This window comes from Lissotriton vulgaris, chromosome 6 (assembly GCF_964263255.1).
Source record: "Lissotriton vulgaris chromosome 6, aLisVul1.2, whole genome shotgun sequence".
NCBI lineage: Eukaryota > Metazoa > Chordata > Amphibia > Caudata > Salamandridae > Lissotriton > Lissotriton vulgaris.
Genome location: NC_141694.1, coordinates 189,834,257 through 189,978,435, shown reverse-complemented (window position 1 = coordinate 189,978,435; position 144,179 = coordinate 189,834,257).

Genomic DNA, 144,179 nt, shown 5'->3' with positions numbered 1-144,179 from the left:
TGCTCCCTCTCCTGATTTATGCAGATCCAGCTGTTTGGAGTAGGAATTCACCGGAGGCCTTTGGAGATCGTTCTCAGGGGGCGTGGCAGGTTCCAGCTTGCTCCGAGTTCAAGATTCCTGAATAGAAGAGTCGTTTTGAGGATTCAGAGGGGACGTCTTGTCCTTCAGAGAAGTAGAGTAGGTCGTACTCTACAGGTAGGAAATATCAAGTCACAGCTCTTGGCGCAAAACGTTGAAGTTTACTTTCTTGGTTTAAAGGTGTTAAATCAGGCTGCTAATTTAAAAGGGAATATTTAAAAGCACAGAAAGTCTGAATCTTTAACGTATTTTTTCTTTTGAACTGTGATAAGCATCTCATTGCTGGCAAGAGATGTTTAATGTTTTCTGAGAAGCGCAAAGCTAATGAAAGTGCGTGAATTCATTTCTATCACAGATTATCTGGGCGCAATTCGTTCTTGTGATTGTTTTTGGGTGAAAAGGCCAAAAGGTGTTTTTAGCTGTAGCTCATGTGAAAGACAACAGTGTGATATTTTATTGGGTTGCTCTTCAAACTTTGGTAAAGAAGTCTATTTACCAAAGTGTGGTGTTTTTTCTTTAATTGGAGAATCTGTCGCAATTCACAAGAGAAAAGAGAATAACAACATTGTGAAAAGAATGCGTTTAATGACTTTGTTTTTAATTACAAGAAGTTGATTGAATTCTTAGAGAGTTTGATTAAAGGCTTGAGTTCTAGAGAATTCTCAGTCTTGGTTCTAAGGTCTATAGTTCAACTTTGGATTACGGAATATTTGGTTACTAACTTTTCCTTTTCAGATCTCCTTCCCTGCTGTCCCCTTCCTAATTCCCTTTTCCCCCCCGCTTGATCACTCCAAGATTCTGTGTAATAATTACATTCGGAATTGGAGGTATCGAGAGGTGGGTCCTTAATACTTCACGACAGACCCTGAGGAAGACGTCGCCTTGACAGGTACTAAGAATATGTGATGTTGACATCCCCGGGATGAATCCTGGTGGTCCGGCACAACCAGATCAGTAAGGAGCAACAATATCTAGTTGACGAGTACCTTTGTAAGTATTTTTACATCCACGTTAAAAGGGATAGTGTGCGGTATGAGTTGCACCATATTGGGGTTTTCTGGCTTTAGCAGAGTATTGAGGGTCCACTCTTGATATGAAGGGGGGAGGGTGCCCCAATATAGTGCATCATTATATGCGTGGTGTAACTTGGGCGTAAGTATGAGAGCGAAAGCCTTGAATAGCTGCATGGGGAGGCTGTCACCTCTTTGGACTTTGCATGTAGGGAGACTCAAGATCACATCCACAACCTCATACAGAGTGAGCAGTGCATCAATACATTGATTAATGGGCCCCTCCAGCCATGCCAGGTTAATGTGCTGAAATTATGTGGAATAATCTGATGGTTCAAAGCTAGTGTGGGATACATATAGTGGAGTGTAAGTATTGGACGAATTCCTCCACCACATACACAGTCTCACCGGTGTCCTTTTTGAGTTGGAGGACAACTTGGGGTGTCTAATTCTGGAGTAGCTGTGCTAGAGGTCTGCCCAGACATTCTGCCTCACTATAGGCCCTAACAGATGCAATCTAGTGAAGATTGTTAAGCTCTTGATCTGCTATCGCTGGAAATGTATAGCATATATGAACACGTTAATGAGTGGGAAAGAATAAAAGGAGGACTCTATTAGAAAATACATAAATTAATCTCTATTACTGGATGTCACTATCCAAACCAACATTGCTATACGATGCTTAAGCAACAAGCAAACACCAATTCCAAACATCAGGTGTTATTTATTGGGCAAACAAACAGTTAATATATTCACAAAACACCACAACACATGTTATTATAAATACATGTAGAAAAGCATATACATATACTTATTTTCTCTTCCACAACAATATTTTTTTATATATATTTGGCAGCAATATTCAATAGTTTTTAGCAGTCCATAAAGAGGGTAGTACAATACAAATACACACAGAACCCTCAAACATCAGTAGTGTGTATCCCAATTATATGCATACGGTTATGATTATTCGGACTCCTCCAATCCAAAGAGTCGACACATTGATCTGTTAACCCCAGAGAGGCTTTCCCTCCGGGCTCAGCGATGCCAGATCAGATCAGTAGGACTGCAACGAGACTTGTTCCTCCGGTAAAGACTGCTTAAAGTTCTGCATTTGAGGGTTGGCTGATTAATGCCTAGTCTTTTTCCAGAGGCAGACAATTTGGCGCCTTTCGGTTTTAGAGTACTGTCGCGATCCGAATGACACGTGCGCTCTGTGTTACTGCGACTTCATAACCGCCATCAGTCCTCCTAATGGTAGGAGCTCCATTGTGTGATGGTACATGTTCTTTTTCTTCTTTCCCTGTCCTGAAGAGGCCTGAATGGCAACCTTGTCTGATACACTTAGGTGATTATTGCTGGTAATCTTACATGGAGTGGCTAATAATGTTATCTTGTCTGACAAACTCAGTATTACAATATTAGTAGCTTGGGATGATTTTCATTAAACATAAGTAGCTCTTATTGCAGAAAAGGTTGGCGATCCCTCCATTAGTGTGATGTAGTCAGGCAGCCAGCTAGGTGTTCTTGGATTGTTTTTCAGACCTTTTTTCTTTTTCTTGACCCCCAACTACCATTTCTATTTTTTTTCGTCCTACTTTGCCTCCTACCGAAACTATTCCTCCTATTTTTTATTTAAGGCTTTATTTGCTTCCAGTTTTTTTAGTTTACAGATTGTTTATTTTAATTATTTAGGGTATTATTTATAAATGTGCAAATTTTTTCTACCAGCATAGCAGGTCAGGATCAGGGATAGTCAGAGGACTGTCACCACCTAGCCAAGCTGCATAACAGTTTTGAAGTGCAGGAGGTTGCTGTATTGTTTGGTTTATGCATAGGCACACACCCTGCATGTTAACAGCAGAGGGGAGGTTAGGGAAAGTCTAACCTCAGATGTTCTCTAAGGCAAGTCCAGTATCAGTTGGGTTGTAATGTTGACCTGAAGGGGGACCCGGGTCTGACTTTAGGGTGGCACCGGGCAACAAGGGGCGCTGTGCTTTGAAATTTCTTAAGGGATCAAAAGCACCTGTGCAGAGTTCATGTTGTGCCCAGCAATTTTCAGATAACAGTAGAAATGTCAAGACAACTCTGGTTATTAATGCACCTGCTGGAGAGAGATCACGTTTTGCCTAGTGGCAGATTTGACCCATAACAAAGAAGCACAGAGGGTTAAAATGCCTGTTGCAAAGAAAGTGTACCATGCAGATCACAGACCGGTATTTTATGTAGATAGCTCAGTTGCTGCTTTTGTCTCATATATCCTTTTGTTACTTCCAGTTCATAAATTACAATCCTACTATAGCACAGTGTTGAGCTATGAACTGTCATTGAGAGAGCGGCATGCAAACTGCAAAGTGTAGATCGGAAGACTATAGGCCTTATTGCGATGCCGGTCAAATGAACATCCGACTGACATTGTTTTGGAGTGGAAACCGCCAGACTAGCAGTTGGTGGTTCCAACCGACAAATTAGGATGCGACCGCCCATGAAGCGGTCGGATAAATCCATTTTTCATTTGACTTTGGGGGCCCTTAGCAAGGCCCCCCCCCCCCCCGCAGCCTCCACTATGAGGCCTGGATGGCATGCATGTCTGAAAACATCTATTTGCCAATGCGGCTTGTGCTGTGGACCTTTTCTGGCCGCAACACAAGCTGCATTTCTGCCCTTTTCTTTTGCCATAGGGCAGCACCGCTAAAAGGCTTGCGGCACTGCGCTACAGCAAAATGTTGTAAATGAGCCCCCAGGTTTCACAACTTGGGTCATGAACAGCCTGAAAAATGCAATAACTAGATCCCCAGGTTTCCCTCCCTCCAGTTCACTCAACCTTTTTTTTTATTAAAGAGTAAATTTAAGAAACAATATTTTAATTCATCAAACGTTGTTGCATTAATATTCTGCGAGTGGGCAAGGGTTGTAGGGTGGGTACGTAGGCCCCCCAAAAAATACAAATCACTGCAGAGTTCTGTCTTGAAGCCCAAGTCACAGAGTCATATCCCAGTGGGTCCACTGAGTATTAAAACCTTCCACTTGTGATAAAATGAGCACCGTTTGGGTACAAAACATTCCCTATTTGTCAATAGCGGCAAGATAATGAGACCCCTTGGGTGATTGTGCTCTCCATAAATATGCCTGTATTATTTCATGTTTGCCCATCATGTGATGCTGTAGTGCTGGTGATAATAGAGGGTGCACAGCATGGGCATGTTATTGTCAATGACTGACTATAACCAACAATATCTCCCTCTCAGATGCTCAACTAGTTATATGACTGATTCAGCCCCGACTGGCCTTTCACATAAGATCCTGGGAGGTGACTTTCTAGTACATCAGACAGGTGCTGGAAAGGGATGCAAGGATTACTAAAATATACCAAAGGCCACATTTAAATATCATGCTCAAAATACATGCCAATCTGCCTATGAAAAATCAAAGACTCTGAGGTCAGTCACTGATAATTTGCTCTGAAAGGTTCCAAGACTGCAGAATTTCCGTAAATTCAAAGGGAGCGGGACACAGTAAGTGCCTTTGTACTTCCCACCTGTGGGCAGTAGGACGCAGAACAACTTGTCCAAGGAACTATTGGCAGGTTACTGAACCAGCAGATTTATGTGACTTTTTTTTACATTTGCTTTCTGTAGTATGTAGTACGAAAATCATGGGCGACTTTTTTCCCCCCTCATTATGAGTAGGACCATCTGACACCGCTGCTGTGGCGAGGAAAGGCAGTGATGCACAGGGTGTCTATAAGTCATGTTCAGTGTTTTTATTTCATTATTAATGGATGTCATAATTTAAATTTAGATAAATCACTTCACCTATTTTTTACAGTATGCATCAGGTTAAGTTTTGATGGTAGTCCATGAAGTTGCTAAGAAGATGCTGTGTTACAACTTCACCTACTCGTTCACCTTTTGCCAGCTTCATGGACTTGCTCAAATGACAAAGTTAAAAAATGCAGCAAAAAGATGACTGGGTGCTACAACATCTACTGTTTCTTCAAGTGCCACTGCTGAAAGGCCACACAATCAAGGAGGGCTTCCGTGCTATTTAATGAACATATGATAAAGTCTCTACAAAATTCAAAAAAGTATATTTATTTAACAAAGAACCTTTGACACTAATAGGCACATTATGGCACTGTACTGAGAAGTACTTATTTAAAGTGTTTTTTTGTACAACTGGTAGTCTGAACTTTTATATCTGGAAGGACTTTTATATGTGATAATGAAGAAAAAAAGAGTGTTTTATGAAATAAGATATAACAGAGGCACGTTAAACCATGACATATTAAATACCCAAAACCCTAAAGCATTAAAACGAAACAATCACATTGATTAACCTCTTCAAATTAAGCTGCAAAGAAAGCCTCAAAAACCTGTTTAAAATGCACAAAATGTAGAAACACTGTTGACACTGATTTAAAACCGTAAAGTTAGTTTGAAGATGTGCATGAGCAAATTAGGATTTGTTCCTTTCACTGCAAAATAAAAACTGCTGAAAAACTCAAGAGAGGAGCTGTTCCAGATTGCTTCCAAGCATCGTTTACCCCCACCCCCTTGGCTGCTTGTTGATTAACATAGAGGGAGCCAGTCTTGTCACCCCTAACTGGTAAGGCTATATCCACCAAATATTATTTGCAAGCATGCTAGCGAAAATGTAAAGTAAAACTATAAATAGACCAGGCAAGCTTTCAGAAGGAGTGGACAAAGGCAATAACAAAAAGCCAAGCATAAGAGAGCATTGGAAAGGCATTGCAGGGCCACATGGCATGCAAGAAATCAAACGACCACCCAGCGGTGCATTTCTTATCAAAGAAAAGGTTAGCTAAGTCCGTCCGTATACTGAACTTTAGAAGGGATCACAATAGAACCCTGTAATAGAAAAGGCGCATGCAAACTCATAAACGTACAGCTTAATAGCAAAGTTTATGGGGAGAAGGTACACACCAGTCACAAAAATGACATATTTGTAGAATCGGCCTGAAATGTGACGAATAAAGATCACAAATACAAAATAACAGGGAATAACATTTAAAAATAGAATGGGTCGTCCCTAACCTGCAACAGTCATTCCAATCAGAAGAGTGAAGATCCGCCAACGAGCCATTATATTCCTCACTTTTAAAACAGTTCAACCACAAAAAATAAAACCGATATGCAAACAATCTGCCTGATATAGTAATTCCTTCACAGAAAGACGACAGTGTATCTTGGGGAGCAGAGCAGCGGTGGATCCAAACAAGGTCCCGGCGCTGGCAAAGCTGCGGTCAGCCTTGCCGGGAGTTGAGTAGGGAAATGCGTTATCGAGTCTGGCTGTACATGAATCGCTGCACCACAGCAGGCCTTTATATCTACGCTGCCTCCTCTCGAACCTCCATGGGACACGAATCATGGCTACAAAAAACCAAGCAACCTTTTCCAGATGCTGCCAGCCCTGGAGAAGATCAGGCAGGCGCGGGCAAACGAATTGCGTGGTGCGACAACTAGACAAAAAAGAATGCCAGCGCTGCAGCTGGGATCTTGGTTGAGAGCAGCAGGGATCGGCCAATGGGATGTCCGTGACTCTTCAACCCAGAGCTACCATAGTGCTGCCAAAAAAATGAGACTCTATTGCCATCACGCAGGCGCTTTTCATGTTCTGACTGTTTAGGAGACCACAGCTTCCAAAACAAGCAGCGACAGGGGAAGAGAGACGGGACAAGCAGTGATGCGGGGGGAGTTTGGGATGGAAACAGTGACCACGGAGAGGTGGTGGGGGTGGACAAGCAGTGTTGTGGGAGGGGTGGGGGATGGCACGGGGAGATTAAGTGATGGGTGCCAAAGCTGAAACACTAAAGATGGGCAAACAGTGGCACAAGCAGGAATCAAAGAAAAAATAGACCCCCAAATGACCGTCATAAACACAGAAGCGTAATGTTAACAGTAATTGGGCTGTACTGCGTGGGAGTAAACCAAACACAAAAAGGAGGGACAAAGAGTAAGGATTAACCACTAGCAAATATGCATTTTGGAAGGACCATCGAAGGGATGAATAAAATGGCAAAGGGCGGGCTGTAAGCCCACAGAGTGAATACAGCATGTCTTGAAGAGACAGCACATATGCTGCCTAGGCTTGACCTAAAAATGCAGCAAAAAGATGCCTGTGCGACTGGATTATGGGATCAATAGAAATCACATCTGATTTACATTCCATTGTTTTGTTAATTGGATGGGCGTGGCCTTGTGTGGTAAGTGTTTTAGTGCCAGGCATCATCTTGAGATGCACAATGAACTGTGTTCCTGTGTGGTAGAGTGAGCTGCTTCAATTAGTTGGATAAGGGATTAGGAAAATGATGTGTTCTACTTTACACAGACTCAGGTAGTAGCTTAGCCTAGTCAGGCTGCATTTTCTACTTTCATGATGAATTTTCAAGCAAATGTGCAATTTTATGTTAGTGTTGTAATAGTGGTCACATCATACAAGATTACAATAGTGGTGACCCTATGTAAAATTACTTGCAGTGGTCACCTCAGTGCATTAGACAGGATTGCCAGCAAAAATGTAAAATAGGCTTTGTCAATTTTAAATGCCTTTACATGGGCAATACAAAATAGCCATAGTTTAAATGCCTCTGTCACCAAGATAGTAAACCTCCAAAATTTATAGCTCAAATATCAGCTTTAATTATATTTTGGATATTCAAACATCAACTTATAAATTCTCAAAATACACACATGTTCGTCTCAAACACACTTTACAATTTTGGCATACATACATTAATTCAGTCAAGAAAAACCTTCTAATTAAGCATGCTGGACTGCACACTGGAGAGCTATTTATAGGTTGCTGGAGAGCTACTATTACCTAGAAGCTACTCGTTGAAGAAGACTGACCTAAACATTATAGTGTTGCAGAGAAAATATAACATGATTGTAGGAAAGTAGGATCTGCTTCTTATGTTTACCCCACTTTTTGTTAAATGTAATACTGTTTTTGACTAGTCTGACTGGGATCCTGCTAATGAGGACCCCCGTCTATCCACTTTCTTCTTAACCTGTTCTGCCATGAACTTAGGTACACTTCAGATGGGATACTGGGGTACCCTTATCAGTCCGTAGTATACGGTACACATGTACCCAGGGCATAGGTACCACAGAGACCTCCCATGGGCTGAAGCATGTATTATGCCATCCATGAGAGGCCATGAAAAACGGAACTACAGGAACTACAGATCTGCCATTGCAGCCTGTGTAAGTATATTGCCAGCATATAGGTGTACTATATCTAAGGGCCACTGCACTTAAAACCTATAAGTCACCCCTCTAGCAGGCCTTAACAATCCTGAAGGCTGTGTGCTTCGTTCTAAGTGAGAGGGTACCACTGCATGAGCAGAACATCGCTGCAGCCTAGGAAGTCCATTCTCCTGGGTTGTCAGTGAAGCAGCCATTTACGACATATAGAGTGGCATTATGCAACTGTGTGATGACCAACTCTAAAATGGCTGAAACAAACCTTATTGTGTTTGGTGTTAATCATGTTGGAATCATACCCCCACACCGGTAACAGATGTGAGAGGTATGATTCCACGCCTCAGAAGCGAGCTTTGTGGGGTCCCTGGTGTTCCCGGTACCAGCCTTCTAGTCCCAGACAGTACAAAATGGTTGCTGCCGACCAGAGACACATTTCTGCCCCCCTGCTTCTGACGCAAGCTCGAGCAGGGGAAGGCAGAACAATAGGCATCCTGTCACAGGGAGGTGTGACCACCTCACAGACAGGATTTCGTGTATTAGGGCTGGGTAGGTGTGCTTGCCAGGGACTGAAAGCCTGCAAGATGGCACATTTGGTGTCCCTGTGCATAGTCCAGTTCAAACCAGTCCTGGGAGCTACCATAGTGCTGCCAAAAAAATGAGACTCTATTGCCATCAAGCAGGCGCTTTTCATGTTCTGTATGTAGCTCTCACTGTTTAGGAGACCACAGCTTCCAAAACAAGCAGCGACAGGGGAAGAGAGACGGGACAAGCAGTGATGCAGGGGGAGTTTGGGATGGAAACAGTGACCACGGAGAGGTGGTGGGGGTAGACAAGCAGTGTTGTGGGAGGGGTGGGGGATGGCACGGGGAGATTAAGTGATGGGTGCCAAAGCTGAAACACTAAAGATGGGCAAACAGTGGCACAAGCAGGAATCAAAGAAAAAATAGACCCCCAAATGACCGTCATAAACACAGAAGCGTAATGTTAACAGTAATTGGGCTGTACTGCGTGGGAGTAAACCAAACACAAAAAGGAGGGACAAAGAGTAAGGATTAACCACTAGCAAATATGCATTTTGGAACGACCATCGAAGGGATGAATAAAATGGCAAAGGGTGGGCTGTAAGCCCACAGAGTGAATACAGCATGTCTTGAAGAGACAGCACATACGCTGCCTAGGCTTGACCTAAAAATGCAGCAAAAAGATGCCTGTGCGACTGGATTATGGGATCAATAGAAATCACATCTGATTTACATTCCATTGTTTTGTTAATTGGATGGGCATGGCCTTGTGTGGTAAGTGTTTTAGTGCCAGGCATCATCTTGAGATGCACAATGAACTGCGTTCCTGTGTGGTAGAGTGAGCTGCTTCAATTAGTTGGATAAGGGATTAGGAAGATGATGTGGCCTACTTTACACAGACTCAGGTAGTAGCTTAGCCTAGTCAGGCTGCATTTTCTACTTTCATGATGAATTTTCAAGCGATGGGACAATTGTATGTTAGTGGTGTAATAGTGGCCACATCATACAAGATTACAATAGTGGTGACCCTATGTAAAATTACTTGCAGTGGTCACCTCAGTGCATTAGACAGGATTGCCAGCAAAAATGTAAAAAGGCTTTGTCAATTTTAAATGCCTTTACGTGGGTAATACATAATAGCCATAGTTTAAATGCCTCTGTCACCAAGATAGTAAACCTCCAAAATGTATAGCTCAAATATCAGCTTTAATTATATTTTGGAAATTCAAACATCAACTTATAAATTCTCAAAATACACACATTTTCGTCTCAAACACACTTTACAATTTTGGCATATATATATAATTTAATTCAGTCAAGAAAAACCTTCTAATTAAGCATGCTGGACTGCACACTTGAGAGCTATTTATAGGTTGCTGGAGAGCTACTATTAGCTAGAAGCTACTCGTTGAAGAAGACTGACCTAAACATTATAGTATTGCAGAGAAAATATAACATGATTGTAGGAAAGTAGGATCTGCTTCTTATGTTAACCCCACTTTTTGCTGAATGTAATACTGTTTTTGACTAGTCTGACTGGGATCCTGCTAATCAGGACCTCAGTCTATCCGCTTTCTCCTTAACCTGTTATGCCATGAACTTAGGTACACTTCAGATGAGATACTGGGGTACCCTTATCAGTCCGTAGTATTTGGTACACATGTACCCAGGGCATAGGAACCACAGAGACCTCCCATGGGCTGAAGCATGTATTATGCCATCCATGAGAGGCCATGAAAAATGGAACTACAGGAACTACAGATCTGCCATTGCAGCCTGTGTAAGTATTTTGCAAGCATATAGGTTTACTATATCTAAGGGCCACTGCACTCAAAACCTATAAGTCATCCCTCTAGCAGGCCTTAACAATCCTGAAGGCAGTGTGCTTCGTTCTAGGTGAGAGGGTGCCACTGCATGAGCAGAACATCCCTGCAGCCTTGGAAGTCCATTCTCCTGGGTTGTCAGTGAAGCAGCCATTTACGACATGTAGAGTGGCATCATGCAACTGTGTGATGACCAACTCTAAAATGGCTGAAACAAACCCTATTGTGTTTGGTGTTAAACATGTTGGAATCATACCCCCACACCAGTAACGGGTGTGGGAGGTATGATTCCACCCCTCAGAAGCGAGCTTTGTGGGGTCCCTGGTGTTCCCGGTACCAGCCTTCTAGTCCCAGACAGTACAAAATGGTTGCTGCCCACCAGAGACACATTTCTGCTCTCCTGCTGCTGAGCCAAGCTCGAGCAGGGGAAGGCAGAACAATAAGCATCCTGTCACAGGGAGGTGTGACCACCTCACAGACAGGATTTAGTGTATTAGGGCTGGGTAGGTGTGCTTGCCAGCGACTGAAAGCCTGCAAGATGGCACATTTGGTGTCCCTGTGCATAGTCCAGTTCAAACCAGTCCTCGGAGCTGTTGGCTCCCGCTCTGGAGTGAAACTGGACAAAGGACATGGGAGTAACCGCCCCACTGTCCAGACCCTCCCCTGGGAGGGTTCCCTGAACCTTGCCAACCCTCTTCCTTGGGAACTTAAGGGCTTACCTGGGTGTGGACCTTAGATTCAACGTGGACAAGATTCTGAACAAGAAACCACTGAACTTCAATCGTCTGGACACTCTAGACTACGCTGGACTTTGTTTGGGCCCGACTTTGTCTCCCTCTCAGTCTGAAGCATCGTCTGTGCCTATGCACAATACAGGATCCATGCAGGAACTGTGGAGCATCAAGGACAACCATAGATATCTCCCTTGGAGTGACAGAGTCACTGCCCTGTATCCGCAGCCACCACAACACTGCTGTCCAGTCTGCTGCCCCATAGCTCCTACAGACTTCAAAGGCTTCAGTAACACAGGAGGTAGGTTTCTAAATCCCTTGAGGCCCTGTGGAAATTAGAAAAATTAATGTACATAAGCGGCGTTCATTTGCCTTTTTCCATTCCCCTCCCTGTAGGCACCATGTCCTTTTGCCCGCTCGTTGGAATCCCCGGCTTCCCTCCTGCGCGACCCTGCTCTGAAAAGTAACCCTCCTGCTTGACCCATGCACCCCCCCCCCATTTTTCTCTCGAAGAAGCATCCTTCGCCTCAGCTGACAAAACCCCCCCAGCTGTATCTGACTGCCCCCGTTCTCTCATGTACGGGTCATAAGACCTCTCTCTCTGTGCGACTCTGTCCCTGTGCGCACCCTGGCTCCCCCCTCCTCCCTCACATGGGCAAGTCATAAACCTTCTTCTTCTGCAAGACTCTGTCCTTGGGAGTCACGCTCGCGCCTGACCAAACACCTCCTTTCCTTTTATGAATACCCCTCTGTTGGTAAACTCTCCCTCTGCGCCTGATTGTCCATGCGGCATGAATACCTCTCCTTTGATGGCCCCTTCCACCGAGTCCGATTGTCCACACAGGTCCGAGGCCATCGCCTAAGCCGGGAGATACAGTTTACTGCCCCCTATTGTGTGGAGTCGCTCCTCTTCAAAGGGCCCACTATTGATCCTGGCCTCCCCACCCCCTGGGATACGATCAGGCGCACACATCCTAAGAATCAGTGGAACACTCAGCTGCGTGATAGCCCCCTCCTCTTATCAGCAGGTTGAGGACCTCTATTGTGGATGCATGTGGGGGTGGGATTGACACGAGGATTACGGGGATGTCTTTCTCCTTGCTTCACAATGTCATTATTGTAATAAGGAATGTTGGTAATGTATAAAAGGCGATGTCTCAGAGAACTTGTTAGAGCACCTCCCGATGACACCCTGTTTCGTGTCTGAAATGACAGGCTCTCCTCATGAGTAATAAACTCTGTTCTTGTGATTCCTGCTGCCAGCGCCCATCTCTTCATTTGGTAACTATTCAGAATGGGAACTAAGAGGCGTCTTGCGCTAGCAGCCTGGGCATCGGTTGTAAATTGGGCTGACTTTTCCACAATTGGCGCCCCACGTGGGGCCCATCAGCGACATAGGGTCCGGTAAGAGAGGTCCAGACGATGGGGTGAACATCTAAACGATCGGAGTATACCTGCCTTGAGAGGACCCTCGTCCGGCTGCTGATTGAATGAACTTCACCGATTCCGAACGGACCTCTCTCGAGTGACCCACTGTCCTGACTGGGACTCCACAGGACTGCTGCGGTAAAATCATGGAGTAAGAGAACGATCGGGCGCTGGAAGGAGGAGGGCGAAGAACTGCCCACACGGTCCGGTCCGGGTAAGGTCGCGTAAATGCGGCAAATTGTGAAATGATTGTTTGATTTGGATAATACTAGTATTACTCTTTTGTTGGTTCCTCTGGAGATTCACCGTCTGCAAACGGAGGAACAACAGGCTCTCCCTTTGCAAGCAGTGAAGGATAGGTAACGCAGACTTTTGTCCCCGTTGTAATCCGTCGTGCCTATCTTCCTCCCCCACTGTTTCCCGAACTGTTGTTCGTGGATTATTGTCTGGAGATTCTCTGTCTGCAAACAGGGAAGAACAAGGTCTCTCTTTGCAGGTAGCGAAAAGGTAGGTAACGCAAACCTTTAACACGTCGTACCTACTTATTCTCCCCACTGATTGTTTGATTGACCGAACATTGATTGTTCGAGATTGGTTCTTTTGAGGTATTCACCGCCTGCAAACAACGAAGAATAGAAATATTCTGTCTAGTCTTTGCCCGCCGTGATAAGATAGGTAGTGCAGACTTTTGTCCCCGTTGTAATCCGTCATGCCTATCTTCTCCCCACTGATTGGTAGCCTGTTTAGCACGGACCGCTTATTAGAGATGAACCATCCAGCTCCACTGGGGGGCACACCTAATAAGGACATGTTCATTAAGTGTGGACTAGTCGCTATAGCTTATAATAGGTCATGGCATAAAAATATAAGAAAAAGAGTCGAGCGAAATCAGTAGGCTACTGATGAATTATCAACTTCGCTAAAAATAAAATAAGAAACGTTAGAAATAATCCGCAATAAGAAACATAAAAATGGCGAGGGAAGACAAGCTTGACACCAAGGCAGACACGAGGTAGATTAGGCTTCACCGCCCCTCACTGCTCCAAACATGTCTGCCTCATTGCCCACCACGCCCAAATAACGGTAACATGAAATAGATACAAATCAATAAACACCTACCCCCATTCCGGAAGCTCCCGAAGTGCAACAGGTCCGCGGTTACGCCCATCCGGAAGGCGAGGCCTCAGTGCGTGCAGAGCAGGGCCTGGCTGGCCGCCATCGGAAGGGGAGGCTGTAGGGCGGGCGGCCCGAAAATCGTAATGGTCTCCCCTTTTCCCCTCTTCTGCTGCCCTGCAGGCCACGGGGGGGGGATGTCTTGCCTCTGCCTCCGACCCCCCCCCCCTCTCTCTTGCCTGATCCGGCCATCATCAAAGACCGAAGCCAAGGCGAGGTCGGCAGCGCTTCTTTCAGCTATAATGGCTGCGACAACACTTCTTCCTTTTCAATTATGTCTTGGACAACTCTGGAAAGTTGCAGGTAGTCCCGCCACAGCGGCAACCCTTGAGAGTTGCAGGTAGTCCCGCCACAAAAAGGGGGGGGGATGTCTTCCTGCCTCCGACCCCCCCCCCCATCTTCATTGCCTGGCACGGCCATACCAAAGCGCTGGAGCCGAAGAACGGCGCGGGGTCGCTGGAAGGGGGAGGCGGCGCGAACGAGCCTCCCCCACCTCCCTCCAGGTGGAGGCTTCCAGCGACACCCCAACGCTCCTGCTTGAAGAGGGTCCATATCAAAAAATGGGTTTTCTTGCCCGGGACGGGCACACGCCCTGTGCTCCTCAACCTTGAAGATTCTAAAAGAGCCGGGGGGGCCGACCTCTCCACGAGGCGCCCCCCGTCCTCCGATGGAGCCACGAGACGTCGGCGCACTCCTGCCGGCGCCAGCCTCAGTTTGGAAATGACTAAAAATCCTGCAAAGATACAGATTTGTTCAGTTCCGGTGGAACACCAGAATGACCCGGTAGGAAAGATTGTTGCCTCCCTCCCCACTTTTGACTGATGGTTCATATCGCTAGTCTGTTACCCCATTGCGAAAAACTTTTTGAACTGCCAAAAGAAGGTTCTGGTCCAACCACGAGTCAGTAGAGACAATCTGACTGTACTGGGACTTGCCTGACCTCGCCCAAAAAGGCGCCGATACAAAATGAGACTTTCAAACTCCTTGTTGTACCCTGATTGCTCAGCCTTGATGCTCCAAGATATGTATGCAGTTTTTGGACAATGAAAGTAGATAAGATGGATATTGACTATGTGCTTGGAAAAGAAAGCGATATAAGATGGATATTGATTATGTGCTGGGACAGTGAACTGATTTAGGGTGGGTACTAATTATGTTTGGAAGCAATGAATTGGTATAAAATAAGCACTGATTGAGCATTTGGACAATAAATTGATAAACGTTAGGTCTTGAGTAAATAGTTGGACAATGAGATGATATTATTGAAAGCTTGAATTCCTGACACTCATTATACTCGCCCCTTTAGAAAGTTCGATACGATTTTACTGCACTGCTGCACTTTATGAAATGAATGACCACCGACTTCGTTCCTCTTATGCACAGTTCCAGTCTGCTCCGCAGCCGGCCCACTGGGTTGTAGGCCCGTATTTGTACGCCAACATTTTTATTAAAGGTTTTTTGAACACGCAAATATAATCGTAGCGTTTGGATTGATGAGTTTCGAAATGTATGGCTACTGTCACCGATATAAGTAAAATACATGCAGTATGATTAATGTTGAAGGTTAAAAAGGCCCGATACTTAGCAGCTACATTATGTGTCACAGGCAGCCGGAAAAGTGTTTTAGACGCCCTTAAGCGATACCAAAGAAATGCCACTGGACCACCACCCTTGCACATGACCTAAAAGGCCACGATCAAGTGATTCATGTAGATATGCAGACCATCGATGATTATCTATCTAACACTACTGGTCCCTCTGGGCTTAAACGCCGAGATGGTAGAGAATGCACCCCGTGGAGATAGGTCGAGTATGTGGTAGGTAAAAACATTTTCGGACTATTGCGCGCTGATGTGTTTTGAATGCTGCCCCCACCCCCTTCTTTCTCCTCCCTTCTGCAGGTCACGTCGGAACATCGGTTGAAGTATGGAAGAGCGATGGTCGAACGACCGACAGAAGGAGAAAAAGGGGATCTGAGCATAGTACTTATGCTAACGAAGCCTTGAAAGGCGTAGACTTAGATATGACTGTTCCTCCTTAGAACATAGCGACTGGGAGGATGGACTGACATAGAAACTTGACGGGTTAGTACTGTATGACGAAATTTGACTCGAACCAGCACGCCAGATAGTGCAACTATGACGTTTAACTAGATAGGGAAAGGACAAGGAAAAGTCCCGGGGTAAGGGTTACCTAGGCACCACCCGTCTGGGAAAGTAGGAATGTTGTTGATGTTCAAAATGTACCACCTCCTTCTCGCACTTTTATAGATATAGCTAAGCTGTCCGACTGTTCTCCCGATTAATGCCCTCCGTTGCCTCAGCCTGGAGAACCTTTCCGCCAAAGGGAGAAAAGGAAAAATGACTCAAAGATCCCACCGTGAGTAGTAGCCCAACCAGGTTAATTCCTGACCAACTGACCTAGGTGTAAGTATTGGCAACCAAGAACATTCGCAAAGATAGCAAACGAGAGGAAAAGGAGGAAAGGTAAAAAGAGCTCAGCACGTAGATAAATAGGATACTAAAGATGCGCAGCATGCAGAAAGATCTTTTTGGCCAATAACTGTTTTATGTTTTGTCGTGAATCTTTTTTATATGTAATACATGTACTGTCTTCCTTTGACTGAGTTTGTGTGTATGTAATGCATGGATTTATGTCTTCCCTCTGTTTGTGTTTCCGTGTTACCTGACCCCTACCGTTCTGTGTTGTGAACGCACTAAATGACCTATTACCGAACAGGTCTCCCTCTCTATCTCCCTGTCTCTCTCTCTCTCAACCTCTCTACATGTCATACGTGTACAGAATGGCTCGTTTAGGTTGCGGACGACTCTCATTCTCCATGAGAGCTCCCCCTGTTCCCTCTCCCTTTTTGTATGGTAAAATTGTGCCCCGTCGGCACCTGTCTAATAGGGTCCTTTTTTTGAACGCAAAGGTGTTCAGCAAAATTGACAGAAACTACAACAATTGTGACTTGCCATATTACTACCTCTCCTTTCTGCAAAATAATTGAACTTGAATTGGCTAAGAAAGAAAGGACAGGTAAGACGACTGATACCCCCCCAATCTGGCCTTTTATAGGGGGACTATATGTCAATGGCTTCCTATTCTTCAGTTCGTTAGAAATACAATCCCCAATGCCCAGATTGATCCCCAATGTCCAGGTTGTCCCACCCTTATGTACTCAAGCGCGAATGTCCAAAGCGTCCCCGCTTCTCCCATTGACCCATGCCCCATATCGACTACCCCCGAAGTATAACTGATGACCTTGATTAACTGTCTCTCCTCAATGAAAGTCTGTTTACCCCCGCCTTGTTTGAAAGGGTTAACAAGCTCTGAAGGGAAATGTTAGACTGTTAAGGCTCGGGTTAGAAAGACGAGTCTCCCTGGAGGTCCCGAAATGTTGAGTTTGCTGAAATGCGCAGTTGATAGGAGTCTGATTTCTCTCCATATGTGTCATGAATAGACGATGAAAAAACTTGGCATTAACCCAGTAGGAATGCCGACATATACACTGCATGGTAATAGACTTCTGACTGTGACCAATGAACGTATCGCCCAAGTGCGTAGGATTGAGGGAGGAATTCACATGCATAAATGACTTCTCCTGCCAGTTCTCTAAAACTTGTTTTGTACCTATTCAAAGATATACGATCGCCGGAGGAGAAGGGTCGGACGTGACGTACAGCCTGGCTGCAGATCTTGAGACACATGTGACCTCGACCAATGGTGGAGCTGCAGAGCAACAAGATACGGGACGAGACAGCAATCTCAAACGTGGAAAATGAAAAGTTGACGGGCTGCCCTGAAGCCCTCAGTCTGCTAACCCACGTGTGCCTGAAGTCTTCGTCCCCCTTTTGGGGCCCGATTGATGGGCCTGCTTGCTCGTTTTCCTTCGCTCCCTTGGTCCCTTGATGTGTGCAGGAAAAGATTTGACCCCACTCCGCCCTCTCCTCCCTCGAATATTCAACAACACTCCCTTCTCTCCACATGGCTTTTTGGTCACCACGAAAGGAAAAGAAAAATGCAGGTGCCGAGCATAAGGCACCCCTAACAAGGACTAATTAGTAAAACAGGACTGTGGTCTAACAGCAGAGGACTGACCGCACCCTGCAACGCGTAAGGATAGATCCGAGCTGGACCTATAGCTCCACCGCCGGTGCTCAACAGCGCCAACGAAAGGATACGGACTAGAGCCTACCAGTGATGGCTCACTGCTAAAAAGACACTGTGACGAAGATATCATGTATTGGACTGAATTCCTCCCTCAACCACTTGGTATTGTTTTCAAAATGTTTGTCGGTCACCTTTAGAGCTGTACATTGATGAGAAAGTCAGAACGATTTATACTGTGTAGTACGCTGCACCCTAGGCTTATAGTAACCCAACAAATGTAAATTTCTATATCTTGCATTCTGCCAATCACATCGACTGCTCATGGTAATATGCAATCTGCTAGTATTGATAAGTTTTCATCAACCACATGTTTATATGTACACCCATCGATTAGGAAATGAACTTTCTTATGTAAAAAGCGGTGACTGTGGAAATTAGAAAAATTAATGTACATAAGCGGCGTTCATTTGCCTTTTTCCATTCCCCTCCCTGTAGGCACCATGGCCTTTTGCCCGCTCGTTGGAATCCCCGGCTTCCCTCCTGCGCGACCCTGCTCTGAAAAGTAACCCTCCTGCTTGACCCATGCACCCCCCCCATTTTTCTCTCGAAGAGGCATCCTTCGCCTCAGCTGACAAAACCCCCCCAGCTGTATCTGACTGCCCCCGTTCTCTCATGTACGGGTCATAAGACCTCTCTCTCTGTGCGACTCTGTCCTTGTGCGCACCCTGGCTCCCCCCTCCTACCTCACATGGGCAAGTCATAAACCTTCTTCTTCTGCAAGACTCTGTCCTTGGGAGTCACGCTCGCGCCTGACCAAACACCTCCTTTCCTTTTATGAATACCCCTCTGTTGGTAAACTCTCCCTCTGCGCCTGATTGTCCACGCGGCATGAATACCTCTCCTTTGATGGCCCCTTCCACCGAGTCCGATTGTCCACACAGGTCCGAGGCCATCGCCTAAGCCGGGAGATACAGTTTACTGCCCCCTATTGTGTGGATTCGCTCCTCTTCAAAGGGCCCACTATTGATCCTGGCCTCCCCACCCCCTGGGATACGATCAGGCGCACACATCCTAAGAATCAGTGGAACACTCAGCTGCGTGATAGCCCCCTCCTCTTATCAGCAGGTTGAGGACCTCTATTGTGGATGCATGTGGGGGTGGGATTGACACGAGGATTACGGGGATGTCTTTCTCCTTGCTTCACAATGTCATTATTGTAATAAGGAATGTTGGTAATGTATAAAAGGCGATGTCTCAGAGAACTTGTTAGAGCACCTCCCGATGACACCCTGTTTCGTGTCTGAAATGACAGGCTCTCCTCATGAGTAATAAACTCTGTTCTTGTGATTCCTGCTGCCAGCGCCCGTCTCTTCATTTGGTAACTATTCAGAATGGGAACTAAGAGGCGTCTTGCGCTAGCAGCCTGGGCATCGGTTGTAAATTGGGCTGACTTTTCCACAGCCCGAGCTGCCCTCTCACCAAGTTTGAGTGCAGAATCCCTTTCGAGGGCTGCAATACCCGAACCCCTGTGCACAGCATACATTTGCAAGTTCATATACTTGTTGCTGTTTCCCGAACAAGTGCATTGGACTCTGAGTAATCCCAACCTCTGGCCCCATTTCCTACCAAGAACTTTGACATGCTTGTGCTGAGTGCTCTGTGAAATTGGTTGAGGTCCTTTTGCGACTCCTGTGCCTCCATCCTGTGGGTCCACTTGAAGGACAACTTTGCTTTTCTTGGGCTCCCCTGGTTGCTCCAGGCTCTCCCTGACTCACCTGTGTTTGGTGAGACTCCTGGACCTTGCTGGTCCAAACCGTACACATCCTTGACCTTCTATGTGGGTTGCCGTTGCCAAGGCTTGTTGGTGCTTGCACCGGATACCGACCCCTCAGCATTGGACATCCTTCGTGGGACAGCTTGTATCCGCCTCCTGGTTGTCCTCAATGTCTTCTGGTCCCCGTAGCTGCAGAGTTAAGGACTCCGTCAACCAACCTGAAGCACCCCACATCGGCGGGCATTCGTCTACCGAGCCCCTGGTAACTCCCATGTGACCCAGACTATGTCCCCTCTGCTTTCAGGTACTTCTTGACAAGAATCCACCTTTGGATTCCAACTGACACTTTTCTTCCTTCCAGCAGTGGCTCTTCTTTGAAGTCCTCCATTGGATTCAACAGCGGTTACCAACGCCACTTCAGACCTATGCATCCGGCTTCCCTGGAATCAGTAACTTGGGTACCTCAGTATCCATGGGTGGGTTGGCGCTCCAACCTCCTATATTCCATGAGGTTTCTTCGAAGTCCACTGGGAAAAATTGTAAATTGATACTTGTATAGCGCACTACTCACCGCAAGGGTCTCAAGGCGCTTGTACGAATACCGCTGTGGAACCCATCCTGGCTTTCCCTGTGAGGCGTCCACTCCTGGGCACCCCCAAGGTGGAGGCCAGGCATCCTTAGCGTTGTGGGGGCGTTGTGGAGATTAAGCAAGCTATTGCCCAGAGTTGCAGAGTGGGACTCCATGATTGGAATAGGCACCGAGGCGAGAATTATCAGGTCTGTGGAATTTTGAGCCCAAGACCCGCCGAGGCGGGGAATTGAACCCTGGTCCCGGGCTAGACCTCTGCATCAGGGTCTGCTGCTCTAATCATTGAGCCACACTTCTAAGGAAGGGTCCTTAAACTCTAAAACCTCTGTTCTCACACTGCACCTGTCCTCCGTGGGGTCTCTATCTACTCACCTCGGGTGGTTCCTTGGGGTTCCAGCGATTCTACGTCCTCTTGACCCTGTCTTGACTCGAGTCGTGGTTACCACTTTCTTAGTATTTGGTTTGGTCCCCACCCCAGGCCCACTGTGTATTATTGCTATTTACTGTCATTTCTGTGCTTAAGTATTGTGTGCTTTGTGATTATCTCAGTGTAGGAGATACTGTGTCGTACTATATCAATAAATACATATTTTTATAACTACTGCGTGGTTCTCCTTTCATTTAACCTATACTATAAGGTTGCATTCTGGCAAAACAAGCTGCTTAACATTCCTTTTAGACTAAGCTTGAAGGCTGCTCTCTACCGCTACCACTTGGATAGCTTTCTAAGGTTATCTATGACCTCTTAAATAACCATAAGGGTTGTTTGGACTGGTGCAAGGTGCCCACTTTAATTAGTGGACAGCATATTCCAGGCCATCTTCTCACAATGATCTATTGGAGTGCCACTCGGACTATCATCTGGACGTGTATTCCTGTGTACTTATGCTCAGGTGTTATACTGAGGCTAACCTTCGTACATTTTTGAATTGCAATCAACATATGACAGTACATTGTTGCCATTAATCTGCTTATGGGAAATGTTATTTGATGTTCAATCATAAATACAATTAAAAAAAAACAATTCAAGGATGTAACTAATTGAGCTGCTCTCAGTAATTCTTTTAGCAGTGGGTATATCTAGTGATGGCTGCTTTGGTTGTGAGCTGGAGCCACCACCATGCTCTGCTGAAGTTGGTAACCAGAGCACTTGAATTCTTCTGTGCTCTAGATGTCACAGTGTTTCATCGTCAAGTTAAAACACTTTCTTTATGATCCAAATAGAGACGTCCAGTACTGAGAAGGAAATGGAGGAACAGTCTAGGTTTTTATCCAGTACAGTGGTACATTTGTATTCTTCAAAAGACATTATGTATTACTCCAGATGAATGGGTAAGCTGTTGACCCAACAAAAACCTCCATCACTAACACTTTTCACATATGTATTACACCTCGGGTGGCTTGGCTCATTGTATAGTCTTCCTTGATGACATCCTGTGTCACAACCTCAAAGGGTGCAAGCATTTTGATCAGGCAGTCTATTTCTTACTTTTGTAAATCTCCAGCAACTTGGCTTTGGAGCTGCATTTCCTGTCCTTTCTTACACATATTCATTTATAGACTTTCACTGCTTGTGTAAGGTGGCATTTTAACAGGTTGAAACACCTCAATGAGGGCATTTATGCAAATATCGCTATTCCATTGAGAAGCCCTCAAGATCTTCCGGTCTAAAACGTGTGCTCACCCTATGAGCTGCAACTTGTATGTTCTGGACTACATCCTTTTTGAGGAAAGTATGCAGAACCAGGTTGATGCACTGGTCTAATTACAGCATTTGGAAAAATCTGCTTTCTGCCATTTATTTGATAGTGCCAATGCAGTGACAACAAAGTCCATCCTGATGACCCCCGAGTTCAAGCCATTTGTAGACTTTGACTTATTTCAAGATGTTGACAACTATGTGTCACAATGGATATCCAGTTTTTAGCTTCACTACTACTCTCCATATTTGTAGTGTGACTGCACAGGATTCTCCTTCAGTTCTTCAGCTCACAATCCTAGCACTTGACTGTGGTTGTTGCACAGTTACAGTTGAAAAACAAGTACATTTTTACATTTTAGATTAAAGAGTCTCCGCAGATTCTATAAACTTTTCTCATTCCACCAAGAAGGCAAACGGCGAAATGCGTCGATTGTCCCTGTTTTGGTGAATGCACTGTCAGTGAGAAATTAAATAAAAATTAAATATCCCATTCCTGTGGTGCAGGCTGATTTCTACCGTGGAGGGAGGATATTGTGTGGTAGAATCGTTGCATATTCTTTACATATTAAAATATGAAGAATTACAACTGCTTTCCTTTCAATACAAAACAAAACAACCACTTTACTTCAAATACAAAGCAAGATATCTAAAACGAAGATTTAGCTACTAACAACATGTATACTCAAACTATGGAAGATGTAAGACAACTAACAATATAATATAATTTACTTCAATTAGATAAAACCATTAGACATCTTTTTCCTTTAAAAAAAGCAAGACCAAGGCGTGGAGGACAAAGAGAAGAAATAACTGCTGCTCTCAAGCCTCTCCCTTCATCACCACCAATAAAACGTGCAGTGTGGTAAAAATGTTTCCCCCATATGACCCTAAGCTTATTGGCAGACCTTCACATCACCAGCACAGAACCAGTGAGAATGAGATAAATCAATTAAAATTGAAATTGATGAATATGGGTGATGCCACAAGAGCCTCATAATCTGCCAGCAACATGGGAACAGGCAAAAACTGATTAATAAGAAACGTCACTCACACACGCACCCTTACGCAATTCCGCTGGTTACAGGTTTTCAGACGTTGCCAGTCAGTCAAGTCAAATAACTTTATTCCAACTATACAGCCATAAAAGCACAGTAAAAATACATCATAGCATAAACGCAATTAATTCTTGAAACAACAAAAGGTACAAGAAATAATTGTACAAAAGGACGTTTAGTGTTAATATCTCAAGCTTTGACCCCAAAGCCTGACCCCCTAATACTAGGAACCACATGAATCAAGAAATACCCACAATTAAAAAGATATGAACAATACAAATATATTTTAAAAAATAATTTAAAGATAAAAGATTACAATTTGGATGACCATAAAAATATTTCAAGGCGGATCTCTAGATGTAGATAAGTTCAGATATAATACCATGACATTACTAATTGGAAAGCACAGTCAGGCACTGCCCATCTCTTAGTCCTTTAAAATACCTCTGCGTGTACACCAGATCGCAAATAAGAATTTCCAGGGAGCAACTAAAAATAGTGGATGAGTCTCGTATTTTAGTAGCCTGAAAACCTCGCTAAAGTTCCTGAGGCCCAGATTTTAACAAAGTTGGAGGACCCACTTGGATCTAGACCCTTTATAAGCAAGACAGAATAACATGACATGGAGTTCTGTTTCTTCAGAAGAAGAGTATCCATTTATTTGTCAAGGCGCAGAGCGGAAGCGTCCGGTGCCTGAATTGTAAACCAGGGCCAATGGCAATTTGTATTGTTGCTTGGCATCCAGGAACCTGGATGTCAAGCTACATGAATTCATAGTCTGCGACAATAGAGCGAATTTGTGTTCTTTAAAAGCTAGCGATAGAGACTTTTTGGGGATAGAGGGGCAGGTCTCTTCTGGCATTAACCACATGTTTTCCCTCCCCAATGAAAGACATGTGTGTCTAATGTATGACAACCACGATAGATTTCCTGCTCCAAATAAGGACATAGCAGTACAAAAGGGGGTGGTTCAGATGCTCCGCTACTTACCACCCCCTTTTGTACCGCTTTCTTCGCCATAAGTTGGCAGGGTATACTCAGACGTGAGCCCTTGCTCACTTTGCCACTGGATTCAAGCAAGCCTGGCTGAAGACTGCTGTAATGCCAGAAACCGGTCCTAGGAAGATTGTTTCCAGTCCAGGGAAGGCATGGCTTGGCAGTTCGAGCCGGACTGTTCCCATGAGGCACAGGGTCAGACTGATTTGCATATGGCCATGTTTGAACTGGGGTGGCAGAGTGGGCTAAAGAACAGTGATGGATTAAACCCAGATCTGTTGACTGGGTGTGAGTGTTTGATTGGTTCAGATGCTCCGTCCATCACCACCCCCTTTTGTACCGCTTTGTTCGCCATAAGTTGGCAGGGTATGCTCAGACGTGAGTCACTTGCTCACTTTGCCACTGGATTCAAGCAAGCCTGGCTGAAGACGGCTGTAATGCCAGAAACCGGTCCTAGGAAGCTTGTTTCCGGTCCAGGGAAGGCAAGGATTGGCAATTCGGGCTGGACTGTTCCCATGAGGCACAGGGTCAGACTAATTTGCATATGGCCATGTCTGAACTGGGGTGGCAGAGTGGGCTAAAGAACGGTGATGGATTAAACCCAGATCTGTTGATTGGGTGTGAGTGTTTGATTGGTTCAGATGCTCCGTCCATCACCACCCCCTTTTGTACCGCTTTGTTCGCCATAAGTTGGCAGGGTATGCTCAGACGTGAGTCACTTGCTCACTTTGCCACTGGATTCAAGCAAGCCTGGCTGAAGACGGCTGTAATGCCAGAAACCGGTCCTAGAAAGCTTGTTTCATGTCCAGGGAAGGCATGGCTTGGCAGTTCGGACTGGACTGTTCCCATGAGGCACAGTGTCAGACTGATTTGCATATGGCCATGTCTGAACTGGGGTGGCAGAGTGGGCTAAAGAACGGTGATGGATTAAACCCAGACCTGTTGACTGGGTGTGAGTGTTTCATTGGTTCAGATGCTCCGTCCATCACCACCCCCTTTTTTACCGCTTTGTTCGGCATAAGTTGGCAGGGTATGCTCAGACGTGAGTCCCTTGCTCACTTTGCCACTGGATTCAAGCAAGCCTGGCTGAAGACGGCTGTAATGCCAGAAACTGGTCCTAGGAAGCTTGTTTTCGGTCCAGGGAAGGCATGGCTTGGCAGTTTGGGCTGGACTGTTCCCATGAGGCACAGGGTCAGACTGATTTGCATATGGCCATGTCTGAACTGGGGTGGCAGAGTGGGCTAAAGAACGGTGATGGATTAAACCCAGATCTGTTGATTGGGTGTGAGTGTTTGATTGGTTCAGATGCTCCGTCCATCACCTCCCCCTTTTGTACCGCTTTGTTCGCCATAAGTTGGCAGGGTATGCTCAGACGTGAGCCACTTGCTCACTTTGCCACTGGATTCAAGCAAGCCTGGCTGAAGACGGCTGTAATGCCAGAAACCGGTCCTAGAAAGCTTGTTTCATGTCCAGGGAAGGCATGGCTTGGCAGTTCGGACTGGACTGTTCCCATGAGGCACAGTGTCAGACTGATTTGCATATGGCCATGTCTGAACTGGGGTGGCAGAGTGGGCTAAAGAACGGTGATGGATTAAACCCAGACCTGTTGACTGGGTGTGAGTGTTTGATTGGTTCAGATGCTTCGTCCATCACCACCCCCTTTTTTACCGCTTTGTTCGCCATAAGTTGGCAGGGTATGCTCAGACGTGAGTCCCTTGCTCACTTTGCCACTGGATTCAAGCAAGCCTGACTGAAGACGGCTGTAATGCCAGAAACTGGTCCTAGGAAGCTTGTTTTCGATCCAGGGAAGGCATGCTTGGCAGTTTGGGCTGGACTGTTCCCATGAGGCACAGGGTCAGACTGATTTGCATATGGCCATGTCTGAACTGGGGTGGCAGAGTGGGCTAAAGAACGGCGATGGATTAAACCCAGACCTGTTGACTGGGTGTGAGTGTTTGGTTCTGATGCTCCGCCCATCACCACCCCCTTTTATACCCAATAAGAACATAACATCCCTCAATTCCCCCCTACAAATAGCTAGCTCAGGCGTGCTCCAGAGGCGACGCCAGAATAAAAGAGAACAATAGGCAATTAGATCAGTAATGGGGCCAATACCCAAATCCATCCTAAGTGGGATTAAAGGGGTGCTTTTTGGGAGACCCAACAACTGCCTAATAAAGGTATTCTCTGTAAAAGATAAAATGTTGGATGGACAGTGTCCCCACAGTACAGCTCTTTAGAACGAAGCCCCTCTTGCTTGTGTTTTATAAATTTCTGCTTGGGAGCCTACAACTTTTTGGGTACAACTTTTGTGGACTTTCAAGATGCCTCCTATTGACTGCGTTAATTTTAGGTTGGCTTTCTTTATTTGTGTCCCCCAGTCCATATTGTCATTAAGGGTAATACCCAAATAATCAAATGTGGACACTCTCTCTAGGGGCCTTCCGTCCATTTGTGGGTGCGGGCAATTAGTAGTGTTGGCATGAAAGACCATATATTTGGTTTTCTGAATATTGATCTCCAAATTCCTCTTCTTGCAGAAAGCACTGAACTCTTCCAGTAACCGCTGCATACCCATTGGGGTTTTGGATAGGAGCAGCGAGTAATCTGCGAACATTAATGCTGGTATTCTGCTGTTCGCTAACCTGGGAGAATCTATGTCCTTTACTGACAGGAGCGTTTCGATTAGACCATTTAGGAAAAGGGAAAAGAGGGTTGGTGCTAAAACACATCCCTGCCTCACCCCCCTTCTACACACGGAAGGGAGCTGTCAGTTTGCCCTTCTTACCAAGTCTTAACCTCGCATAGGTGTCTTCATGTAGGCGCTTCAGCAGCTGGCATAGATAAACAGGGGCTCCCATATCGTAGAGTAGACCCCAGAGCTGATTGCGCTGCATCATGTCAAATGCAGACTATAGATCCATAAAGGTTAGATATAGGCTTCCACCCTCCAGTGTTACAGTTTTTCAATGGATCAGTTGCAATCTAAAAATCTGATCGATGGTCGAGATTTTGGACATAAATAATGCTTGTAGGGGAGTTAAAACATTCATTTCGTCCATCCATGATTGCAATCAACCCAGGAGAACACGGGCAAATATCTTCTGAGTGACATCGATGAGGCTTATTGGCCAATATTTTGCCAGGTTGTGGGGTGAGCCCTTTTTAAAAATAGGAATTATTTCCGCACCAGCTCAAGTCGGGGGAAGAGCCATGCCTTGAAAGATGGTATTGAATAAAATCTGCAGATAGGGTGCCCACACTACTTGTTCATTTCTAAAAAGGTCACCAGGTATTCTATCCAATCCTGGTGCCTTATTGGGTAGGAGTTTGCCCAGCGCCAGGGTGACTTCCGCCAGTGTACAGGGTGGTGGGCCCTCGTTTGGGGGTACTTAGGGGCAGATTTATGTTAACTGGCGCAACCCGAGGGATGCGCCAGTTAACGTGCGCCACAGCTACGCCATCCATGGTGCGCCGCATTTATAATGTGGCGCACCATGGTGCAAAAACGGCACAGATGCGTGACGCATCTGTGCCGGAAATGTGGCGCATTGCTGGAGTTGCGTCGCAAGCGCGACACAGCTCCAGCAAGGCTCGGGGGTGCCCCATCTACACAATGCTGCATCAAGACATGCGCCTGCTTCAAGCAGGCGCAGGGTTTTGACGCAGCATTGGCCAGAAAGTGACTGAGTGAAATCTCATAGATTTCACTCAGCCACTTTCAGGAGGCGTTACTGCACAGGAACACCCCCCCTGTGCAGGAACGCCTCCTTATGGCGCAGGGCTTTACAACGTGACGCATCTCCTAGATGCGTCACGTTGTAAATAGGGCGCATTGTTTGTGCCGCAGTTGCGTCATATAAAGTGACGCAATTGCGGCGCAAGGGCATCATAAATCTGCCCCTAAGTCTACATCAATGGCCCGATATGCTACATCTTCAACTAGAGGCCTTGAATATAAAACTTTAAAATGGGATCTCCAAGCTTCTTCCCCCAGATTGGGTTCAATAGCAGAGCTGCCTTCAGAAGTACCAGTCTTACTAGGTTCCAAAAGCCTCTCATGTCTCTGGTATCTAGAGCTTTCTTTATTGCTTCCCATTTTTGAATTTCCCAAGCTGCTTTAGCTTCAGTTAGAGTATTTTTTATATTGTAACCTGCTTGCTTTGATACATGTGGTATCCTTCTTCTTAATCCTGAGTATCAAAGCACGTTTAGCTTCTCTACACGCTTTACTATACTTACTATACCAGGGATGTTTAGGTTTGGTGTCGGGGTGTTTGTTATTTCCACTATTATAGAAAAATTCCGCTAACTTTTCAACCATGTCCTGATGGTTTTTACAACAACAAGGATTCATGACCCTGGTTAATATCCAGCATTCCAAAGGCGTTCTCTAAAAAAGGAATTATTTGTGTGCACAGGAACGCTAATTTTTCAGTAGATGCTACAAGGGTTCCCAGGCGTACTCTTCTGCCTCCTTATATAACAGTTAAATTTGGGGCAGATTGAGTTAGCAAGCCCCGTCCAGTACTCGATTGGGGGTCAGCTACCTCTAAGACCAAGGGGTTGTGGTCCCTTTCACATCAAGACTGGACCATAAAGTCCTTGATTCTAGACCAAATCTTAACATCTACCAGGATGTAATCAATGGTAGAGGCCCAATTTACTAAAAGTGACTTTTCCTGGGCTGTCGGCAGAGAATCGACCATTACACGCCCTAAGAGAATGTGTAGGAGTGAGAGAATTCATTTGTAGGACAAGGGGGTCCAGCCCCGTGTTGGGTAAATATTAGGTTCTGGGATGGCCCAAACAGAGTCCTCCTCACTGGTAATGGCACTAATTGCGCCATTAAGGAGTTCAAAATGACAATTAAAATCCCCTCCGATTATTGTGTGTACATACTCGGGTAAAGTAGATAGAAAGGAGGCCATGCAATCTCTGAAAGGTTTGCCCCGCCTTCACTGTACGTGAATAAATATTAATAATTGCCAACTTAAATGTGTCAGAATAAGAAAGGAGGATACACAAGATGTCCAAGGAATCAGTGCCCATCAACTTGATGGTATACCCCAAATGTACAGCAACCCAGATGCAAAGGCCCCCTGAAGGTCTACCCCTAGGCCCCTGGATAGCTGGGATCGAGTATGCAACATAACCTACCCTATACAGTGGTATGATAGACCATGATTCCTGAATGAGGCATAGGTCATGTGTATCAATGTATTCTCCCCAATCGGGGAGATCCATTTTAGAAATGAGACCTGCTATATTCCAGGATACCATCTTAATGTTCTTTGGGTGTATTGCAGTATCGATCAGTGTATGCAAGGGTCACTCCTCCTGGTTTAAATCTTGTCTGAGACTCCCCTCCCCACCCTGTGTAGTGTCAGGCGACTCCCCTGGTGTACTAATAGAGACACCAGAACTACCAAGTGCCACAATAGTCTCGCATATTTCCCTAGAATGGTGACTCACAGGCTCCAATCTACCACAGTTTTGGTACTCTAATGGCTGAGTGGGTATACCTTCTGTTTGTTTGACTGTATAATCCAGTCAATTGACAAGGTCTAGGGAGCTGTATCTATTTCTCACTGGAATATTAGAAAACAAGAGACATTCCAACCCCGACCCATGTTTAGCATATTACCAGTCTGTCCTCTCGACTCCCACTTTTTGTATACACTTCCCATCTTTTCTAGTAGGGAATTGGGTGGGTAGAAATAGCCTAAGGGGAGTGTCTGGATTCCACTATCCTCCCTGTTTGATCCCCATTTAAGAATGTGCTCGACCGTCCTGGTGTCCCTAAAATTAATCAAAACATATTCTCCGGGAATGTCTTTTTGCTTCTGTCCCAACCAACTAACCCTCCGTGCAAATAGTATTTCACTCTGGATTCAGGGGGGAACAGGTCTATGTTTATTTAGCCAAAAAATAATTTTGTTTTTCAACTCAGGATAAAGCTCCCCTCTACCTGATTACAACTCTGGTATTCCAGCTAAAATAACAACATAGGGGGTAGAGGCTGGAGGTAGGTCATTACAGGGCGGGGAAGGGTTTGTTACCCTTGGGTTAGGTTGTCGAGTGTTCCCATTATCTCCTTTGCGGTTCCTAAATGTAGTTTGATCCACTAAAGGGCCTGCAGTAATTAGCGTGTTCCTCAAGCCGTGGTCGGTGTCCCTTGCTTGTGTTGCCCCCTGCTGAGAGACTACTGGGTCTACAACATGATGACTAGTCGAAGTAGGCCCTGTTGGCGGGTTTAGTACAGATGGTACGGTAGTAGCAGGTAGGGCCACTTGTATGCGTTGGTGATCAGGGGCTTGATCCAACAATTTGTTAGTTTTGATATTAATCAGGGCAGTGTTTAATTTGTTCCCCCATGTATCCACCAATGAAGTCAACTTCACTAGGTGGCTAGTTACAGCTTCTAGCTCAGATTTTAGAAACCTTTCAAAGTGGGATTTGAGCTCCTTAACCAGATTAAAGGCACATAGGGGAGCCTCCTTTTGCTCTATACTATTAATTCCTGATGCATGACCCTCTGGCTGTTGTTTCAAAGCTGCTCTCAGCTTTTTGTTTCCACTGGCCACCTTTCCTATTTGCCCCCGTATCATTCTTACTTAAGTTTTCTGGGGTTATTTTATCTAGTGCAGGCATTAAGTCAGGGCTTATTGAAAGATAAATTGTTTGAAAAGAATCAGTGACCCCTTTTTCCAGGGTTGGGGTAATTCTTGGGATCGTTGGTGTTAGTGAGAGGCACCTCTCAGTGTGTTCGATCTCACCAGAAACAGCCCCAATTACCTGCTGTAACATTTTATCAATGGCTGTAGGTTTCGCAATGGGGGAGCGCACAGAGGCCTTCTGTCTAGTATTTGGCCTTGTAAATGGAGGTATACTTTCCCCATGGTAAATAAAGTGAGTAGTTCAATTAGGTGGAGGTGACGGTCTCCCTGAGATACTACAGAGTAAGTCCTGGATTTTTGCTGATTACACCCCCAAAAGCGCACCCACGTTCAACAAATGTTGCCAAGTAACCAAAGATTCAACTTAGTAACTCACATAGCACTAGTCTTAAGGGGGGTGGCCCAGCCAAGCCTCAGACAGTCTTGGACGGGCTCAGATGGGCCCGTCCTTGCCTCGGGCTTCGCACAGGCGCGCCCCTGCGCCTCCTGCGCTGCGGTAGCCCTTCTCCGCTTATCAAGCGCCTCCTGGTGCTGTGGTTGGTGGGTGCCGCAGGTGGGATGCCGGGACTTGTAGTTTTTAGACCCGCGCCGGTGGCAGTAATGCACGGAGCAGCGAGGAAGCGAAGGTGAGCGTTGCGGTCCCCTTGGACCGGTAGTGTGAAGGAAATGACAGTAGCCAAGAGTTAGCAGGCCCCAAACAGCGAGAGCCCTTCTCCGCTTATCAAGAACCTCCTGGAACACTTCCTGATGGCGTGGTTGGTGGGCGCCGCAGGAGGGATGCTGGGACATTTAGACCAAGCGGTGGCAGTAGTGCAGTGGGAGCAGCGAGGAAGCGAAGGTGAGCGTTGCGGTCCCCTCGGACCGGTAGTGTGAAGGAGATGACAGTAGCCAAGAGTTAGCAGGCCCCAAACAGCGAGAGCCCTTCTCCGCTTATCAAGAACCTCCTGGAACACTTCCTGATGGCGTGGTTGGTGGGCGCCGCAGGAGGGATGCTGGGACATTTAGACCAAGCGGTGGCAGTAGTGCAGTGGGAGCAGCGAGGAAGCGAAGGTGAGCGTTGCGGTCCCCTCGGATCGGTAGTGTGAAGGAGATGACAGTGGACAAGACGTTGCACGAACGGGACATTGGCCAACTATTTCACACATACAAACAAACATACACCAATTTGAAAAAACAGTGTGCAAGCACATGGAAAGCTATAGGAAGGCAGAAACGAAACGTAATGGCTGCCTCCTGGTCCAGGAGCCCCTCCAATCGCCAAGAAGCACATGGAGACAAAAAACATCGCAAATTTGGCATGCGTCAAGGCCAACCCATGCCTTTAAAGCATCTGTTGCAAAGTAACAGTAAATATCTATTCAACTTAACCAATACATTCGGAGAGAAAACGAGGAAGAGATAAATATCCCCAAACTCAAACACAACAAAATGCCCATTACCTTTAAACTTTTGTTCTTACACCCCACGTGCTCCTGGCCTCCATCCCGTAGTCCAGGTTGTCCAGCAACAAACAACATTAAATACATCCAAAAAGAGCTAAATACATTGGTGGTGACTGCCCTCCCTCAAATATCATAGAAAACTAAAGGGGATAGGTCTATAGAAACGTGGTTGAGGCTAGACCCTTTTTAAATGTACAACACACAGTTCGCCCAAACCTCAATTATTTTAAACCAATCTTTTCAGGGTTAGAAGCATATTTATTATGTCTACCCTCTGCATATTTATTTAGTGCCAATGACTTTGTAATTTTTCAAATTTTTCACATAAATTAGCAGAAATGAAAATAAACTGTACAATCAGATATTTACACTACTATACATAATTTTTACACACATAGAAACAAACAATGTCAAAAGAATATATATAATGACGTATCTGCATCAAACATCCTACAAACAATTAATACATCACAAACAGCAATATCACAAACATATAAATCAATGAATGAAAGAGATCAAATAGTGGGGGAATATAACCAAATGAATGGCTCAAGAAATGATAATATCTGGACCAGCCGGTCCTAGTATCTTGAAAATAGTAATTTATTCCGCCCAAAAACTGCTACGCGTTTCGAGACCAGGCCCAAGGTCACTGGTCTCTCATCAGGGCTGTTAATCTTTGTATCTGAAAGATGCAAAAAGAGAATATTTTACTATTGAATTCAGTGAAAGCCTCTAGGCTTCAGTTGTGGGCTACACCGGGTGAATAGCTACATACCAGACTCGTTTAGAAGGGAAAAGGAGGGTTAAACTTCGTAGTGTCCAAATCCAGGGACCTGGGGAGTCATTCAGTATTCGCGGCCGGGCTGCCAAATCTAAAAAGTTGTTAGATTATAGATTAGTGGACCAGGCTCATAGTTGGCGTGCCTCACTAGTGTATAAAAACGGCATAATAAACCTACCTCGCTCCCTTTTGTTTGCCGTCGACCGGCGAGGTTACTCATGAAATGTAACCATAGATTTTATTCCTAAAAAAGCATTAGAAATGCATTTTAGAGGGGAGCCTACCTTAGCGCTGTATTCGTTTTTCATGAAATGCTTTATTAATCCGCATCCACGATCCTATATAATGGAGCAAAAAACGTTAGGTAGTGCATTTACACTGGGGCTACCGATTTTCTACAAAACGAAACATAAGTAGGTATATTTTTGTATGAGAAAATGTAACCTAAAAAATGATTATGAAATCCAGAAAGTTGGCTATGTGCATCCTTGTGGTCATAATCCTGCCAAGCAGATTTCTGAATGTATTTTGTGAATGTGGGCTACTGTGTGTCAAAGTGGACACATATCTTGTTCAACAATGGCTTCCAACTGAGCTTTTCTTGATCACTCAGTGGGACAGAGAGATATTTTAACACAGGAAATCATGGTGGTTCATCCTCAAAGGGCCCGCCTGTGCCTTTCATAAACCCCAGTTTGTAAATTGGTCTGGTCAGGATAACAACTCAAACATGTCTAAACAACCCATCTGCCACTTGAGCACACAGGATGGAAGTGAAGATTTTTCAACACAACAACACCAAATATTGAATCATAAGTAGATTAAGAGGGACTTAACCTTGAGAGAGTCTGGGGAGAATATCTTGCCTGATATACAAGGAGGAGGTGTGGTCCTTTCAAGGGCTTGGAAATATTATGGGAAATGTGCTTCTCATTTTACAGATAAAGTTCAACCCTACAAGCCCTACTTAACAAGATTGAAAACCTCAAGTGGTTGGAGAGGTGCAGACAACAAAAGGAACAAACATTGGGTGCTCTGGCCTCAAATATTTTGATGCCAGGGACAGATATATTATAATAACCAAGAACAGTGCTTATGCATGGTGGTGGGACATAGGCATTTGCTGGAAGGAACTAAATACTATGTAGCTTTGTCATATAGGACCTTGCACAGGACAGAGCCTAAAAGGTCTGTAATTGAATATGAGGCACTGGTGTGCTCATGAGGCATCAGCTGGTATTCTAGGTATGTTTCAAGAACCAAGGCAATCGCTTGTTTGCAATGACCACAAACCACAGCTAGGTTTAATAACAAGCCATTGTCAGTTCGATTTTGTGCTTCAGGCTTGTGATATGATTGCACATTTTCAGTTGCGGGTACCGCTGCTCAAGGAAGAATTTGTAGAATGAAATGAGTTTGGTAAATATGCAGTGCTCAGTGTTTGTCATGAGGTAGATGATACACTAACGAGGGAAGAGTAGGAGAAGCAGAGGAGCGTCGCCCCACTGCCCGCAGAGGCAAGCGAAAAATAAAATGATCTAAGTGCAGACCATTTTATTTTTCATCTTGCGTATGTCTTGGGGGCGGGGCCACAGCACTGCATCAGGGTGAGGAAGAGTAGTGGGCCCTACTGTCATTGCACATGACGGTTTGGCCAGCCGTTTGAGGCCAACCAAACCGTCATGCGCACAGTCATCTCTCCAACCAAGCTGTATTGCTGGGTGGAGAGAACAGCAGGCAAGGTCCCAAGTCCCGATGGAGCGCGAAACCAGCGAGCTCTGCCCAATCCTGACGCTGCCCTCATGGTGAGAACAGTGTCGGGATTGACAGCAGGGGAAGCTGGGAGCTTCAGCCTGTGACACAGGAGAAGCCCGGGCAGCAGCGAGCAGAAGAACAGCAGGTACTCTTTAAAAAAAACCCAGCCCATTTGCGCTGGCCCCTCCCCTTTGCTGCTCCCTCCGCCCAGCTATACCCCACCCTACCCTACCCCACCCCACCCCACCACATTTCCCTTACATCAGCCGCTATTGAGGAGGAGATTGTGACTGAGTAGGTGTTTTTGAGCAAGTCTGAGAGATAAATTGGCACAGGGGATTTACTATCTTACTGGAAAGTTGAAGAGAAATGTGTGTGATGAAGGATAGGTCAATCCTCAAAATACATTAGTTCTTGAAGTTATTTAGGTTGAGGAACAAGATTGTGATATTGGTTCTTGAAGGTCACATTGGCATGAGTGCCGTGAAATGCAAAAACAGGGAAGATTTCTGGTTGGCACCAGATGGTTGTGAAGCACTTTGTATGTGATTTTGTAAGTGTCAGATTGAAGTAAGACCATCTGATGGGATTCTTGTGCCAAGTTATCCTAAATGTCATTTAAGACACTAAATGATATTGTTAGACCCGCATTGTTAGATCTAGGGTACAGAAATCTGAACGAAATTGCATGTGAGCGATCAGCTACACCCCCTTTACCATGTGAAAAGAGTGTGTGAAATGCAAAAGCATAGAGGATTTCTGGTTGGCACCAGACGTTTGTGAAGCATTTTGTATGTGATTTTGTAAGTGTCAGATTGAAGTAAGACCATCTGATGGGATTCTTGTGCCAAGTTATCCTAAATGTCATTTAAGACACCAATTTATATTGTTAGACCCCGCATTGTTACATCTAGGGTAAAGAGATGTGAATGAAATTGCATGTGAGCGATCAGCTACAACTCCTTTACCATGTGGAAAGAATGTGTGAAAGTGCTAGAGTAGCAAACCTTCCCCAAGAAATGGACTTTGGAGACATGGGATTATCACAGAATATGAAGAAATGTTAGTGGAAATCTGTTTTTCTATTCTTTATTTATATATAATCAGGTCTAATAAATGTTGATGTTATTCTCTCACATTCAAGGGTTGGTAACATATGTACAGCAATATTCAGATGATGAAAGTCTTCGCATGTTGAAAAATATGAATGACATTACCCATGCCTACCAGTGCCAGTCAAGTCTGCACACTTAAAATAGTGCCTTATGAACAGCTCTGAATCTCATTGGCTTGGGAAAGCTGTTACAACCTGGACTTTGTAGCCCAGGTAGCATCAGAGCCTTGTGGTCATCGTAAAAAGGATTGTGGAAAAAAAGACAAGAGGATCTTGAGGAATTAGAGTTTCGTCCCTTCTCTTTCAGCGGATATGGTGTCGTTTGAAGAGCGGCATGCGCCCAATATTCTTATTGGATAATGATAACATAGCATTCTGAGAAATTTTGCAATTCTTCGGCATTCATCTTTTGATCAATATCAACTGTTGCAACCCCTCATGTTGTATTGTGCATTGATGAACTCTGATCTGACTGATTGAAATTTGAAAACCCACCTAACTTCCTCTTCAACTGTTTCCATTAAAAGTGTCACCAAGGTTTAGCAAGCTCCACATTGTGCAGCTCTGCGTGAGAATCAACAGGCGCTGCGTGAGAATCAACAGGCTCTGCGTGAGAATCAACAGGCGCTGCGTGAGAATCAACAGGTTGCTGCATGAGAATCAATAGCCTTACATAAGCTTACAGGGTGGACAATTGGTCACTACAGGAGGTTCCTTGCTTGGGAGAGCTGGCTAACCTTTTCATTAGCCCAAATGGCTCACTGGAGAAGTTACCATGATTGTCTTCAGAGCTTAACTATGTACCCCTGATAAGCAGTTTTTTGATTTGTTTGATTTGTCTTTCTTTTTGAATTCTTTATACAAGTGTTAATTATTCCTTTTTCATGGGTTGCCAAGCCAAGCATTGCACGATAGCTAAGTGCTGTGAAGGAGATACCGGAGAACTGACTGTGCTTATCAAGACCCCTAAAATGACAATTTCTGGCACAGAGGAGCAGGAGAGCCTAAAGACAGCAGAAGGGAGAAAGCGCAAATTAAAACGTATCATAAGGAGGCAGAAATTCTGATAGAGGTCAGAAAATTCCAGGGCCACATGTTTGTGTCCTCAAAGGACCCCTCTGCAAAGAAACTGACACTGAAAGAATGGGTAAAGTGAACGCAGCGGGAGCCACTTGCAGGACAGTGGACGAGACGAAAAATTGGTGGTGTTGATTCTGGGTGAATGAATCAACTCACTATCTCAGGGGACCAAGTGACTGCACTGATTGTCCTTGAGTAGGTATGTGGACTGGAAGGACAACATACCAAAGACATAGAAGATCTGATAACATCAGGTAAGCAATATATGCCGTCACAGCTTGTAGTTTGTTTGCTTTCCAGGTAAGTACACAAAGCAGACGTCATGTCCATGTGCAACTGCTTATTCCCACAAAAGCAGGACAGATGTCCCCAAACCTAGGTTTCACCTCTAAACACAGTTATCCTGTGTCACAATGAAAAGATGTTGTAGGAGAGACGCTACAGTTTTAATTAAATTCGAGGGACTATTGTGGTAGGATTTACCGATATTAGCCTGACGTTCTCAATACATACAATAGATTCTAACGAATTAATTGTCTGGGATGATTTCGAAATGAATCACCTAATAATGTCTCCTTGTGATGTTACTTTTTAAATAATTTTTTTTAACTATTTTGGGAATGTTAATGTGAATCATTTCTGATTATTGTCGTGCTTTTGACTTTGATATTAATTGATAAATAAATCTGAACATTTTCTAGAAATCAGTTGTTTCAATTATACTTATGTGCTTGTACTTATAAGTGTGGGGTTCTCCTGGTTTGGCACTGGGAATGGATGGAATGTTAAGCGCGGATGATTAATGGTGATTGTAAGTGACATTGGTTCCAAGGGAAATGTTATTTTACACTGTAGGAGAGATGCCACCTACAGGCATGGCCTGACTGGGAACCGAAACTCGGCCTGGCAAGCAGCCGGGCCGGCCCCCGCCGGGGGTGGGGGGAATGGAGGTGGGTGGGCAGGGGGGCTAGTTGAAAGCACGTGAAAGCACCACTTCTGTCTCACCGCTTCCGCTTTCTGTGACAGGGGGGCCATAGTGCAGCCCTGCCCTGCAGCCCACTGGGGAAATGACCGGTGCCCGCTACGGCCAGTCCAGCACTGCCTACAGGCATGTGTAGTGTAGCATACTGTCAGATTTACATCTGAGACAAGTAATATCCCTTTGCATGTCAACAAGAACATGCCTGTCTATGTCTCAAGACAGAGTAGCATTAGGTATCACATCACGAAGGGTCATCATACAAGTAAATCTGTTATTGCAGGGTACAGCAAGACAACAGTACACGTCATGTTAACATCACCTCAAGTGCATGATGCAGTACTTGTCATTCTTGCCTTTGACAGTGTCAAATACATCATGTCCATTGACCATTTAAATGACCAGGGTGTATGCTCAACACCTACGGTATGACCATTCACTGCGTCATATCTTCCTCTTATGTGTAAGTGATGCTACAGCAGGTGAAGATACCGTCAATAAATCGGATGGCACCCTGCTTTTGTCATGTAATGGAACTATTTTACTTTGATTGGAGAAAATGTGTCACAGAAAACTGCGACAGCATGGCTGATGTATCACTGTCATGAGGCCCGAGCATTGATTCAACCTCCAAAGCTTGTACACCAAAACAACAGGCAGTGAAGGTTGCTGCTGAAAAGGAGGATGAAATCTTCCACTTTGATCAGAACATCATTAACTGTCAAAATAAATGTGAATGGACCAGAATCCATACATGTAGACTCACAGAAAATCAAGAACAATTACAGCCTTTGAGTGCCTTCGGACACCATTACATGAACACATACTCATATTTAATAAGGATGGAAGACATCCTCTTGAAGATTAGGTAGGATCTATGTTGTAGTTTAAATGCCTAGCTACCTGGTGGGAGGCATTTCTGCCTTTAATGCCTCTATCATCATGTGGTCCTGAGAAGGGGCGCACCAAACTCCACGCCATGGTGCAGGACGCAGGCTAGTTGAAGAGAGGTGGAGTATCCGTATGGCGAGGTCACAGTCTGGGTGTCCTGAGAAGTGGCACGCCTAACTTCACCCAGACTCAGTCGCAGAGAATTTTGAGGATGGTTTTTAACCAAGAAGTCATCCTTTTCGAAGTGGCCACCAGCGGCGCGTCCGTATGGGCTGAGGGGCCATGCCCCCAACCTTTTTCCAGGCAAGAAGCGGGTCTATCAGGCTGAACCAAGGTCACCCTGACAGACACTTCTCTTGTTCAGGTCATGTAGCCAGGAGCTAGACATGTGCTAAATAAATATGCAGGCTCCTGGTTGCCTGAGCAGAACTTTGTACGGCTGAGGACTTCCTTAGTTTGGCAAAAGTGCCTCGAGGCCCTCCCCCTCATGACAAGGGTAGTGCCACCCATTGCCTTGGGCCTGGGTGCTTCAGTTTTAATCCATGAAGTGTCCTGGGCTGTGTCAATCAGTGACTAACACCTAGTCACAGAGTGGGGTGGGATCAGCAGTCTTACTGACCCCCATCCCACATTGTGATGAGGATGGGACCACCGCCTTCCTTCATTAGCTGACCTACGATTATCGAATAAGGGAAGGCAGCAGTCCCAACCTTCCTGGGACCTCTGAGGCTTGGGACTGCTGGCTTCCCTCATTGGCTGACCTTAGGTCAGCCAATAAAGGAAAGTAGCAGCCCCAACCATCCTGGGACCACCAAGGCTTTCCTCTCGGAGATCTACTTGTAAAGTAAGTTTTATGTTTGGTGCTTGCGTGTATGTATGAATGTATGTTTCTTTCTAATTGAGTGTTGTGAATGGGTGTGTGTGCGTGTGTGAATTGGTGTGTGTGCGTGTGTGAATGCATGAGTGTGAGTGATGTGTATGTGGCCTTGTGTGCCCCCCGCCCCGCTCCCTGGTAATATTACCAGCCACCACTCGAAGTGGCACGCCTAACTTCACCCAGACTTAGTTGCAGAGAGCTTTTGAAGATGGCTTGCAACCAACTAGGCAAGCAAGCAATTCTTGCGTGTTTTTATCCTAACTAACATGGTGTTAAATTGCAGTTTTACTAATTTCCTATTAAGGGTCGAGTACAAACTGAAGAGATCTTAATGCACAGCTTAGGAGATTGACCCATGTTTGCACATCTCCTATTTTTATTCACCTTAAATATGATGTATTTTGTCTTCTCTCTGTTTGCAATGATTTGAATTAATTAGGCATAATTAACTCATTCGAGAGAACAGCAGGAGGAATTCCACAGAGACTTGATGCGGAGAAGCAGAGACTACATGTGGTGCAGCTGCCCCCTGTAATCTTGTGGCTCTCCGCTCACAGGGCTGCTTGGTGTGTTGGGACACCTTTCATGAGAAGAACCTGCATTGCGGCCGGTGTGCCCCTTAGTAGCTCATGTTATTTATGCCCTCAATGAATCTAGTGATGTGAGGCACACCATGAAAGCAGGACTCAGGGATTCACATAGAGTGGAAGGTGCAATCTCATTCTAGATAGAGTAAGTGAACTTTCTTGGTTATAAGCACAGTCAGTATTTAAAAGAAGGCAGCTTACTCTGAGCAACATATCTTTTGGGCTGGACAGTCCCATCAAGGAACGTATGCAGGCGTTCTCAAATGGCATAAGGAAGACTCTATGCGCACTTGGTGGCAAGGTTAGTGCTCTTACTCGGCCTATCCATGTGATAGTTTGGCTAAAAGATCTATTGGTAGACAGAAGGCACAATATCTGGAAGACATAGCTTTACAGAAATGCAGATATGCCTGAGAGTATGCCCCCTTCCGGGTCTCATCCTTCACTCGGAGGCTGTCAACAATGGAGGAGAAGACTGATCCATGGCCCTCTGTGGCACAGGTGACATCCACAGTCCTGTAAAAGAAAACACACCAGCCACATGACATTTTGTCAGTGATGGGTCATTTCATTTTCTTTGATTTCACTTTTCATACCTATAGGCATGGCTATTTGTCGCAGGAATTAGCAAGAACATTTGTACACTATGATTCATGCCATTAACGTTAAACACTATGGGCCATATGTATAAACAACATTTTTGAGATCGCAAATGGCCCAATTCACAGAATTTGCAACCATAAAAAGGTGTCTAAAATGTACAAAAGCCAAATTGTGATTCCATAACCTGTTACCAAATCGCAATTTGGGTTTACAAATCAGTATTTGGAAGGGGGCCTTTTATGGCGTCCCTCGCTAATACAGAGAAACATTTATATGTATGAATGTTTTGCGACCAAATAATTGTTGCAAAACATTCATTTTTTTACCGAGACCTCAAGGGTGGCGATAACCATTCACAAATGGGAGGGGTTCTATAATTTCTATGATGCTGTATCACTGTTGGGGCTTATGTTGGTGGTATCCTCTTGTGACTGCACATTGCTGCCGGAAGTATCATTAAGAGACACAACATTCCATTCTCTTAGGTGGTAAAGCAAATCCAGGCATCTAAACTTGGATTTTAACATGCCAAAACATGTGTCCACTTTTGTGCCATGTTTCAGGCTTTCTGGGCTCAGGTCTTGGCATTCTCAATGAGTGTCTTCAGCCCTGGTCTCAAGGCATAGCTAGTAACCTCTGGGAGCGGAATGAGTATGGATTACATATGTTGCCTTTGTTCCGTCATCGCCACGTCTGTTTTGATTCCCATGTGCCTCTGATAGAGCGTTGTGTTATTCTGAAATTTGTAGGGGTGCATCATAATCCCCGATAGTCAGCACCCGCATATCTAAAGGAATGTATTAACGTGTAGTCATTAGAAATGTAGTATTAATGCAGCATATATTAGAGTGAATAGAAATGTAATCATGTTATTTGTGAAGTTCAATGTAGTGTTTATTAAAAAATGTACTTTCGATGATGCATAATGAAGTAGTTCAAAGTGATGCATTAGATTTAGAAGTGCACCATATTAAAGTCTGCACGTGTAGGTTTGCTTATTCATTCAAGAAAATGTAATGCATTAAATGTTTATGGATGTAATGTACTAATGTGTGATTTAAATGTGTAAAGGCCTAATCGCATATACGTTTAAGAGAAGGCCTGTTTGTGATTTCTTATGTTAGCTGAATTTTGTAGGCCTCAAATGTATTCTCCTTGGGAAAGCTCTCAGTTGAAGGTAGTCAGCAGATTTTGTGTGCGTGCAAGGTTGCTACGTTCACATGCTTCTTGTTTCAGGTGCAAGGACGTACATCTTGTTAGGCAGAATAATATTTTGTTTTACAAGTTAGGATGGTAGGAGAAGCCACCATGGGAGTGTGCAGGAGTGTAGATATGATACTTTCAGAGGAGAAGGTGCCTGGGACCCAAGGACACACCAACGGTTTTTGGATGAAGTCGGAGTTTCGATGGACAAGTACAGGAGGAAGACCTGTCCGAAGGGGCGTGTAAAGGGCATGTTTGACTGTTTTGTGATTTTGTATTAGGGACAGTACCCGAGGGTTGGAGAGCAGTTCTTAGCAGTTCTTAGGCAGCCGAGGGTTGGGAAGCAGTTTTAGGTAGTCTTAGTCTTGAGGAGTCTTAGGCAGAAGAGGAGAAGGAGAAGTCTTGGATAGATTCCGAGATGAGGACTAGAGGGGAAGTTAGAAGGAGCATCTTAGAACAAGTTCAGCAGCTTTGGCTACTTACCTATGCAAAGTGAGTGCACTTCTTATGAAGTCTTCACTAATGACACCTTTTTCTCTCTTGCATGGGGATGATGTTAAGTAGGGATGTCATTTTAGTGGCAGTGTAGGGACAGACTAATTATTTTTCTTTTCTAGGCTAATGAAAACTAAATTAGAGATTGGAGTAATCATTGGATGCCTGATGCTTTTAGAATAAACTATTATTCTTATTTTGAGTCGAATGAGACTCCTGTGTAGGATTATGTTTGTTTTAGTGCCCATTTATCTTCTTAACCTCGTGTTGAGGTGTTTGTATGTTCGGTTATTTTTGGCTTTGTGATAAATCCCTTAACCCCTTCCATGCTGATGACAGCTGGGAGCTGTCATGGCACACAGTGCTCGTGTGCTGATGGTGGCTCCTGGCCGTCATGACCGCACCCCCGATCGGAATGTGCCGCATAGGCGCAGAATCGTGGCCGCACCCAAGGGGTTAACCTTTGATTCGGAGTCAGTGGACTTTGGAGTTACAAAATTGAACAGGTTTAATTATGTGGTAAGATTGAATTTTTCCCTTTACACTTCTTAGCAGATAAAAAAGATCCAGTCGACCGAGGATTCTTATAATTGGTAAGGTATGATAAAAGATAAGATGAGAATCCGGCTTCATCAGTTGGTAGCATACAAGGATGGCTTTCTCTAGAGTAAGGGGAGATCTAGATTAGGATAAGAGATTCCTGAGCCCATAGCCGTAGAGCCAGGTGATGGTTGTCCGGCGGATCGCGGATCGTCAGCGGAGGACGACGGCATTGATAGTAACTGACGGAGAGTGACGGTGCGGCGAAAGCAGCAGCTTGTGGGAGAGTGAGTATGAACAGGGTCATGTGTTGTTAGATTGCGGAGTTGTTTGATGTTGTGATGTCTTGCGGAGTTGGAGTGACTGTTGAGTGATTGTGAGATCAGACTGTGAGCGCGCGCAGCTCGGGAATCTTAGGCTCGACGAGTAGCCTGTGAGATTGTGGTGTAGAAGACACCCAGAGAGTGATTGTCGACCATTGATTGGTAAGTTGTGAGGCGTCATCGAATACCCAAACCGAGATAGGGGTAGCGAATGTGTGAGTGCGTGAGTAACCAATGCTGGACGTGGGTTGCTGTATGTGGAACATCAAGCGTTTGAAACCTATCAGCTGAGACGATTATCTGGTCGGACACACGTTGCCAGACTGAGGAAGCCAATTACACGAGACTGTGGATGGACAGTCAGAGAAGTGACTGTTTAGTAGTTTCGCAGACAAACGGTTATTTCAGAGTATGAAAGGGACGTGTGAGTGAGTGTGAAGAAATTGTAAAGGAGGGGAACTGCTGCAAGCAGAGGAAAAGTGACGTCAGAGGGTGCAGCGCTGCGGTAGATCAGTTGGTGTGAAGCTGCGCTGGTATTGGTGGATAGTCATCAGGAAGTAAAAGTGCGCTGCGAAAGGAGGAAAGTGGTTTCAGCATGAAGTGTTTTAAAGTTATATGTGATATGTGTAGAGGAGGTAAAAGAGTGGTTACTCGAGGAGGTGAAGTAGCTCCGCCCTAGGATGCCCTAGCTCATTACATGGCTACAAATGTAGGATTGCATACAATACTTTGGCTCGGGAATTGGTGCAAAATGACATAAGGAAATAAAGAATTGACTTTTCCCCTTTATGGTACCTGTAGATTGGAAGTGTTGCATCGGTTGGAGACACTTATGGCTTTGTTGCGACCTTTACCTAGACCAACCCAGTTTGAGTTGCTACATGCTTGGATTAGGGCACCCCATGACAGAAAGAGAGATCGAAGTAAGGAAAGAGTGAAAAGGTCGATCAGGGCATTTCAGGATGCGAGATGGGATGCATTGGAGAAAAGATAGAGTACAAACTATTGAGGGGGATAAGTTATTCCCGTTGTTGGTAAAGACAGGGGATGCCCAAAAGAAGAGTGCAGGGGAAAGCGATTGCGACACCGATGATAGCTTGATAGAAAGGTTGTTATCAGAGAGACCGCCTCCATACAACCCAGCATCAGAAGAGGGAAAATCAGCACCGACAGAGGGAATGGGTGAATCACTGGTTCCATCTAGAGCAGGAATAATTGGGAAACTCTCAACCGGAGGAATGGGAGCACAGACCCCAGTGAGCATGGAAGTCAAGGGAGTCACAGATGTTAGGAGGTTTCCGGATGCTCTTATGATGCTGGTTACCATTGGTCCCATAGTGTCAGTGCATGATCCAGATCAGGCAAGAAATGGGAGTTCATTACAGTCAGTAGTGGGAGAGAAAACGAGCTCTGGAGGGAATGGCACAGTGAGTGGAATAGCTCATTTGCCGAGGCCCATAGAATCGAGCACGCCATTGCCACTGAAAGCTCATCAAGGGGACAGATGGAGATAAGGACAGCGAGGCCGAGATCTCTTGCCAATTCGAATTCAGACCTAAGAATGTGGGAGCCACTCATGAGGAATCGGAACAACAGGATGACAGGAAGTTGGGATCACGGAAGCGAAGGGAACAGACCAATCCTTACGGATGCAGCCCAAAGGAATTGATGTAGAGAACAGAGCAGTGGAAGCGAGGAATTGAATGGTGCATTTTGTTTAGGTTCTCTGAAAGCGGACATAAGGGCAAAGATGTTGGATGTAGTGAGACTGAAAGCAGAGGTAGATGAGATAATTGAGGGAAACTTGCCTTTGGAGAGAGTGGAGCACTACGAACAAGATGAGTTACTGTTTGTAGCAAAGGATGTGACTCGTAAGGCAAGGTCGGCACATGAGAAACTGTCTCACTTAGCGAAGAGGTACGAGGTGGAAATGTCCAATACAAAGACGTTGCAAGGAGGTCCCAGGTTGCAGTATAGTGATCAGGAACTGGACGAGAAGAGGGTCATTGGGTTGAGAACTCACATTTGGGAATTGATTATAGGGATACATGCATGGAGTATGCTTGATAAGTGAGAAGAAAGATGGTCCAAAAAGAAGAGTGCCAAAAAAAACGTAGGAGAGACACCACCTCTAGGAGGGGTATGCTGGGAGTCGAGAATTACCCTTTCGAGAGGTAGCAAGTGAAGGGTATGTGCATGTGCCTTGGAGTAGAAGTGATTTGGCAACATTCATAAATTACTTCCCTAAGCTGAGGGAAAAGCCAGCTGAATGTTACAAACAGGTTGATCACTTTGTTGAGATCTCAAAGGTGTTGTGGATTGATTTGAATCCGCTGTTTGACATTGTAATTCCGAGCTTAAGGACAAACTGATGCTAGTCCAGATGCAAGCTGCTGACAAAGGACTCCAGATGCAGCCAAATGGAGGGATGTTAGGGAGAAAACAGAGGCGCGATCAGGGAGGAACACAGAATGGTCAGGATCAGGGGAAGGGAAAACCGGTAGACCACAAGATGGTAATGGATGTGGCGACACTGAAAAAGACTACTGAATGTCATCTTTGTCACTAGATCAGGCATTGGAAATGCGAGTGTCCACTGAACCCAGCAAATCAATTGCAGCAAGAGGTACAGACAGTACAGGTGCCTGAAATGGTTAATACTTTGACGAAACCAAGGGCAATGAAAAGGGGGACATTGGTTCCTCAAGTACAGCTTCCCCAGCCACCGAGGATCCCGCAAGAGGTTCGGACATACCAGCAGATGCCTCTCTTTGATAGATTTGACGAGTACAGCCTGACCCATTGGCATGACAGTGCCTGAGGGGGAGGAAGACTGCACTCTTGGGGCAGTCTTCGAGGTAGACCAGAGGGGACCATTTGTAGAAGCTGATGTTGACAGTCATCCTACCACCTTTTTGGTTGACACTGGTGCTACCCATTCTACTGTAAGATCTGCAGTAGTTCCCAACCTACCCCTCTCTGGGCAATCAATCCAAGTTGTAGGAGTAGAGAACAAGAAAATGACAAGTCCTTTGACTGAGCCGATTCCTGTGAGAATAGGAACTTTCCGAGACAGACACCAGTTTGTGGTGTGCGACTCAAGCCCAGTCTGCCTGTTTGGAAGGGATCTCTTGTGTAAGCTTAACTGCACTATTTATTGCACACCCAAGGGAGTGGAATTGCAGACCAATGACGATGATGCCACCTTTAAGGTTGCAAATCAGCACTTGTGCATTGAGATGTACCATGCGGTAACTGTGGTAGAGCTTCCACTTGACTCAAGGGATACAGTCTCGTTGAAGGTGTGGGATTTCAGAGAAGATATTGGACTGATCAAAGGAGTTGAGCCAGTTAAGATCCAGGTTGAGCAAAATGTGGCGTTTCCAAGAACACCTCAGTATAATATGTCACCAGAACGATCGCAGGAATAATACCTGCAATCTATTCTATGATGAATCAGGGAATTCTGAAAGAAATAACGGGCAGTCCATGAAACTCACCTATTATGGGATTGCAGAAACCAAGTGGGAAATTTAGGATTGTGCAAGACCTGCAAAAGGTCAACACAATAGTTGTTCCATGTTGTCCAGTGGTACCAAATCCATCAGTGATATTGTTTCAGATTCCATGTAAAGCAGAGTGGTTCACGGAAATTGATTTGTGTCAAGCCTTCTTTTCGATACCACTCCATGAGGAGAGCCAATTTCTTTTTGTTTTTAAGCTGGATTAACGTGGTGTCGTATCCCTCAAGGGTATACAGAGAGTCCATCGATCTTCAATCAGATTTTGAAAAAGAATCTTGAGTCTTGTGTTGCCGCAGAACTCAGTTATCGTGTAGTACATAGACGATCTTCTTGTCACGTCTGAGACAGAGGATGCTTGCAAGATTGACACCATTGCCCTATTAAATCATTTGGCAGAGAATGGACACAAGGTGTCCCCAAACTAGTTACAGTATTGCCTGAATGAGGTGCAACACTTGGGCCATCGCATAGAGAAAGGCAAGAGAAAGGTGTCACCCTCCTTTCCCACCTTCACTGGCTCCCAGTACAACAGCGGATAAATTTTAAACTCTGCTGCATCATGCACAAATGCATCTATGGGTCTGGTCCCAAATATCTGAAAGATATCTTCTTTCCCTACTCTCCCGGACGCACTCTACGCTCCAGCAACACTATGCTGCTATATGTACCTAAAGTAAAAAGAGCGAGACAGGGTGGCCGAGCCCCCTCTCTTAAAGGTCCATTGCTGTGGAATTCCCTCCCCCCCCAGCTAAGACAAACTGCCAACCTCCTCAACTTCAGGAAGAAATTAAAAACCTACTTATTCACACAAGATTAATTTAGCCTCCCTCTGCCTCCCCTTACTTATAGTTTGTTTAACTCACTCAGAAGCCACGCGCGGAGATACCCCTTCGGGGCTGATTCACGCGCGCTATAAGACTATAAATAAATAAATAATTGAGGCAATCACGAGTATGGCTGTGCCTACCACACAGAGGGAAGTAAGAATGTTCTTATGGATGGTTGTCTATTGTCACCAATGGGTTCCCAATTTCTCTTTGAAGGCGAAGCCTTTGCAAAGGCTGACGCATAAAGATGTGAGTGATCCGGTACCATGGGACAGTGGCTGTATGAAAGCGTTTTTGGAGTTGAGAGAGGATCTATGTCGTGCTCTGGCTCTGGGAATTTTCTGATTACAATCAGACCCCCCAGGATATTGCGGCATAGATTTGCAAATTGTGCGGCACAAAAATTGAAATTTAGCGGCACAAATATTGAAATTTAGCGGCATTATTGCAGCACTTTATTTTACTCATAATCCTTCCTTTTCAGTCTTAAATCAGTGGAAACTGTTTTAACAGAGTTTTCCACTTTAAAATAGCCATGTTTAAAGTGTCTGAGAGTATTTGTCTGCTATGCTAAGTCCCCGAGTCATATAATGGCTGGCAGCAACATTTTTCTCATGTTGCTGGCAGCCAATCAGAGAACTTGCAGGACTCCGGTTTCTGCAGGAGCGAGATGACTTTTAAATGGGCGTGCCCCCGAGAGCCTAAGACACTCTTGCAAGCCAAAATGCACCCCTGCAGGGCCCCGAAACAAGAAGATAGGGGATGCATTGGTACCCAACTCTGCTTCATGTCTACTCTTGCCCCAGAACAGGGTGCAGGCACCCCCACCCTGACTAGTGGTATCAACCCTTCAACTCTCTTGCCACCGATGATGCTTACAAGCCTACAACATGGTTTGCTGTAATTAGATTCTCTCCTGGCTGCTCATGCAACTAAAACTGCACAGTTGCAAATGTGATTATACTGACTGACACCCCCACCTACCACCGCCCCCTCCTCCATGACACAAGTCCTAAAAAAGAAGTGTGGGGACTTACTAAGTTAGTTATTTTGCAAGTGAACATCATGGCAAGTGCCTCCATAGCACAGCACGCCACGACAGGTGGCATTCCATGCGGGATAACAGGAAGTGATCTTTCTGGATGTAACATCAGATTTTAAGACCTCACACATATGTTTATCAGGTATATCATGAGTACATTTAAGCACATTATGAGATTTAACAAATTAGAGTTTGCTTTGGTCTTGTGCCAAAAAAAGTGATGCAATCCCAATGCAAAATCCGGGCCTCAACTAATAATATTTTTTTCAAAGCCGTGCCACAAAGAAATTGGCAACAAGGAGTAGCTGCCCTAAGAGGGGGAGGGGAAGGTTGGACTGCTGAAGCCCAGAGGCCCCTTTATATATGTGTAAATGACATTTCTACTGCTGATACCCATAGGCATCCCTATATGCGTGCAGTGGACCTTTGCACTGTATATGCCCATAGACACCTCTATGTATGTGCAATGGACATTGGCAGTGTGGATGCCCACAGGCACCTGTATATATGTGCAAAGGACATTTCAACTGCTGATGCCCATAGGCACCTCTATACATGTGCGACGGATGTTAACAGTGCTGATGCCCAAAGTCACCTGTATATATGTACAAAGGAAATTTCTACCGCAAATGTCAATTGGAACCTGTATATATGGTCAGTGGACAGTTGCAGTACTGCTGCCCATAGGCGCCTCTATGTAATTGCAACTGAGGTTTGCACTATTTATGCCCATAGCCACCTGTATATGTGTGCAGTGGACGTTTGCACCTCTGATGTCCATAGGCACTCTATATATGTGCAACAGAAGTTAGCACTGTTGATGCCCACAGAAACCAGTATGTATGTGCAAAGGAACTGTTGATGCCCATATGCACCTCTATGTATGTGCAATGGACGTTTGCACTATTGATGCCCACAGGCACCTCTATATTTTTGGCAACGGACGGACATTCGCGCTGCCGAGCCTCATATTCTTAATGTTTTTCTGAAGTTTGAGAAATACTCTGTTGTTACAGAAAATGACATCAAAGGCTTTTCTCCTCTGCTGCGGAGCTCACGCGTAGAGAGTGCTTTGTGTCCACCATGTGTGGTTCTCCTCTGTTTGTAATAAGGCCTTGTGCATGCCTTCGCCCACAATGCAGCATACGGGATCTGTGAACAGAACTGGGGACATCAAAACCAAGGGGATCCTAGGAATCACACGGACTGCTTCACAGTCGGTATATTTTCAAATGCAGTTGGGAAACATGGTTTTATGTTTATTCTAATTATACGCATCCTCTTTTTTTGTGAGGAATAGTTTTAATGTGTTTTACGGGTGCCCGTGTTTTTGCTGCTTGCAGAAATTGCTGGCAAGTGGATTGTCACTTCGGAGGCTTCTTCGTGTGCTTTCTGAGACCTTTGCTCTGTTGTGTGCCTCTCAACCACTGTCCCTTCATTCATCCATGCCCATGAATCCATTCAAGTACTAACCCCTTCATCTAGCTATTCATTCACACAATCACTAATCCATGTATTTAGTACGGAGGACAGGAAGCGCTGCACTTTGTAACAACCCAAATCTGATTTTAACTCACTATCTCAAACAGGAATAATGTAGTTTTGGTATACAAATAGATTTCTTGAAAAACATTCCAAATGAGCAGTGCATGCATTTTACATCAACAGTGTTCTGAAGTAGTTTTGTTGTCTTCACTTTTCGGAGTTGTTTCACTATAGAAATGTAACAACCTTTACCCTGCAGTCCATCAATTTCGCTAGCACTTCTGAAAAAATCACGGAATTTTTACAAAAGTGCCGATTTCACAGGCACTTTTGTAAAAATCGCTGCATTTTTACAAAAGTACAGATTTCGCGGCAAACAACGAAATCGCAAAATCCTGGAGGGTCTGTACAATAAGCCTTTTTTATTATTCTGTTGTGAACGAGAAGGTTGTGCATTGTCAGTTTTGACCCATGATCAAGGAGGTGTCCGTAGACCATTTGCCTATTTCTCAGCTACTTTAGATCCAGTAGCTTAGGCGTTGCCCGGATGTCTCAAGTCCGTTGCTGCAACGGGTGTCAGTATTGAAAGATGTGAAAGCATTGTGATGGGGCATTCTTTACATTCTTTAATTGTGTATGTTCCACAATCTGTTGAACTGTTAATGAACAGGACTAAGACACAGCACCATACAAACAACATATTAACGTGATACGAGCAAGTCATACTTGCTGCAGAGAATGTGATAATAAAAAGGCGCTCTGTCTTAAATCTTGCTACTTTGATTCCCTTACCAAGAACAGTTGATAAAGATTGTGAGGATCATGACTGTCTCAATGTGACTGAACTCTGTACCAAACTGAGACCTGACATTGTTGATAAACCTCCGTCTGACCCTGATGAAATATTCTTTGTTGATGGTTCATGTTTAGGAACCTGTGTCGCTCAGTTGAGAGCAGCATTTGCTGTATGTCCCTTTAAGGGAGTGGTTGTAGCTGCTTGTCTAGAAAGAGTATACTCAGCACAGGTAGCTGAAATCATTGCTTTGACTCTGGCCGCTGATCAAATTCGAGTCACCATTTACACCAACAGACAATACGGATGTGGTCTGGTTCATGACTTTGGACAGTTATGGTCACATAGGGTTTATATGACATCATCTGCATCTCCTATTAGGAACGGGGAGTTTGTGAGGCTACTATCGGAAGCCTTGCAGTGCCCAAGGGAAGGTGCTGTGGTGAAATGTGCTGCACATGGGAGGGAACCGGATTTTGTCTCTCTTGGAAAAAATATGCTGATGAAGTTGCACGTTTATGTGCTGAACAAGGTTGTATTTTTACTGGAGATTACACAGGAGAGAGCCAAGAAGGGACCGAGCTCAACATGATGTTAGCTATGGCAGACACTTGGGATGAACTCAAGCACTTGCAGGATGCAGTTTCTCAGCAGGAAAAGAAGGTGTGGATTAAGTCTGGATGTAAGAAAGGGGATGTTGACATTTGGGTTTCGAATGATGGTCGAGCAGTGTTACCAGATGAACTGTTGAACCCCATAGCAAGGCAGATTCATGGTGCTGTATATTTAGGCAGAGATGCAATGGTGCGTGTGTTTACATAGACGTGGTACAATCCACGGTTTCGTGCAGTTGCTGAAGCAGTTTGTCAGAGGTGTGTCACTAGTCAACAAATGTTATGTTATGTTAGGTCATTTTGTATAGAGCGCAGCTGCCTCAGTGAAGAGGCGGACCCGGCGCTTGCAGCAGTGTCAGTAGAGAACTAGAGCTAGACCATAGGAAATAGAAAGGTTTTGATAGCCTTACGGAAGGACAACAGACAATCTAGCCGACAAATCTGGACAGGGAGGGAGTTCTATAGTTTAGCGGCAAGGTACCGAAACGATACGCGCTTCACCCTGGGGACAGTTGCCAGGAATTGCTCAGCAGAACGTAACTGGCATGTGGGTACATAGGGGACCAACAAATTAGACAGAATCTTTGGGGAAGACAGCAGGTTTAGAAGGTCAGGCATAATGCTTTGAATTTGATCCCTAAAGGCATGGGCAGCCAGTGTAGGCGCCGCAAAGCACCCGTCGCAGAGAAAGTTCTGGGGAGCCTCAGCAGGACTCAGTCAGCTGCTTTCTGGACTCGCAAAAGGCGATTGACTTTTGCCTTGTTGGCGCATAACATAAGTGAATTAGCATAGTGTAGTCTAGACAGAATAGTAGCCTGGACTGTCAATTGGCAGGTAGGTGGATCAAAGAAGCCCAACATGGGCCTCAGGCCCCGGAGGCGACAAAAGCAGGTACCAGCGATATTCTTGGTATGCTCCTGAAACCCAAGGGTAGAGTCAAACCAGACCCCTAGATTTTTTACTGCTGACTTAAGGGTGGGGGCACTGCCCAAAGACGCTATCCACCAATGCTTGCTCCAGAGCCCCTTATCTCTTGAGCGCAATCACCAAGATTGCAGGGTTTGCTGTAAACTCAAAATACCTTGTTGGTCGAGGGTGACCTTCCTAGTGCCTCTTTACGCACACCCCTGTATTTTCTAAAAAAATTTCCTTAAGCCTAATTCTTTATTTTTCAGGAGATGTCAGACCATGCCCCTTTGTACACTGTAGATCATATTAAACATTTATGTTCTTTACCCTCACTATTATCTGAAACTCCAGATGCCCCATCAACTGCTATCTCTAGTTTGCCAGAGCAACTGGAAAAATTAAGAAAAAAGCAGGTTCGACTCCAATTGATGGTATTAATGCTAACGGATTATCTCAAATCAGGAGTAATACCGCTTGGCTTACAGGTACGCAATATTACTGGCATATTCACAGACAACCCCAAGTATACGACAAATTTTAGCTATATTGGCACCACATGCTCTAGACAATGGTTAGCACTAGGCATCGATATCGCGACTGAGACACTGAAAGCACTTGAGATAGAAATTACTGATCTCCTTAAACAAATCAACGACTCCGACCCCACACCTGAATGTAAAAAACTGCTTGAACAAGTAGATAAAACAGTGGCCGACTTTTATCGTATCGAACAAAATAAAAAATCAAATAAAATCAAAAAGGACATTAAAAATTACAGTGTTGAGAATACTTATCCCTATCTCAACAAGGATTTCTATACTAACAGACCCAACTTCAATCCCCAGAATAGACCTTGGGGCCGTTTTAATAAACGACAAAACATAGTAGGATTCTCTGATACTTCAGAGGACTCATCTGATAATTCAGATCCAGGGGAAGGAGGAAGCAACTCAAGAAGAGGAGGTGGAGGTGCCCAAGGGAATTTTTTATCCAGAGGCCAATCAGGTACCCCACAGAGAGGGAGAGCAAAAAAGCCTTGGAGATGGTTCAACGCTCCAGGAGAGCGGAAGACCCGCAACAACTTTTATCAGTGGTAGCATCCACTACGCAAAATATGACTGAAGTAATACCAATCTTCAATCTATCTAACCACATTCTACAACACTCTGAGTTAGAACTCCTAAAGGAAGGGCTTTCTTTTGTCCCCACGGTACGTCCAAACTACATGGAACTGCAGACCGAGTTACTTAGATTGCACCCCCTTCCAGAATCTAACCGTAACACACCCTTCTGCCCCCGTCTACCTTCCTACCAGCGGCAAGTATGATCCCGCCGGAGATCATCACTTTTGAGAAACTGGTTCTCAAAGATCTCGAAATATTAGAAAAGAAGAAATTATTCATTCCGTATAACATACCTAGAAGTGAGAAAGAGGCAATCGGTACACTCAAATCTAACACTGATGTAATCATCAAAAGTGTGGACAAGGGCGGTGGAATCGTTTTGCAGAATATTGACTCCTACAAGGATGAAATTAACCGCCAATTAAATAACAGGGAACACTACTTAAGACTTGGTCGTAATCCAACTACTGAGATCCAAGCCTTGATTAAAAAAATTACCACCGATGCTAGAGATGAAGGTTATCTCAGCAAAAAGGAATATAATTTCCTGAATGTCAAATGTCCACGACTTCCAGTGATTTACACCCTGCCAAAAATTCACAAAAACATTGAAAATCCCCCAGGTAGACCCATCGTGTCAGCCTGTGGCTCAATTTTGGAACCATTGGGTTCCTATGTGGATTTTTTCATTAAAGACTTTGTGCCATCTACGTGTTGTTATGTTCGAGACAGCATGGAAATGATAAATCTAGTCGAACATTATCCTTATGACCCCAGCTCTCAGACACTCTGTACTTTGGATGTAGAGTCGCTCTATACTAACATACCACAGGGAGCGGCTCTACTAGTCATTCAGAAAATCCTAGACTCCAGACCACGACCCCACAGAGTACCGACACTGTTTATATTGCAATTACTTGAATTATGTCTCACAAAAAACTTCTTTGTCTTTGACGGAGTATTCTTTCAACAGATTAAAGGCACCTCGATAGGAGCTATTTTTGCTCCCCACCTGGCCATATTGTTTATGGATGCGTTGGAGACTGGCACAATCCTATCTGATACTAACCCATTTAGAGCAAGCATTGCTATTTGGCGACGTTATATAGATGACATTTTCCTGATTTGGAATTCTGATGAAAGGACTTTAGATTCTTTCTTGCATTGGTTGAACAATAACTGCGATGACCTGCAGTTTACTCTTTCCCATCACAAAACAGAGCTACCATTTTTGGACTTAACAATCTACCATGAGGAAGGCGAATTATTAACTCGTCTCTACAGGAAACCCACCGAACGTAACACGTTGCTCAGATACGACAGCAATCATCCTAGAGCTCCCATATTCGCAGTTCCTTCGCATCAGGCGGAACTGCTCATCAAAACCTGACTATTTCAGGGAGGCAAGCATCTTGTGTTCAAAACTCAAAGCCCGTGGATACCCAAACAGGTTAGTCAGAAACGCCTCAAAAAGAGCATGGTATTGTCCCCGAGAAGCCCTTTTAGAACCAAAAACTAGGGAGAGGACAGAGAGAATTGCGTGTGTCACCACCTTTTCTCCAGTCTCAAACAAAATCCGTAAAACAATCCTGCGACATTGGCCAACTTTAAATGCAGGCCAATTAGAACTTGATAAACCCTTGTTTGCATTTAAAAAGAGCAAAAACATAAAAGACCACCTTGTCCGAGCTGCTCTACCCGCACTACCTTCAAATAACACAATTGAAGCCAACTGGGGTCTACCACCTGTGAGAGGGCATGTTAAATGCGGGCAATGTATTGTGTGTGATTTAACATTTGAGGGGCGCACTTTCAGTCACAATAATGTCACAATCCACATGAAAGACTTAACAAATTGCAACAGCTGTAATGTTATCTATGCGGTGCTATGCCCCTGCCCTAGAATGTATGTGGGGCAAACAACACAAAAAGTAAAGACACGGATAAGCCAGAATCGGAGCCGCATAAGATGTGGGACTCTCAATGCCCCCCTGGTGGAACACTTTGCAAATATGAAACACACGGCAGATGACCTGAGATGGACAATCCTGAAATCCGTCAAACTACCACAGAGAGGAGGTAATTTGCAGCAACTTATGAATCGTGAAGAACTGAAATCCATCATACAATTCAGCACTATCCATACAGGTCTTAATCGAAGTGAGGACTGGACTACACTTCTCTGAATGAACTAAGTCACTAGAGTAATAATACCTCTGTCCAAAAAAGAGAGGTTGTCCTGAGCACTCTGGAGCTACACTTCTTCAAATGGACACTTCTCTAAATGAACTATGTCAAAAAGATAATACTTATGCAGTAAAAGATATTGATGCTGGAGTTAGCATTTTGGAGTTACGATAATTTTAATTGTATCACCTGTCACTATTCACTTGCGCAAGCATGTCTTCACCCTTGCACTTCCTAACAACCCCCCCCCCCCCGGCCTCCGCTTCTCTAACGGTACCCCCAATTCGGGGGTAGGGTAGCCTGGTGCAATCCACTTATCCACTCTAAGATGGCGGCCATAAACGCAATAACCATCATTGAGGTCTTCTGTAATTACATTACCTCTCCAAGATGGCGCTCGGAGTCAGAACCACATGACCAGAGTGCCATCCTACAAACAATACTCCCTAACTCCCCACAAGGAACCGGCATGGAGACCGAGTATCCTGTGCACACGCGAGTCCTATCCCGACTTGGTAAGTAGCACAGAATTGAACCACTGCCTAAGTATGGCTCCGACACGAGACGCGTACTGAATCATTATTTTATTTTATTTCAGCGTCTCATTCCCACATCGATTGTGATACGAGTGGCCGGCCATTGAGCCCTACTCAAACAACCTTAAAATTCCTCTCGATCATCCAACAATTAAGGTAGGCTCCATACTCCCTTGGCAACACCTCTTCAGATCTGACCCATCCGATCGAGTCATTTACCGCTTCTATTTTATTAATTTCCTTCTAGCCCGCCAAATCCGGCGCAATTGAAGGAATCAGGATTTTTTAAAACCTCTACATTCTCAATGGATTCTAACAAGGCTTGTATTGCATAGCAACCCACGGGTATGAACTTAAATAATACTTTTTTACCGTCCGTCCCTCAACGTCAAAGGGCTCGATATTCACTTTTATTTTATTGTACCCACAGTTCGGCTTCACGCCGCAACGAGACTCGTGAGAATATCCCTAGCGCTACCAGCGCAGCTCAGACGGTTAATGAACCTCCCACCTGGAGGCCTCATCTTTAGACCTTTTTCATACCCTAACCTCGCAAACAGAGGTAGGTCCTGTGGCTATCAATAAAAAAAAAACCCACGACCAAGCCCACCCTCCCACACGCTGGGAATCAGCTCCCCATTTATCTATAGAAGCACAGCGCTCGGCTCACCCACCAATTCACCGAGCCTCGAGCGTTATTTATCAACATGCTCTGCACAATCCAATTCAGTCACTTTTATCGCACAGTCCATGCTCGTGAATACCACGTATGTCACTGCGATTCCGAATGTTGTTATAAAAAGTGCCTTTTGTCTTTTAAACGAGCACTGTCACCTCGCACAAATCACACACTGCGAATCCGGTTTTGTTACAAAGATGACAGACATGCGAAGACTGCCCTCCAGTTTTATTCTTTAAACTCTTGTAATTTCTTTGTTTCTCCTAACAGGCTTTGTTACATTCAGGCAAACCTAATTCTAAGTCCTGATGATGATCCCAGTTATTTAATTGATCAATAGGGATCGAAACGTCGACACCCATGAGTGGGCATACATATAATATACTGTAAATCCGATTGTGTATGTTCTACTCCAGGCGACACTGTCACTACTCTCTAACTTGCTTACAGTGCCCTGTTCTGCTCCTTTTTCTTGCCTGAAAACACCCCTTTCACTCTGTTCTATTTTTCTTTCTCCTTTGGTACGGCACAGGCTTGTGTCACACTACCTTTGTAGTAATATAATGTATATCTGACATTGTTGTGTAAATAAATTCCTTGTCCGGCTGGGCAAGGAAACTATAACGTATAGTATCCTATTGTGTTCTATATTGTATTGTGATTATTCTGAATGAGCTAGGAACCTTTGTTTCCATAACGTAGTTATACCCATGGTTCTTAGCTACCCTCTGGGTCCCCCTTGTTTCTTAAAAAGACTTAAGGGTGGGGGCACTGCCCAAAGACGCTATCCACCAATGCTTGCTCCAGAGCCCCTTATCTCTTCCTACCAACAGCACTTCTGACTTGTTGGCATTAAGTTGAAGGCAGTTGGTGGTCATCGAGTGTGCGACCACCGCTAGGCTGCCCCAAAATTGCGTGGCGCCCCGAGTATGGTCATCAGAGAGGGCCACCACCAGCTGCGTATCATCGGCGTATGAGACCATGGTCAAGCCATGATCCCTCGCCACCGCCGCCAGGGGTTGAACATAAAGGTTGAACAGGACAGGGCTTAATGCCGAGCCCTGGGGAACTCCCTGCTTGATGACATGAGCGTGTGAGAGGAAGGGAGGGGCCGAAACCTGGAATGATCTGTCAGCTAGAAAAGAACAAAACCACTCCAGGGCCGGATCCACCACCCCCACCTCCTCTAGGCGACGCAAAAGGATCTGATGGGAGACCATGTCAAACGCGGCGCTGAGGTGGAGCAATTTGAGGACCGCAGTTTGTCCCTCATCCAGGATGGTCCGTAGATGTTCACTCACTGCTAGAAGCGTGGCCTCGGTGCTATGACCCGGACGGAAACCATTCTGGGAGCGGTCCAAGGCACTAGTGTTGTTCAGCTAGCCTGAGAGAATGTTATTGGTGTGGGCCTCAGCAATTTTAGCGAAACAGGGCAGAAGAGATATGGGTCGAAAATGTTCCGGTTTAGTAGGATGCAGTGATGGTTTTTTCAACAAGGGGACCACCCTTGCTTGTTTCCATGATGGGGGCACCACAGCTGTGGCGAAGAAGGCATTGATGATCTGACGTAAAGGCATGATTAGAACAGGTAGGGCATCTCTGAATTGGGCAGGCCTCATGGGATCTGTAGGGGAACCTGATTTGACCTTCTTACTCAGAGTAAGAAACTCGTCCTGGGAAATAGGAGGGATGGCTGCCAGGCTATTAGTGGGCCGAGGATCTGATGGAACCCCAGGGACCATAGGGCAGATAGAAAAAGATTTATAGATGGCTTCAACTTTCTGAACAAAGAAAGTGGCTAGATCCTCACATTGCTGCTCAGACATGATCCACGGAGTGGGAGGATCTTTCCTGGTTTTAAAGTCATTGAGTATTTTAAAAATGCTTTTTATAGGATTTTTACTGGACTTAATGAATGCTAGAAAGAAAACTGTGGTTACTCTGAGTCACATTGGGAGGTCATGAGGCCCTTTCAAGAGAATGCAATTGGATTTCATTGAGATGCCTAAGTGCAATGGGTTGAGGTACATCTTGGTGGTGGTATGTGTTTTCTCAAGGTGGGTGGAGGCTTACCCGACAGGAAGGTGTGATACTCCCACAGTAGCAAAGCTGTTGTTGAGGGAACTGATACCGAGATTCGGTTTTCTGACCTCTTTGGAATCAGATAGAGGAAGACACTTCTACAGTGAGATCATGAAGATGCTATGCACAGCTTTGAATGTAGACCAAAGATCCATTGTAGCTATCGACCAGAGGCTTCTGGAATAGTGGAGCAAGTTAATGGGACTTTGAAGGCCTAATGGTAAAAGTGTGTTCATCTACATCTCTAAAGTGGCCTGATGCTCTGTCTTTGGTGCTAATGAGTGTCTGCAGTAGACCTGACAGGAGATCAGGTCTTTCACCCCATGAAGTGTTAATGGAGAGGGCAATGACGTTACCAGAAGTGCCATCGACAGCCTTAATAAACATCTAAGGAATAAGGACTGTGATTTAAAAAGGGGGTCATTTACAACTGGTGGTGGAAAAGAGACTTTTGAGTATTCATCGCTGGAACTAGGAACTTTAGGAACTATTCTGAGATCATGGAGGCTGGAAATCCGAATCATACATCCAAATGTATAATAGGTACACTTGTAGGTGGAGTGATAGTTTTCATAATTTTAGTAGTCGTAGTTTAGTTCCACATGAGCAGGCATTGGAGGTTCAGGCAAACCCTACACCTACTACTTCTAGCCAGAAAGAGATCACCAAGGAGCTGAAAGAGCTTTGCTGCTGGAAGAAAGTCATAGATTTCATGCAGATCTTTCTAGAGGTGATTTTAAGCTTAATGCGTATGCTAAGCTGTTCTACGAATACATAGATGCCATGGATGGGAAAGATTGTTATGTCTGTATGCAGTTACCTGCTTCAGTGGACGAGGGTATTCAATATCATCACCTTCCACTGATGTATGGTATTTCATGTAGTTTGTTGCTTAGTATCTTTTATGGAAGAGGTCAGTTTGAATATTTCTTTTCTAATTATGATGCTGTTCTTCCTGAAGTACCAGTGTGTAAGCATATGAATAAGTATGATTATTATAAACAAGAGGATAGACTTAGAAAGTATTTTATGCCTTCACTAGAATTGGACACCGCTTATGCCCATTGACATATTCTGACATGTTCATTGACAAATGTAGAGAAACAATGTATAGACCAGGTAGACGATAGATACAGGAGACTAACACAAATACGAGATTCAGGAGAGGGTACAGTAGACTAGACCGATGAAGAGAGATTGCATAATTCAAAAGGGAATTATGGTCCTATAGCGCTAGATAAGGAGCAGAGAGGGAAGTTGTGTATAAGACGTCATCAGACTTATTATGAGAATGTTCCAATGGGACAGACTACGTGTGATCATGTTATCACCTTGGAAGATTCTGCAAAGGAATTTTTGCAAGTTTCTGTGCAAGTGATACCAACTGTGTGTTATGTGTGTGGAACGAATGCTTATGTGAGATTGCCTGCAATGTGGTATGGTACGTGTTATTTAGCAATTATTTTCCCAAAGATTTATCATGCAGGAGATTTGGAACTTTTAGAGGGAGGGAAGCATTTGAGAGTGAAAAGAGGTGAAAGTGCGGTAGTAATAGTTGGAGAAATTTTTGGTGTAATGATACCAGGTTTGGGGGTGATTCTGAATGATGTGAAAATTAGAAGACTGGCGACTGTGGTTGATGAGTTGTCAATGAACACACCAAAGTCTTTGATGTTGATGGTGAGGAAATATGAATTTTTATGATCAATTGTGTCCCCTATCTTAGACCCCAACGACTCCGTGTACGTGCTACAAGCACATGTACGTTCCCTCCACTTCCAGCTATGAAGACGCAAATACATTTGCGTCCAACGTTAACATGTCCTCTTTCAGATCCACCATGAATGGGTCGAATATTCCGTTCCTAAGTATGCCTTGCCAACGTCTTTATGTGGTGTACTTTACACGTTTTTCAGCTCTGGCGAAGTAGGCCCTGAATTCTGTCATCGAGCTTTTCCCTGCCTTCTGCCTCTGAATGTTTCAGTTTGGGCCTGCATCTGTATCCGTGACCTTTGTCTTACTCCCTGCGCGGCTAGCGGTGCCTGGCTCAGCCTGCCGGCCTGCCAAGACTGTATTCAGCCTTCAAGTTATCTGCTCCGCTCCTCGAAAAATACATTCCTGTCTAGTAGTTCAAGTAAACATCCTTCCAGCTGCAGAGCAAAGGGCCCGGCCTCACTGTCTCCGTGCAAGTAATTCATAGCTCCTGTTACCATGGTAGGCCCATGCCCCCTCGCATCTCATGCAGACACGTAGACGCTTATACACGCACTCACAGTTAGTATAGAATAGCCTCTGTCCAAGAGACCTTTCCTTCCAGATAATACAGTTCCTTAAACACGAGATATTAGATACGATTTGGGATTAGGTTGATCTGACATCCCAGACTTCTGTCTCCTCATGTAGGGCTAAATGTCAAGTTCCCTTCACCCTCCAGTTACACGTCAATCACACGTCATGCTGCCTGCGCGCGCATCTCTGCCATGTATTTCTGCTGACACTGCAGGATTCTCTTATGGATCCACCCACTTGTGACATCTCCTTAATGACGTTTCTAGTACACGCCTTCATGCACGCCTATTGTAACGCCTTTTCATTACGTATGTGTACCCTTATCTCTCCTCTCAGCTGTTACGCCTACTGCATCTGTCTTTACTGTAATGCATTGACTATATATATGATTAACTGTCAATAAAGTATTATCTGTCAGTCCCTTCCCGAACCTACGTGGTGACGGAATGGTATGCTACCTTGGTTCGAACCAATACCAATTCCTTTTTAAGGAATAAAACCCCTTTATAAACCTCAAATATCACGGATTTTGCCTCTTCTTTTTGACTGAGTTATTCTTATTGAACTTTACCGCATAAATTAAGTATAGGTAATTTAAATTTACCACATAATTGGCGCCCGAACAGGGACCCCTCCCCCACCCCACGCGCCGGAGGTGCGTTGCAGGCCTAGCCCCCTGCCACAGCCGGACGGACAACTACGCGTACCCGCAGGATTTCCTGTATCTCCCTCAGCCCAACGGAGGTGACTGAGGCTGCGATCAACACCCAGACGAGGCGGTGAGGAGTGCGGAGGATCCCGACCTGAGCCTAGCTGAGAGAGCAAGATCCGAGGTATACAGAGGCCCACCAGGTTCCGAAGTTCCGAAGTATCTGCGTCACGAGTCGAGTCCGGTCCAGTCCAGTCCAGAGTTTCCGAGGCCTTCCGTTCCGTGCTTCCCGGTGAGTACCATTGCTGGGGACGCATCTAGACGTGCGCATTAATTTGTGCCGGTCAAGACGGGTTTGGGTACACAGACCTGGTCTGCACTGTTTAGCAGTGTATCTGTACTGTTTAGCAGTATATCCTGTCTGCACTGTTTAGCGGTGTATCTGTACTGTTTAGCAGTATATCCAGTATCATGTCGTTAGCTAGTTTTATTCTAATCATTGTTGTTCGTTTTATAATGTTTTAATGTGTTTTCAAAATGTCGTGGTATGAGTGATTGTTCGATTTTCATTATTGTGATTATTGTGTTAATTGTGTTCATATCTAAGTAAGGATCAAGTAGCCTGACTTTTAAGATGCCGTTATTCTCCAAATTAAGACAGATAAAAACTAGAAAAGGGATACTCGAGGAAGCCGTTCCCATTCCACCTAGGGACACTCCAGGGTACTTTATGTACCATAAACATGGACTAGACGCCGTTTTATATCTTGATTTATGGGTGGACTACACCAAGGATCTAGCAGAGAATCAGAGATGGCCCGCTGCTGGGACATGGGATGCAGATTGCATCATGAGAGTAGAAGAAGCATTATGGAAAAAGAAAGCCAGACAGTCACAGAAAGATGCCATTGAATTATGGCGTAAAGAATCGCATAGGCGTACAGAAAAAGCACACAGAAAAGAAGAGAAAAGTAGAGAGGATTCAGACAAGGCCCGAGAAAACGTATTAGTTGAGGAAGGTATCCGAGTAAAAATAGAACAAGTAGATAGACAACGAAACACCCTTATGAATGGTATGTATCCTCTTCTGGCCGAGGGTTTACCTAAGGCCACCCCGGAAGTACCAAAAGATCTGCCACCTCCAATGCCCCCGACTAAAATGCATCATAAAACAGCAAAGGATATTTTCCTTTCTTCCTATCTAGACGATGCAGCCCCCGAATATGTTAATACCGCACCGCCCCGCACACCTCCTACTGGCGGCGCTCGACCCCGAGATAGTCAGCCCCCACCTCCGCGACAAGCTACCCCTCCTCCCGTCCCAACCCTTCCAGCCGTTCTTCCACCTCTTCCTGCACCTATTCTTCCTACTTTACACCCAACGAATCCCTTAGGATCCGGCGCCTCAGGAGGCGCGTCCGGAGGGGCGATAGGATTCCAAACCCCACCACCAACACATAGGTGGACTTATAGGGATTTAGCACAACAACGTACACCTCAAGCAGCCGATTTTGACATATATAAAGAACGTCTTTCGGACTGTAGATATGATCCAGTACCCGGTAAAAATGACGACAGATTAATGCTCGCATCAGTACGACTAAGACGGGTTACCAACTTTTTATTGACACTACCTGGAATGGTTGATCATCTAGACAGAATATATCATTTTGTTCAAACAGGGGAAGGCCCTGAAAGTATTGGCCAGGCCATGGCTCACCAGAAAGTTGACACTCAAGCCAAGATACTGCGGTTTTTCATAAACTGCCAAATAAGAGAACAAGATAGGCCGGGTGTAGACCCGGAGGAAATGAGAGCACTTAATAGATGGGGTCAGAATATAGCAGACGGGAACCACGATAAACAGAGTTGTATAAAAAACATGTACCAAAGAATCAGAAGCGCAGTAATAAAAATACATGAAAAAAGACAGTTAGAACCAGAAATAGAATCAGACAAGTTTGAATCCTCAGGGGAGGAGGACGCACCAGGAACGGCAACAGGACAAACACAGTTACCAGCTAGAGAAATGATAGCATATGTAGGTAAAGGAAGACCCTATAATAATTCAATGCATCCAGTACGTCCAGAAAGTAAAAGAATTTTTCAGGAAGCCATGTCTAATCCGAGAACGCCTGAACACTTATTCCAAGCCACTGACAACAGACTTCGAGAACGAATGGGGTACCATGTACTCGATTCTATGGACGAACAAGAACTAGCTAGGTCAGCAGTACAATGGGCTGACAATACTGAGAAATATAGTGATGATGCGTTAACACACACATTTTTGAATATGACACCAAGCGAACAGCGTTTAGCTGGTACATACATGATACAACACCTACTCCTATTGTATAGAAGCCAACACTCTGATCCAGGTCCCCTGCCTGATATATTAGCAGAACTACTCATGAATAAATGGAGAGGTCTAGGTACCGATCTAATTAAAGTAATTCTAGAACATCGGCACAGATATAGTGCCTTCCTGTGTCCACAGCCTGATTCAACACACTCCATGGAAAGAAAAATGTATTACATAGACAGACAGAATCCGTTACGAGAAGTGCACCCAGTCCAGAATGCTGATAATACGCTTAGACGCGTGTTTGTGTACACGCCCATAACTAAAATAGAATTATTGGAAATGAAAAAATTAGTTCCTAGCCATGACAAAGATCCCGCAGGTTTTCATCGTGAAATAAAAGACATGTTACTCATGGGTGATTACACTTACCCTGACCTTATGAAAATATTGAAAGTACTACTGCCTGCTGGTATTTACGAGAAACTCAAAGAAAAAGAATGGGAAGTGGGAAATGCAAAGATTGATTGGGCTGCATTGGAAAACGAAGAAAATACCCGAATTCCAGGCCTAGGGCTTGGAGACAAAGTTAAAGCGTTACCAGGGTTGTTAGTACAAGTATTGCCACGTTTATTAAGTACGAAAAAGGAAGACTGGGGTGCAATCTCAGCCTGTAAACAGAAACCCGATGAGGACACTAGCGATTTTTACTCCCGATTTGAAAAATGTTTTGGTATTAACAGCGGCCTGAAAGCCAGTAGCGAATCATATCCACATCTTTTTGTAACAAAATTAGTCGAGAATTCACTGCCCCAGGTTAAGAACAGAGTACTAAAAGTCGAGAGTACTTGGCAAGCTAATACCCCTTCACAAATGTTGCAAATGTTACAGTACCACCAGAATAGAATTAGAGAGGAACAAGAACACGAACAAAGACGTATGAAAGACACGAAAATGAAAATGTTAGTTGCTCAGTCAGTTCCAGCTGACGGTCACAAAAAGGGTGCGACCCAGCCCAGTAATTCAACGGCTCCTATTAAAGGGGTATGTAACTATTGTAAACAGCCAGGTCATTATATAAACGATTGTGCAGTTCTGAAACACAATATCTCCACGGGTAAGACCAAGGAGAGACCACGTCCACCTAGACAAGATCAAGCCCAACAACAAGTACCCCAGAATATACAGCATATACCGCCTATGCCAGCTTCACAACAGACCGTAGCAGTACCACAGCCACAGCCTATTGCCGCAACATAAAACACGACACAACAGATGTATCAGTATGCACAAAATGACTACCCCGATTACCAGCGATACACATGAAACAGCCTAGAGAGGGAGGTTGGCTTGCCTCTTATTGAGGTTCCTGTAGATCAAGAGGGTCCTTATGTACACAGTCAAGTATTAGGGAAAGACAGACAGTTTTTAATTGATACAGGGGCAAGCCGAACAACAATAAGTCATGATGAGGTCCCAGGGGCACCCCTCTCAGGCTCACAGAATGTTTCCCTTGGATTTTCAGGAAAACCTATTATTAACGAAGTATCACAACCTCTTCCTCTTGCAGTTGGTCCTCTGACACGGACTACAGATTTATTGCTTACAAAATCATGCCCAGAAAACTTGCTAGGTATAAAGACACTGAAAGCTCTAGGAGCTATAATATGCTGTTCTCCGGAAGGAGTACGATTATTCTTGCGAGATTTTAAAGGTCACTATGTATTGAGAGACATGGATCACCGATTACAGAATGTCCCTGCACATTTGTGGGCACAAGGCCCCACTGATGTAGGTTGTATGCACATTACACCATATCGAGTCACACTCAAAGCAGGAGTGGTATTACCACGAATTCGGCAATACAAGTTACCCCCAGATGCTGTAGTGGCTTTACTGAAAATCATTGATGAGCTCATTGCACAAGGAGTGGTCGTAGAGACCGACTCCAATGTATGTAATTCTCCTATCATTCCAGTTCTTAAACGTACTGATCCAAATGCACCACCAGTTTATCGATTAGTTATTGATCTGCGCGAATTGAATAAATGCATTGTACCACAGTACCCCGTGGTTCCAGATATCTCTTCATTACTGACAGCTATTGATCCAGAAGCAACGTTCTTTACTGTAATTGACCTCAAGAACGCCTTCTTTAGCGTCCCAATCGATCCAGAAAGCCAATACTTGTTCGGATTCTGTTTAAATGGACGAAGTTTCAAATTTGCACGCGCACCTCAAGGATTCACAGAAAGCCCCAGCATCTATAGCCAAGCATTGAAAAGACAACTCGACAGTATCCACATGCCTGCTAACACCGCCTTGCTTCAGTATGTCGATGATCTGCTGATCACCGCCCGAAGCGAACCCGAATGTGAAAAAGCATCACTGGCGGTTTTAAATTTTCTGGCCGACAAGGGGCACAAGGTATCCCCTTCGAAGCTGCAATTCTGTGTTCAGCAAGTTGTGTACCTTGGTCACTTGCTGTCCAAAGTGGGGAGACAGCTCACACCTGATCGCATCCAGTTAATTGTAAACATGTCACCACCCAAGACACACAAGGAGGTGCGGGCCTTTATAGGCCTCACTTCGTACTGCAGACAATAGATTCCCCAATATGCATTTCTAGCAAAACCACTCATTCAGTTGACAACCCAGGAGGCAGCGACATCGACTGTCCTCCCTTGGACTCAAGAACATACACAAGCTTTTGAAGACTTAAAGAAAGCCTTATGTCAAGCACCTGTTTTAGCAACACCATGTTACAGTAAGCCTTTTACACTTTTTGTCACAGAACGCGAAGGTACCGCCTTGTCAGTACTCACTCAGGAACAAGCAGGTTCACACAAACCGTGTGCTTACTTTTCTAGCACATTAGATCCAGTAGCCCAGGCTCTGCCTGCGTGCTTGAAATCTGTTGCAGCGACAGCTTTAGCAATCAGGCAAAGCGATTCCATAGTGTTAGGACATCAATTGACAGTGCAAGTTCCACATTCCGTGGAAGTTCTTTTAAACAGTACACAGACCCAACACTTGACTATAGCAAAACTGACAGGTTATGAATTGACATTGTTTCAGCCACACATAGAAATCAGACGCTGTAGTACATTAAATCCTGTCACACTTTTGCCATTAAGTGGCGTAGACCCATTGGCACATGATTGTATTGAAGTCATTACTATTACAACGAAACCCAGACAAGACTTGACAGACGTCCCATTACCAGATCCAGACCTGACACTTTATGTGGATGGTTCATGTATGAGAACAAGTACAGGTGAATTAGTGGCCGCCTACGCAGTCACGACAGACACCGAAGTTATTGAAACCAATTGTATCGACACCCTGTCAGCTCAAGCAGCAGAGCTCATCGCTCTGACACAAGCCTGCATTCAAGCCAAAAATAAGAAAGTTAACATATACACAGATTCACGTTATGCATTTGGAGTCGTTCACGACTTCGGAGTCCTCTGGCGAGAGAGAGGTTACTTAACTTCTCACGGTGCCAATATTCAACACGGTCCCCTCATTCAAACACTGTTAGATGCAATACATCTGCCTACTGAAATATATATCATGAAGTGTAAAGCACATACAAAAGTCACCGATATCATCTCCCAGGGTAACGACCTGGCAGACCGAACAGCTAAGCAAACTGCCCAGAATCGAACTCATGTAACTGACGTGACAAAGACAATAGTTCCGACATCGACACATTGCATGACAGTCAGGGATCCCGCACATGATGTAATTGACATACAGACACATGCTACACCAGATGAAATCAAGAAATGGACTGAACTAGGAGGGATCCAAACAGATCAGGGATGGATGACGAAGGGAAAATCTACATGGTTTCTCCGCGACTCTATGGTTCAAGTCATCATTAACACGATACATAGTCCAGCACACCTAGGAGAAAAAGCCATGCTAGACAGTATTCAACACATATGGTTCAATAAAAACTTACGAGCAGCATCCAAACAGAAAGTGCGTACTTGCATGATTTGTTGTCATTTCAATCCAGGTAAAAGCATTCCCGTAGAGCAAGGTGGATTTCAGCCTCCTGATCACCCTTTTGAAGTCCTCCAGATGGATTATATCCAGATGGAACGTTGTCGAGGATTCAAATATGTCCTCGTAGTCGTATGTGCACTTTCCCGATGGACAGAAGCATATCCAGTCTCAGATTACACTGCTCCGACCACTGCCAAGCAGCTGGTTCGCGAATTTTTCCCACGGTATGGTTTGCCCCGTATCGTGTACTCAGATAACGGTCAGCCATTCTCATCCGAGCTTGTGAAACACATTACACTCCTGTTAGGCTACCAGTGGAAATTCCACTGTGTCCGGCATCCCGAGGCAGCAGGTCTCGTGGAGCGCCATAATCAGACTCTGAAAATCCGACTTTCAAAAATCTGCAGAGAGAAAGGCGTTGACTGGATAGTAGCTTTGCCAGTTGCGCTCTTCTACATGAGAATGATTGCGCATTCTCGAACAGGGCTATCCCCGTATGAGGTGGTCTTCGGTAGGCCACCAAATATGTGGGGGACGCCCATACCTCGTAAAATAACAGATGTTGACTGTATTATGCTGACAGATTACCTTGCTTCCTTGATGTCTGCACTACAATCTTGTCGTTCACAGGTAGCTGCAGCCTTTCCCGACAACACCGAGGTGAAGCCCCATGAAGTGGTCCCTGGGGATTTTGTTTTTGTACGTAATTTCGACCGGAGAAGTCCGCTGGAACCCCGTTGGCAAACCCCGAAATTGGTTCTTCTGACGACGAGGACTGCCGTGAAGATTGAGGGCAGGAAAGGGTGGCTGCACTCGAGCCACATTAAAAAGTTTCATGGACTTCCTTCTGAATTGAACTCTCAGCCCTGCCCTCCTCCACAGACTGACTCAAAACTCCCCCTGGTTGAGAAAACCGCCTCCGAGGAATATAGACTGAAACTACGGTCTAGCAAGTCAGACAGTTTAATTGTTTAAGTCCTCCCCTAGGTGAATCGGTTAAATTAGTTTCTGACATGTATCCCCTAGACCGAGATAGAGAGAGAGATAGACAGAGACAGCTCAAGAAACATGCATATTGTAAATCACTTCGTAGTCACTGTATAGTGACATTATTGATTATGTTTTTTCTAAGTCTTCTGATTATTGCTGCAAGTATATTACTGCATATCTATTACCCTATTTTCAAGCGTGCACATTCTGCTTTCAACGTCACTGCCGAACATTCTTTTAGCGAATTACCTCCGCATGAATTGTCTTACAGACTTGCGCTGCGCAACAACACATTCATTAGTATGTTACATCACTCCCATCTGACCAATAACGCTACAAATTGTTGGATATGTGGCCGACTCCCTCCCTTTCAGAAATATAAGGGAGTTCTGCCCCTTTTTCCGTACCCGTTCACACACAATGGCTCATGTGGTGCATGGTTTAGACTGATTAATTCTTTAGATTCTGATACTATAGTTTATGAAGGGAATTGGGTTTGGGGAAACCTGAACTTAGTTTTGCTTAAAGCCTGCTACCCTAACAAGGAGGGACTTCCCACAAGGACAGGGACCGATCTAGAAAATGAAGTATATGGATTAGGTAACTTTACCATTAACCTCATGATTTTGAATGTTGAATCCGAAGCTGCACCAGTTTTGCCTGCTATGTCAGTATTACCAGTCACAGGTGAATTATGTGTTAGAAAAAATGGTTCAGTACACTTAGGTCATAGTAAATGTACTACTGTGGTCGAATTCAGTGATCAAGGCAAGTCTACATTCAGAGCTACTCGTCATTCCTACTTCATTTGTGGTCATACCGCATATATACGCTTACCTCTAGATTGGGATGGTACCTGTTACATTGCATTCCTTCTGCCACCTGTTTTCCTAGCCCCTCCTGATTATCATAGAAATACTAATCTAGTAAACCATAGACTCCGGAGAGATCTCCCGATTGTCGATTACACTGAAACGGCATGGGAGCAATACACAGACTTCAATAAAGGTTTCTTTCCCTACTTAGGTGCTGTCTTTAATAGTAAACTGATACGCAAATTAACTAGAACCCTCGAAGCAGTAGTGAATGAAACTACTTCCGCCCTAGGCAACTTAACAGAGGAGCAGTCTGCTATGCGGGTTGTTGTTCTTCAAAATCGTCTCGTCCTTGACGTCATCCTGGCCGATAGGGGCGGAGCCTGTAAGGTCATCGGGTCAAGCTGCTGTGTTTTCATTCCAGAAAACGCGCCATCCGTATACAAAGCTATAACCCGTCTCCATAAGATTGCAAGTTTGATACACCAGAATCCAGGCACCTGGACTTGGTCTGGTTGGTTCTGGACAACGTTGACCGCCTGGGGATGGAAGGTCCTATCCTTCCTAGGCATTGCCCTTCTCGTAGTATTCAGTTGCTGCCTATGTCTGCAATGTGGGCCAGCGATTTGCGGCCTGTGTGCCACATTATGTATTCCACATTCAAGTTCCCATTCAAAACGCCATAAGAAGAAAGAAGAGCAAATGATGTTACGTGAACAGATTGATCGATTCATGAGGATCGATATATCATGAAGGGTCCGTAGGGGACAAGGAAGGAATGAGGAAATATGAATTTTTATGATCAATTGTGTCCCCTATCTTAGACCCCAACGACTCCGTGTACGTGCTACAAGCACATGTACGTTCCCTCCACTTCCAGCTATGAAGACGCAAATACATTTGCGTCCAACGTTAACATGTCCTCTTTCAGATCCACCATGAATGGGTCGAATATTCCGTTCCTAAGTATGCCTTGCCAACGTCTTTATGTGGTGTACTTTACACGTTTTTCAGCTCTGGCGAAGTAGGCCCTGAATTCTGTCATCGAGCTTTTCCCTGCCTTCTGCCTCTGAATGTTTCAGTTTGGGCCTGCATCTGTATCCGTGACCTTTGTCTTACTCCCTGCGCGGCTAGCGGTGCCTGGCTCAGCCTGCCGGCCTGCCAAGACTGTATTCAGCCTTCAAGTTATCTGCTCCGCTCCTCGAAAAATACATTCCTGTCTAGTAGTTCAAGTAAACATCCTTCCAGCTGCAGAGCAAAGGGCCCGGCCTCACTGTCTCCGTGCAAGTAATTCATAGCTCCTGTTACCATGGTAGGCCCATGCCCCCTCGCATCTCATGCAGACACGTAGACGCTTATACACGCACTCACAGTTAGTATAGAATAGCCTCTGTCCGAGAGACCTTTCCTTCCAGATAATACAGTTCCTTAAACACGAGATATTAGATACGATTTGGGATTAGGTTGATCTGACATCCCAGACTTCTGTCTCCTCATGTAGGGCTAAATGTCAAGTTCCCTTCACCCTCCAGTTACACGTCAATCACACGTCATGCTGCCTGCGCGCGCATCTCTGCCATGTATTTCTGCTGACACTGCAGGATTCTCTTATGGATCCACCCACTTGTGACATCTCCTTAATGACGTTTCTAGTACACGCCTTCATGCACGCCTATTGTAACGCCTTTTCATTACGTATGTGTACCCTTATCTCTCCTCTCAGCTGTTACGCCTACTGCATCTGTCTTTACTGTAATGCATTGACTATATATACGATTAACTGTCAATAAAGTATTGTCTGTCAGTCCCTTCCCGAACCTACGTGGTGACGGAATGGTATGCTACCTTGGTTCGAACCAATACCAATTCCTTTTTAAGGAATAAAACCCCTTTATAAACCTCAAATATCACGGATTTTGCCTCTTCTTTTTGACTGAGTTATTCTTATTGAACTTTACCGCATAAATTAAGTATAGGTAATTTAAATTTACCACAATGGAAGGAGAGATGTCGATTAGGACTATGGTTTTGCAAAATTGTCTTGCTTTAGATGTCCTTTTAGCAAAAGAGGGTGGTGGAGTCTGTAAAATGTTGAAAGTTCGTCACGTTCATAAGTCTTTATTTCGGTAAAATTAACCATAAAAGACATTACAAGATAAATCACACAATTTAAAATACACAATACATTATTATAGTCAGCATAATACATAATTACAAGATACATGGTATTATCTCTGGCTGTTCAGATAAGAATTACGAATAACAATGATAAAAATGATAAAAAAGGAACCTTCTAACTAACTTATGGTGTGCATAAATTTCATTCTGATTATCCAGGACCAGCCTAAATATTTGGCTACGGATATGGCCACCGGGAGAGATGTTACCGCCCCTAACAACCTTAAGGCTTCCCCAGCCCTTCTTGTTTTCAGTTTTTGACAAATAGGTTTTAGCCATTTTGTCAGTGGGCTAACGTATGCAGGGCAGACAAAGAAGAAATGGCTCACGGTTTCCTTTTAACTTTTGCACCATAGACACAAATCTCCTGTACCCCCCCTCCATTTCTGAGTAAAAGACCTCAGAGGTAACGTTCCTGCTCTAAATTGATGAAACAATTTCCTATCTCTGCTCTTTGTTATGGCATCCCAATAGTTCTCCAAGCGTGTGTCCACTTTATGACTCAAGAATCTACCAGAAAGTGTTATTGAGCTATGATCCATGATCAGTCTGCTTCTATAGGCAGTCCAAAACTGGTCTTTGAGATCCTTCTTTCCGGGAAACACACTGTGCCTGGGATCCGACCATAGTTGGTTAAGACCCATATCTGCCAAGGTGGTTCTAACCACTTTGCACCAAGGGAGATTGCCGCAACCTATTGTTCTTCTAAGGTCTTCTATACCCTCAACAAAGGTGGCCAATTCCGGGGTAACCCAGATTCTCCTCCATAATAAAATCATTTGCAATTTGGCTATTTCCTCTATAGGATAACAGCCTAGGTCCAACATAAGAGGAAGCATGGGCGTCGATTGGGGGAGACCCACCAAGTTACGTAGAATTTTTTTTTGTAATAGCTCAAGTTGTGACAGGTTAACATAACCCCATAGGTCCACACCATAGGTGATTGCTGATCTGATCTTGATGTTGTACATTTTTAGTGCTGGACTCACTCTTTTGGTTAGCGATGATCTGTGCTCTTTGACCAGTGTCCCACTCAGCTGTGAAAATTTTAATGACAGTACGTCTAGCTGAGCAGTCCATCTTAATTTGTGGTCCAGAACCACCCCCAGGTAAGTCATCTCGTTTACCTGTTCCAGATTTACACCGTTGAGGCTAACATGTCCCAGTCTTGGTCTATTTTTTTGTAAATACCATAAACTTGGTTTTGCTTGTGTTTACTTGTAGGTCGTTGGTGTCACAGAATTCCATGAATTTGTTAAGTGCTAATTGTAACCCCTTTTGGGTTTTGGAAAGTAGAAGCGTATCATCCGCAAAGATCATACCTCCCAAACTAGGTGCATCTGTAGGGGTATGCGAAAAGTACTCAACCACTCTATTGATAAAGAGAAGAAAGAGGGTAGGGGCGAGGACACATCCTTGACGGACTCCTCGGGTCACTGGAATCTTTTTGGTGACTTGGCCCTGTATGCCCCAGCGGACCTGCGCATAATTCCTCTCATGAAGCCTTATGATTAAGTCCAACAGACCCATGGGCAAACCCATTTGCGACAAAGCCTCCCACAATTTAGTTCTTGGTACTAAGTCAAATGCGGACTTAAGGTCCACAAAAGCCGCGTAGATCACCCCTTCATTAAGGACCACCACCTTCCAATAGATTAATAAAAATCTCAAGATCTGGTCTATTGTGCTTACGCTCGGCCTGAAGCCCGCTTACAGTGGTGATAAAATAGATTTTTCGTCCATCCACGCTATTATTTTAAATAGCACCATCCGAGAGATGACTTTTTGGAAGGCGTTGATAAGACTGATTGGACGATAATTTGTGGGAAGGGAGCGATCCCCCTTTTTAAAGATTGGAATGATTTCCGCCCCTGCCAGGAATCTGGTATCGGAGCACCATCTGCCACAGCATTGGCGATCTTCAATATGTATGGGACCCAGGTAAGCATGGGCGAATTTTGCGAATCTGGCGTTCGCCAATTTGCGTATTTACGAACTCGCAATCCGCAAAATCAGCGAATTCTTGCGAATTTGCGGATTTTTTTTTGTGTTCGCAAGGGTTTCTGCCAGTTCGCGAGGGTTTTGTACCAGTTCCCAATTGCGAACTTACTTGTCGGCACGCAACGGTCGCGACTATGTTGTTTCTACGTCTGGTTCATCATCACAGGTTCACAGCACCCTCTGTTTCAACACTGCCACCATCTGTTTCACCCATGCCACCCTCTGGTACATCAATGCCACCCTCTGGTTCATCATCACTGTAGATTATGGGGGGGAAAAGCAAGCACACCTGCCCTGCTTCAACTGACATGAATTAATTTGGGGTTAGTTTATTAATGTGTCACTGTTTTAAAATTCCAGGTCTGGCACCTGCTTCCTTATCAGTAATTTGCTTTCTGTTGCAGTGCAATTTATTTTTTCCAGGACCTTTGTGGCCTACTTGTAGCTATTCTATGAGCCTGCTGTGAGGGTCAGAGCAGGGTCATACAATTGTTGCAACTAGCAACTGAACTCTGGAGGGGCCCCAGTCAGGAAGCACTACAGGGAATGGTTACTAATGATGAGTTTGAACTCTTGCACCTGCTGAGTGCTTTCAGTTTTGCAAAACTCGTTTTTTTCTGCAATTTCTCGGGATTCGCAGGGCGCTAACTTGCGCAAGATCGGATTCGGAAGCCGCAAATTCGTGTGAATATGCGATTTGTTTTTTTGCGGCATGTTAGTTCGCAAGGTTTTGTGCGTTTTAGCGAGCCGCTTGTAGCGCAAGGTGCAAAGCTATCCTCGCGGTCGTTCAAGGGCGCGGCCATCTTGTTTGCATGACGTATTTCCGTTTCCGGGCGCGAAGTGTAATCTCGCAAAGTGTGCGGCTCGCTAGTACAATTTCGCGAGGAAAATCTCACGCAAACTTACCCACGCTGTCGTGAACGGGCGCGGCCATCTTGTTTCTCATTCATTGCTATGGTTCTGGGCATGCTTTTGGTATCCTCTCTGTATCTCTGCCATCCTTTGCTTGTTTGAAGTTTTTTTTTAATCTATTTTACTTATTATCTATCTCTCTATTTTTCTTGCTCTATATTTTTGTGTTTTCTGCTACTTTTGGTTAATTTTAAACTACTTTTTTCAACTCTTTACTTTTCTTCTCTTCCCTATTCTATTTTCTTTATTATTTAGCTTCCTTTCTGCCCACACCATGGTGAAGGGAGCCGGGAAGCATCCCAAGAAGGGGAAGGGTCCCGCACCCCGTGCCCGGCTCCCGTGCGGGCGTTTGAGGGGGGAGAAGGTCGTACCCCGGGAGATCTTCAGCCCGGAGGAGGTGGCCGCACTTATTTTTTATGTTCAGCGCCGCCTCCCCAGGACCATCATGGCAGGCAGCAGGATCGGTAGCAGGTACGGGATCCGGGAGCGCCGGAAGCGGTGAGAGAAGGTGTGCCGGGCCATGTACCAACACTCTCGGGTCCGGCGCACCTACAACCAGGCCACCCACCACTGGACGGATGTCCTGGAACGTGAACGCGATCTGCTCGACCTGCTTGGCCTTGAGATCCCCGGGCTTGGTGAGTAGTAGTAGCTATTTCTTTACTACTCTGTTTTCTCCTGCTCTGTGTGTTATTATATTGCAAATTTTTGCTTTTTACCAAGAGCAATAATGCTGCTCATTACATTGTAGGTAAATTATATTTCGTAGTAAATATCTTTATTCGGCAAATTAATCACCATAAAAGAATACATATACATAATACATTTTAATTCTCCGGTAAAACATTTTTTTAAAAGTACGGATAAAAAGAAGAATACACCACAGTCACTAGTTGCTACAGGCTATTTCGAGCGTGAGACCGTCGATCCCCCCATGTGCTATTTCAGTAAACGGGAGCGCGTCACCCACGCACTGCCCAGGAATTTTGCCACCCCGCAAATCATGATGGATGAAGAAGAGTCAGTAGAAAGTATGCGTAGTGCCTGGCTACGGCACCTCAGCCCCAATTCCCTACACACAGGTTTCAGGCAAAATTTCTGCGCCGCTTTGTAAGCGGGGCAGGCAAAAAAATAGGTGGGCCACAGATTCCTTTGGTGCTGCACAGCCAGGGCACGAACGCTGGGGGTAATATTTCAAAATCTTCTGTGCATTTCAGGTGCACTGCTCTCCTTCTCAGTAGTGTTGCTACTATGCTTATTTGTTTTCGATTTTGTATTCATTTCATTGGCCTGTGAAATTATGTATGAGTGTAGTTTAAAGAACTGCGTAAGCTAGACACTAAGGTTCAGATTTTTAATTACCGGCGCATCCCTGCAAAGTAGCAGGGATGCGCCAGTAATTGTGCGCCACGCCACCATCACCCATGGTGCGCCGTATTTACAATGCGGCGCATCATGGGCCCAAAACATCACCAAAGCGTTACGCATCTGTGCCGTAAAGGCGGCTCAGTGCTGGAGTTGCGTCGCATCGATGGCGCAGCTCCATCAACGCTCTGGGGTGCCCTATCTCCCCAATGCTGCGTCAAGCCGTACGTCTGCTTCAAGCAGGCGCAGGGTTTGAGTCACGCATCATTGTCGTTAAAGTGAGTGATTGAAATCTTGTAGATTTCCCTCAGCCACTGTTAGGATGCGTTCCTGCACAGGAACGCCCTCCCTTGCGCCGGAACGCCCCCTGATGGCGCAGGGCTTTACAACGTGATGCATCTCCCATATGCGTCACGTTGTTAATATACGACGCACCATTGCACCTCTTTTGTTCTGCCGCTGCGTCACAAAAGTCACGCAACAATGGAGCAAAAGATCCGCATGGGGCTTCTAAATCAGCCTGTACAGACTCAAGTCCAGTCCTTCCTTTGTACACATGGCGATAAGAAGAAATAGTGGTGGTGGATTGATAGTTTGAGTATTTTAATGACTGGTTAATGTAGAAGGAAACTTTAGTGTTGTCGCTGATCTGCAATCACGATGGACTTTGTCTGTCACTTTGCGTGCTGCGGACTGCTGCCTGCCAATCCAACACAAACCTTTTTAGTACTTTGTTTAGTGAGTTACATAAGAAGTTTCCAATTCGACGGTCTGCAAATCAAGCAATACTATTAACGTAGTAGACCACATGAGATCGGTCAATATATCCAGTGGAATAGTTGTCTATTTGCAATTTTGCCAAAATATTTTGTTATTGTTCTTTTAAAATGTTTGATTTTGTTGACAAATATCATCCATGTTTTCTGGTCTTTCTTTCTTTCATGTTGTACATCAGCTCCCCCCAGGGGCAAGAGGACACAGGAGGAGGAGGAGGAGGAGGGTGCTGTTCAGGATGCAGGCCAGGATCGGGCAGGCGAGGGCTCCTTTGCTGGCCCCAGTAAGTTTTAATTTTAGTATAGAGTACTTATTTTTTCTTAGCGTTCCTCATTCGATTTTTTCTAAATCGTCTTTGATCTTCTTGTAGACTGGATCTAAATTCTTATCCTGCCTCGACTATGACTCCCTGTGGTATTACTAGATTATTCTTATTAGTCTGTCTGTGTAGCTAACTAAGATTGCACATTTGGCAATTCCATTGGACTCCCATTCTAGTCAGCAATAGCTCTATGCACTGAGTGCAGTCCTCTGGGATTGTCCATAATGCCTTTTCAAGTCTTCTAAATGTTTATGCTTTGACAATTGCCAACAATAAAAAGGTGAATGACCACCAAGAAAGAATAAGATACTACTTTACTTTTGGTTTGGATAGTAGGACAATCCATTCTACTACTGTTGCAGGGCCAAATCTGCACAAACAGAACTATGGACACTAAATAATGCATTGCTTAGCTTATCAATTATAATAGGTGCTGTTAGACTTTCCACATAACTCAGTGATAACAGACTTTGTAGTTGAACCCCCAATCTCCTTACTGACTAGATAGTGTGGCAGAGTAATTTAGCTCCCAAAGTCACCGATGATTGATCCCCAATGATGTCAGAGGCACAGGCTCATGCTTGCAAAAATTCCAAAACCTTTAGCTCATCCACGCTAGTCTGGAGGACCAAAAACCACAGAGTCTATTTAAGTTTAAAAGCTTTATTAAAAGTAAACACATTTATTAAAATCAAGTTTGTCATAAAAGTAAACGTTTAACTGAAAATGGAAAAGTGCTTAGTGCTGACGATTAATTGGACACATTTCTTGTGGTCGAGCCGAGCTCTCACCTGGTTTGAACTTGATCCTGCTCGTGTTCTTAGAAGTCAAGCTTCTGTCTGTCAGGAGAAAAAGTGGTGCGTGTTAAAAATAAAAAGCAAGCATTCATCAGTTGTGTCAAAAAAGTGCAGCAAGACAACAGCCTTCCCTGGAAAAAGGGACATTTTTACTTTAGAGTAGACAGTCACAAATTATTACATTGTATTCTGTTTTTTTCACATTTCTTTCTTCCTCCTAGACCAAATATTATATAGTAGTGAGTGGTGTATTCTAACATTCTTAAATGTACTTTGTAGGTGGAACATCTGGAGGCGGGGCCAGCGCGGAGGTGCTGGTATTGGACGAGGTGAACAACTCTGGGGAGGAGGCGGTGCAAGTGCCGGACAATCCTGTGAGGGATAAAACGGTGGTGGCGGGCAGAGGTAAGCTATATATTCCTTACTTATTGAGATTGAAGACTGCAGAGTGTTCTTTCTGCACGGGTGTATTATAAATTAACCAGGTAGTAGCCTCCTCTAAATGTACTTCGACTTAGCTGTGAAGTTTTCGGCGAGAAGAATCCCAATCAGATCTGAGATGAACTTGATGGATGGGATGAACGAAAAGCGAAAGAAGGGTGTAAATAAGTGTGGAAGGACGAGAAATGTAATGATGACTGGCATTGAAGAATGATATGTGTTTGCTTGGTCCCCGAGGTGGCTGGGAAGGAAAGAATATGGTATGGTGCATGGCTGGGTGAATGATGAAGCAAGGATGAGTGGAAGGAGAACAGCCTGGGTGGGTGAAACAGAAACTGTGTGTGTGCATTTACTTTGAATGGATGGATGCCTGGATCATGGTACTATCTGACTCTTAGATAGCATATGTGTATCTAGAGAGAGTAGACGGTCACTGGATGAAGTAAGTGTTAGTTTGAAGAGCATGTAACACCGCACCTGGACGTCCGTTCCAGTGTAGGAAAGGCATGGAAAAGAAGTTGTAAGTTTGTCCAAATACTACCATGAATAGTAGCAGTAGTTTGTATTGCAACTGCAAGCACAGCATATTTCCGGTTATTACGGTGGACACTCCCTACCTCTCTTAATAACTTTAGTTTAGTAGTAGTACGTCATTCATGTGTGGGTGTATCACTGTTCACTCAATAATAAGCAAAGCACCTAAAGTCATCCCATATGTCATCAAATACATCCCATGTGAAGTGATAGATAATCAGATTATTTAGCTTCTTCATTTTCCTTTTCTAGTACTCATTTGCACTGTAGGGTGAAAGCTAAATTAATTAAGCAGTAGCCCTTTTAACAGAGTATTCTCAGTGCCACCCGTAATTAAAAAGTAAGAGCTTCACCACCTGCATGTACTGGACCGGTACAGTAACGCAAGTCTGTCTCACTCATCATGGTGTGCGTCTGTTTTTCTCGGGTGCAAGTTCACTGCGCTGGCATTATGCCGGCTTGCATAAGATAACGTACCAATTTTCCTAAACAAGAGAGAAGAAGAAGAATAAGACTGGTGTACTGTCATAGTCGACTGTAATGGAAGTCCATAGTGCTCGTAGAATTTTTTCCTTAAATTCCCACTAATGTTAGAGCAAGGATGAAGAAGTCGGAGGTTACATAGATACTGTCCTCAATAGTTATGTACTGTGCTTTCAATTTGCTACTTGTACTGTGACACAACTTTCTGCTCAATCATTTTGTGTTAATCTTAAGGAGCATTGGTTACAGACTATGTCTTTCTTTCTTCATATAGTTGCTCCTTCCAAATCCAACAGACCATCAAGGAGGAGGGAGCTGGCTCGAATGGCCCGGCAACGGAGGCTGGATGCCACTGTTGCCGAATACCGGCGGCTGGTGGCCCTGGAGGAGGAGGAGACGCAGTCTACCGGTACAACAACAACATCCACTGGGACAGCTGCATCCTCCTCCGTGCCCCCACGGGTTGCCAGCCAGCGCAGTGCTCCAGCGGTACGGAGCCGGGCTACCAAAGCCAACCGCCACCGCCGAGCAGAAAAGACAGCAGCTGCCCCCCACAGGATTTGCAAGGCACGCCAGCTCCGCTTATGCCTCAGAGTGTCCTACCTAGAGCAGGAGGTCCTAACCTATAAGAACCTGGTGGAGGGCCTCCGCTTCGACCATGCCACCCTATGCAAGGAGCATGATGCCCTGGCCGCTAAAGTCAACAGCACCCTGCCGTAGTGCCCCTTGCCCCTTTTTTAGAGACTTTTGGGGGGTGGGAATTGGGAGTTGGGTTGTTTTTGGGACTTTTGAAGGACAATCGTTGGGGTTAGGGAGGGTCTTGCGTGAGATTATTTTGTTAGGGCTACAAAAATATACTTTTGAAACTTTATCGGACCATACCTGTTTTTTACTGCTTTTGAGTCTGGTGGGTGGGGGTTAAACAGTAAGTTTGTTTTCCTGAATAGTCCTAGGACTTTAGTAGTACTACCGTCAATCTCTCGTCTCTCCTAATACTCCATTATACTACCTCCAACCAAACGCTTATCTTACCTGTAATTTGTGTTTGAAAGTAGGGCTAGGCCCAGGGCTGGCTCCACGGGAAATGGTGAATAAGGTTGGCAATCCAGGGCGGATGAAATTTCCTCCTCATTGCGGTGGTACTAGTGGTGTGACACAGTGGCAGTTGCATGCCTATGGAAAAAAAGAAAATGAAACCTGGTTTGTCCTTTCTGTAGCATTACAACGGTACGATAGAGAATATAGCAGGTGACAGTACACTAGAACAGTGCCACAATGTAGCCTAACAAATGGTAAAGTATTGAAAGTATAACTTGTACTTGTGTTGGATTTCTTTGACATTGGCTACTACTACAAGAAATAGTACTGAAGCTGAGTAAGTCTAGAACACGGGTACTCATAGTACGGCCCGCGGGCCGTCAGCTACCGGCAAGCCTTCCCTGGCGGCCCGCGGACCTTGCAAACATGTAGCCGTGTTTAAAAAAACTTTTTTTACAGTGTCAGCAAACACCCCTGCGGCAGCGTGACTCAGACTGCTGATCTGTGGGGGCCGGGCGATTCCCTTCGTAGTCAGAGTGGGGCTGCAGGGGGGCTAAGAGGTGACAAAGCCTCATTAACATACGAATGGCCTTTTGAAGACCTGTGAAGTGCTCCGGTGAGGCTGTGTTTGTGTGTGTGCCTGCCCAGAAGCTGTCTCAGCCCGGGCCCACACGGGCAAGGTGGAGGGAGACAGGGAGGGAGGTAAAGGGAGGGTGAGAGACAGGGAGGGAGAGGGAGGGAAGGAGAGTGAGGGAGAGTGATGGCAGGAGAGTGAGGGCAGGAGAGTGAGGGGGAGGGAGAGTGAGAGCGAGGTAGGGCGAGGAGAGTGAGGACGAGGGAGAGTGAGGGAGGGAGAGTGAGGGTAGGAGAGAGTGAGAGAGAGTGAGGAGAGAGTGAGAGAGTGAGGGAAGGAGAGAGAGGAAAGGAGAGAGGGAGAGTGAGGGAGGGAGAGGGAAGAGGGAAGGAGAGTGAGGGAAGGAGAGAGCGAGGGAAGGAGTGAGGGAGGGAGAGTGAGGGAGGGAGAGGGAAGGAGAGAGTGAGGGAAGGAGAGAGTGAGGGAGAGTGAGGGAGAGGGAAGGAGGGAGTGGGAAGGAGGGAATGGGAAGGAGGGAAGGAGGGAGTGGGAAGGAGGGAGCGAGGGAAGGAGGGAGCGAGGGAGGGAGAGCGAGGGAGGGAGAGTGAGGGAAGGAGAGCGAGGGAAGGAGAGAGCGAGGGAAGGAGAGAGAGTGAGGGAAGGAGAGAGAGTGAGGGAAGGCGAGAGTGAGGGAAGGAGAGAGTGAGGGAAGGAGAGAGTGGTGAGGGTGAGGAGAGAGTGGTGAGGGCGAGGGGAGAGTGAGGGCGAGGGGAGTGAGGGCGAGGGGAGAGGGAGGGCGAGGGGAGAGGGAGGGCGAGAGGAGGGAGAGGGAGGGCGAGGGAGGGAAGGAGAGAGTGAGGGAAGGAGAGAGCGAGGGAAGGAGAGAGTGAGGGAAGGAGAGAGTGAGGGAAGGAGAGAGTGAGGGCGAGGGGAGAGTGAGGGCGAGGGGAGAGTGAGGGCGAGGGGGAGAGTGAGGGTGAGGGCGAGGGGAGAGTGAGAGGGAGGGTGAGGGGAGAGGGTGAGGGAGGGCAAGGGAGAGGGAGGGCGAGGGAGGGAGAGGGAGGGCGGGAGAGGGAGTGAGAGGGAGGGAGAGGGAGGGCGAGGGAGAGGGAGGGCGAGGGAGGGCGAGGGAGAGGGAGGGCGAGGGAGAGGGAGGGCGAGGGAGAGGGCGAGGGAGAGGGCAAGGGAGAGGGCGAGGGAGGGAGAGGGAGGGCGAGGGAGAGGGAAGGAGAGGGAGAGGGAGGGCGAGGGAGAGGGAGGGAAGGAGAAAGCGAGGGAAGGAGAGAGCGAGGGCGAAGGGAGAGTAAGGGCGAGTAAGGGCGAAGGGAGAGGGAGGGAAGGAGAGAGCGAGGGAAAGAGAGAGCGAGGGAAGGAGAGAGCGAGGGAGGGAGGGAAGGAGAGAGGAGGGAGAGGGAAGGAGGGAGAGGGAAGGAGGGAGAGGGAAGGAGGGAGAGTGAGGGAACCCGCTAAGAGTGAGGGAACCCGCTAAGAGTGAGGGAGCCCGCTAAGAGTGAGGGAGCCCGCTAAGAGTGAGGGAGCCCACTAAGAGTGAGGGAGCCCGCTAAGAGTGAGGGAGGGAGACCGAGTGAGGGAGGGAGTGAGACAGAGGGAGAGAGGGAGTGAGACACAGTCAGAGTGAGGGAGACAGATGGAGACAGAGAGACGGAGAGGGAGGAAGAAGGAGTGAGGGAGAGAGAGTGAGGGAGAGAGAAAGAACGAGAGAGAGAGAGAGAGAGAGAGAGATGTGCGTATGCCGGGTCTGGTGGCTCAGTGGACGAAGGCGTCCGCTGGAGGGACCTATGATCAACCTCATGGTCACAGTTTTTTTGTTGTTGCTCTAGCCCCGCCACTTCCCCCACTGACCCCGCCCCCACCGGTGCGGCCCTCGGACATAAACCACACTGTAAATTTGGCCCCTGAGAGAAAGTTTGTGAGTACTCATGGTCTAGAATATATCCTCGGATTCCTTCACCAGCCTGTTGCTATGACCTTATCCTCCCCAGCAAGTGTGTGGAATTATTGATGTCATTTAGTCACACATCAAGCAAAACCACATAGCCCGGGGGAAGAGGTTTGGAAAATGGATGGGAATGGGGGTTTCTTTTTGGGTAGGTTTTGTTGAGAGAAAAAAAAAAAAAGCACAGCATGGACAAACAATAATTGAACATGAAGAAATTTTTGGGTACAAAGCTAACCATAAATCTTTTAGGTGGCATAAAGGAAGTGCATGCACTACTGAATGCATTGTTACTGAAAAGTAAGTAGTACTTTCGACAACCGTGAATGACAGAATGCGACAGTACAGGGCTACATTAAATTAGGTTTAAAAATAGCCGAAGTAAAACCTATAGAATGGCTGTAGGGATCAATTTAGAAGCAGAGAGAGATCCAAGAAATGCAGTCACACTCATAGAAGAAAACAATGGATACTGTATCTGTATGTTGTTGTAGTTGTCCTGTTGAATTTGGTAAGTAAGTTGCATGCAGCAAACAATTCCTCTTATTAGCTGCACACCTCCATTCCAGCTGACGCTTCGTCCATCAATGTTGGTGACCAGAAGACACCCTGTCCACTGCCTGCCTGGCAGATGCTGAATTGCGGCTCGCTAATGTGAAGCCTGACACCATCCTTTTTTCCCCATTGCACAGACTGAAACCCGGCCTGTAATTATTGAACGAAAAACAGGAAGTGATATAATATTACAACACTACTGATAAATAAATATAAGGTATGTACGCTGTGTAGTGCAAAAAGTCACACTTTGATTTTCCTAATGGAGAAGTGTGGCTCACGGTGTAGAGCAGGCAGACCCGGAAGCTGAGGTCAGACCCGGGACCAGGGTTCAATTCCCGACGCGGCAGGGTCTTGAGCTCAAATTTCCACGGACTCGATAATTCTCACTTCAGTGCCTGCTCTAATCATGGGTTCTCACTCTGCAACTCTGGGCATTAAGCTTGCTTAATCTCCACAACGGCCCCCTGCGGTGGGATGCCTGGCTTTCACCTTGGGGATGCCCTGTAGGGGCTATCTCACAGGGAAAAACCAGGATGGGTTCCCAAGGCAAGCGCCGGGAAATCTCCGGGTAGCTGTGCGCTCAATAAATGCAATAATAATAATAATAATAATAGACAGTACAATATTTTTGAAAGTGCGTACTCTGTCTGAGTCACCTTTTGAAGGATAAATAAGTATGGGCAAATTAATTTAGCGGATCTTTCCCCTCAAGCTAGGTGTACTGTAAACTGTGTTTTAGAACAAAATTAGACCTTCCCAGCAGTGCTCCCACCCAGACCTTACTAAAGCTAGTCGCAAAAATGTAGAAGACCCCCAATCAGATCTCAAAAAACGAGCCCTAGCAGAAAACTGGTGACAAAACATACTTTGAAAGTAAAAGTAGGCCCAAATACCCCCTTACCCACCGTGGATTGCATTCAAACCACTTGCAAGCAAGCAAAAGTATCCATAGCCAGCATCGCTCCAAGACTCGAAACCCCCCCACCCAAACACATGCAATAGAAATACTGCTAACCCTAACGAGCCCTAAGTTAAGAATAGTGGCAAAGGCTTTCTTCAACTATGCCAAATACCCCCTTTCCCACCATGGATTTTCTTCAAATGACTTGCAACCAAAATTACACATTCTCACGATTGCTCTAAGACCACAGAACTCAGTTGCAAAAATCTAAAACACCCCGAAAAACATGCAATCCTGCTGCTAGGGCTAACCCTAACGAACCCTAAGTTACAAAAAGTGCCAAAAGGCTTTTCCTTATGTATTTTGTCCCAACCACTTCTATCCGGTATTAGACCTTCCCAGGAATGCCCCAAGACCCGCCAACCCACCCGCCAAAAAGCACAACACCCCCAAACAGCCAAAAAGGAAAATCTCATACTTACAATATTTCTCGGCCTTCGGTCCAAACGCGCTGTGCAGCTAGGTCATAGCTCCCGTTTTCCACCATGGATTTCCTGAAAAGCAAATGCAATCAAGATTAGACTGTCCCAGCAGTGCTCCCAGACCCCAAAACTCACCCACAAACACCCGGAACCCCCCCCCAAAGAGCACCTCAAAGGCAAGCAAGTCAGCAAAAACACCAAAAAATTTCTGCCTCCGATTTGGTCCAAACCACTTTTATCCGGTATTAGAGCTTCCCAGCAATGGCCCCAGAGCCGTCAACTCAGGAGAAAACTAGTAGAAGACCCCCAAACAGCCAAAAAGCAAAAGTACAAAAATGGGGACTTAGTCATTTTTTTGCCAATTTCCCAAATCACTCCGCACGCGCTCTGCAGCTAGGCCCTAACTCCCCTCTGCCACCATGGATTTGCTTCAAACCTCTTGCAAACTAAAGTATCCATAGCCAGCAGTGCTCCCAGACCCCGAAACCCACCCACAAACACCAGGAAGCCCCCCAAACAGGCCCCCGAAAGCGCTACATTGAGCAGAATGTCGGAAATAGCACACAAAAAAATCTGCATGGATTTTGTCCAAACCACTTCTATCCGGTATTAGACCTTCCCAGGAATGCCCCAAGATCCGCCAACCCACCCGCCAAAGAGCACAACACCCCCAAACAGCCTAAAAGGAAAATCTCATACTTACAATATTTCTCGGCCTTCGGTCCAAACGCGCTGTGTAGCTAGGTCATAACTCCCGTTTTCCACCACGGATTTCCTGAAAAGCAAATGCAATCAAGATTAGACTGTCCCAGCAGTGCTCCCAGACCCCAAAACTCACCCACAAACACCCGGAACCCCCCAAAGAGCACCTCAAAGGCAAGCAAGTCAGCAAAAACGCAAAAAGAATTCCGACTCCGATTTGGTCCAAACCACTTTTATCCGGTATTAGAGCTTTCCAGCAATGGCCCCAGAGCCGTCAACCCAGGAGAAAACTAGTAGAAGACCCCCAAACAGCCAAAAAGCAAAAGTACAAAAATGAGGACTTAGTCATTTTTTTGCATATTTCCCAAATCACTCCGCACGCGCTCTGCAGCTAGGCCTTAACTCCCCTCTGCCACCATGGATTTGCTTCAAACCTCTTGCAAACTAAAGTATCCATAGCCAGCAGTGCTCCCAGACCCCGAAACCCACCCACAAACACCAGGAAGCCCCCCAAACAGGCCCCCGAAAACGCTACATTGAGCAAAATGTCGGAAATAGCAAAAAAAAAAATCTGCATGGATTTTGTCCAAACCACTTCTATCCGGTATTAGACCTTCCCAGGAATGCCCCAAGACCCGCCAACCCACCCGCCAAAGAGCACAACACCCCCAAACAGCCTAAAAGGAAAATCTCATACTTACAATATTTCTCGGCCTTCGGTCCAAACGCGCTGTGTAGCTAGGTCATAACTCCCGTTTTCCACCACGGATTTCCTGAAAAGCAAATGCAATCAAGATTAGACTGTCCCAGCAGTGCTCCCAGACCCCAAAACTCACCCACAAACACCCGGAACCCCCCAAAGAGCACCTCAAAGGCAAGCAAGTCAGCAAAAACGCAAACAAAATTCCGCCTCCGATTTGGTCCAAACCACTTTTATCCGGTCTTAGAGCTTCCCAGCAATGGCCCCAGAGCCGTCAACTCACCTGCAAAGAAGTAGAACACCCCCACAAGTGCTGAGTCTTTCTTTATTGGGCGTAATCCAGCCCTCTGCTTTGCGGGAAATAGGAGTCTGGAGGAGGAGGATAGAGGAGCATGTTCTTCTGAACTTGTGAACCTGAGGAATGCAGACTGCGGCACCTTCAAATCAATAAGCAAACAAGTGAAGACAGTTCTGCTGATGGGCTTGTTTTTGTGATTAGGTGATTAAAGTTTGAATTATATTAACTGTGCACAACAAAGAAAGACAGACACACAGGAATAAAAGTGAATGAGGACGAAAAAGAAAGTTATTGATTCATTGTCTCATTTTCAGGGCTCGGTGTCAGTGAATAAGAATAAGGCTTCGTCATCATACTCTGCGAATTCAGGCAGGGATAGGTCAGTGTCACCTAACAGAGAAGAAATTCCCTCATCTATGTTGCTGTCCACCTCGTCTTCATCCGGCGTGCTTTCTCGTACTTTATAATCTGGTGGTATGAGGTGCTGATTCATCTTGATCATTGTTAACCTCTCCACATTTTTGGGCGAGAGGCGGCTCTGTTTGGAAGTTACAATGCCACCAGCAGCACTGAAAACACGTTCAGAAGACACGCTTGCGAGTGGGCAAGACAAGTAGTTTATAGCCAGGTTGGAGAGCTGTGCCCACAATTCTTTTTTCCCATGCCAATACGCCAATGGGTCAGAATTAACATAGACCTCTGTTGAGTCATTCAGATAGTCCTGCACCATCGACTCAAGGTCCTCCAAGTTTCCTCCACTAGGCTCACTTTTAGTGTGAGAACCAAACCCAAGCCGAGTTAGCCAATCCTCTTCTGCATCCAATGTTACTGTTGTGTCTGGTGCAGATGATCCGGTTGCCGGTGTCTTTAACGGCTGAGAGGTCACTTGTGCCACAGCCACAGGTGCAGAAGTGGATTCTTTTGACTTGGGATGGCCTGCTGATGCTGATGTACTGCCTTTTCCTTCAATTTCCTGCTGTTCTCTTTCAAACCTCTTGGCTGACAAGGCTAGCCAACGTTTGTACTTTGTAACATCTTGATCACCAAAAGGAAAGAATGCTTGGCCTGCCAGCGCCTTTTTGTAGCCTGGATCCAGAATAGTAGCACAAATGTAATGCTGTTCTGAGTGGATCATTTTAAGACGTTCATCACCAAGTAGGCGCTCTAATAATTTCTCCGCCAAAAGAAAAGCGTCTTGCTTTTTTTCATCTTTTTCAAACATAGAAGACACCGCCTTCAGTTGGTGCTCCAGCATGCGCAACAATGGGATAGCTTTTCCCAAATTATGGTCCTCCTTGCTGACTGAACGCGTGAAGACCTCAAAAGGACGAAGCATGTCTGTCAGGCTTTTAACTAGGTCCCATTGCGCCGCATCTAGCCTCAGGTCCTTCAGAGCTGTACCCTGTGTTAAGAAATACTGATCGAGTACCGTATACTGCTCATACAGACGCTCAAGCATGTAGAAGGTTGAGTTCCAACGTGTTGCCACCTCCTGGATGAGTGCTTTCATTGGCATTCGACGTTCATGTAGCAGGCTCCTCAGATGCTTCCGGGCCTTAAAAGAATGGCTGAAATGGTTGCACATTTTTCGGCAGGTGTCCACTACCTCGCACGCTGGACTGTCTTTATCACTCAAGAATTTTTTAACAACCAGGTTTATACAGTGTGCCAAACACGGCACTCTGAAATAGTGACCCAGCTCCATGGCCTTAACTACATTGGCGCCATTATCCGTGGAAACATAACCAATCTGGCGTTTTTTTGGGAACAGCCAGTGAAGGACCTTTGTGTTAAACTCATCCAAAATGTTTTGTGCTGTGTGACGTTTCTCCAAGCCAAACATGGCTAGTGTTGCATGTTTCCGAGCAGCTTTAAAAACTTGGTCCGGGTCAACACCTGCGTTTAGCTTTGCTTTAAACCCTGAAAAAGAGACCCAGTGTGCACTGATGCATATGTAATCAGCGCCTGCGCCACTGGTCCACATGTCTGTTATCAGATGTATAGTGTGAACAGCACTCTTCTGCAAAGCTGCCCCAATCACCTCCAGCACATCTTCATGTAGTGCTGGAACCGCAACTCTGGCAAAATAGAACCGGCTAGGAACCTTCCATTTAGGGCAGAGCGCTGCCACTAATTCTAGAAAACCAATCCCTTCTACAAAAGAAAAAGGGAAAAGGTCCAGAGCTAGCATTTTAGCCAGCTTAGCGTTATACTGACGCGTCAGTGGGTGGTTGCGGTCATACGGCGCTTCTGTAAACATGGCTCTAATGTTGCCCTGGACCAAGCATTTACGGGATGATGATGACTTCTTTGACCCAGTTACGCTCGCTGATGAACTTTTTCGCATTGGTGTCTCACTGTCTCCCACACTCTTAGTGTGGCTCACATGGGGTGTGCTGCTGACAGGGGTACTGGGTGTAAGTGAAGTGTTTGACACGTCTTCTTCCTCCTCGTCATCATCAGATGAAACATCAACGTTTTCTTGACTTGCACTTCGGGCTTCCTTGATCTCCTTTAGGTGCGCAAACCATTGGACAGCGTGCTGTCTCTCAAGATGACCTCTCTGGCCTCCGGTACCATAGTTGGTAACAAACTTATCACGACTAACTGCATGCTTACAAATGCTACAAATGGCGAGGTTTTCCTTTTTTGGGCAAACACTAAAGAAGTCCCAAACTGCTGACTTGAAATGTCTTTGGGGGCCGGAGGAGGTGGCGATACTGGCGGTGGTGGTCCTGCTGCTAATGCCAGATGAAGTGGAGGATGTGGATTGCCGAACTTTAGTACGTTTTGCACTTTCACCACCACTAATTGAGGTCGAGGTGGATGGAGGTCCCTTCTGGCGAGGAAGAAATATGGAAGCGGTACGTGTTGGTGTACTAGTTAACTCCAATGATTGTGGTGTTTCTTCCATTGCCTCCTCGTCGACAACATCATCACGCTCAGCAGCTTCTCGGGCTAGGGTCAAAATGTCTGTTTGCTGCAAGCCCGCTGGGGCTGCAGTGACCTTTATGATGACTGGGTCGTCGTCGTGAGAGCCTTCATCAGCAGCAGTATCCGCCACTTCTTGTTGAGCCTCATCACACTCCATAACTATGAGTTTTTCGACGACCTTCCCTTTACGCTTAACTACCTTTGTCAGATCATGGTGTGCCTCACTCTCAGACGGCCGTGGTGGTTCCCAATTTTCATCCATATCATCAGAAGGGGGTGGGCTTGAAGAAGATGTAGACACCAGCCTTGATCTTTTCCTTGCTAGGGATGTGGAAGACAATGAATGATCATCAGGAGGAGTGGCTTCCTCAAATGATACCTCGGCTTGATTGTCGATTTCCTGATGTGCCCCTACTTCGGGAGGAACAACTATTGTGGGCACTTGTGACCCTCCATGCACCTCTGCTTGCGCACCTCCTTGCGCTGCCTCTCCTTCCACATGTACTTGGGCTTGTACTTGCACATGTGGTTGTTGTTGCGGCTGTGGTTGTTCAACATTCGTCAGATGAGTTACAACAACCTGTGTTGTTTGAGGGACATTGCTGCTACTTTCTTGCGATGAGCCAACATCACTGGTCGATGGCGATTGAACAACTAGACTAAGTGCCTCTGCAGCACTCAAGGGCTTGGACTTAAGTTGGCGTGGTGGTGGCAGTGAGCCCAATGGAGCGGGGGTGCTGCTCCCAGCTTGGTCCCCAGCAGATCCCGCCATCTTCTTCAGAGCAGGTCAGAACAGCAGGCCGCAGTTGCACGAGTTGCAGAGTTGTCTGTGGCCAGACGTGACGTCGCGTGACGTTATGCTGCACACACACACCGCTGCAGGACTTCTTCACGGCACTGGTGGTTCTCTTGAGTCTTGTGCACCTAAAAGCAATGGAAGACAGAGGAACATCAGTTCAGGTATACACCCCAAAAATATCGAAAAACACAGAAAAATCAGCACAATCACATGCCATCCATGATGTTTAAATTCAAGACACCCCACAGAAAGACTAGGCACATGCACCACTCACTACCCCTGGTGAAAAGGCCACAACAACAGCCCAAAAAAACGAAAATCACAGAAAAATCAGCACAATCCCAAGCCCTCCATGATGTTTAAATTCAAGACACCCCACAGAAAGACTAGGCCTATGCACCACTCACTACCCCTGGGCATAAAGGTTGAAAGCTAGGCAAAATGGTTGCAGACCTAAGAACACTGCCTGCATTCAAAATGGCCCCCTCCCTCCCAGCACATGGCCAGGGCCTGTAGCAGCACTCAAAATGGCTCCCACCCACATGGCCTGTCCCCATGAACACCCCAAAAAATCGAAAAACACAGAAAAATCAGCACAATTCCATGCCATCCAGGCCCTCCATGATGTTTAAATTCAAGACACCCCACAGAAAGACTAGGAACATGCACCACTCACTACCCCGGTGAAAAGGCCGCAACAACAGCCCAAAAAACGAAAATCACAGAAAAATCAGCACAATCCCAAGCCCTCCATGATGTTTAAATTCGAAACACCCCACAGAAAGACTAGGCACATGCAACACTCACTACCCCTGGTGAAAAGGCCACAACAACAGCCCAAAAAAACGAAAATCACAGAAAAATCAGCGCAATCCCAAGCCCTCCATGATGTTTAAATTCGAAACACCCCACAGAAAGACTAGGCACATGCACCACTCAGTACCCCTGGTGAAAAGGCGACAACAACCAGCCCAAAAAAACGAAAATCACAGAAAAATCAGCACAATCCCAAGCCCTCCATGATGTTTAAATTCAAGACACCCCACAGAAAGACTAGGCCTATGCACCACTCACTACCCCTGGGCATAAAGGTTGAAAGCTAGGCAAAATGGTTGCAGACCTAAGAACACTGCCTGCATTCAAAATGGCCCCCTCCCTCCCAGCACATGGTCAGGGCCTGTAGCAGCACTCAAAATGACCCCCACCCACATGGCCTGTCCCCATGAACACCCCAAAAAATCGAAAAACGCAGAAAAATCAGCACAATCCCATGCCATCCAGGCCATCCATGATGTTTAAATTCAAGACACCCCACAGAAAAACTAGGCACATGCATCACTCAGTACCCCTGGTGAAAAGGCCACAACAACAGCCCAAAAAAACAAAAATGACAGAAAAATCAGCACAATGCTAAGCCCTCCATGATGTTTAAATTCAAGACACCTCACAGAAAGACTAGGCCTATGCACCACTCACTACCCCTGGGCATAAAGGTTGAAAGCTAGGCAAAATGGTTGCAGACCTAAGAACACTGCCTGCATTCAAAATGGCCCCCTCCCTCCCAGCACATGGCCAGGGCCTGTAGCAGCACTCAAAATGGCCCCCACCCACATGGCCTGTCCCCATGAACACCCCAAAAAATCGAAAAACACGGAAAAATCAGCACAATACCATGCCATCCAGGCCCTCCATGATGTTTAAATTCAAGACACCCCACAGAAAGACTAGGCACATGCACCACTCAGTACCCCTGGTGAAAAGGCCACAACAACAGCCCAAAAAAACGAAAATCACAGAAAAATCAGCACAATCCCAAGCCATCCAGGCCCTCCATGATGTTTTTATTAAAGAGACCCCACAGAAAGACTCAGTCCACCCACCACTGAGTACCCCTGGGCAAAAGGCCCCAACAACAGCCCAAAAATCGAAAATTACAAAATTGTAGTTGCAGCAACTGTAATGCCCCAAAGAAAATTACTTGTGAAATTTCTAATCCAAAAGTGATCCAAAGAAAGTCAAAAAGGCCTCAAATCCAAATATCCAGCAGCATCCACAAAAAGTAATCCTTCCAGGTGAAGAATCCGAATGAAAGTGACCAGCACATGAAGAAAGCACTGGGTGGAGCCTGCTGGACAGGAACAGGAAGTTGGAGACTGCGGGGCACTTCCTTCCTCCCACCCCCCCCCCCAAAAAATGGAATCCTTGCAAAAAAAAGTGCAGGCAAATGTCAACTTGAGGAGTTATTCTGATAAAAATCATCATTTTCAGAAGGTTTATGCTGCTTGCTGGTGGATTTCTTGTGCAGAATTGCAAATTTTGTATTTTCGCGAGTGCAAGATTGTTGCTGCCCCCCGCATGTACGGGTTCGCGATTGCGAACTCCCGCGATACGTGATCACGGCGTACTCGCATTGACAAACTCTCGCTGTGCAAGGTGGCGAGCGCGATGGCGTAATCGCGGTCGCCAAACTCCCGCGGGATCTCGCAGCAAGATCCAAAATGGCGCAGCACTCGCAAAATATCGAGAAAAACAACTCGGCAAACGCTGAATGACGGTAAGTGTACGCCGCGCGCCGCAAAATTGTATCACCAAGAAAAAAAAATCCGCTGCGTGCGAATTTGCGAATTTTCGGTAAATTCGCGAGCGTTCGCGGATTGTGAATTTACCGAAAATCCGCAAAATCCGCGAGCGGAACGGATTTTCTGCCCACGCTTAGACCCAGGCTGCCTGATCTGATTTGAAGAGGTCGAAGGGGATACAATCTATACCGGGAGCTTTCCCCCCTTTGGTCTGGTTTAACGCCAACTCCACCTCTAAGCGGTCAAAGAGGGGGTCATGCCTCGGGGTTCTTGGATAGGCATTCTGTAAGCTCGCAACACAATCAGCTAGAGGGACAGAGTTGCTGAATTGCGCCCCAAAGTGTGCAACCCATCCATCTTCAGCTACATGGTTTGACGGAAGCTGAGGATCATGAGAGTTCCCCCATTTGAGGACGTGCCAAAACCTCGACTGGTTAGAGGATAGGCACGCCTCGTAGAGATCCTGCCAATGCTTATCATCCCAGGCCGACTTAGCCTCTTTCAGGCACCTTTTATATTCTTGCCTGAATTTGCTTATGCCAGCACTATCTCGTGATTTTAGTGCGGCAAATAAGTCGTTATGGGCCTTACGACAGGATTGGTTATACCGTTTGCCCCCTCCCACTTTTGATCGAGGTTTTTTCCCAGGGTTGGCGTTTGTTTTCGTGAAAAGCGATTTCAGAAAGAGGAAAAAATTATCATGCAGCCCGCAAATATCTGCTATCTCTGTCGTTGAGTCCATGGCATACAAAACCTCCTCCACTTTCCTTGAGATCAAGCCTAAGGTTGCAGGTTCCTCAGCAACTCTACTCCACTGTACCCTTCTACTGTTGTTCTCCAGAAACACATCTGCTGTTGTACAGTTATTGGGGGTACCCAGGCGGCAATTTCTATCCAGGGCTAACCTAAGTACTAGCGGATTGTGATCACTCTCTGGGCGATCGTCCACCTTCATATCAACCAGAGAGGACCAATATTCCATTTTAATGAGAAAATAATCGATCCTACTCGTCCTACATCCACTATCAAATGTATGCTTCCTTTGTTTGTCGGACGCAGTTCGCCCATTTACCGCTCTCAATCCTCGTTCAAGGCAAAATCCCAACCAATGAAGGGCTGCTTCTGTACCCTTCTTAATAGGAGGTAAGTCCAGGGGCGGGATCTTCCATAAATTATCCTCTTCTGCCTGGAAGTCCATCTCCCCAGCCGTAAATGGCTCAAACGTGCAGTTAAGGTCACCTGCCAAAATGACAAAAGTATCCCTATCAAACTGATTAAAAACTTGGTCCAGGTCGTTAAATATACCAATAGGGCTGCGGCCACTTGGGATACCCCTTGCGTATACATTTATAATAACTACCATCTGGGAGCCAGGATTGGTGAGCTTTAGCACAAGGATGTCAAGATTAGAAATGAATATCTCCGTGATATGATAGCCCAGAGATTGTCTTAGCCAGATACATAAACCCCCTGAGGGTCTTCCCACGCCACCCCTACAGGCAGGTTTGTAGAAGTTTAAAAACCCAGGAAGAAAGATAGGATTGGTCGACCAGGTCTCTTGAAATATCAAGATGTCCTGATTATTCGCCAACTCTACCCACTCCTCAATGTGGAGCCTGCTTCGCAGACCAGCTATGTTCCATGAAATAAGTCTCAACGAGGATGGATGGTTGGCCAAACCTAGACCTATAGGACAAATAGGACCAGATAAAGAAGGATTTTCCCCCTTGGACTTAAAAGGGCCTGTAAAGGTACATCATTTGTCATGGGATGGGAACAGAACTTATCGTTGATGTCCACACCACCAGCATCCAACACATCAGCTTCCCTTATACTAACTTGAATCCCTTTATATGAACTATGCTCCTTCTTACCACCCTCTATAGCCCGCACAGCCTGACTCTCAACTCCCTCCAGCACAAAACTCTTAGCCCGTTCCCCTCCATTATAGTCAAGCTTCTCATCCCCAATATTATAAGGCATTACATTTTGATCGTTTTCTAGAAATGGTACTGTAACTGGAGTATCGGAAAAACACGTACAAACTCGAGTTTGCTCCAATTCAATGGGTAACAAATGAAGTCATTCATTAAGGTCTAACCCTGAGATAGGTTCGTAAAAGTTATACAACAGGATATTCCAGTACTCATTGTAGTTGGTATATTTAGTGTGATTTTGCGGTTGGGGAAGGCGACTAGGAGGGTATTGGCATGCTGGAAGAGGGAAGGGAAAATTTGGATTATTGTTTTGGAAGGGGCGAGAGAAGGATGATACTCTGTGAGCTAAATTTTGGGGGTTGGGGTATCTGTTGGACCTGGGAAGGATAGGGGGTCTAACCAAGGCCTCTGGGTAGAAATAGCTCGGATTTCTTGTTGATATACCACCCTCTTTTTTACCCGGGTACCAATCGCTTAGATATGTGACTACTCTGTGGTCCTTAAAATTTACGATCACAACGTCACCTTCAATGTCTTTCGGTCTAGGACCCACCCAGTTGCATCTTCTTACAGAGATTATATCTCCGTTTAGATGTGCAGGAAGAGGTCTGTTGGATCTCAACCAAAAAATGATTTTATTTTTCAAGTTATCGTTGTGTTCAAAATTACCGTTATGTAAAGGAGGGACACCGGTTAAAAGAATCACAAAGTTAGCTGACTCTGGTGGTAAGTCAACTGTATGTCTGCGATTTAAGATGGGTCTTATGTTGTTAGTTACCCCCAAGGGCTCAGTGGGCTTAACCGTTGTAATAGGCTGTTTATTTGGAGCCAATATTTTCTTGTCTTTAGGAGGCTTATGAGCAATCTTCGGCTTGCTAGGAATATTTGGGGCAGGTATAATATTATCTAATGGAGTTCCTTTGGTTTTGTTGTGATTTATTGGGATCGAAGTAGAAGAATTTGTCTGGCAATTTTTACGAGTTTGGTCTCTGAGTCCCACAGGATCAGAAATTATACTCGTAGAGGTAACAGCCAGAAGGCGATCCATTTTTTCCCCCAGAATTCTAACTCGCTCCATTAGAGGGAGCATATAGGCTTTGAGAAGCTGTTCAAAAAATTCCACGGGCTCTTTTTTAGACATAGTCAGTAATTTCCCACGTAGTGATGGTAATTGATGGATAGACGGTAATACATCACTCGCTAAGGGACTGACTATATTAAGATTGGGGCCTGATGGAGGAGGAATATTATTCTGTGGATTTTCCCCTTTTCTTTTGACTCCACCTTTTTTCCTCTTTTTCCTTGGCGGAGAATGGGGAGTCATCCGCAGCTTTTTAGAATTCGTTTTGGCTTTATTAACAATTTGTGGTGAGACAATCTCAGTGGGGGCGACAATGTCAACTGAATGAGTTGAAAGGGTTGAGTGCAGTTGTGTATCACAAATCGGGGGGACTAGGGAGTTTGAATCAATTAAACTGGTATACACAATATGAGGGCTGATGTTGTGGCTGGTATTATCAAATGGGACGGGGGGAGTACTCTGTTCCTGAAAGATACTGGGTATGGGTATAGGGTCGGTACTGAGTAACTCAGCATCCGTCTCAATCCTACCAGTACTGCCCAGTTCTTGAGTAATGGTAATATTTTGGGGAATAGTCAGTGATTTCCTTTATAACAATTCTATAGAGCGGCAACGCTCTGCTCGCTTCTCCTCTGACAACAGTTCTTTATCGATATCCTTGTTAGCCCTCGCAAAGTATTTATCCAGGGGGCCAAGAATAGAAACCCCTACACTGGAGGGCAAGGAGCTTGATAAAGCTGACGACATTTTATTACACTTAACGTGTCCCAAGTAGACCTCAAACCTATAACAAAGATGTCCAAGCAATAAATGTTAGGGACCAGGCCCAGCCCAGCCTCCTTCGGCCCCTGACGGCCACAGACGGTCCAGCCCTTGTCCCGGCGCTCTTCCGCGTGCTCCCGCGCAGCGGTAAAGTAAGATGCTTAAATAGTGGTTGGGACAATTAGAGGTGTGCCTTTTCCGTCGTCCGGCGCTCAGAGGGCGGGGCTAGCAGGGAGAGCGGGCCAGGTGTCTTCAATTGGCCAGCAAGGACTCCTGGAACATCGAGTCCTTGCTCCTGCTCGCAGCCCTGCTCGGCCCTTCTGCACCCCGGTAGGTTTCTTTAAGAGGCGCCCTGACCTTTGCACGAAGCGGGACCCACGAAGCCGGTTCCGCGAGTTGTTGTGGAAATGCGGGTTTAAAGGTCCAAGTCTCAGCAAACGTCCCACAGGCAGTACTCAGATCCCAGCAACAAGGATGTTGAAAGTTCATGAATGTTGTACCAGACAATAGCAAAGATCTGGAGAAATATTTGAGTAACATTACTACGATCCATCCTGTAATTGAGAAATTGACTGAAGAAGGAGTTTGGGAGAAAGTTGGCAAAGGGTTTGGTCAAGTGGGGAGTTGGTTTGCGAATTTAGGAAGAGGCTTTCATGGCTATGTCTTGAAACCTCTCATTATAGTTGTTGCTTGTGTGATTGGTTTGTGGGGTTTTGTCTGAGCTTACAAGAGGTATAAGACCAATATAATTGAGAGATCACTTGGAGCGCAGGCGAGGAGGATGGAGAGACTGCAGGACAGTCACTCTTAGAGTCTTAAGAATATGGAAAGACACAGAACAGAAAGGACGGCAACAAATTCTGTTTAGGTCTGTTCTTTCTTCAAGGAAGTTGTGTTGTGTAAAGGTGTGATGACACTAGTCATCAAAGGGGGGAAATGATAGAGCGCATGTTATTCTGAAATTTGTATGGGTGCATCATTGCCCCCGATAGTCACCACCCGCATATCTAAAGGAATGTATTAACGTGTAGTCATTAGAAATGTAGTATTAATGCAGCATATATTAGAGTGAATAGAAATGTAATCATGTTATGTGTGAAGTTCAATGTAGTGTTTATTAGAAAATATATTTTCGATGATGCATAATGAACTAGTTCACGTATAAAGTGTTGCATTAGATTTAAACGTGCACCATATTAAAGTCTGCACGTGTAGGTTTGCTTATTCATTCAAGAAAATGTAATGCATTAAATGGTTATGGATGCAATGTACTAATGTGTGATTTAAATGAGTAAAGGCCTAATTGCATATACGTTTAAGAGAAGGCCTGTTTGTGATTTCTTATGTTAGCTGATTTTGTAAGCCTGAAATGTATTTTCCTTGTGAAGGCTCTCAGTTGAAGGTAGTCAACAGATTTTGTTTGCGTGCAAGGTTGCTTTTTGTTGCAGGTGCAAGGACGTATATCTCGTTAGGCAGAATAACCCTTTTGTTTTAGGAGTTAGGATTGTAGGAGAAGCCACCATGGGAGTGTCCAGGAATATAGATATGATACTTTCAGGTGCCTGGAACCCAAGGACACACCAACGGTTTTTGGAGGAAGTCGGAGTTTTGATGGAAAAGTACAGGGGTAAGTCCTGAAGGACTGGGCTATTCTAAGGCCCAGCGGTGCCAGGGGACAACACCTGAAACCTTCGTGGGTTACCTGTTCCGGCATACAAATCACAGAGACACGGAACACTTCCTTTGGCGTCAAAGATCAAGGTTTATTTACTGCAGGGATACAGAAATCGCAAGAAGTACACTGCGTGTAGGTTCTGAGAGACTGCTTCGAATTGCAACAGTGGATCGCTCCTTTTATACATATTTTAGTCATAGCACAACATGGCGAACAAAAGGTTACAACTCAGCTCTCACAGTAAACTTCAAAAGGGTTGCTTTCATGTATTCAGGAGCCCGGAACATAATTACAGTAGCATCGCCGGTTCCCAACTGTAAAAGTACGTTATCCCACCATTAAGTACATTCCATTCTGGCTGTAAACGAGTTTAAGAAAAAAGACAGAAACAGGTGCAAGGAAGACAAGGATAGACAACAGATTGAAAAAGAGTGTAGGGGGCAATATCGGAAGCACGATTGCAGGATCAAAGGATACGTGCCTAATGCATGCACGGCTGAAACAATAGTCCGGCACGGCAAGATGAGCCTCGAGCGGAGCCATCTGCCTTTGCAGTGTCATCCCCCTCGTCATAAAGACACCCTCAAAGGAACACGTGTCTTCCGCAAGAGCTTGGGAATCCCAGGGTCACGAAACGGACAGTGTCCGATCGCTGGCTACTTGAGAGCAAGAGACAAAATGGATGCCGTATCTAAAATGGAACCCGTGGGTTCAGATGGAGAAACCCACGTATAAGACGAACGGTTCAAGACAGCGTAGCGAAAACGCGTACACCCACTAAACTCGTCATTTGCGGTTCATAGATACCAAACTCGTCCATATTCGAGCGAGTCAAAAACATCATTATGATTGTCACAGAACCTCAGACGCTCCTTTTGCCCTCATGTAGGCAAGCACTAGTCGATATCAGAATCAATCTCGATATTCATCAAATCATTCAGATGTTGCTGCAGCATTATTCTATCCATCAATGCCTCTTTGGAAACAGATGGCCGTCTTATACACGTCGTAGCACAAAGGCCACATAAGACAGGACCACCCTGCACACGAAGACAACACGTGAACAGAAACGCTACAACAACCCCGATGATCATCAGAATCTTCCAACCCCACGTCGACATCAGGCCCCAAAACCACCCTAGTAGCGTCCAATCACCTACGTCCACGTGTATGGACTCGGAGATCTTATGCAACTTCGAGATGGCTTGATATACAGTTGGAGCGTTATCAGGGATGAAAATACAGCAACTCGAATGGATCACCTTGCACACACCACCTCTATCTGCAAGGACAACGTCTAGAACCATACGGTTCTGCAACGTCATAAGCCTATTGCCTGAAGCTCTGCTGTCAGATTACCAAGAGCACTTGCAGTTATGTTAGCAGTCGATTCTACCACACGAGTCAACTGTCTCAGGTTCCTACTATTAACCATAGGTCCCCAAAACGGCAGGAAACCCTTAAAGAAGTCTCCTGCTTCTTGATCGGCAGTGTCCTCTTTGCTAATAACGCCTCTCACAACTCTAGTCTTGTGATAGTCCGAGGCAACTGTGAAAGCCGGTGGCAAAGATTCGCAATATAACAGGTGCCCGAGAAGTCACGGGGCAACCATGTATATGCGCGATCATAACATACGAAGTAGGTACCCTTGGCAGTCAGAAAAACAGGGGAAGAGAGCGTTGGTAAAACATACGTTTCAGTGCAAGCACTCTTCCCAAGCTGGGCTTGTGGATTTCGGCCAAGGCCTTGCAAGCAGAAATCACCGAGATGGGGTACGATCCAGATCGGAGACGATCTTTTAAGCTGTCTATCACCCACTGACATGCTATACTCAGCCTCACTCAGATCCTTGTATGCTTGCACCTCTTCCTCTGGAATAAGCGATGCATCAAAAATATCTCTATCTAAGTCAATAATCGCTCTTGCCAAAGGCTTGTGGTACGGGCCGGGACCAAGGTCTGCAGAGCGTGGCTCTCAATGGGGGTAGGAATCTAGTGCGCTACGGAACATAGTTTGGAATGCTCGAGCTGACCCCTGGGAGCTGTAAGGAAGAACCAAATACGGAATACCCCTATCCATGGTATGTGGCATTAATCCACACACCCAACAGTTAGTAGTATTCATCACTAACTGATGCTGATGTAGGAGCTGGACAAAGGAGTTGTTCATGAATTCCGCACGTCTAACCTGTTCATGTTGGGGCAGAGGATGAAAGGAATGTGGAGAAATAGTGGGAATAGATTTCGGTTCAGAAGAAGAAGTAGGTGAAGCAGAAGGCAATAACGACTGTATTCCAAAATACACTCCACCCACCAATAGCATAGAAACAGTCAGAAACAGCAGGAATACCTGAAACAGAAAGCATTTTGTTCGTACAACCCTATGCAATGTCGATCTTTGAACCAACATCCTCTCTACTTCCGACAACTTAGAGAAATCCATCCTCTAAAAACCGTCCGTAACGCTCTTGACGCACTTCGTTCTGAGTAGCGATTATCAATTCCCAGGAGTTCCCAGGACTCGACAAAAGTAACCGACCTAGTGTCAGAAACCTGCTAAACAGAAGGAAGTACCCGCACGGCCCTACGGTCAACCCGGATGAAAAAGGTTTTCTTAATCAAACATTCAATTTTAATTCAAATCTCCTAGCTGTGGAAAAAGAGAAACACACATAAAAAGGAACTCAAAAAATTAATAGAGGATGCAATTGTTCATAATGTTTGTGGCGACAATAAGGGGTAATGTGAATTCAAAAAAAAGAAAAACAAAAAAAGGGACTTTTTTATTAGTCTTTGTCACAAGAACAAAGAAAATATCTACTTCTTCCAGGACGAGTCTGTTCTTCAAATAATTGGTCAGATTGCGAACCAGCGTTCAATTGATCAGGTGACAGTTCAGGCCTCGAATTCTTCAACGCTGACGATTCAACAAATGTATCTGGCTGCAATGAAGTGTCTCCTACAGGTTGAGCATCACTAAACGGCACAAAACGTATTGGGGTCTCTGTTTCCGTTGCGGCAATCCCAGTCCTCACCCAAGAATCTGCTGGCAAAGGGATCGGAACTTTCTTGGTGTGGGTGGCGTGCACCCAATTCTTTCTGCCTTCCAAACTAACTGCAGTCCTTGTAGCCAGCAGGACTTGGAAGGGACCCACAAATCTCGGCTCCAAGTTACGCTTTCTTCCAAAGTTGCGGGTGACAACCTAGTCACCCGGTTGGAGCCGATGTCCAGGACCCTCTGTCTGTGCCGGTAGAGCTTCAAAAACCTGTTGATGAATTAACCTCAGTTTAGCAGTCAGATCATGAAGATAATCAATCAACATTGGGTATTCGAGACTATCAAATGCCTTAGGCCTCGGGACCCTCCAAATGTTCGCAGGACGGCCGAACACAATCTCATATGGGCTAAGCCCTACTCGAGAGTGCACAGTCGCCCTGGTCGACAAGAGAGCTAGAGGCAAGGCATCAGGCCATGACAAACCAGTCGTCGCTTGAATATTAGCAAGTTTCAGTTTCAGAGTACCATTGTACGCTTCAACTAAACCCGCTGACTGGGGATGATTGGCGCTATGGAATTTTTGTCGAATTCCAAGGCCCTTACACACACTCTTCATCACACTCCCCACAAACTCACTTCCGTTATCCGACCATACAATCCGTGGCATTCCATACCGAGGAAAGTATTCCTTCAGTAGGTCTTTTGCTGTGGACAGGGCAGTATTATCTTTAAGAGGATATGCCTCAATCCATCTGGAGAACGCGCAAACCACAACTAAAACGTACTTCAGGTCATTGCTTCTCTCCATATGGATAAAGTCCAATTGGATAACCTCAAAGGGACATGTAGGAGGAGCAAAATGTCCAGGTGGAGTGGGGGTGCCCTTGCCAGGATTATACATCCTTGCGTTTCAAAATAGGTAACACAGGACTATTACACACATTTCCCCGAGTTTCCTCGATAACATCCTTCTCGATCAAATCATAAATGATCGCTAACAGCGCTCGTTCACCGTCAAGAGAGATACGATACTGGGGAATACGTGGTAATCACACATTCGATTTCAAATGGACAACGTAAGGTGATATGTCCAGCAGGCCCACGTCATTGGGACCTGTTGCCCACAAAGACTCAGGAAGAGAACTCAATTCCGGTGGAAGCTTATCGGTTGACTAGTACATAGGAGAGATCACTCTCTGCCATACAATTCTTAACCACTCTCTCAGCACACTTAGCGATACCATCATTCTTCCATACAGGGGACAGCAACTTACATATACCTTTCGCGCTAATATGTGACAAGCGTGAGCCATAGTCACAACGGCTAGCACATATGCATCCGGTAACATCCACCTCTGACATTCCGACAAATCAATCCAACATCCATGCGCATCTAACTTTCCCGTGCTTTCTTTCCACTTAGTCTTTTCAGTTTCGGTGGCCTCATTCTGAATCGCTTTCACACTCTCAACAGTATCCTCACACATACCAGTCTCCGCCGGCCACCTCACTAAACTCGTAACGTACATTCGGGTTGCAAGATTCTTAGCTGTCTCCTTAGCAATCTCATCCGCAAACGCGTTACCACGACCAACATCATCCGTAACCTTTCGGTGCGCGCTGCATTTAATAATTGTCACCTGCTTAGGCAATGTAAGTGCGTCCGAAAGATCGTTCACGAGCTGTCCGTGTTGGATCTTCGTACCATGCGATGTCATAAATCCTCTTTCTCTCCACAATCGTCCAAAACTATGTGCAACGCCAAACGCATATTGACTATCTGTAAACACATTCACTCGCTTTCCCTTAGACAAAACACAAGCTCTCGTCAACGCAATCAACTCTGCCGCTTGCGCTGAATTCTGGCTCAATCTCGCAGTTTCCACAACCGTACTCAACGTCACCACAGCATACGCAGTCGTCACATCACCATTCGGCAACTTAAAACATGAACCATCAGCATACAAAGTACCATCGGGATCTGCCAATGGAGTGTTTTTTAGGTCAACACGACCCTTCGTTTCTTCCTCAGTTCGTAAATAGCAATCATGTGGTGGTACATCATCTGATTCCATATTAGTCGGCAACAATGTCGCCGGGTTCAGTACATTACAACGCTTTATTTGTATATGACTTGCCAACAGCGTCAAGTCGTAACCGGACAACCTTGCGCTCGTCAAGTGTTGAGTTTTTGTACGATTCAAGAGAGTGTCAACTGCATGCGGAACCATCACCGTAAGCATATTATCCATGACCAGTCCTGCAGATTGCCGGATGGACACCGCAGCTGCCGCTGTCGCTCTTAGACAACTCGGCAATGCTCTAGCTACTGGGTCCAAGGTCGAGGAAAAATATGCACATGGACGCTGCTTACCGCCAAATTGTTGCGTCAAAACACTCAACGCACAACCCTCTCTCTCGTGAACGTATAGTGTAAACGGCTTGCTGTAGTCAGGAGTACCTAACACAGGGGCCGAACACAACGCATCACGCAATTCAGAAAAACTTTCCTGACACTCTTCAGTCCATGGCAAAGGAGTCGGAACATCCTTGCACGTGAGGGCTACCAATGGCTTCGCTAGCAATGAAAAATTTGGAATCCATTGCCTGCAGTATGACGTGATACCTAGAAAAGCACGCACATCTCTCTGAGTTGTTGGCACAGTCATTCGAGCGATCGCTGCAATTCTCTCTGGGGTCAACCTTCTTCTCTCCTTTGACAATAAGTGACCTAGATAGGTTACTTCTTGACAACAATACTGCAGCTTAGAAGGTGACACCTTGTGATGTAAGTCACAGAGATGCTGTAACAGCGATACTGTGGCAGTTTTGCAAACCTCTTTGGTGTCAGCAGCCACTAACAAGTCATCAACGTACTGAATCAAGGCCGCACCAGCCGGTAACACAAACGCATCAAGTTGACACTTCAGGGCTTGGCTGTAGATCGATGGACTCTCACAGTAGCCCTGCGGAGCGCGTTTAAACCTGAAGCTGCGACCACCTAATGAGAAGCCGAATAGATCTCTGCTCTCCTCAGCAATCGGAATGCTAAAGAAGGCATTCTTCAGATCGATCACTGAGAACCAAGAGGCAGAGGCTGGAATCAGAGTCAGTAAAGCCGTAATGTCAGGCACCACAGGAAATTGTGGAATCACAATTTTATTCACCTCCCTTAAATCAATGACAAAACGGTACACAGGAGGCTTGGATGGATCAGTTCGTTTCAAAATAGGTAACACAGGACTATTACACACATTTCCCCGAGTTTCCTCGATAACATCCTTCTCGATCAAATCATAAATGATCGCTAACAGCGCTCGTTCACCGTCAAGAGAGATACGATACTGGGGAATACGTGGTAATCACACATTCGATTTCAAATGGACAACGTAAGGTGATATGTCCAGCAGGCCCACGTCATTGGGACCTGTTGCCCACAAAGACTCAGGAAGAGAACTCAATTCCGGTGGAAGCTTATCGGTTGACAAGTACATAGGAGAGATCACTCTCTGCCCCAATGTAAGCTCCACTCCCGCAGGAGAACAATACAGAGTCGCATATAACCGCTTCAACAAATCCAGGCCCAAAATATTCTCACCACAACCAGTAGTCAAAATCAAAGGAGCTTCTAGCTCACGAGGCCCAATTGTGAGGGGCAAAGGGCTAGAGACCGGATTGCTAACGGGGGCGCCAGAGAATCCAACGGAAACATTTGTTAAGCCAGACAAAGGTGCGCCAGGGAGTTTCGAATGCATGATGGAACTTTTTGCTGCAGCAGTGTCCAACAGAAAAGGCTCAACTACGCCCAATGTGGCAACTGCAACATAAGGCCCTCTCTGATCAACCGGAACTGATACTACTCCCTCTCTTTGTCTGTGGCTGTCCTAGTAATTACCATCAGCATCGATATCATGCTCGACGTAATATTCGTCTACATGATACTGTGCAGATCTACCTTATGATGAATTGCGCTGATCAAAGCAATTGTTCGAGTCTGATGAAGTGGTAGAACGCTCATTCTGATTTTGAGTAACACCGCGACCTCTACCACGTGAAGCTTGTTGAGGACCACTACGACCTCCTCGAGCCGAAACACCATTGTTTCGGTCACGCAAAACTGGACAATTAAACTTCAAATGGCCTTCTACAGTATGCGCATTGATTGTACCCAAGCATAGATCTCGGTGTAGAGGAGTCAGTACGCGACTGAGTCCTAGAAGACTGTGATTGTGATCTATTTTGCTGTTGTGAGTCATTTTGATTCGAGCGCGGAGGATACGCTTGTTGCAACAGAACCTTAGTTTTAAGATCCTTCGTTTTCTTATCTGCACGATCATTTTCTTCCTTTTCTCTATTTTCGTAATATTGAGCCGTTGCTAATATTTGAGCAGAGGTAGAAACAGCCCACGAACTTTCGGAATTTTTCAATTTGTTGCTGAGTTCAGGCAACAAATTCGATACAAATTTATCTACAAACAATCGCTGACCTCCCTCAGTGCTCATATCCTGACCACTGTGATCGATGAATGCTTCCTCAAATCTGGTAAAGAAATCAGAGACACTCTTGTCCTTCTTTTGCTTGCACGCAGACAGTTTATCCCAATTAACTCTCATTGCTGGCATAAGTGTCTTCATAAGTGTAATAATCCTCTGGGGCAGATCAGTGATGAGCTGTTCAGGTTTAGACACGCCAATTTGTCGTCCGTCGGCCGCCGCAAGAGCAGCCCAATTACCGCCTAACTCGGCTACGTGATTCTCTTGACGGATTTTTGCCCAAATTGGTTGAGGTACTACGTTACCGAACAACATGTCAATATCGGCAAGGTTCATAACAGTAGCATCGACTAATTGGGATAGCTCCTTATAATAACCTGCCGGATTTTTGCGGGGGTCAGGCAAAGTTTGTTTCACCTGCAAAACTTCCGATCGCTTCCATGGGAGGTGTATCCAAACTCTCTGGAAGTGTGGCAAAATAGGGGGATTAGCACCGGGATTACCTGGCATCCACACTGGGGGGACTTCTCGCATGGGATACTGACCAGGTTGTGCCATCCACTCCTCAGTGGCGTCATTAAACAATGCTCGAGGTTGTATTGTAGATCGAAATGATAGGAGACGCTCTAAAGCACGTCGAACATTACCACCCACAATCATACCGTTCGAAAACTGATTCTGGAGTTCAGTCATTTCGGTCGGTACGTTGTCTACCTCATCATTATCCCACTCCTCTCGTAGGGATTTACACATTTCCTCAAACACAAATCTTTGTGTGGGCTCATTAAATTGAGAGAACGTCTCAAAAACTATGCGTGGGGTGTACTTGGCAGGATGCCTAATCCATTTACGCGTCATTTTCACTAACGTATCACTCTCCCTACCACCAGGAATTTGACTTCGTCTTTGAGAGACATCAGAAACATCGGACCCAAGGATCGGTCCAAATGGAGAGTAAAGATTGGCAACAGCATTAGGTATGCGACTACGGACAGCAGGAGAAGAGGAGAGAAGTACCGGGGCAACGACATGGGGACTAAACATAGGAGCAGTAGGAACAGTAGAAGCAGTAGGAGTAGCCAAGAGAGCAGAAGTGGTGGGAACAATAGACTGAGAAGGTATAGGCAGTGGAGCAGTAGGAAGAAGGGCAGGCAAGGGAGCAGGGACAACTTGAGGAACAAGAGGATTCGGAAGAACAGGACCAACGGCAGGCTGACCAGCAGCTGCCGGAACAACAGGTTGAGGAACAGGAGGAACCACAGGGGCTGTAGTATCCTGTGCGTATGGAGGTGGTGATTTCAGTAGATAGGACAACAAAGGGTCCTCTACCGCTTCTTCTCCCTTCTTATCAGAACTTGACGGTAAAACAGGATAGCACTTATCCACCGCCATATGTTGCAGTCTAGCAAAAACTTCCTTTTCCTTCTCTTCTTTGTCTCGCTGGAACTGCTCTGCATTTCGCATCACCGTAATGATACCTTCTCTCTTATTTTTCTTAATCTGTTTAATTTCTTTCTGCTTGGCCTCTTTTCGCCATAACCGAAAGGAATCAAACATGGCCGGCCTAGATTTCTTTTTAAACAATTTTGCCTCAAAATTGTCCAAAATTGCAGTTTCGAAACTACCATGAGGTGGCCAACTAAGGACACCATCGTCTTTAGTGTAGTGGATCCAATAATCATTATATACGATAGGACCCACTCCATGGCGACTATAGAGCTCATAGATCGGAGTTCCAACTGGAGGTATCGGACATGAGTCCTCCAATCAGGAATCCGCACCGCAACATTTAAGGAAACCAAACAAAGGACTACGGCCAGGCATCGTGCACACTAACCGAGTTTACAAACTTCAAGGGTTATCGAATTACGATGTCCTCGCAAAAATGCAAGACCCTCGGTTTTTGGCAATTGCAATCGTCAAATAAAACCCAACAACTAAGAACCAACAACTAAGAATCACAAATGCAATGGAACCATGCAAACAACCAAGTTTCAACAACAACCAAGGACTCTGGGAGCGACCCACAAATACTTAACTGAAAGAGCAATGGCGTCACCAGGAAGGCCTGTCTATCGTCTCGCTGTACAAAGGGCTACGCCAGGCGCCAAAGCAGGTCGACAGTCAGGGCATCAGTCCGTCGCAGCCGTCAGGAGGCGGGAATCTTCGCGGGAAAAGTCTTCGGACCACTTATTTCGACAACAGGATCGATGAAGTGGGGTGCACCTTACCTCGGAGATTTCACACGAAGTTCCTCACGATCGTCGGGCTTTGGACCGGTACCGCTGATGTCGCCCCACTATGGGCGCCAACTGAAGGACTGGGCTATTCTAAGGCCCAGCGGTGCCAGGGGACAACACCTGAAACCTTTGTGGGTTACCTGTTCCGGTGTACAAATCACAGAGACACGGAACACTTCCTTCGGCGTCAAAGATCAAGGTTTATTTACTGCAGGGATACAGAAATCGCAAGAAGTACACTGCTTGTAGGTTCTGAGAGACTGCTTCGAATTGCAACAGTGGATCGCTCCTTTTATACATATTTTAGTCATAGCACAACATGGCGAACAAAAGGTTACAACTCAGCTCTCACAGTAAACTTCTAAAGGGTTGCTTTCATGTATTCAGGAGCCCGGAACATAATTACAGTAGCATCGCCGGTTCCCAACTGTAAAAGTACGTTATCCCAACATTAAGTACATTCCATTCTGGCTGTAAACGAGTTTAAGAAAAAAGACAGAAACAGGTGCAAGGAAGACAAGGATAGACAACAGATTGAAAAAGAGTGTAGGGGCAATATCGGAAGCACGATTGCAGGATCAAAGGATACGTGCCTAATGCATGCACGGCTGAAACAATAGACCGGCACGGCAAGATGAGCCTCGAGCGGAGCCATCTGCCTTTGCAGTGTCATCCCCCTCGTCATAAAGACACCCTCAAAGGAACACGTGTCTTCCGCAAGAGCTTGGGAATCCCAGGGTCACGAAAGGGACAGTGTCCGATCGCTGGCTACTTGAGGGCAAGAGACAAAATGGATGCCGTATCTAAAATGGAACCCGTGGGTTCAGATGGAGGAACCCACGAATAAGACGAACGGTTCAAGACAGCGTAGCGAAAACGCGTTCCCCCACTAAACTCGTCATTTGCGGTTCATAGATACCAAACTCGTCCATATTCGAGCGAGTCAAAAACATCATTATGATTGTCACAGAACCTCAGACCTGACTGAAGGGGCGTGTAAAGGGCGTGTTTGACTGTTTTGTGATTTTGTATTAGGGATAGTGCCCCGAGTTATTGAGAGCAATTCTTAGCAGTTCTTAGGCAGCCGAGGGTTGGAGAGCAGTTTTAGGTACACAGGAGTCTTAGGCAGAGGAGGAGAAGGAGCAGTCTTGGATAGATTCGGAGATGAGGACTAGAGGGGAAGTTAGAAGGAGCATCTTAGAACGAGCTCAGTAGCTTTGGCTACTTACCTATGCAAAGTGAGTGTACTTCTTAGGAAGTCTTCACTATTGAAACCTTTTTCTCTCTTGCCTTGGGATGATGTTAAGTAGGGATTTCATTTTAGTGGCAGTGTAGAGACATATTAATTATTTTTCTTTTCTAGGCTAATGAAAACGAGACTGGAGCAATCATTGGATGCCTGATGCCTTTATAATTAACTATTCTTCTTATTCTGAGTCGGATGAGACTCCTGTGTAGGCTTATGTTTGTTTTAGTGCCCATTTATCTTCATAACCTCGTGTTGAGTTGTTTGTATGTTCAGTTATTTTTGGCTTTGTAATAAATCCCGTAACCTTTGATTTCGGAAGCAGTGGTCCTTTGGAGTTACAAAATTGAACAGGTTTTATTATGTGGTAAGATTGAGTTTCTCCCCTTTACACTTCTTAGCAGATAAACAAGATCCAGTCGACTGAGGATTCTTATGATTGGTAAGGTAAGATAAAAGATAAGATAAGAATCCGGTGTGATCACCTCATACAACCTAATAGTAATCTTTGTCTGTACAGATCACTTTCAAGGCATTTCCTGATGGTAAATTGCTTGAAAATACACAAATGCTTAATTTATAAAATACTAAGGGCCACATGTACACATTAATAGCTTCAGATTACCAAATAGCAAATGTTTGCAATTTTGTAATTGCAAATAAGAATGTGCAAATGTGTCTTTGACACATTTTGCGATTTCCACTGGGTCGCAAATAGACCTACCTCATAAATAGTGAGGGAGGTCTTGGTTTGCAACCCATTGGGGAATCACTAAAATAACAGGGATGTTGCTCTCTGGGGTCAGCAGACCACCATGTCTGTGATTATTTTTAAGTAAAGCAATATGTTTTTATATAAATTAAGCCCGTTTTCCTTAAAGGAAAATGGAATGCTTTTAAAAAAAAAAATTAAAACTGTTTTCAATTTTTTTAGAGCAGGCACTTAACAATGTTTTTACAAACATTCACAAAGGGGAAAGTGTCCAATGGGGACCCCTTCCCATGTGTGAAAGGGTTACCATCTACTTGAAGGAGGCGGTAAAATTAGAAAGTTTCTAACCGTATTTCAGTCAAAAGACATACACACATACCTCTCCGGGTTTTTAGGAAGCTAGGCCCAAAACATGCTGCTTCCTAATTCTGAATCGCAAACCCGATTTGCGATTCAGTGATAAGGTACTGAATTGCAAATAGGGTTTTGTACACGTAAAAAAGCCTCTTTGCATTCGCAAAGGAGCCGATTCGGCAAATCAGCGCGTATGCAACAACAAAAAGTCTTTGTATCTATGGTACGAAGTGCCAGAGCCCTTCTCAGGAGGCCACTGTAACTTGCACCACCCATTGCCCCTGCCAGCACTGCCAATGACAATAGCAACATAACTATTAACCATTGCACTTCTACGAGTGTGACAATTTAGAATATTGTAGGTCATCCAAAGCTATATGAATGGCGTGAATAGAAGGTGTTATGCATTCTTAATGTATATTGAATTATTTACCAATGTACTAGAATGTACTAGACAAACAGCGCCACCATGTGCTAGAATGTAATTTGTGCCAGTGTTCAGAATAAAGTTCAGGTACTAAGCACTGAAAACCACCTGCTTAAATTAAGCACTGAGTATATAGGAATCATGCATAGGTACTTGTTACCACATTGGTGAAGCGACATTTGGCATTACAGTTTGCCTGTATATTTATTGCCTGCCAATGTTTGTAATGTCTGTAAGTATGTGCCATGCCAGCAGGTGGCACTAATGTCACACGTCTAATCAGTGGCACATAGAATCTATGGGAAGTTGTTAATTTCATACATGTCCAGTCTTCTTGCTGATTGAAACTGGTTTAGAGCACCTAATGTGCTGGCGTGTGATGCTTAAGGTAGCCTACAACGCATGTGGCAAAGATGCCGATAAGGAGTTTTGTGACATTGCAGCCACTTTAGCACATGTGTCATCGAAGGAGCCTGACCCCAATAGTTGCAGTACTAATAGTAATTTTATATGAAATGGAATTACACATGGCATACGTATACTAGGTTCAAAGAGGGGTGCAGTTCTTTCAAAGTCCTTCAATATGGTGTCCAGGCTGAGGCCATACCGTTGTATGTTTTCCTCCTTGTGCCTACAATGCAATTTCACCCTCAGTTTATTGCTATTCTGCCTTTTTCTTTGATCACTACTGGTCAACTGCAGTCGTTATAGTTGTGGTCTGCAAATCACAGTCCCCATTGTGGCTATCTTTCCTGGAGATGTTGTCTGTTATTGTGCACATAAAATAAGGCAAAATGTTTGTATCACTTTCTCTTTTGCACATCTTTGGCACTATTTAGACAGGTGCTCTTTTGTAGTACTTTCACTGAAGCAGGTAAAATTGTGGCCTGAGATTCGAGTTAGTATGAGTACCTTTCTGGGTCAACGCACCTTCACATACTGTGAAGTATTAAATACCAAATGATGAGAAAGATCAGCAAATTGTGGAGCATTAACACGTCCCCGTAAGCCCTCAGTAAATCGTGCACGTTTTATGAACTGTGTTAGTTAGGCCCTTTGTCTGAGGACCCACATATCAGACCGAGTTGCATGGCCTCAGGCGCCACTTGGGTAGCTTCCATGGAAAGGTGGGGGCAACTGAGTAACAGCCCGCAGGCGCCATAACCCAGTCAGCACCGCAAATCTATACTCAAGGAAGGGGGACATGTGCTAATGCCTCGCTTCACCCCCCTTTGTGACACCCATACAAAACACCCATCCTTATGTTAGACTTCCACACTTGCACGTGTGCAGCAATTGTGACTACTTAACCATGGCAACCCGAGCCCCATCAGATCCGGTAGCTGGTGGCACTGGACTTGTGAAGGTATCTGAGAATTTGGTGCCAAACACAGAACAAAATCAGCTTACAAGTTAACTCTACCCATTTGTGTCCATTTCAATGTATATTTATGTGGTACACTATAATGTGTGCATTTGAAAAGAGGTTTAAATGCCTTGGTGGACCCCGTCCCTGAGGAGCACAGCTCTTCCAGTTCTGTGGTTGCGCCCCCTGGAGCAGGAGACCAGCCCTTCTCTTTGAATCAGAACTCAAGATCAGATTACACACTGATTACAGAACAGCACTTCTGAGGATCCCAGCACTAAAAATATGAAAAAGAACCACTGGCTGGCAGTGAGTGATCCAAGAATTATTTGTTTTCACTGTACGGTGAAAAAGATTCCCTCCCAAGCACATTTCACATAATTACAGGGCACTTGTAGCCACTAATCTGGAGGCGCCTCGTCCATGTGCTTGCAGATGTCACTTCTTGGCCCAGCCTGCACGCCTGTATAGGTTCCAGAATAAAACAAAAGCCCTTCAGCAAGAAAATGTAGGGTAATCCCCATCAAATTAGGATAGGGCGGCTGTTGCACTTAAAGTGAAAATACCAGACTCGCCCTTTGAAGACATGGTGTTTCATGGCATTCAAGTCATGCCACTTTCACCAGTTGAGGAGTAATGGAGTACCCACTGCACCAAAAATGCACACTTTAATGTAACCTCACTGTATTTATATAATTAATGTTTGCACATTCTCCAAAACAGGATTACTTGAACCTTCCATTGAAGTGACTCTATTTTTCTGCAGTATTAATGAATGATTGCTTTATTCATAAGCACACATTCGCCCAAGGGCATCTAGGTGCTATGATTGTGATTAACTGATTTATTTTATATCTATTTTGATATTTTTTTATAGCGTGAGCATGACCCTTGCAGCTGTCGGAGTGCTTTGCAAAAGTATTAGACCGCAGTACAAATGTACAGAGAGCAGAGCAATAATGACAATAATGCAGCTCAAAAGTGTAAGGAGCTAGAGTTATTTAAATAGGTAAGAGTTCTGTTTTTGGAACGCTCTCCTTTGATGCAAGAAGGCTTAAAACTTCAGAAGGCATCAGTTCGAGGCCACATGCTCTTAAAAACTGTGCAGGGGTTGGAGCCATATCTGGTCTGGGTTCGCTCACAGCATGACAGGTTTTCACTGGCCAGGTTTAGGTTCAATCAATTGCACCACTTCTTGGCAACCTCACATGGGTGGGTATGGCCTGAGGCAAGGGCACCCTGTGGCTGCGACAATGTGTCTCCGCAGGATATGCTGCATTTTATAATGTTTTGCTCTTTTTTGCAGTTGGCCGAGGAAGCGCCTTTGAATTCCCTTGATACAATCTTCGAATTTGAAACAAGTTAGGCCTATCCTGATGTATCTCCAGATACTTCCCACTGAGTTTATGATTTTTATAGTTTTAATCTTTTTACGAGCCGTCTGGGTGTCTAGGAGGACGTGACCTGATTAACTGTTCTAATGTTCACAGTTTTTTATGAGTAACCATACTGTTTGTTTTTATCAACTATGAATTAGATACTATTGGTTTTGATCTGTATTCTTTTATGGTGATTTTATTCACTAAATAAAGATGTATATTGAGGTAAGAGTTCAGAGCTTTATGCAACAAACTATGACTTGAGATAGCGAGAAGTTTAAGTAGATGTTGGTTCCATAATATCTGTAGCAAGACAGAGAACAACTACCTGCCCCAAACCTGGATCTCCTGAAGCGTGGATCGAGGCCATACTGTGAGAAGCTGAACAGAGGAGACAAGAAGGAAAATACCTTGTGCCGTGTGCCTGTACAGTAGCTTGTTGTATTTAGCCTGTCTCTTTTCTACCTCTGGGTTTTCATAGTCATTCACATGATGTCACCACTAGAACCTTGGGTGACATCATGGAGTGTTTGGGGCTTAGCCTGGTGACAACTGGCAGTTGGAACCAGGCAGGCTGAGTGGCAAGCTGGTCACTCCTGGTGGGTCTTCTCTACATCTTATTCTTAACATCTTGAAGACTTGTCTAACTTGAATACAGCAACCTAAATGATACCAGGCTCCAGGCTTCTATTTACAACATAGCTGTGCCTGTACTGTGAAGGGCTCAGTGAGAACCCTAAACATAGACTTCAACTCGATTTAGTGTTCTAATGGCAGACATTGTAATTTATGCGGGCCTCCGTTGCACAATCAGATCATTGTCACTGTCATGTTCTGGAGAAGCTGTAATCTGGAAAGCATCTTAAAAGGGGGCGATACATAGTAAGAAATGCTGCCGGCAAGCCTGGAAAGAATGTCAGCGCCCAACACTGGTGCTCTCATTACATGGGGGATTTCATCACTAAAGCCTTGCAAAGACTACTCCATACACTTTCTCTTCCAGGTAAAGCTCCTTTTTCAAGTAGAAGGAAAAGTTCTTGACCAGGCTATTGGGATAAGAAGGGCCTTCCACCCAGCTATGTCCAAAGCTGGTCATCCCAAAGATAGCAATGGCCGCTAATACGCACCTCTGTTTTTTCGGCATTCAACTTCAACATAATATAAAAACGAACGTTTAAAAACCACCGAAATTCACCAGTAATAGTTTACTGAGCGAACTAGAATTTGCACCCTGGCCATACATTGCTTTGAACTCACATGTTACATCACTCATAGCATGTTACATGATGTAATTGATAACATCACGGATGACGTCTTAAATGACATCATTGATCACATCACTGACAACATCATCCAAGCTTCTGCTCCTCAAATATAAGAAGTGTGGTACTGGAAACAAGCTTCTTCAGTATGGTAAAAGGTATACGGCGCATACTTTATCTACCAGGGATGTTTTAAGTACAAGCTGCTCTTTAGTAAAGCAAGGTAGAAAATGAGCACAACTAGCGTGAGTAGCAAACATGTTTTCAATACACTGTGCCTTTATTCAAAGGTCTGTTACCAATATATGTGAGAAAAATTAAAGCTTCTCCTATGGATTTCTGTGTACATGCTGAAATTAAAGAGGAGTCATGAAATGGTATAGGAAATTTCTATATGAACTGGAGATTAGTAAAGCGAAGATGTATATTTCCAACAGTTAAGTGAAAGTTCACACACATTACATATTTTTCTAGAGCAGAGGTTCTTAACCTGTGGTCAGATGACCCCTGGTACGAGAGGCGACTCAAGGGGTACAGAACTGATTAACAATATAAAATAAGATTACAGGTTTTAATGTCTTTATTTCGATAAATGAAATCATAAAAGACAACTTTAACAAAACATTTACAACAATGTCAACAGCAATTCATGTTACAAAACAAAATCTTATATATAAAGGAAAAAAGTTTAGTATAAAATCAACACTATGTATCAAACTTGAATCCAAGGTTAAAAAGTTATTAAACCATTATACAACAAAATCAAGACATTGCGTGTTCCAAATATAGGATCATAATACTTAAAACTCTATAATAGATTTGACAAATATTGGTGGTGGGCACTATACAGCTTACACTCTTTGTTTAATCAGATAGCGGTTGGATTCCTTCTTGCTCTGATTACCCAAGCCCAACCTAGGTATTTAGCCAAGCATATCACAATAAAATCAGTTGTGTTTGTTTTTAAAACCCATATTGCGTCTGAAGATTTGTTACAGTTCATGCGTTTAAAGATGGGTTTTAGCCATTTTGAACGGGGTTCGCTATATCGCGGGCAAACAAACAAAAAATGACCCTCTGTTTCCTTACACCCAGGGCAGTGGCTACATTAGTTACTAGTTTTGTTGTTCCACGTTGCTGTAAAGGAATTGAGGGGTAAAGTGCCCACCCGAAATTGGTGATACAATTTTTTGTCTAGAGACTTTGAGATAAGATCCCAATATAGCTCACGAACCGGATCCAATTTAAATCTTAAAAAACGCCCTGTCAGATCTTCCGAACTGGATGCCTGGGCCAAAGAATGGCGGGTAGAAGCCCAAAATAAACTCTTAAAATCCTTTTTTGAGGGGAAGTTGCTAATACCTGGCGTGGACCACAGGTGGCTAAGGCCCATGTCAACCAGGGTCTTTCTCACCATCTGCAGCCACGGGATTCTTTCTGAGCCCCCAATAGCCTTCACCTCGGATACCTCCTTTGCAAAGAGTGACAACTCCTCCGTAGTCCATAGACGCCTCCAGGTAGACACTACTCTGTATCGAGCCATGTCCGTTATTGGACGGCAACCCATGTCGTGACAAAGAGGGATCAGTGGTGTAGATTGGGGAAGTCCCACCAAACTGCGAAGGAACCTGCACTGGATTTTGTACAGACTTGAAAGATCCATAAAACCCCATAGCTCTGCCCCGTACAATGTCGCAGCATTAATTTTAACATCATAAATTTGTAAAGCCGGGGCAACCCTTTTGGTAATCGATTTCTTTTGCTCCCGCAAAAGACAGCCAGTGAGTTGGGACAGTTTTAAATGCTGGGTCTCTATTTGTGGTTTCCAGGACAATCGGCAATCCAGAGTGACCCCCAGATACGTCATCGTGTCAACTTGTTCTAGGTTAACCCCATTAAGTTGTACACTACTACGTATCGTTTTTTTCCTGGAGAAAACCATAAATTTGGTTTTCCCCACATTTATCTGAAGGTCATTTCGGTTACAGTATTCCTCAAAATGATTTAGTGCCCTCTGCAGACCCCCTCTCGTCTTAGATAAGAGGAGGGTGTCGTCCGCAAAGATCAACAATGGGAATTTTGTCCCCGCCAGAGACGGAGCATCGGTGTTGATTGACCCAAAAAATTTCACTACCTGGTCTATAAAGAGTAAAAATAGAGTGGGTGCGAGAACGCACCCCTGGCGGACTCCTCGAGAGACTGGAAAAGAGTCCGTAAATTGGCCTTGTGCCCCCCATCTGACCCTAGCGAAATTATCTTCATGTAGTCTAATGATAATTTCCACTAACTCCCCCGGCATTCCTAGGTCCCTTAAAACCTGCCATAGTTTTCCCCTCGGCACCAAATCAAATGCTGATTTTAGGTCTATAAATGCAGCAAAGATGGTACCGCCGCCAAGTATAACAAATTTCCAAAAAATCATGCAAAACCTCAGGACCTGGTCTATGGTGCTTGTACCGGGTCTAAAGCCCGCCTGTAAAGGGGATAATATTCCTTCTATTTCCATCCACCCATGAACCCTCACCAAAATCATGCGGGCAAAGACCTTTTGGAAGCAATCAATTAGGCTAATAGGGCGATAGTTTCCTGGGTTTGTTCTATCGCCCTTTTTGTGTATGGGGAGTATCTCCGCCCCTTTCCAAGTCTTAGGAATGTGGGCACCTCTCGCAATGATGTTAGCTATATATGTTAAATAAGGTACCCAGAGACCTGTATTCGCTTTAAAGAGGTCTGCCGGGATTTGGTCCAACCCAGGTGCCTTCCCCCTCTTTGTTAGCCCCAATGCATATTCTGTTTCTGCTTCGGTGAAGGACAGGGTCAAATTGCCAGAAGTTGTTGCCGGCAGCATAGTCGGTCTGGACGGGGAGTCAAAGGCTACCGGACAGAATTGGGTAGAGTAATGTTTGATCCAGTCTTCCGGGCAAACATGGTTGGATGGAGTACGAAACTCGCCATCCTTTCCACATTTGACGATGTCCCAGAATTTGACCTGGTCGTTCGATTTACTGGCTTCCAGAAGATCTGCCCAAAATTCGTCTTCCCAATCCTTTTTTGCCACCCATTGTACTTTTTTGTACCTTTTCCTAGCCTCTTTGACGGCACAAATGTCTCTGGTTTTAACTTTTTCTATGAGATGGCTATGTGCCTCTCTACATTCTCTGTTATACCATTTACTTCTTGGGGGGTTCAGATGCCCAGTATTATGATTACATGGCTTTGATAAAATAAATTTAAGTTCGGAAAAACATTTATCGTGAAAATCCATCAATTTGTGTAAATCATCCTGACCCTTTTCAACAGCGACAGACTTCATGTTGTTTAGAGCACATGTCACCACATTTTCAATGTTGGACTGAATTGTTACATCATTTGAAATTAGTGACCACTTCACTCTCCTCCGGTCATTTGATATAGTTATCACCCCTTGCCCCCTAGGATCTGGTTCCCTTAATCTTGTCTGATCACACGTTAAAAATTTCAAGGACAAGGGGTTATGGTCACTCTCAGGTCGTATTATAATTTCCATATCATTGATTACATTCCAATGTTCCATTTTTATAAAGATGTAATCGATGCGACTCTTCCTCACACCATTGTCAAAGGTAGGGTTTGCTCCAAAATCTGATTTTGTGCGACCGTTCACGGCCCTTAGTCCCCATGTGAGGCAGAAGGCTGTCCAGTTCAGGGCGGCCTCCGTTGTTTTGACTAAAGTTTTATTGGAAAGTTCAGGGATTTTCCACGTGATATCTTCTTCGAACCCCCAGTTGTCCTCTGGCTGATACAAAGGCTCAATCGTGCAGTTGATGTCACCTGCTAACATGATAAGGGAGGTTTTGTCCCAGCCCGTTAACAGTGTATCTAATTCACCTATCAATTTGGGGCATCTGCCGCCGGGAAGACCTCTGGAATAAATGTTAATAATAAGCAAATCCTGCCCCCCTGCTTTGCTCAACCTTACAGCCAGTATATCAGGGTTATCCACATACAGTTCAGAGGCTGTAAAGCCCCAGGCCTGTTTAACCCATGTGGTTAAGCCCCCGGACGCCCGGCCCTTTACACCCTTTACTGCCGGTTTAAAAAAATTTAAATAGCCAGCCATGTAGAACGGAGCTGTAGCCCACGTTTCCTGCAGTAGTACCACCTCATAGTTACCTATAAACCCCGACCAGTCGTCAGATACCAAGCGTGACTTGGCTCCAGCGACGTTCCAAGACACCAAGTGTGAAAGTAACAAATCTGACTCTGCGTGGTTATCGCTAACAGAGAAGGGGGATTGGGGACTCGGTAAATGGGTGTTTGTTAGACCTGATTCATCAGCATTGGGGAAGGTGCCTTTAACCCCCAAAGATCCCCTTACTGACCTGCTACTATAGGGCATGAGCTGTTGCTCTTCTACTGGTTCGGGGGTGTGGGTGAATGAGGTGTGGGCTCCTTCATCTTCCACTGGTGCTAGATTGAGTGACTGATTTGGTGCACATAGTCAGTCAACCCATTCTAGGTCAGACAGTGCATCAAAATGGTTGTAGAGGGGGGGATAAAATGGGGGGTGATGAATTACGGGCTCTCGGGGTCTTCCCCCTTTGACTTTCCATGGATTATATCCCATATGGTTTGTTTGATGTGTGTGGGGATAAAAGTAGCCAAGATGTAAGGTCTGGACATCTCCCAAACGGGCAAATCTAGCTTTCCTTTGTATTCTATCCACTACCCATGGGTCTCTAAATGAAATTAGAATGCAGTCCCCTTCTAGGTCTTTTTCGCCCTTTCCAACCCAATCTACTCTCCTTACGTATAAGATTTCGGTGGGGGACGACGGAGGGAGTGGGCGATGTTTATTCAACCAGAATGTAACCTTGTTCCGCAGGTCCATCTGGGATTCTCTAATACCCTCTTTAAGTGGAGCCACTCCTGTTAGCACAATAGTATATTGAGCCGCTTCTGGTGGTAGATTGACCCTCTGAGGCTTTCGTGTGTTTCTATTATCTAACCTCTTGTTCCTATCTGAGTATGGGGTTTTACTCAAAGCAGGGGCGCTTGCTGGGGTGTTTTGTGGTTGCTTAGGTGCAGCATTGGCTTGATGTTTTACCCCATAAGCGTTATTGGCTACCGATGCATGTTTGACCTTCGGTGTGTCTTTAATGGTAGCTCTGCTTGTAGATGATGTTTTTGCCCCTGTTAATGGTTTCTTGTTAGTGTTTGTAGATAATGTCACTACGGGAATAGTTGTGGTTGTCCCTGTACTTTGGGTAGAACCCCCTTTTGGAATTGGGCCCCTTGGCTTAGTGCCGGATAGATTTTGTAAGAGGTCCATATTAATATTAATTGCCGCTTCTAGAACATCTATTTTGGCGGACATTATCCTTATATTTTCTAGAGCCGGAAGCAGTAAATTTTTAACTATTGTTTCCATTTTTCCCAACAGGATGTCATCACTACTGAAGCAGGTTGGACAAGGGTTAGAGGACCCTGTATGGGCCAATGATGGACAATACACTATCGGGGGTATTTGGATGGACTGAGAGTGGGAGGGACTATTCACGGAATCTATTTTAGGTTGTTTCTGTGTCTTTCCTCCCTGGGGGCTAGATACATGTTTTCTTTTCCGTGGTGCCTGTTTGGTAGTTTCTAATGGCGGGGCAGGGGTACCAGGTAAAGCAGTGGCATTTAATTGAGAAGCTTCAAGCACAATAGACCCATCATCTTTCCCAATAGATTGGCTATTCTCATCTATGCTGGTCCCATTACTATTGGAGACCAAATCCATGTTTTCATGTATCCTAGGTGTAGTGGCTTCGATCCCATCTTCATGGACAATTATATCAGTGTCTGATGTTGTAATACAATTAAAAGCTGCGTTAGTTAAAGGGCTTTTAACACGTGCTAAATCACCTATTGAAGAGCGTTTCCCAGTGACTAAGTCCAGGGACAGTCTATGTTCAACCAGTTCAATTTCTTTTTCCAATATACCGGTTGCTCTGGTAATAAAAGCATCTAGGGGGCCTGAAACAACCCCCTTCGAAGTTTGAATGTGCACTAGGCGCTGTTTTCCAGATCTAAGGGCCATCTTTAGGGGTGGATGTTTAAGCCTCTAGATACGTATTCGCAAGAATATTAAAACAAATTTTCAACAATTCTGGCCCCAACCCAACCTCGCCCGACCACGGACGGCCACAGACGGTCCCGCCCTTGTCCCGGGCTTCTCCCGGCGCCCTCCCGCGCGCTCCCGCGCAGCGGGGAAGTCACTTTGTTTTTATAACTGGGAGAGTGAGGGATGAGGGGCGGAGCCGGCAGGGAGAGCAGCCCAGGTGGTAACGGGCGCGCGGGGGCTCCTGGTCCTTGGAGTCCCCCGCTGGAAGCTCGCAGCCCTGCCGGTCAGAGGAAACGCCCAAACCTTTGCTCAGAGATGGAGTGTTAGCAGGGCTGTCAGCCGCGCAGCGGGACCCGCGGAGCGGGTCCGGCCAGTCGTTGCGGCGACAGCAGCACCAGCGGCAACAGGGAACAGGGAGCCAAGTTCTTCTACGAAATCCAGGAGGTGAGGCTTGTGTAAGAAGGAATCCACTTGACCAGTATTCGGCCGCCGGTTAAAACAGGGATGGGGGCGGAGCCGGCAGGGAGAGCAGCCCAGGTGGTAACGGGCGCGCGGGGGCTCCTGGTCCTTGGAGTCCCCCGCTGGAAGCTCGCAGCCCTGCCGGTCAGAGGAAACGCCCAAACCTTTGCTCAGAGATGGAGTGTTAGCAGGGCTGTCAGCCGCGCAGCGGGACCCGCGGAGCGGGTCCGGCCAGTCGTTGCGGCGACAGCAGCACCAGCGGCAACAGGGAACAGGGAGCCAAGTTCTTCTACGAAATCCAGGAGGTGAGGCTTGTGTAAGAAGGAATCCACTTGACCAGTATTCGGCCGCCGGTTAAAACAGGGATGGGGGCGGAGCCGGCAGGGAGAGCAGCCCAGGTGGTAACGGGCGCGCGGGGGCTCCTGGTCCTTGGAGTCCCCCGCTGGAAGCTCGCAGCCCTGCCGGTCAGAGGAAACGCCCAAACCTTTGCTCAGAGATGGAGTGTTAGCAGGGCTGTCAGCCGCGCAGCGGGACCCGCGGAGCGGGTCCGGCCAGTCGTTGCGGCGACAGCAGCACCAGCGGCAACAGGGAACAGGGAGCCAAGTTCTTCTACGAAATCCAGGAGGTGAGGCTTGTGTAAGAAGGAATCCACTTGACCAGTATTCGGCCGCCGGTTAAAACAGGGATGGGGGCGGAGCCGGCAGGGAGAGCAGCCCAGGTGGTAACGGGCGCGCGGGGGCTCCTGGTCCTTGGAGTCCCCCGCTGGAAGCTCGCAGCCCTGCCGGTCAGAGGAAACGCCCAAACCTTTGCTCAGAGATGGAGTGTTAGCAGGGCTGTCAGCCGCGCAGCGGGACCCGCGGAGCGGGTCCGGCCAGTCGTTGCGGCGACAGCAGCACCAGCGGCAACAGGGAACAGGGAGCCAAGTTCTTCTACGAAATCCAGGAGGTGAGGCTTGTGTAAGAAGGAATCCACTTGACCAGTATTCGGCCGCCGGTTAAAACAGGGATGGGGGCGGAGCCGGCAGGGAGAGCAGCCCAGGTGGTAACGGGCGCGCGGGGGCTCCTGGTCCTTTGAGTCCCCCGCTGGAAGCTCGCAGCCCTGCCGGTCAGAGGAAACGCCCAAACCTTTGCTCAGAGATGGAGTGTTAGCAGGGCTGTCAGCCGCGCAGCGGGACCCGCGGAGCGGGTCCGGCCAGTCGTTGCGGCGACAGCAGCACCAGCGGCAACAGGGAACAGGGAGCCAAGTTCTTCTACGAAATCCAGGAGGTGAGGCTTGTGTAAGAAGGAATATAAAATAAGATTACAATTAGTACAGTAAAATTCATATAGTTTATACACTAAAAGAAGCAACATTAAAAATCTTAAAACATCTCTACATTTATTTTGTGAATTATACAAAATGTTTCAATACTTTAGCAGTTTTTTTTGGTGAATACTTGTTTTTGTAATTTTGTGTATTATTTTGAGGATCAAATCATAGAAATGTCTTAATCCGGGGGTCCTTGCCTTACAATATTGACTCAGTGGGGGTCCTCGGATTCAAGTAATGATTCAGTGGTCAGTCCTGTCATGGGATTTGATAGGGTTAGGCATGCCTTCATGCTGTACGCCATGCGCACTGCAGTTCTTCTGTTAATTAATGGAACTGGAGCACTGCAGTGGAAGGCGAGTGGAGCCGCAGGAGCAGGCAGGATGTCGATTTCGGACTGGGGGAAAGAAAGTCTTACTCCGCTCCGCTGAGATTGCGGAGTTTTGGAAAACTTCGCACTCCAAACGGAGGGGTCGATTAGGATCTCGGACGGAAACTGGTTCCGTCTGCCAAGGAAGCGGCAAAGATACTCCGGACCGCTCCGCGGATAAACCTCCGTAGCAATTAGGATAAAAATGGGACGAAACTACGACCGCAGCGGACGGACCACAGCAAACTCCGTCCGCGGCGAACGGAGTACACCTGAGACCGCCGCAAGCGGACGGAACCGAAGAAACATTGACCGCCGCGGATGACCATGACCGCGGGAACAGCCACAGCCACCGCAATACCTGCGGAGGCTCCGTGTCCGCGATTAGGATAACGCCGCCTGTTCCCCGGTACGCACCTCAAACCACGGCCGCAGCGGAAACAATGCATTGAGAAACGGTGCATCTCAGCGGAAGGCCAACACGAACAACATCCCTACCGTCAAACCAATGACAAAAAGTCTGATGGAAGTTAATAGAAAACACACGAAACAGGACTACCACCCACCTGAAACACCTACACCAATCACAAGCCACAATGACACCACCCCAAGCACCTACAAATCCACACTAGTCAACACACCCACCTCGCACCTGACTGCCAGTAACCATTGGGACACAACCACGACACAGACTATAAAATGACACCCACCCACTACCACAATCCTTTGCATCACAGCATAGCTGCTAGCAAGATGCCCAAGACGACTGACAGCAGACACCAATTGCACACATACAACCACCACCCAAACACACCCACCCCACAAACACCCACCACACCATTCCTACACACCACACACCTGCACCTCCCAACTCACTCAACCCACACATTGAGCACCACACACCATGGCACCCAAAAAAAACCCGAAATTCACGGAGACAGAGTTGAAGGTAATGGTGGATGAAATCATTCGTGTTGAACCCCACATATTCTGGGCCCTAGTCCAGCAGACCACCGTGGCTCACAAAAATCACATGTGGGACAGGATCGTAAGTCGGTTGAATGCGTCAGGGACCGTGCCAAGGACAAAGCACGAGATACAGAGGAGGTGGCATGACCTGAAAACCAGGGTCAAAGGCATCCGTGCCAAAAACCATCTACGAGCAAATCACACTGGCGGCGGCACACCCCCGGAGCCCATACCCTACACTGATTGGGAGGAAAAGGTGCTGGGCATACTGCACCCAGAGAGCCTGGAAGGAATTGAGGAAGGAGAAGAGGCTGGTAAGTACAAACCAAGCACCATGATCACAACGACATGGTCAGCCTCACACAACTGAGATGACACATCTCCCAGGCCCCAATCCATGCACGTGGGCCATATACTCACCAAAATGTAAACGGCTCCCAACAGGCCCCCATATCCACAGGGAGGGTGGTGGTGGTGGGTGGGGTGTGTGAGAGGTCACTACTACAACTCCCAACAGGCCCCCATGTCCACAGGGAGGGTGTTGGTGGTGGGTGGGGTGTGTGAGAGGTCACTACTACAACTCCCAACAGGCCCCCATGTCCACAGGGAGGGTGGGGTGGTGTGTGGGGTGTGTGAGAGGTCACTACTACAACTCCCAACAGGCCCCCATGTCCACAGGGAGGGTGTTGGTGGTGTGTGGGGTAAGTGAGAGGTCACTACTACAACTCCCAACAGGCCCCCATGTCCACAGGGAGGGTGGTGGTGGTGTGTGTCAAGAGGTATGTGGGGTGTGTGAGAGGTCACTACTACAACTCCCAACCGGCCCCCATGTCCACAGGGAGGGTGTTGGTGGTGGGTGGGGTGTGTGAGAGGTCACTACTACAACTCCCAACAGGCCCCCATGTCCACAGGGAGGGTGTTGGTGGTGGGTGGGGTGTGTGAGAGGTCACTACTACAACTCCCAACAGGCCCCCATGTCCACAGGGAGGGTGTTGGTGGTGGGTGGGGTGTGCGACAGGACACTGAAATGTTATGTATTGTAAATAAACATGTAATGTACACAGTACTGATCAGCACAATCTTGTTCCTCAGGTGATCGTAATTTGACTGGTGAAACCAGCAGCCGGCCGTAAGACTCGCCACACTCACATCCAGGACTCTCTGGGGACGATGCCACAGCCAGCTCCGGTGCGGAGGATGGAGCGGGCCCGAGCACACTGCCAGGGCCATCTGGCTCACTGGAAATCCCTGCCACGACACCCGTCGCCTGTGTCACTCCTGCAACACCTGCCACAGTGAGCTGTAGAGCCACCACCCCCACCAGTACCACCACTCCTGGCTGTGCCATCCTGCCTAACCCACCGCACCACGCAGGGCCATCGACATCCCAGCCAAGCAGGAAGAGTGGACGGGAAAGGAGAGAGCCGAGGCCACATCACCCAAGCAGGAGTACCACACACCGGCGAGCTGGGGAAGGACACCCACCCCATCCTGGCGCTGAGTCACTGGAAGCCCTAGCCAGAGTCCAGGCTTCCTATGGCCGTGGCCAGGAACAGGCTGAACGTGCCCACCAGGACTCGGTTGACAACACAAATAGGTTGCGGTCCATTGACAGCCGCCTTGGCCAAATAGTGGACCTCATGGGCCTGCAGACATCACTGTGGAGGGAATGGTTAGCCCGCAACACCCCCCACCCCCTCAACCAAGTGTCCAGCCGCCACGGTCAGCAACACCACCGCCCCTGCCACCTGTGCCCCTGGACACGGATGTGGCCCCTGAGCAACCTGCCCCCCAAGCTGACTCCGTTCCGGCTCCAAGACGGAGGGGCCGTCCGAGGCTGGAAGTGGGTGAGAGCAGTGGGGATGATCCATCCACACGCTCAAAGAGGGGCCGACAATGACTCTGACACTGCCTGAGGCTGCCATCCACCCGCAAACTATCCTGTCCCACATAGCCTAGCATTGGCACAGGTATGCTGGACTAGCCGGACATCACCCAATGTGATGCCATCACGGACATTTCATCTACCATGACCTTCAACTCACACTCCCCCACCCCACACTTACTTGTAAATATCCACCAGCACCAATGCACAACCTGTAAATAAATTTCAATTACACACTCAATGATGTGTTGCCTCCATGTTTATTCACATGCATGGCTCAGAAACAGACGTTACCAGGTGCAGGGATCCATGTCGTACAGAATCATGCCGCTGTGGGAGTGACCTAGGGAAAATCAGAGACAGCAAACACACGTCATGAAACTGAATCACACCCATCACAACACACTGCAGTTCAACATTCCAGAAACCACACTCATCACAAATTCATTGGATGAGAGGACACACATCATGGAGACTTGCATGCCCAAAGAAATAAACACACACACATGCAAACATCACATACCAGAACACCCAGCTGATGCACACCACATCCACACACCACCAGCAAACATATATAACGCATTGTCAACCGGCACAAGAGGTAGTCACTCACATTCAAGGGAAGTAGCGATCAATGAGCTGATGCCTCTGGTCCACACTTTCGTCCTCACCACTATCCCCATCAGTTGACATGGGTGGGATGGAAGCCGAGGAACTTGTTGGTCTTCAGGGTCCAAGAGCAGTTCAATGTTATTGCGCAAGGCTAGGTTGTGGAGCATGCAGCAGGCAATCACGATCCTGCATACTTTGCCTGGTGAGTAAGGCAGGGCCCCTCCGGTCTTATCCAGGCACCGAAACCTAGACTTCAGCAGTCCAAAAGTACGTTCCACCACTCTACGTGTCCTTCCATGGGCATCATTGTATCGCATTTCACCCGCTGTAGTTGGATTACGTATGGGACTCAGCAGCCAAGGCCTGTTTGGGTACGCCGAGTCGCCAATGTAGGGGGATGAGAGACAGAAATATCACAACCAGAATTGCTGGGTACCCCATGCCACACAGAAAACACTGTCCCCACAGCATACTCACCAACAAGCCACGCACGTTCTGGACGCAGATTTGCCATTAGTTGGGGGACAATGCTGCTCCGCATGATGTGGGAGTCATGTGCAGAGCCTGGAAATCTTGCACACACATGGGATATGATGTTGTCGGCTAGGCACACCACCTGCACGTTGAGTGAATGGAAGTGCTTCCGATTTCTATATACCTGCTCACGTGCCCGTGGTGGAATGAGACCGATATGTGTGCCATCAATGGAACCCACTACGTGTGGTATCTGGCCCAGTGCATAGAAGTCTGCTTTGACTGCTGCCAACTCTGCCGGCCGTGGGAAATGGTTGTAGTCATCCTTGTACAGCATCATGGCTTTTAGAATATCCCGAAGTACCATGCTGAACATGGACTGTGACATCCCCCCGGCATGTCCAACTGTGTACTGAAAGGTGCCAGTTGCAAAAAAGTGTAGTGCCGCCATCACCTTTGCTGTGGGTGTAATGGAACCTGGATACGTTCTTCGTGGCTGCAGGTGAGGGGACAATTGGTCTACAAGCTCCATCAATCTACGTCGATCCAGCCGGAATTTCCTGATCACCTCCTCGTCAACCATTCCCTCCAGCACAGTGTATGGGCGATGGACATTTGGAGCCCTCCTGTGTGGGAGTAGATGTAATAGAAGTCAAATCACAAACAACGCATGGCTGTGCAACTCAATCACATGTAATCCAACACTAGCAACATGAAAAATGTTGTGGACAATTGTCATATGTGTGACATCTCTGAATGTCACTACAACACGGAGTGCCGTATGTACAATGTGCAGCTACTAGCAACATGACGTGGGTCAACATGTGCAATGCAACTTAGTCTCAGGTCAACATAACTGCCAACAAGACATGTGTCATGACCCAAATGTGTACAAGCCTCATCACAGACACACATGCACGTGCAGGCACATAACGATAATGATACACACACTCCATGTCATCATGCACCAATGACAACACCGAAAATGGTGAGCATACGGACATTACATGCATGGTGACACAACAGGCAACCCACATACGCATACACTGAATGCATGTGTACCCTCACCATTGTCATTACCAAACATTAACCACACACTGACAACAGACTCAGAATGTGGCGATACAGCCGTGATTTACTGTGTAGATGTAAAGAAGTTGAAACGTCTGTAGAGAAATACCAGACGTCAACACGTAGACATGCACATGTGTAGCACATTGTGTGCACATCGATGGGCATAGTATGAACACACATGAAATAGTGCATGACATATGAAGTTCCGCTATCACGCTCACAACCCTCATAACGCAAGTGCAGACTATACACCACGGTGCAGCGTCTGAAAATATACAATCACTGGCGCCGCCATGGCGGTGCACTGCTTCCGCTATTTTCGAATGGGCACACGCGGCCCGCGTTCCCTCTTCCCATTAGCTGCATGTGCACGGACCGTCACGGTCACACATCGGCAACCGCATGTGCAAGCTTACGGGACGGATGCTACTTTTGCAACAATGTTCCATCACTGGCGCCACCATGGCGGCGCACGTATTCCGCGGGGGAGGTGCAGGCCAACACATCCTTCTGATGATGTCAATGTACATGGCAGTTCATGACCCCCCTTACAGTCACATTGCATCATCCACCGTACACCGCCCGGCCCAGCCCGGTCCAGGACCGCCGTGCCAGGCCCGGTCCACAACCGCCGTGCCAGCCATGTCACCCACCGACGGGTGTACACTCGCCTGGCACGGCGGTGGGTGACATGGCTGGCAAGGCGGTTGTGGACCGGGCCTGGCACGGCGGTTGTGGACAGGGCTGTGCCGGCCGTGGGTGACATGGCTGGCACCGCAACACCAGGGCCAGTCATTGGCCCTTTTACAAACACGCATCCAGGGGTGACCAATTGCTGCCGACGTATGCCACTGACATGGGCTCAGGGCCCTATATATGTGTGATTTCCAAAAGCACACTTTCAACGCTGTGAACCAGTGCTGCCTGTGACCATCACCTCGACCTCCTGCTGCTGAGCTGACCACCGACTGCTGCCTGTGACCATCACCTCGACCTCCTGCTGCTGAGCTGACCACCGACTGCTGCCTGTGACCATCACCTCAACCTCCTGCTGCTGAGCTGACCACCGACTGCTGCCTGTGACCATCACCTCGACCTCCTGCTGCTGAGCTGACCACCGACTGCTGCCTGTGACCATCACCTCGACCTCCTGCTGCTGAGCTGACCACCGACTGCTGCCTGTGACCATCACCTCAACCTCCTGCTGCTGAGCTGACCACCGACTGCTGCCTGCGACCATCACCTCGACATCCTGCTGCTGAGCTGACCACCGACTGCTGCCTGTGACCATCACCTCGACCTCCTGCTGCTGAGCTGACCACCGACTGCTGCTGTAGTGCCACAGTCCAGGACCTTGCCATGCAGAGAGTGCGAGAGATCCGGTCTCGTCCCTTCACCGCCGCGGAACTGGATGTTCTCGTGGGCGGTGTGCTCAGCCACTACGAACAGCTGTACGGTGCACCCGGACAGGTGGTAAGTGCAGTGGTGTACATGTTGTTGGCCCTGAGGTGGTCAGTGGCTTCTGTCTTCTGTAGGCCTGCCGGTGTGCTGTGGGACCTTCACATGTGTTGTGCAGAGCATGGCTGGATGTAGATACGTCTATCTACGTAGTATGTGCATGTCATACTGTCCACTTACGTTATCCTCTTGTCTCCCATCATGGTAGGTGAAGCTGCACCTTTGCAAGGCACGTGATGTACGGGCAGTGGGGGTGTGCAATAGACGACACACACACTGCCACAAACGCTGGGATGACATTTCCAGGCTGAGCAAGAATGTAGCGGAGATGACACTGGGGATGATTCCAAGAACGCCACGTCTGGCCCGACGCTCCATGACCCCTCTCATGCACCGTATCATTGCTGTGACGCATCCTGACCTGTCCGACCGGCTGAGTGTGGATCAACAGCAGACTAGCGGTAAGCAGACTGTCTGTGTATGTTACTTGGGAGTGCAATGCATGTATTGGTGCTCAGACACAGTATTGACTTCCGTGGTGCGTATGTATCGCAGCAATGCCATGTTGGTGCCATTGGCGGAGTGTCATTTGACATCCAGGTCCGGCATGTTGACACGCCACTTGCTTAGTAGTTGAGTGTTGAGGCTCATGCCGTAGAGGTCTGTGGCCCCATGGCAAGACATGTGTGCAGATCTACATGCTCTTGCCCTGTCCGCATGCTGTACATGTTTCACGGCCACCACCGGTTTTTTCATGTGAGGATGACTGATAGGGGAGGGCCGTGTGCAGGATGGGGGCTAGATGTTCTCTGTCAGCAATGGAATTAGAGATTACTTGTCCTTCTGTACGTGGTTGTGCCCATGACTTACACCTCTTTTCTGTGTATTTCAGCTTTGGCAGAGGGCACTCAGCCACAGACGGCGGAGATGAGTGGTGGCAATGCATCCGAATCAGACTTCACGCACACGCAGACTGACACAGAAGAGGGCAGCACCGGAGAAGGGGACAGGACCGTCCCTGAGGACTCGCATGTCGAGACACCATCGTCCTCATCTTCCGACAGTGTTGGTGAGTCAGCACTGTTGTCACAGACTGGGAGTGGGCAATCAACACCTTCGGTCGGGACACAGCACACAGGGCCCACACTGCCGCCAACTGCACCATGTACTGTTCGTGCACGCAGAAGTAGGGGGAGCAGAGTGGCGTTCGGTGCAGACACCGCTGCCCCTGCCCCGGTGACCCAAAATGCACTTTGTGCTGAGGCTGTTAATCTGCTGCAACAGCTGTGTGTGGGGCAGACCAATATGATCAATGCATTCCAAGACCACGATATGAAGTTGGAGCAGGTGGTGGCATTCATGGAAGGGATGCATGGCGATGTTGCAGGTCTACACAGGACAGTTCAGTCATTGGCAAGCAGTGTGTCGTCTGCCATTGTACAGTCGCATGGACAGGGTGCTACTTCTGTTCCCCCATCTACACCACTGGATGTCTCAGGGGGGAGTGAATATTCTGACCAGGACTCTAATACAGGTTATTGCACTAGAAGCAGCCACAGACAGCATGTCAGGGCACGGAGGGCACAGACACCATCCCCTAGGCCAGCAAAATCTGCTCGCAACGACAACGTCAGATACACTGGAGTTCCCACACATGATCCACAAGTGGTGTTGGGGGAAATGCCTTCACATGCTACACAGGCATCCCACACAAAAGGTACTCCCAAGGCAAGGGATACTCCCAAGTCCATGGACACTCCCTTGGACAAGGACAGTCCGAAGACTAAGACACCTCTAAAGAGCAGGGACACTCCCAAGGACAGGGACACTACTAAGGACGGGGCCACTCCCAAGGGCAGGGACAAGGACGGTCCAAAGACAAAGACACCTATGAAGAGCAGGGACACTCCCAAGGACAGGGACACTACTAAGGAAGGGGCCACTCCCAAGGGCAGGGACAAGGACAGTCCAAAGACAAAGACACGCTGAAGAGCAGGGACACTCCCAAGGACAGGGACACTACTAAGGAAGGGGCCACTCCCAAGGGCAGGGACAAGGACGGTCCAAAGACAAAGGCACCTCAAAAGAGCAGGGACACTCCCAAGGACAGGGACACTAGTAAGGAAGGGGCCACTCCCAAGGGCAGGGACAAGAACAGTCCAAAGACTAAGGCACCTCAAAAGAGCAGGGACACTCCTAGGCTTTCCTGTTTTCAGTTTCTATTTTTGGTAAATTCTGGTGGGGTTTTTTCAGTGTTTTCATTATCTTAAAAAACTGTTTTTATCAGTGGTTACACATTTTCACGCCACTAAAAACAACAGAAAAAGTGTTTTTCCGGTGTTTATGGAACGTTTTACTTTTATTATTGATTGCTTTCTGCACTGAAAGAATATGGTATATAGACAGTGTACTTATAGTGTATATGAGGTCCAAATAGATTTTTGCAAATTAATCTTATTGTAGTACACCATACAATACTTCTTCAGTGAGTCTTTGGGTCATGTGTGCTCGCTCTTTCCTTCGCATGTAAACTTCTGTGAAAAGGCCCTTTCAGCATTCTTAGCCCATTGGGCTGAGAACCATCAGCTAAGGGACACAGTTGAGAATACTCTTTCTTTGATGCCACATAAAGCACGAAATTATAAATATTTGCGTTTTAGTTCCTGTGCATCAGAAAACAGTGCACCAGAATGGACTAAAAAGTCAATAGCATCCCTCATTAACTCTTAAGATTGTAAAGATGCTTAAAGCATACCATCTAACAAGTGGCAAGGATCTACTACAGGGAATCACTTCAGCTCAGGTATCAATTTTGACAGGTCATCACACAACTTTTTTATATACGTAGCTGAATCACTGAAAATACAAACAATATCACTCTAATCTTTGTTGAACTTGGAAAGAACCTTTTTTGCAGAGCATTACAAATGACACTGCATTCCATGTTTTCCAAAAGTCTGGTGTCATGTTTTCACCACTATCCCAGATGCTTGGTGATATATTTATACTTGTCACTATACCTTGCATTGAATGTTCAAAGCCTGAGGTGTTGGCAATTCATCTACTATCAATACTGACCCACTTGAAACTATGGTCTGATGTGTTAAGGGTTTTTACCCATTCTCTGTGGGTAAATGTGATGACACATATTAGGAAAGATGATTATAAAAAACAGCCATTTTACTTATTAGTGAAAGAATCAAATGCAGCCAAAATATCAAATATGAGTTTGATATTTCCTGATGCTCTATAGTTTATAAAATAATTAAACTAGACCTAAAACATGAAACTAAACCCTGCATCTTTAGACCAAAGGCCACAAAACTGAAAAACGTAAAAGGAAGAAGAAGCAATATTTTAGTGGCATCCCTAAAGAACAAAACTCAAGCAGAATAATGTTAGCCAGTCTTTCTTTCTGCTAGCTTGTATAACAAAGTTACATTGTATTGAACCCTTCAGGAAGAAAAAAATGACTCTTTCAATCTCGTTTTCCTTTCTTTGAATGGCATTTAGTTTGTGGTTGTCCAGGTGTTTTTTCAGTGTTTATATGTTTTCACTGGTGAGGGCTATTTTTTTTTCAGTGGGGTTTTATCAGTTATTATAGGTTTAAACCTAAAACCCCACAGCCTAGACACTCCCAAGGACAGGCACACAAGAGAGGAAGGGCCATCTCCCAAGGGCAGGGACACACACAGGGAGAAGGTGTCTTCTGGAGACAGGTACACCACAGACGACAAGTCTGCTGCCAGGAACAGGGCACCGTCCAGGGAACAGGGAAAGTCCAGAGACAACACTCCTCCAACGGACAAGGCACATCCAAGGGACAAGGCCTCTCACATAGACACTGGCACAATCAAGGACAGGCATACATCACCCTGGCTGCACTGAGGCTGATGTTGTTGAAGGAACGGAAAACAGATGTCTCCGCGGCGGAGTACCCCCATACCTCCACTCCCATCCTGGCCCGTCAGAAGCTGAGGAAGGAGTCCCCTGTTGTTGCATCCCCCATTACACACAATGCGGAGTCCAGGCGGCAGGCACACAGCAAACGACAAGCAGGGTCCAGCACGTCCCCAGAGAGCAGAGCCCCAGCAGCAGATGCTCCACCTTTGGTGGGTGATGCTTCATTGGAGTCCGCACCACTTGCCAGTCCTGTCATGTCCAGGGTGCCCTCACATATCCCAAAGAAACATAGACACACACCATTGACACCTGACCACACCGATGTGGCTCCAGTACAGCTATCCCCAGCTCCCAGAGCCACCCTGCCACCTGGCCCATACAGCCCTTTGGCTCATCAATCCGGTGTTCTCAGTGGCGCATCAGAGGTTCACTCTCAGCTGTCAGATAGTGGCACTGTGTCTGTTGTCTGCTGTCATGCATCATGTTGTGGCACTGTCTCAGTTATGCCCTCTCCTGTTTCTGGTGCTGGCAGTGTGTCTGGGTCTATGGCACATGTGTCGGGCACTCGAGCTGTGGCTGTGTGTCACACTCCTGGTTCTGGTGCTGGCAGTGTGTCTGGGTCTATGGCACATGTGTCGGTCACTCGAGCTGTGGTTGTGTGTCACACTCCTGGTTCTGGTGCTGGCAGTGTGTCTGGGTCTATGGCACATGTGTCGGTCACTCGAGCTGTGGCTGTGTGTCACACTCCTGGTTCTGGTGCTGGCAGTGTGTCTGGGTCTATGGTTCATGTGTCAGTCACTACATCTGTGGCTGTGTGTCACACTCCTGGTTCTGGTGCTGGCAGTGTGTCAGGGCCAGGTACTTCAGGCAGTCAAAGTGCTCCGTGATGTGCGGTGTGTTTCCCTTCACTCACATCTATTTGGAGTTGGTGTGTATATTGTCCATGTAAAAGACATTTGCATTGTTCTTGTCCTTGTGAGGGGTACCTTGCACCACGTACTTGTGCTGCCTCTGATGTACCTGTTCGATGCCATGGACTGTTGATACACTTAGCCCCTCTCATGTGCTGCCTCTGATGTACCTGTTCGATGCCATGGACTGTTGATGCACTTAGCCCCTCTCATGTGCTGCCTCTGGTGTACCTGTTCGATGCCATGGACTGTTGATGCACTTAGCCCCTCTCATGTGCTGCCTCTGATGTACCTGTTTGATGCCATGGACTGTTGATGCACTTAGCCCCTCTCATGTGCTGCCTCTGATGTACCTGCTGTGTTGGCCACAATGCCCTGCTGGTGTTCTGATACTGCAGTCTGCCCTCTCATGTGCTGCCTCTGATGTACCTGTTCGATGCCATGGACTGTTGATGCACTTAGCCCCTCTCATGTGCTGCCTCTGATGTACCTGCTGTGTTGGCCACAATGCCTTGTTGGTCTTCTGATACTGCAGTCTGCCCTCTCATGTGCTGCCTCTGATGTACCTGTTCGATGCCATGGGCTGTTGATGCACTTAGCCCCTCTCATGTGCTGCCTCTGATGTACCTGCTGTGTTGGCCACAATGCCCTGTTGGTGTTCTGATACTGCAGTCTGCCCTCTCATGTGCTGCCTCTGATGTACCTGTTCGATGCCATGGACTGTTGATGCACTTAGCCCCTCTCATGTGCTGCCTCTGATGTACCTGCTGTGTTGGCCACAATGCCCTGTTGGTGTTCTGATACTGCAGTCTGCCCTCTCATGTGCTGCCTCTGATGTACATGTTCGATGCCATGGACTGTTGATGCTCTGTGCCCCTCTCATGTGCTGCCTCTGATGTACCTATTCGATGCCATGGACTGTTGATGCACTTAGCCCCTCTCATGTGCTGCCTCTGATGTACCTGCTGTGTTGGCCACAATGCCCTGTTGGTGTTCTGATACTGCAGTCTGCCCTCTCATGTGCTGCCTCTGATGTACCTGTTCGATGCCATGGACTGTTGATGCTCTGTGCCCCTCTCATGTGCTGCCTCTGATGTACCTGTTTGATGCCATGGACTGTTGATGCACTTAGCCCCTCTCATGTGCTGCCTCTGATGTACCTGTTCGATGCCATGGACTGTTGATGCACTTAGCCCCTCTCATGTGCTGCCTCTAATGTGCCTGTTCGATGCCATGGACTGTTGATGCACTTAGCCCCTCTCATGTGCTGCCTCTGATGTATCTGTTCGATGCCATGGACTGTTGATGCTCTGTGCCCCTCTCATGTACTGCCTCTGATGTACCTGTTCGATGCCACAGACTTGATGCACTTAGCCCCTCTCATGTACTGCCTCTGATGTACCTGCTGTGTTGGCCACAATGCCGGTTAGTGTTCTGATACTGCAGTCTGCCCTCTCATGTGCTGCCTCTGATGTACCTGTTCTGGTGCCCGCTATGCCCATGCTCAAGCTTACTCTGTGATTATACCCCTATTATGTGTAGTAAAGCAAGTCAATCATGTGTTGTGGTTTGTCGTAGTCATTCCTGCTTGTGTACTCCAGTTGTGGATTTGTATTCGAGACAAATAAGTGGTTTCTCACACATGACACTCCCCCTCCCAACGTCACGACCCTGGCAGGTACTCCCCTTCAGACAGCGAATGGTTTGTAGCGTACCTGCGTCGTCGTCGATAGTGGGCCATGACTTGCAGGTGGTGGATCGCGAAGAGTATCGGGAAAGCGTGTAGTGCTGGGTCCATGACGGCGAGCAGCTTGTGGTGGGTATCTCTGCTATGTATGGGAATCCGCCGTGTTCAGGCAGGTTGTTTTCCCGCAGCGGTTTTATGTGTATTTTCCGCCATCTTGATTTGGGGGACGGTCGTTGACGTCAATCCGTACGGCGGTGTCTCTGGATTGGTTCATTCCGCCGCGTGGTCGGGTGTAGTTAGGCGGCGGTGCGTGCTCTTCCATCGCGGACGGAATTTTGACACTCTTTCTTATCCTGATATGGCGGACGGAGTGACCGCGGCAGGCGGACACAGAAACGCCTTTTTCCGCATACTCCAGGGCTGCGGTCGCACTTCCGTCTGCCATCCTAATGAGCCCCAGAGTGTGGAGTTTTAAAACTCTGCAAACTTCACTGGCGGAGCGGAGTTATCCTCCCAGCCTTAGTCATATAGTGTGATGAAGGAAAGAAATACATTTTGCAGCAAACAGCACATTTCACAAAGATGTTAGGTTTTACAGTTCAATTATAATGTTAAATCAGCATTTACAAAAAGGGTTTTTGTTTTATTTAACAGGAAAGGAAGGAATAACAGAAAATATTGAGGCCTGGCAGCGAAAGAACAACAGAAATGGGAGCTTTCTGCAGAAGCAGGCAACATGTTTTCTTTTCGCATGTTTAAATAAAAGCACATTTTCTCTAACCTTTATATTGCCATGCATTTCCTACGTTAATATTAAGACAGATTTCTACGGTGTCATGTGGTAAATTTATGTCAACAATTAAAACTTCCTCACTATCCACCAACCTCGAAGTTCAATGTTACTGTAACATTGCGGCTAATGGAGGTAATGTGAGGTCACCATGAACATTGAAGATGCTGCAAAATGGCCGCTTGGTAAAGGTTCATCTTAGAAAAAATAAGAACTCGTCCAGGAGTCAACACCATAAATCTCCGTAAAAAACGGGAGGTATTCTGGATTTTCTATTTGGATGCGGTGGAAAACGGGCTGAATGAAGAATGCCCTTGGCACCAAGCAATCCTGTAGAAATATACTGGAAAACCGAAGGTATATATAGATGGAACATAGGGCAGCCCGACTGAACAGAAGGTATTACTTGAACAACTAGTGTTAACATAAAGCAAGGACCGGACATAACCTACACAATTTTTATATGTGGATAATAGAAGAGTTCTGTTCTGAGCGCTAGCGTCTCTCTGACTTTAATAGAAAAGTTAGTCAATAATGGTACAGCGAGGCTTTATTACCTAGTTATAACTATATCTCCCTCTATCATTGATCAGAATGGCTGGTTTACATAAGATGGCGGGACCAGTTTTTATGTGAATGAAGAGGAGCTTTTACAACAGCTGGGCCGCTTTTGAAAAGTTTTACCAAGATGGCGGGGTCCGGCCCTCGGTAGTGAGAAGTCCCTCCTCAGTGTTCCCTAAATCTAGGTCACAGCTGGGGAAGGTTGAAGAAAGCGCGAAATAATTCCTATTTAAACGTCACTAAAAAACATACAGGCGAGTGTTCTGTATCGCGCAGTTGGCCGACCGAGGCTGCCGGCGGAACCCCATTGAAAGAAAATGACCGACTTTCTGACGGTAAGCACAGGAGAGCGACAATCTAAATTCCCAAATAGACCCTGTAAAGCCCCCTCGTAATGAGCGGTATATATCTCTCTTGTTTCTGCTCAGGAAATCGAGTGAGCGGCATTCCGTCTGGATCCTAACTATGTCGGTGGAATCCTAACTTAAAAGCCCGGCTTTGTTTATATCAAGGTAAACATTGTCTGTTACTCTATAACGCTGCTACCAACAGAGCTACTTCCTAGACACTGCAAAAGGAGGTTTATAAATTCCTACCCAATGGGCATCTGTTATCCTTGTTATCTGCCCCTGGGATCTCTAATGATTTGCCTTTGGCTATGACCTCATGCGATGTAACGTAGCCAGTGAGGTCGTTAAATTCGATTTTGGTCTTGAAGGGTATTATCTCTACTATGAAATGGAAGAACACTAAAGCAGGAAAAGTTACCCTCATTTACACTTTCCTTTTCCTTCTGGTTTTTCCATTTACAGAAATATCTTATCCAATTATTCTGATTCAGCCCGCGGCACTGAAGGCAAAGTATTAGAACGTGCAGGTAACTTATGTTAGATGAACCATTTGCTTTAAGACAATAATATAGGCGCACATTGTTATTAATGAGTATGTCTCATTGTTCTATGTTATTAACAGGACAGCCTACTAATACCAAAACCGTCATAGACAGCCATCGGGTTGAGCAAGTTGCATTTTATATTCTACTGGAGGAACCACGAGTTGAGACCTTAGCGCCTGGTAAATTAAATATCCTTTCTTAATGAGCACTGGGTAAGGGTTAAAGAATTTTAGATTGGAAATGGTAACTAAATGTACCCCTTCATTAAGGTAACTACTGGAATTCATTCCCTCCTGAATTGGTGAAGGTGGTCCTTAGATCGCATGCGTTCCTAATAAAGCAAACAGGTAACTCAAATAAAAGTGAACCATTTATTATAACAACATGTCCAAAAAAAACCTATGATCTGTTTTTGGCTAAATAGGACTATTTAGTTACCATTCTGTGTGTAGAAATCTTTCCCACTTCTTTTATTTATTTAAACCCTTATTCAAAAACAAAATTGAAATAGTTGTGTAGTAAAAACTAGAGGTCTTAGGTGGATGAGAATGAGTGTGTGGATATAAAACATGTGCATGGTGTTGTGAATTATACTCTACTGTTCATTTAGCTTAGGCCATCAGTTTGCCTTTCTTGGATTCCACGAAACAGGGAATTCTAGCTTGGGGAGTGTCTCCATGTGGTCTGTTACTGCACAGTGTCAAAAATGTCATCCCAGCATGAATTAAATCAACACGCTTTATATATATGTTTTAAAGAAAAAAGTGATATGAGGAAAATGAAATGTCGAAATGTGTTGTCCTGTATACATATCAATAATGCGAAACTAAGGCACGATTTTTTATTTTCAGAATTTTATGCCTGTTCCCTGCCCAGCATACTACCCAGGCCCTGACGAAGGTGTGGCCACTTTGGCCTCTCACCGAAACGCGCGTCGGCACGTTTTCCCAGGAATACGGCAATCTGTCCTAACTACACCAGGACCCGTAGTAATACCATCTTCCTGGATGAACCCCCCGATTTAGGCAACCGATTAAAGATCTATTGTTGTCTACGCCAGGACTATATGAATGGATGAATGAAAGTTGAATGTTTCTACCATAGTTAGAAAACCCTGGTATGAATGAGTGTGGTAGTGTGTTTGAAGTGTGGTCAGTACTGGGCGGATCTTAATCCCAAAAAGAATCTTAGCTATGTGCCTTGTAAAATTATCATTGACTATCTAATGTATACATGTTTGTCTTTTGAAAGTTTTGAATAATATATTTAAAAAGAGAAAAATAAAAAATATATATTTTTTCAACATATTTTTGAGTCTGTTTGGATTGACCTGGTTTTTGTCCTGTGCAGCCTCAGCCTCTGGGCTATTCACCCCCCCCTCTTCTATCACGATTGGATCCTCTAGCTGGGACCTCTATAAGTATCAGGCAGGGTACCTTCTTTTTCTCTATACGCTTGGTAAAGAGGCTCTGCTGACCGAGCACAACATCCGTCATCTATCTGGCGATATACCACCGATACCAGCCTGAAAAGAGGGAGAGAGTGTGCGCCTATGACTGGGGCACATACTGGTGCTTTTGCTGCAGTGGAGAGCACGATTGCCGTGATAATCCGCCTCATGGTTCAGCGGCCTATCCTTGACCGGAAGAGTGCGCCACAGTGGGGAGCCAACAGCGCGTTTAAAATCGCTGCTCACCTGGGTCTCCTGGTAGGCTGCATTGGAGTCGCCCTCAGCGCTGCTGTTAATCCGTGCAGTGTCTGTGGGGGCGTTGCAAGCCTGCACGGATGAGATGCTGTAGTGCTGTGGGAGGCATACGGAGAGCCGCGACTGCCCGTTGGGGACCGCTGACAATCGGACTGGTGAGTGGCGTGCCTGAGGCTGCCTCTGTTTTTTCTCCTGGGTTGCGGGTGGAAGCTGCCGCGGCCGCAGAAGGTAGTGCAGGTCGCACCGCGCAGTGTGGGTGCGACCTCTGGTGCACCCCCTGGCGAGGAAGTGACTTGAGTGCGCAGCAGCCCTTTGATGCGCTGAGCGACTGGCTGGGAGCACCCCGCGGCATTCGGAGGAAAAGACCGGGCCGCAGCAGGGCCCTGTGCTCGTATAGCTCTTGTAACCAGCTTTGGTGTGGAAGGCTGCGCAGAGCAGGACAGACTTTTTGCCTGTAGTGCACGGAGGCCCATGCGCACCAGAATTGAGGGCCGCCGCCATCTGGAAGACACGAGGGCCTCCGGGGAAGGAGCGGACAGGGGGCCAGCCATGAATTCGTGCACATAGAGGGTGCGGGGGCAGAAGGGTACACCCTCCCAGGAGATACCGTAGAGGCCGGCTGGAAATATTTCTACATGGCACAAGGCAGAAGGGTACCCCCAACACACTCCAAACACGACCCTGGTGTTCTGGTAGTCACTAGGCCAGGCAGATAAGCGTGCTGAGAGGCGCACGACCAGAGGGGGGGCCAGCCATGGGGAAAACAGACAACAAACAGGCCAAACTGTGTTTTGAAAAATGCTCTACCAGACAACAAGACACTGAACCGGAGCCTCCCACAATAGTGGCAGAAACGCCAATGGATTCCGATCAAGAAGATGATATCGAGGCCATGCTGCGCAAGGTCAAGGTCAGTCTGCGTGTGATAGACTCAAAACTGGACTCTCTCGCGGTGAGAATGGATCATGTATCGCAAAAGGTAGAGATGCACGAAAACAGGATTGACGCACTTGAAACCAGGGTGTTGGATTTCGACGACCCCCAAGCAGAAACACAGGAACAACTCCTCCGCATGGATACGGTACTCGACGCCATAAGGGTGAAACACGAAGACCTTGAAGTAAGATCATGGAGAAATAGTGTCCGCATCACAATAATTCCAGAGACCACGAACATAACAATACATAAAAGGGCTCTTAAAAGACTTATTCGATCTGACCTGTCCGCAATGTTCTTGGTGGAGAGTGCCCACAGCACGCTGTGCCCCAAGCCTCTCCCTGCTGCTCAACCTCATCCGATACTGGCTCACCTCTTAAATTACAGGGCCAGGGACACTGTTTTAAGGATGGCCTGTGAGCAAGGATCATTACAATACCAGGGCAATGCCATCGCTCTTTTTCCTGACTTTACCCAGGCGGTCCAGGTGGCATGGAGGGTGTTCATCCCGGCCAAAAAATTACTCCAAAAGGCGGGAACCAAATATGCAATGCTTTATCCTGCCCAGCTCCGGGTGCAGACTGGCAGCAGGCCCATGATCTTTACGGACTCAAGTGCAGCTCTAAAGTTTGCAAAACAGGCCAAGAAGGCGGAAACGATACATCATCGCGCCGCCAGCTGAGTGACAATGACTAAACATGCAGGACCTACCCATTTCAACTCAGATTGTCACCACCTCCTCTGGAAGTAACAGGACCAGCAGAGGGCAGGTGTGAGCTGCCTGGGTGTGCAGCAGTAGTTACACCTTGGTTTGTTGCCCTGTACTACTACTAGCCCTGAGTTGGGTCAAATTTGTTTGTGTTCTCTCTCTCTAAACTTGTTCCATGATAGGCGTATTGGCATTACAACGAACGCTCGGCCACCCTGCTGCTTTGCGACAGGGCAGAATGCCAGCAACCCCACGTTCCCTCTGGGATAATTCCCTGTAGCCCTAAGATCCCAGGGTGTATGTTGCTGTTGAGGTGGTTAAATGGGGAAACACAACCTATTTGGGGGTTGATGTGGGTGGGGGGAGGGTGGGGAATATTAATGTTATTTATGGTTCACTGCAGTTTGCATTGCAAATGTCTACGTGTTAGCGGGTCTGAATGACTGGATACAATGCTTAGGCAGTTTAGCTATTTATTTATTAATAATTGTCACAGACGTCCTTTTTCTTTATGACAGTCTGTCTTTAGAGTTGCAATATTGAAATAACATTCTCAGTAAAAGTAAGGAAATAATAAGAGTCCTCCTTTATGTTCATTTTCATGCACTCTGCTGGGTTTGACTCGTCTTCTAAATATCCGGGTCTCCTTCCTGGTCTCTCTTCTTTCTCTACTCCTTTGTGTATGGCTCCGATGATAGAGAGAGAGAGAGAGAGCTTTAAATATTGGGTCCAATTAAGTGCCCGAGGGGAAAGGGAGTGAGAGGTCACCAGTTCGTGATGATAGCGGTTTATGGGGCAGTGAGAGTGAGAGAAAAAAATTAAAAAGAGAAATGTGAGGGAAAGAGACTTAAACGTCTGATGTAGACCGCCTCCCTACCCAACCGAGGAACCTTTTCCGTACCTGGGTTAGCCACGCTCCTCCTGGAGCGTGGCGGGTTGACTCTTGTTGCTGGTTCTCCTTCGGTTCCTTTGACGTTCTGTTCGGGGGCGTGGCTGGCATTCGCTGAAAACTCAGTTAAAGGGACCGTAAGAAAAGTCTCCGTGGTCTTCGTCGTTGGACATGCGCCAATTGTCCTGCTGAGTATGGAAATAAGGTGAAGAATCATTTTGGGGTTCCCACCAGTCTGTATTCCTTTGTTTCTCTACCCCTGTACCCTCGACCCTGTGACACACCTCCTCCCCTGGTTTCTCCCGTTCGGGGAGAGGAAACATCCTTGACAAGTAATCAGCGTTACCGTTCTCTGTACCTTTCCTGTGTTTTACTACAACCTGAAAAGGTTGTAGGAATAAAAACCAGCGGAGTATTCGGGGATTCTGCGTGTGGTTACGACTCATCCACTGAAGTGGTGCATGATCTGTATACAGGGTGAATGGGGGACCTTCTAGATAATACTGTAGCTTGTCAATGACCCATTTCACGGCCAGGCATTCTTTTTCTATTGTGGGATACTTTTTTTCCCTGGGAAACAATTTACGGCTCACGTACACTATTGGATGTTCTTCCCCTTCTGCTGTCTGTTGTGATAGAACAGCCCCTATCCCTCGGTTGGAGGCATCAGTGTGCAATATAAAGGGTTTTGAGAAGTCAGGGGATATTAATACTGGTGAGGTGGTTATGGCCCTTTTTAGAGTGTGAAAGGCTTTTCTCATGGAGTTAGTGGGATAGGATAGGACCTGGGTTT